Source organism: Dasypus novemcinctus, chromosome 3, assembly GCF_030445035.2.
Source record: "Dasypus novemcinctus isolate mDasNov1 chromosome 3, mDasNov1.1.hap2, whole genome shotgun sequence".
Lineage (NCBI taxonomy): Eukaryota > Metazoa > Chordata > Mammalia > Cingulata > Dasypodidae > Dasypus > Dasypus novemcinctus.
The window spans coordinates 172,532,507-172,676,685 of NC_080675.1; the positions used below are offsets into that span (position 1 = coordinate 172,532,507).

The window sequence follows — 144,179 nt, forward strand, 5'->3', positions numbered from 1 at the left end:
TTAGGGAAACGGACTTGGCCCAGTGGTTAGGGCATCCGTCTACCACATGGGAGATCCGCGGTTCAAACCCTGGGCCTCCTTGACCTGTGAAGTGGGCCCATGCGCAGTGCTGGTGCGCGCAAGGAGTGCCCTGCCACGCAGGGGTGTCCCCCATGTAGGGGAGCCCCACGTGCAAGGAGTGCGCCCGTAAGGAGAGCCGCCCAGCACGAAAGAAAGTGCAGCCTGCCCAGGAATGGCGCCGCCCACACTTCCCGTGCCGATGACTACAACAGAAGCGGACAAAGAAACAAGATGCAGCAAATAAACACAGAGAACAGACAACCGGGGGAGGGGGGGAATTAAATAAATCTTTAAAAAAAAAGAAAAAAAAAGAAATGCAAATTAAAACTACAAGATACCACTTCCTGGCCACTAAGATGGCTATTAAAAAAAGGTGAAAATATCAAGTGTTGGTGAGGTTGTGGAGAAATAGGAACCGCTGAACATTGTTGGTGGGGACATAAAAAGTACAGCTGCTCTGGAAAACAGTTTGGTGGTTCCTCAGAAAGTTAAATATAATTACCATATGACCTGGCAATTCCACTAGGTTTATACCAAAACAAACAAACAAAAACCGAAAGCAGGAACTTGGACTGATACTGCACACCAATGTTCATCAACATGAAAACATCATGTTGTTTTCACAAAAGCCAAAAGATGGAAGCAACTCAAGTGTACATCAAGAGATGAATGGATAAGCCAAACGTGGTATATACATACAATGGATTATATTTCAGCTGTGAAAAGAATGAAGTTCTGCTACAAGGTACAACATGGACCTTGTAGCAAATAAACCTTGAAGGTATCAAGCTGCGTGAAAGAAGTCAGGTATAAAAGGATAAATATTGTATGCTATCTCTTGTATGAAATAGTATCAGCAAATTCATAGAGACAGAAAGTACAATAGTAGTTACCAGGGGTGGGTGGAGGGAGGAAGAGAGAATTAATTATTGCTAAAAGAATATGAAAATAATCTGGAAATAGTGGGTGAAAGTTATGCAGTACTGTCAATGTACTCAATATCATAGAACTGTCTACTTAAAATGGTTAAAATGGGGAACGGACTTTGGCCCAGTGGTTAGGGCGTCCGTCTACCATATGGGAGGTCCGCGGTTCAAACCCCGGGCCTCCTTGACCCGTGTGGAGCTGGCCATGCGCAGCGCTGATGCGCGCAAGGAGTGCCGCGCCACGCAAGGGTGTCCCCCGCGTGGGGGAGTCCCACGCGCAAGGAGTGCGCCCGTGAGGAAAGCCGCCCAGCGTGAAAAGAAAGAGCAGCCTGCCCAGGAATGGCGCCGCCCACACTTCCCGTGCCGCTGACGACAACAGAAGCGGACAAAGAAACAAGACGCAGCAAATAGACACCAAGAACAGACAACTGAGGGGGGAGGAATTAAATAAATAAATAAATCTTTAAAAAAAAAAAAAAAATGGTTAAAATGGTTTTTCAGATTATATATATTTTAGAACAAAAAAAATACTAAGAAAAAAAAAAAGATTTTGGGGAAAATGAGGCTCCCAGACCTAACAGAAGCTACTAAATATTTATTGTGCCATGCCTTATGCCAGGTACTTTAGAATATTTTATTTCCAACCTTTCCAACACCCTGCGAGGTAGTTATTACTACCCTCATTTTGCAGGTAAGAAAACTGGGGCTCAGCCTCGCCTAAGACCACGTGGTGCAGCTGAGGGCAGTGGCGTAAGTCCTAAATCCTCACCCTTACCGCTGCAGCAGCTGCTCCTCGTCCAGCGGCCTGGCAGCAAGATGCCAGTGTTAGCGGGAGGCGCGGAGGTCCACCCAGTCCCACACCTGCAGAGAGGCATCACTCGCTGCTGACAACAAAGTCCTGGGTTTGCACGGATGCCAGATATGGGTGGTGACCGGGGAAGGAGTGTCTAGTCCGCTTCCATCCAGGAAGATGTGACCTTTGTGAGTGAAGAGAGGTTCAACTTGGCTCCCAGTGACATCCCAAGAGGTGACATCATAGATCTGGACTGTCCCATCAAAGCCTGAGAAAAGAGAGGCTTGAGAATGAATTCCTAAAGTAACTCGTCTCACTCAATGGTACCTAAATAGGCTACAGGATGAAGAACCAAATAGTGAAAATGCCACGAAGGTGGCCAAATGGCAGGGAACATCTCTCAGTTGGGCAGCTGGTGGCTCCCCTGGGCACGTAAGGTGCCGTACTAGGAGAATGGCGAACACCGGCTGCAAACCCTCTACCAGGCCCCAGCTAATCCTGGACATTCATCTCTTAATCCTCATTCTGATACGAAGTACATGCTTTTATTTTCCCCCTTAAAACTCAGGCTTAAGAGACTTTTCAAACCTCCACTTGACCCCAATTCCAATCCCCCACCTCCCTGGTCCCTCTTAGCATATGGCAAAGGGGAGGAGCACCCACATCTCCTTCCACTGCCCTATCCGCACCCACACTCACCCTACCCTGCTGTCCTCCTCTCAGCAAAGAGCCAGCCTCTTCACCCTGGCTTTGGGTCTTTCCATCTGCTCCTTCTGGATCCTGGGGCTAACAAGAACCTTTTCTTGCTCATTCTTTCAACCCCTCACCCTCCCAATGGATTCTTCCATTGGCTTTTAAATACCTTCCCTTAGTTCAATGCACCAGAGCAGACCCAGAAACCTGCCGGCCTGCTCGCTACCAATGGAAAAGCAGGTAGGCGGAGAAGGACCCCTGAGGTCCTGTCGTGTTTTTTTTATTTTTTATTTTTATTTTTTTAAGATTTATTTATTTTATTTAATTTCCCCCCCTCCCCTGGTTGTCTGTTCTTGGTGTCTGTTTGCTGCGTCTTGTTTCTTTGTCCGCTTCTGTTGTCGTCAGCGGCACCCGCTTCTGTTGTTGTCAGCGGCACGGGAAGTGTGGGCGGCGCCATTCCTGGGCAGGCTGCTCTTTCTTTTCACGCTGGGCGGCTTTCCTCACGGGCGCACTCCTTGCGCGTGGGGCTCCCCCACGCGGGGGACACCCTTGCGTGGCACGGCACTCCTTGCGCGCATCAGCACTGCGCATGGCCAGCTCCACACGGGTCAAGGAGGCTCGGGGTTTGAACCGCGGACCTCCCATATGGTAGACGGACGCCCTAACCACTGGGCCAAAGTCCGTTTCCCTGTCGTGTTTTTTTTAGAACAGCCCTATGGCTGTCCCAGCTTCTTTTTTTTAAATTTTAAATTAAAGTTTGTTTTCCCCTTTTTTTCTATTATTTCTTTTTCTTTTTTGTTTTTTTCTTCGGTCCCAGCTTCCCTCAGTCCCCTTGACAAATCTCTTGATCAACTGGAGAAATGAATTTTTGCTAGTGTGGAAAAGGCCTGCTGCCAAAGTGGCGAAGTGTGACAGCCACCAAAAAATTGGAGAGTTAATTCTGCGCTTCCCTGTGGGCTGGCAGGATCCTTCCCGCGTACCCAGGAGCCCCTGGAAGACAGAGATCAAAGAACAGACACAAAACCCTGCTCGGCAGTACCTGAGATGGCCAAGCAGTTGTCCAGGACTGGGGCCCAAGTCACTCGCAGCAGCTCCGGGTCAGGGCTAGGCATGGACACTGGGCACTGGACGGACCTCACAGGATGGCAGAGGTCCCGGGGGTCGAGGAGACGGAGGTGCCCCTGTGATCCCAGGCTGGCAATGCTGGGCCCAGGAGCCTGGCCCTTGCCCCTAACTTCTGCACACCACCTCCCTCCAGCAGACCCAGGGTTGGGGCCGACATTCTCAGACGGTGCCCACTTCTGGCGGATGTCAACAAGCCCCAGCCGGCCTGAGGTGCAGCAAAAGGCAAAGATGTCTGTGTCCAGGACCTGCAGGCTACTCAGCTCCTCGCTGTCACTGATGCCTAGAAGACAGAGGGCAGGGGAGAAAACTCACCGGGGACAGACGGGACTTCCACTGTGGAGCCTGCCCCCCCACCCCGGCTCGGCGGAAAGGATCTCTTCTGTCCTGTCCCACTCCTCTTGCTACATTTTATCAGCTGGGTGGGTGCTGGTCCCTCGGCCTGCCTCCCCTTCCCTACAATGAGGGCCCCTTGAGGCGAGGGCTCATCTCTTATTCATCATGTTTCCCTGGCAACCAGCAGAGAGAGTTGAACCAAATTTAGAACATGGCCGAGCTGGCCTGACCTTGGCTGGAGGAGCCAGGGAGGGGGTCCTGCTACAGTACCTGAGCTGTACATCGTCTTCTGGGATTCCAGATCTGTAATCGTCAGACTGCTCAGCCTCACTCCATGGAGGACTCTGGGTGCCACTGAGGAGAAGACAGCCACCCTAGGCCAGAGACTGCCCTCTTTCTCATGGGCAGCAATGGTGCTGACAGCTTTAATGACATCTGGGAGGAAAGAAGAAGTGGCTAAAATCCAGAATGCTAATGAGAAGCTGGAAACAATACACGGTGAAGGCCAGCCAGATGCCTGCACCTTTACTTTTTTTTTTTTTAAAGATTTATTTTATTCAAGATTTATTTTATCCACCCCCATTGTCTGCTGTGTCCACTCGCTGTGTGTTCTTCTGTGTCCACTTGCACCCTCGGTGGCACCAGGAAACTCTGTCTCTTTCTGTTGCGTCATCTTGCTGGGTCAGCTCTCCATGTGCGCGGTGCCACTCCTGGGCAGGCTGCGCAATTGTTCACGCGGGGCAGCTCTCCTTGCAGGGCGCACTCCTTGCACGTGAGGGCACCCATGCGTGGCACTCCTTGCACACAGCAGCTCTGTGTGTGGGCCAGCTCACCACATTTCACCTTTACATTTAGAAGGTCAAGGAAGAAAGGGAGCTGACGGTAAGAGAGGATGTTGAGACAGAAACACTCTGGGTTCTGTTTAAATTACTGAAACTTCCAGAAGCACTTTAATTTTTTTGTACTTTGTGCTATTAACTGTTTTGCAATTAGGATACAGTGAATCATAGCAGCCATCTCAAACCCCCATGAGCAGTTCTGGATTTTTATAGGTTTTCGGAGAACAAATAAAGGAAAAGAACACATTGGTGATGCCATTTACACCTTTAAGTGAAAAATAACAGGTACAGAGTTTATGAACTAATAGTATTCTTCAAAAATTTATTTCCCCACCTGAAGCAATTTGCTGCAGTCTGGGAGAAAAAAAGTTACATTGCAGATGTCAATATCGTCAAATGTGAACTGAGAACAACAAAGTCCACATTCTTTTTTTATACTGAATAGAAGAAAAAAAAACTTGGCCTCAGGCAGAATCAAGCCAGTTTTATTTGTCTGACACAGCCTGCTTGGTTAGCAGGTAAGTTCTCATCTCTGTATTCTACATCTGAGACAACTCTTAAGAGAAACATTTATTACACAGCTCAGGACAAGTAATTTGCTGTAGACACTACTTAAAGGGAGACTCATATTTCCCATTTTATATTTGCCTTGTTCCAAGACTTATTATTTAGTTTTCACATTCTCAGAAGAAAATGGAGCTCTCTCGATATTTTTAAATTCTAAGGGATAAGTAAAAGTCAGAATGAGAAAGGCCATGGAGGCTAAAATGACTTATCAAGAAGTGAGTGGCAAGTGCCCTCCAGGCAGTTCACATGAAGGTGGGCACAGAGGGACAAGTCTGGGATGGGCCAGATTGGGGAGGACCCTCGAGGGCTGGTTCCAAAGCCCACAGGGCTCCCAGTGCCAGGCCAGCCCACACGTTCCCACCAGGCCGGCTGACCTTAATTTGTTCCTTCCACTGGGAGCCACAGAAGTTCGGAGTAGACACAAGTGACATGCGGGGAATGCCAATGGGGCTGCAACTCTAAACTTCCGCAGCAGAGCTAGCCTGGCTCTCCTGGGCCACACTTAAGGAATACTCTTTTCTCTTTTCAGTCTCTGAGGAACCTAGAACAGATTCCCCCAGGGCCTGAGGGAACCTTTGCTCTAAGCCAAAGGATCATTCTCACTACTGACTCATCCCCTAGTGGGGGTGGCGGCAGGGTCAATGAAAAGCCTCAAGGACGTGTCTCGAAGAGTCAATGGAAAACAAAGCCTTTAGGGCCTCCTGATGGAAGAGTTCATCTATAATTACAAGAGGAAAGAAATCCAGGTGTTCCTCCTTCCCCGTAAACTTAGTTGCAAAATGACCTTCCCTAGTTAGACCGAGTTTATCAGCCCCAAACTGAAAAGTGAAACTACTACGAAATCAAAGCTAAAGACCCAGGGAGGCAGCCTCAAGAACTTGGAAATAAGGGGAAGAAGGCTGTCTTTGGAAAGTAAACCAACAGGCAGAGGCAGTCAGAATGGCTCCCAGATCTCTAACACTGAGCAAATGTATGAGCTCAGATAAAGGAAAATGGTGTCCATGAGAAGAAGGCAGTTCAACCCTAGAGGAGAAGAAAATGCAGGGCCTGTCCAAGTGGGAGGGCGCCACACCTACAGACTGAATGCTTACCTTCAAAGTGGAAGCAGCAGGTGACATACAACCAAGACCTGAAGACACTGTATTCAGCGCAGCCCCAGCGCTGAGATGAGGTCTCATGCACTGACCCCAGGGCCTGGTGAAACCCTGGGGCCTGGGCAGTGATGCCTCCCCAAGGCTTAGACTTTCTGCCAAAGACCTCTTAGGAAAAAGCCACTTGGAAACCTCTGAGCCGACTCCTCTTGTTCTGGTTACATTCAACATCATCATTAGGCTAGGTCTTCTACAGGCAAAGAATAAGCTGGTCTTCCTCCCTCAAACGCAACAGAATAGCCAGAGGGTTTTACACCCTGTCAGGCAGGGACTGCTGCCCTAACCAGCCAGAAGCAGCTACAGAAGAATGACCATTGCCCCTCGGCTCCCCCTGAAGAATAAGGGTGTAAATGCTCTAAGAGAGGAGTTGAGGCAGGTTAGCCTAGGGAAAGAGGGAAGGCAGCTGGGACCTGGCAGAGAACATGGCTGAGAGACCCTACCTGGAAACCCTCTGCTACTAAAAACAAGGTCGGAAAGATCCCACCTAGATCCTGCACATGAGGTCCCATTTGGAACACTTTCTGGGATCAAGGACAATCCCAGATAACTCCAAACAACAAGTCTCCCCTTTGGTCCCCTGAGAGCTAACAGGTGGTGCAACCAATTAGTACAGAAGACAGCTGGGACCCCTGCCCAAAATTAAGAAGGGGCAGGAGGAAGGGTCTTAAAAAGGCCTAATGTTGGGCCCCATGTGCACTTCTCAGCCTGCACCATGCCTGCAACTCATGACTTGGGTTGTGTACTTATCTCTTTTGTTGTTGTTTTCTTTTTTTTAAAGATTATTTATTTATTTCTCTCCCCTTGCCCCGCCCCCCCAGTTGTCTGCTGTGTCCATTCACTGTGTGTTCTTCTGTGCCTGCTTCTACCCTTATCAGCGGCACATGGAATCTGTGTTTCTTTTTGTTGTGTCAGTTCTCCGTGTGCAGTGCCATTCTTGGGCAGGCAGAACTTTCTTTTGCGTTGGGTGGCTCTTCTTACGGGGCGCGCTCCTTGCACACGGGGCTCCCCTACGCGGGGGACACCCCTGCGTGGTATGGCACTCCTTGCATGCATCAGCACCGCGCATGGGCCAGCTCCACAAGGGTCAAGGAAGCCCGGGCTTTGAACCATGGACCTCCCATGTGGTAGGCGGACGCCCTATCCATTGGGCCAAGTCCGCTTCCCTCTTGTTTCTTAATAAAGGACCAGGAATATTCCACTTTTAGTGATGCTTATTTTTCCATTAATAGAATTGCATTCTGGTTAATATAAGCAGTCCTATAAGTCTGGTGAGTATATCTGTCCTCATAAACAGATTAGGTTTGTTCTGGATATGCTGACAAAAGTAGGTTTCTGAGATATCAAGGCTGCAAGTCAAATCCTGAACACTGGAAAATTCACCAAGATGACGTTATGCTTTCAGGCTTCTAGAAACAGCTGGTGAGCCTTCTGCAAGCTCTGGAATATTCTGCATTAGTATCTAGAGAAAGAGGATTCTTTACTGGGTTTTTTACATTGGTCTGAGCGTCAGAGCAAGCTCCTCTAGGCCGTGAGCTCCCCTATGCCTGGGACTATAGGTTCTGAACAGCATCTGGTAGTGCCCCTCCAAGGCGCCTTCAAGTGATTAGGAAGATTCCTTCCCCTCTCATCTTTAAACCACTGCTGCTCCCTGCCCTGGTTTATTTTTGTGCAAAGATGAAAAAAAAAAAAAAAAACACTAAAAATTATTGGCATAAGGGAAGACATATTTAGATCAATGGAACAGAATTGAGATTCTATCACTAAATCCTAATATCTATGGTGAACTGATGTTCAATAAAGGTGCTATTCAATGGGGAAAAATGATAGCCTTTTTGACAAATGGTGCTAGGATAACTGGTTAGCCATATGCAAAAAGATGAACTAGGACCCTTATCTCACACCATACACAAAAATTAACTCAAAATGGATCATGGGGGAAGCAGCTGTGGCTCAATCAGTTGGGCTCCCATCTACCATATGGGAGGCCCTGGGTTCGTGTCCTAGGGCCTCCTTGTGAAGGCAGGTTCGCCTTCAGATGCCGCAGAGCACTGTGTGGCCCACAGACACTGCAGAACGCTGCCCAGACCACAAGTGCTGCAGAGCGCTGACTCAGAAAGGTGATGCAAAGAAAAAAAAAACCAAGCAAAAACACAGAAGAGTGTGCAGCAAATGGACACAGAGAGCAGACAGCATGCAAAAAAAACAAAAAGCCATTGGGGGGATAAAAAAATTAAAAAAAAAAAAAGGATCATGGACTTCAATATTGAAGAGTTGAAACAAGAAAACTTTTGGAAAAAAAGAAGAGAGTATCTATGGGTTTGATAAAGATTTCTTATATATGATACCAAAAGCAAAGTATTTAAGAAAAAAATTGATAAATTAAGACTTTATAAAAATTAAAACCTTTTTTTTTAAGATTTATTTTTTATTTATTTCTCTCCCTTTCCCCCCCCCCCCAGTTGTCTGCTCTCTCTGTCCATTCACTGTGTGTTCTTCTATGTCCACTTGTATTCTTGTCAAGGGCACCGGGAATCTGTGTCTCTTTTTATTGCATCATCATGCTGCATCAGCTCTCCGTGTGTATGCTGCCACTCCTGGGCAGGCTGAACTTTCTTTCGCGCTGGGCGGCTCTCCTTACAGGGTGCAATCCTTGCACGTGGGGCTCCCCTACGCAGGGGACGCTCCTGCATGGCACGGCACTCCTTGCATGCATCAGTACTGCACATGGGCCAGCTCATCACACGGGTCAGGAAGCCCTGGGTTTGAACCCTGGACCTCCCATGTGGTAGGCGGACACACCCTATCCGTTGAGCAAAATCCGCTTTCCAAAAAACTTTTGTTTTTAATCAAAGGATACCACTAAGAAATTAAAAAGCAAGCAACAATTCCCTGTTCCAAGGCAAACATAAATAAAATAAGGTTAACTGTAGCATGTGACATTGCAGTCTCTTAGAAATTTGTTTCATCTATTTTATTTTACTGAATAATGTCTGTATCTTTAGTTATCCTGTTTAAAGAAAAAGGACAAATAAAACAGCCAGCAAAAATAAATAAATAAATAAAAATACAAGCAACAGACTGAGCAAAAAGATTAGTAAAACCAGGGAAGTGTATGTGGCTCAAGCAATTGGGCTCCCATCTACCATATAGGAGGTCCAGGGTTCGAATGCCCAGGGCCTCCTGGTGAAGGTAAGCTGGCCCATGTGGCTTGCTGGCCCATGTGGAGTGCTTGCTTGTGTGCAGTGTTTGCCTGCGTGGAGTATATGCAGGCGTGTTGCCCGCACAGGAGTGCTGGCCCACAGAGAGCTGGCACAGCAGATGACACAACAAAAAGAGACACAGAGGGGAAGCGGACTTGGCTCAATGGTTAGAGCATCTGCCTACCACATGGGAGGTCCACGGTTCAAAGCCTGGGCCTCCTTGACCCGTGTGGAGCTAGCCCACACGCAGTACTGATGTGTGCAAGGAGTGCTGTGCTACGCAGGGGTGTGCCCTGTGTAGGGGAGCCCCATGTGCAAGGAGTGAGCCCTGTAAGGAGAGCCGTCTGGCGTGAAAGAAAGTTCAGCCTGCCCAGGAGTGGCACTGCACACACAGAGAGCTGATGCAGCAAGATGACGCAACAAAAAGAGACACAGGTTCCATGTGCCGCTGATAAGGGTAGAAGCAGGCACAGAAGAACTCACAGCGAATGGACACAGACAGCAGACAAAGGGGGGCAGGGGGTGGGAAGGGGAGAGAAATAAATCTAAAAAAAAAAAAAAAAAAAAAGAGACACAGAGGAGAAATAATAAGAGATGCAGCAAACCAGGGAGATGAGGTGGTATAAGAGAATGATTGCCTCTCTCCCACTCCAGAAGGTCCCAGGATCAGTTCCCGGAGCCAACTAATGAGAATACAAGCAGACACAAGAGAACACACAGTGAAAGGACACAGAGAGCAAACAATGCAGGGAGGGGAGATAAATAAATAAATAAATCTTAAAAAAAGAAAAAAAAAGATTAGCAAGACACATATCTGATAAAGAACTTGTATCTAGAATATACGAAAAACTCTTACAACTTTATAATAGGAAGAAAATCAACCCAATCAAAAAACTGGCAAAAGCGAAAGATGGAAACAACTCAAGCGTCCATCAACTGATGAATGGATAAAGGAAATGTGGTATATACATATGATGGAATACTACGCTGCTGTAAGAAGAAATGAAATTGGGACACATACGATAACATAAACAAACCTTGAATACATTATGTTCAGTGAAATAAGCCAGACACAAAAGGACAAATATTGTATAGTCTCATTAAAAAGATAAACTAAATACAAAGAGTAAACACAAAGAGTAAAACCTAAACTACAGGTTACTAGGAGATAGGATGAGGACTGAGAAGAGGGTACTGATGCTTACTGTAAGTAGAATTTTTAATTTTCTAGCGTAAGGGAAGACATATTTAGGACAAAAACTTGACTGTAAAAGTGTGGAAATGGATAGCGTTGATTGGTAACACAGTATAGTGAGTGTAACTAATACAGGTGGTTTAAAAGTGGGCTTATGGCTGAAAGGGGTAGTCTAAGGATATAAATATCAGTTGAAAGAAAGCTAGAGAATAATCTAGAGACTGAATAACATAGTGAACCCTGAGGTGAATAAGGACTGTGGTTAACAGTACAAATACAAGAATGTTCATCTATGGACTGGAACAAATGTACATCACCATTATAAGGTAGTAAGAATATGATGATGCATGGGCAAAATACAATTAATGTAACTCATTACTATAGTTAACAGCAATATTGTAATATTCTTGCATCAATGTCAAAGAAGGTATTTTATCAATGCTAAGGGTCAATAATAGGGGGTATGCGGTTTTTTCTTCTGGACTAAGGAAAACGTTCAAAAATTGACTGAGGTGATGACAGCACAACTCTGATGAAAGTGAGAGCCACTGAGTGTACACTTTGGATAGATGGTAGGAGGCATGGGCCTGTGTAACACAGTGAACATACTCTCATGAACTGTAACAAATGTACAAAATATATGATGTTAATAATAGGGGTTATGTGGCAGTTTGAGATTATTTATGAATTCCCAAAAGAGAGATTATGTTTGTAAACTGGTCTGTTTTTCTGGGTGTGATACCCTTTGAATGCATTAGATTCAGATGACATGCCTTGATTAAATTACCTGTTTCGATTAGGGCTTTGATTAGACAACGTCAGTAGGGCGTGACTCAGGGCTGAGTCCCCGCCCCCTTGGTGGGCTGGTGGGCTGATAGAAACAGACACTCACTCAAGAAGACACATGGAAGACATGGAAGAGGAGAGAACTTGGTCATGTTGGTCCTCCCATGTAACAGAAAGGAGAAGGCTCAAACAGCTAAAGCTATGACAGCCTACAGTTGAGATCGGAAGAAACTGGGCCCACAATGCTTCAAGAGGAAGAAGGAGAGACCAGGCAGAGATCAGCGACCATCTTGCTTCACCATGTGGCAACTGACTTGGGTGAGAAACCAACCCTGAGTTGGACTCTTTAGGGCCTTGTAGCTGTAAGTTTTTACCCCAAATAAATACCCTTTATAAAAGCCAACCGATTTCGGATACTTTGCTTCAGCACCCCTTGGCTGACTAATACAGGGTGTTTGAAAAAAAGAGACCAAATGTATGTTATACACCATAATTAGTGATAATAGTCTGATGATTTTCTTTCATAATCTGTAACAAATGCTCCACAACAATGTAAGGTGTTGGTGGAAAAGCGTTGTATGGGATCATTTTATAAATTGACAACTTCCTAATAAAAATATATATAATTAAAAACATAGGCAAAAAATTTGAAAAGTCATTTCGCCAAAGAAGATACATGAATGGCTAGTAAGCACATGAAAAGATGCTCAACATCATTAGTCATTACAGAAATGTAAATTAAAGTCATAATGAGATGGAAGTACACATCTATTAGAATGGCTTTAATAAAAGACAGGCGATAACAAATATTGGCAAGGATGTAGAGTAAGAGGGTCCCTTGTACACTGCTGGTGGGAATGTAAAATGGTGCAGCCTCTTTGGAAAGTAGTTTGGTGGTTTCCTTAAAATCAAACATAGGGGAGTGGGTGTAGCTCAGTGGCTGAGCATGTTTTGCATGTACAAGGTCCCAGATTCAATCTCTGGCAGCTCCTAAAAAAAACCAAAACCAAAACCAAAACAAACCAAACATAAACTTACCATATAAACCAACAATTCCACTCTTGGGTCTCTACCCAAGAGAAATGAAAACATATATCCACATTAAGACTTACACATGAAAAAAAAAAAAAAAGACCTACACATGAATGTTCATTATTCATAACTGAACCCATCAACTGGTGAAATAGACAAAATGTGGTACAGCCATACATGGGTACTATTTAGGAATAAAAAGAATGATCTGCATCTTGGATGGACCTTATAACAAGGCAGAGTGAAAGAAGTCAGACCCAAGAGACCGTATGATTCCATTTTCATAAAATGTCCAGAAAGGGCAAATCTATTATAGAGACAGAAAATTGATAGTGCTTGCCTTGGGGGAGAGAGTGGGAATGAGGTGATGAAAATGTTCTAAAGCTGATTTATAGTGATGGTTACACGACTTCTTAAATTTGCTAAAAATCACTGAATTGTATACTTGAAATGGGTAAAGCATATGATATAGAACATACTTTAATAAAGTTGTAAAAAAAAAAAAAAAAAAAGAAAAAATCCAACCACAGCTACAAGGAAGTAATACAAACAACTGAACTAGAGCATAGGACAAGCGACAAGGAGGATAATAACAAAGGAAAGCCCACAGGGTGTGTGATTTTCTCCAGCACGGGGGTGGAGGGAGGGCGTGCAATGCTCTGATGGAGGAGGGATGCTAGTCCACATGAGGGGACTTCCCCTCCACTCCCAAAGAGGACAGGACTCACACTTCCTGCTCCTCTCCCCAGGCCCTTGTAGAGTAAGTAGCGCAACTTCTCTGAGTGGGAGACTGCCCAGCCTGGCCTCTCACTCGCTCACTACTCTCCTTCTCTGGGACTAGCATTAGACTGTATAGAGGGGTGCCCTCCTTTCTGCCTCCTCTTCCTCCAGGTGAGTCGGCCTGAGCAACCCTCACTCTGCCTTTACCTCTGCCCCTGCCTGGGAGCAAGAGCTGTAGTTCTCCAGATGCTCTGCTCAAGTGGAGGCAAACTCAATTCCAGAGTAAGCTAAAGGAGCTCCATCTCGGCCTCGAATGCTATGCAGTGGTTGCTAAACTCATCGTTGCCAGCATTTAGTACGTTCTGCATTTTAATCCCCACCTGGCTCTGACTGTCCTTCTTAATTGGTTTAGTGGCGGGGGGAAGGGATGTGTGTGAGTAATCAGGCTTTCCTAGGACCCCAACCCCCACCAAGTTAAATTCACTTACCACTGTCCTCTGAGATCTGCCATACCTGCAGGGAACAACCTGGAAGGCCACTGGTCACCAGCAACCTATTTGGGATGGATAGGGAATCTTAGTACAGACTGTGGGAAGTTTATCCACATACCTCCCAGGCTTCCTCTCTCTAGCCCACTCAACTTGGGTTCTTAGATCCCTCCACATCGGGAAATCTTACTGCTGAAAGGAATCATAAAGGCTAGTCACCCTCAGTTAAGAGATGAGGAGAGAGAGGTTCACTTTGCTTAGGTACAAGCCCAAAGCTCAGAGTCAAAAGGAGAGCTGGGACTGAGCCCGGGCTGCCATGTGACATGGTGCCCACCTTGACAGAACACCCAGTGTGAGTGTAAACTCACATCCTGACCCAGAGACTCTCAGCCTCTCCCAGTGGAGTTACTGTCACCCAAATACCTACTATCAGCTTTCTAAGAAAATAACATCATCTTTCTATCCTGTGTCTGTTCCCTGGCAGAGCTCCAGTCATCTGTTGGTTACATTAGTCAAAAGGGCTGGGATGGGGCCTTTGTGAAGCCATAGCAATGGTTTGTGTTCCAGATACGTATGTGTGTGTGCACGTGTGTATGCTCACACATACCTGTGTGCTGAGAAGTGAGGTGTGTTGGTGATGAGAGGAGACCCCTGAACATTCTCAGTCATCCTACCCTGAATGGAAGGTCTGGGTCACAGAGATGAATCATACCTGGTATTTGGCACATGTTTTAGATCAAAGATAGGCCCGTCTGAAAATCCTCCGTGGCATACTTTGAAATCTCTTTCTGGGAATAAACCCTAAAATACAAAGTGTGGCCAATCAGAGAGAGCCTGCCTTTTGAAAGAACATTTCAGATGAATGAGCTCTCAGTAAGGAGCCAGATCTTGGCCTGGCAGGAGGCCATGGAAGCCACTCCGATGGCAGCAGATGCTAGTCCCTGCAGGGCTTTGGTGTGCTGCTATTTGTAAATGTTGGCCTCAGCTACCTACAGATAATTTTCTCTTTCCTGCACATCTAAAACCCTTCTCGTCACATTTCACAGTGCCTTTTGCTATTGCATGAAGGTTATACTCCAGGCCTTCTTGGAGGAGTCACAGAAGCTTAACAGCTTCACCAAAGAAAGTCAGCTAACACATGCCCACTTCTCTCCCCAGCTCTCCCACTTCTCTCCCCAGCTCTCACTGGAAGCCAGGTGGGTCCCTCTAGCAATAAAAACTTAACTATCACTTATCAAGTGTTCACTGACACATAATATTTTATCTGCTTTACCACATTTAACTCTCAGAACCCCCAAGTGAGGTAGGAACTGTAATTATCCCGGTTCTACAAATGACAAACTAAGGCACAGAGCACTTAAGCAACTTTTCCAAGGTCCACTTATTAAGTTGTGAATCTGAACCAAAGTTAATGCTCTTAGGCACTAGACCCTACTATCTCCATATAAAGAACTGGAGACAAGAGGAAAGGAGGTGGCCATGAGAGAAGAGGAAAAACCAGTGCTGAGGTGGGTGACAAATCAGGTTCCTCATGGAGACCATCTGGGCAATCTCTGGCTCAAGCAAGAGTAGTGGGGATGGGGAGATCAAGAACACTAAGTAGGTAATATCCCATGAGGGCAAAAAAGGCCAGGCTGCCCTATAGCTTCCGAAGTCTCTAGATTTTGTAAGCCTTAGCTTGGTCTTTTCTGAGCCCTACCTCTTAAGATTCTAATTGAGTAGGTCTAGGATGGCGCAGGAACAGGCATTCTACCCAGCACCCCTACTGGCTCTGGCACATGTGGTCCTTAGGTCATTTTGAGGGACAAGAGAACACAGCTGCATGGGTCCAGCTTCCTCTGGGCTTTGTAATCTTTTTATATATCATTGTCTAGCCTTCTCTTCCATTCTATTTTTTTTTTCCTTTATTCCTCTTCCATTTTAAATCTTCAACTCAACTCCACATCATGGTCGACCCCTAAGATAACTTTGTCTCTTATTTCATTAAAGAATTTAAAAAATCTCAGGAGCAAACACCCTCAAATTCCTTCGCCAACATTGCTCTCCAAGGTTCTGTGCCTGTTCGCCTACCGCTCCCTAGTCTTCTAACGACTAATACCATCCTCCCGAGCCCCGATCCATAGCCTCATCCAGCCTCGCCCTCCACCCCTCAAGGCAGGATCATGCTGCCTATTATTCTCTCACACCTGCATTTTAAAAAAAAATTCTTATAAATGCATTTATTTAGAAATCATTTTTTACAGAAAACAAGGGTGATTTTTCATTTTTTTAGGAAAAAAGCCGTATTTTAATACAAAATCACCAAATATGAAAAACCCTGCAACAATTGGTCTTTTAAAAAAATACAATAAGAGGAAATTTTTTTTTTTTTAAGAGGAAACTTGATACACTATACCTCTATTTGCAGGTGTCAGGCTAATCGGAAATAAACACACACCTCCCCACCGCCCTCCCACAAACACATATGTACAGCTTATAGAAGACAAGCCTGAGTTCACACGTGTACATATACACGCTGCCCTAAAAACATATGGCATGGTTTTCCTGCATTTTACTCAGCTCAAAGAAATTCTTGATCTAAAACTATTTCATGCCTACCATTCTACATAGGAAATATCACAAAGGTTGGATTTTTCCTGGGAGCTGTTAATTGAAAATAGAAAATGCATTTTATACATATACACAGAAGTTGTTATATGGCACTTACCATTTAATAGTAACATTTTTCCCAAAAGCTTCATACAGCACTGTTCACATTATGAGAGAGTAATACTTACACATGGGAGCTCTAGAGTACAAGCGCTGTAGATTTGTAAGGAGTCTTCCTCCCACTGAAAAAAGTGCTCCCTGACTAAGGAAGAGCCTCCACAGGGACACTGTTATCCATTCACCTGCTGCCCCTTTCCAGGGGTCCGGTCCTGACACATAAGGTGGGAGGCTCTTCTACTGGACTCTACAGTTCTTGCTGTTCTTGGGCTCAAGTCCAGCTTCTGGGCTGGGAACAAGGTGGCCTCGCTTGGCCCTCAGGCCCTCTCTGGGGCTCTCAGCTGAACCTCTCTCTGGAAGGTTACTGACTGAGAGAGATTTCGTGGTTCACACCTGCATTTTCAACCTCTCCCTCTTCAGGGGCTACTTCCACCACACCTTTTAAGCCTATTCAAGCCTCTTTTTAGGAAACCCTTCTTCAAATCTGCATTTCCTACCAGTTACTACTTTAGCTTCTCCTGGTTCCACTCCCTCCTCCTTTTCAGTCTCTTGCCTGACCACACCAGTGACAATGCTCTGACAAAGGTCACTAAGGCCTTCCCAAATGCCACATCTAAAGAACGACCTCCTCAGTCCTCAGCTAAATGCTTTTACAGCAACGTTAGACAGCTACCCATTCCTTTCTTCTTGCCACTCTCTTTCCTGGGCCTCCGATATAGCAACCTTCACTAAGACTCTTCCTACTTCAAAGACTGTTCCTTCTCAGTATTCCTTGTCAGTTCATCTTCCTCTACCCACCCTATTAAGTGCATTTCCTGAGGTTCTGTCCTTGGTCTTCTCCTTATTCCTTACACACATTCATCCTAGGTGATCGTGACCATTCTCAGGGCTTCAACCACCCTCTATATTCCAATGGCTCCGTTAACCTTTTTATTTAAAAAAAAATTATGGTAACATATATATATAACATAAAATTTACCATCTGTTAATCATTTTTAAGTACACAATACAGAGGCATTAATTATACTTATAATGCCGTGCTATCATCGCCATCTACTCTATTTTTGATAAACAAAAATTGACCTCTTCTTCCAGTGCCACCATGGGGCGGCCGCTCTATAACATTTACCTCTGAGCATTTGCCTCCCTCTACTAGACTACAAAGGAGAGCCCAGTGCTTGTCTCTCCCTCCCTAGTAAGTAATAGGAGCTCCATAAATGCTGAATAAATGAATAGAAGCTGACACATACAGCATTTATATTTCATGTTACCTGGTTCTCCTTTACAGAGAGCCTGAGAGGTAATATCAGATGAAGAATCTCATTTTTTTTCAGTCTTTCATAGCCAGCAACAAAGACTCCTGGAAATAGAAGCAGAAGTAGCTGGGACAAACCGCTAGAAAGATTCTGGACTGTAGCTGGATGTAGGAACTGACCCCAAATCCCCCAAAGCAAAGATGAACTCCTCCCCCATCAGCATGCAGCCTAGGATCAAAGGTTGGAAGACATCCCAGTAAGAAAAATATAAATGCTGACGGGGCACCAAATTGCTACAAGTGACCTAGAGGTCCTCAGGCTCCCAGTAGAGTAGCATGGGTCCCTAGGGGCTCAGCCCGAGTCACAGATTGAGGAGTGGGATTCCATGTCCTTCAGGGCCAGGCAGGGCATATCACCTTTGTCACCAATCCATTCAAGGACTCGAGTGGCTCCTGACAGATCGAATGCATGGAAATCTTGGTACCTGCACGATAGGAACACAAAGTCAAGCGGTGCATGGCCCTTTACAGCGGTCAAAGAACTGTGAGATGGCAGCAGGGTTCCATGGCTAAGGGTCCAGACTCTGGAGTCAGGCAAATCTGGGACCAAGTATTGTTTTGCATTTTACCCCGTATGGCTGGAACAAGACCGGTCACTTAAATCTCCTTGAGTCTTGGTCCTCGTCTGTAAACACCCAGAGTACCCAGACTTCCCAAGGTTAATGTAAAGAATGGATGAGAATCTATGTTCGGGAAGTAACTCAGCCTCCTGCGATATAACTGGTCTCACACAACGTGGGCGCCCAGGAAAGCGCCATTTCCAGATAGGGCAGCCGACGGCCAGGCGGAGTCCTCCGCCAAGCCCCAGCCCCGCTCCCGCCGGCCCGGCCCCAGCCCCACTCCCGCCGGCCCGGCCCACGCTAGGAGTCCCCACGGGCCTCGCCGCTCTCCAGCCGCCCAGCCCAGCTCCAGCCCCGTACGCGTGGGTAAGATTTACAAGTGCAGAGACTCCACCAGCCAGTCTTCGGCGGCCTCCATGGCAACAGCCGCTTCCGGCACCCCACATCCGCAGCGGAAAGGCCCTCGGCAAACGCTGCCCTCTCGCGAGGAGTGGGCGCGGCCGGCTCTGACCCGGCCCTCTCGCGAGTAGGCGTGGCCAACCCTAACCCGGCCCTCTCGCGAGGAGTAGGCGTGGACGGCTCTGTCCCGGAGGCTCTGGCCTCCCGCCAGGGGGCGGGGCCAAGAGGTGGCCGAGGGCGGGGCCGAGAGCGCTGTGCCCTGGCTGGGGTCGGCGACTTCCCCGGGAAAACGGCCGTTAAAATCAGGTATTTCCAGGCCATCAACTCCGGGCGGGCTCCTATTTAGGGCAGGTACGTGTAGCTCAGAGAAGGCAGTTGAAGTGCAGGACGCCGGCTAATTTCGAATTTAACTGGGTGTCCTGTATTTTTACTTGCTAAATCTGGCAACCCTACCCAAGGCCAGAGAATATGTTATTGGAGAGCCGGGTCTGGAGCCCAGCTCGGCTTTCTTCCCCGGATGCGCGGAGCATTCACTGCCCTCCAGCGTGGTGGGGATGAAATGAGACGAGCGGGGCCTGTGAAATTCGCCTGTAGTGTATGCTGCCCCTTTTACAGGCGGGAGACACAGCAGCCACTTGACTACGACAGGAGGGGGCAGAGCCGAGTAGAGCCCAGCGTCTGGCACAGGACTTGGCAAACAGCAGGCGTTGCGAACCTGCTGGCCCAATGAGTGGATGAAGCAGCCAGTGCCTGTGCCAGGTTGGTGCCATGTTCTGGGCTCTTTGGAGCCAGCCTCAACACTCTGTCCTCCAGTTCCCTGTCCCTCCCATTCCCTGAAACACTGCTGGAAGGAGAATATCAGACATTCTATATGGAGCGCATGGTTTTATTCACAACTTCAACAGGGAAAGCAAGGAATTACAGCAAGAACATTATTTGTGTCTGTACTGGTGCTATTTCCAGAAATCACAATAATGGAGTTACAGAGCTTTGAGCCCATGATTTATATCCAGATGGGGCAATTACCATGGTCCCATATAGCACTTGCCCTAAGTGGGCACGATCTCAGCCACGTCGTCGGGTCTGTCCCATTACTTGTGTCACTCCTGTAGTATCTGCACCAGCGGCCTCCTGTACTGAAGCGAAACACAGGAATTGATCTGAGGAAAGGGAGCAAATGACAGGGGCATCCTGCCATTCCTAAGAGGTGGCATCTGCAGAGGTGGACAGAGGCAGACTCAGCTGGGCTTGGTTCTCTCTGAAGACCTGGGAGGGGTGAGGACAATGGTTTTCTCAGAGTAACAGCCCTGACCTCACAGGGTCATGACAGTTGAGGATCAGGCCAGTGTTCTCATGCCCACTCCCCAGCACTGCCCTCACTGCTGATTCCCCACCCTCAGGCTTAGTACTGCTTCTTCAAGGCTTCTTTAGGAGGTGCACATGCTTCATGCCCTCAAGACCAAAGTCCCCAGTGGTGGCAGCATCTCCCTTCAGGCTCAGCTAGCCCAAGTTTGTGGCCCTTATAGCTGAGGTCCCCAGGAGCTGGTAGTTCTGAGCATCAGCAAAGTCAGGGATATTGGTGGGGGCTGGAGTTGGGCCTTCTCTAGGGAACGCCCCTCCTTTCTTTCAAAATGTCTGCACTATCTAGGCATAGTGAGATACAAAGGGGAGTTAGCAAGAGGCACTGCCAGGGAGCTCCAAGACTATAATAGTAAACGTGGCTCCTATTGGCTGAATGCTTTCTATGAGCCAGGCACCGTGCTGGGCATGTGACAAAAATGGGAGGTGGGTGCTATCATGAACCCTGTTATATGGAGAAGGAAGATGAGGTTAGAGAGGCTAAGTTTCTAAGGTCACACAGCTAGTAAGTGGCAAAGGTGGGCTATAAGCTGTCACCAGAGCCCACACTCATTACAACATACTGTCTTACGTACAGTAAGACACGGAGAGAGATGTGCAATGGGGACAGCACCAGGAGCAGAGAACAGAGGAGCTGCCCCTTGGCCAGGTCAGGGACTAAGGCTGGCTTGGCTCCAGTCTTGGGACCTTGAACCTCATAGGTCAGTGGCTCACAACCAAGGGGACACTTGGCAATGTCTGGAGACATTTCTGGGTGTCACAAATGGATTGGATGAGAGGGTGCTACAGGCCAGAGATGTTGCTATATTTCTTAGAATGCAGAGTAGAGCCCCCCCACCCCACCCCACGACAAAGAATCATCCAACCCAGAATGCCAGAGAGGTCACCCAGGCAGTAGGACTATGTGGGAAGGACACGAACCAAGTTTGAGTAAGCTCTGGGCTCTGTCTTGGCCACTGATGCTCCTCTTCCCCTCTCTGGACCTCAGGGTCCCAGCTCTGGCCACCAGCACAAAGAGGACAAACAAAGATGGGCTTGGCTAATGCAGTACAGCTGGGGTGGAACAGGGCTGTTGGTACTGGGGAAGGAAGGTCCTGCTGCAAGAGGCTAGATGGTCCTGGGCTGTGACTTCAGACTGGGGGCTGGGTGCAGGGTGACTGCTGGGAAGGTCAGCTTCCTTTCTTTGGAGCCTCTCTCTTGGAGCCCTGAGTCACAAGGAGAGCTCGGAAGCCTGGCTTTCTGGAGGTCACACCCATCACGCCCTGGTTGGGCAGCCATACCCTATGCCCAGTGCCTGGTGGTAATTCATCCTAAGCTGGCTCCAGGTAGCCCCAGGGGTTGGGCACAATGGGGGTCTGGCTCACCTGGGTGTGGGCTGCTGGGCCATCGAGGCTGATGCCCAGGGCTTTCCTTAGCAAGAGTATCCTGAGCAGATTATGACTCGGCTGCAATCTCTGGTCCCTCAGGGAGATATGAGGAGCTGTGCCCAACTGGGACAGACTGGGGAGCTCCAGGCTCTTCTTGCCCATGAAGTGACCTGGAAAGGAGGTGCCAAAGCACAAAGAAGTCAGGGAGCAAAGACCCCATCCTGGTGGGAAAGTTCCTCATCTTTCTCATGGTTCAGTTCTCCTGGCAGGAATGCACAACTTTCCTCCTCCTCACCCAGGAGTGGCAAAGACGCCTTGCTGGAGGCAAAGCCTGTGCGCCTCAGCTTTTCCTGAACAGGTGGGGGGGTGGGGCGGGTACTGCAGCTGGAAGAGGAGTGCAATGGCCCAGGGCTAGGGAGAAACTGCCGGCTCTAGGGCAGGGAAGGAAGTGGAGGACAAAGAGATGCCTAGAAGTGGAAGTGCAGAGAAAAAACACACCGCAGATGAGAAGAGGATTCAGCAGTCAGAGCTCGGCTCTAACCGCGGCTCTACACACACTGTCCTAAGTTCCCCATCTATCGGGCTAAATGCGCTCAGAGTCCCACCTGCATGGATATTGGTGTCCATGGCTGAGAAGCGGTCACACGGACGGAAAGGAAAAAGAGGTAGGAGCAGAGTGAGGAGGGGGTGCTCGCCCAGGTCCCCAAATACATACCAGTGGCCCAGAGGTTGCCCCGCGGGTGCACGCGGACCTTGCTGGCGAGGCTGCGGGGCTGCGGGGGCTCCCGGGTGAGCGGGGCGCTGCCGGCGGCGAGCAGGACCAAGAGCAGGAGGCGGCCGAGCAGCCGCGAGCCGCCCGCCCGCCGGGCCATGCTGTTCCCGGCCTCCGCTCCGCCCGGGCGCGCTCCCCCGCTGCCAGCGGCCGGCGGCTCCTCGCAAGTCCGGGCTCCCGCCGCCGCCTTTTAAACCCGCGCGCCGGGGGCGGAGCCTGCAGCCGCGAGCAGGGGGCGGAGCCTGCAGCCGGGAGCCGGCGGCGGCCCCGCCCTCGGGGGCTCCCCGGGCCCCTCCGCGAAGTCTCAGGGCCCCGGCGCCCTCGGGTCGCGTGCGTCTGCCTCGGGGGCTCGCCACCCTCGCGGGGGCCTGCCCTTCCGCACTGGTGACCCGCACGTGGGCACGGCTGCGGGGGGGTCTGGCCGCAGCCCACCCACTGCTGGCCAAGCGCGCCCTCACCACTGCCCCTCTGGCGGCGCGGGGCCTCTCTCTGCGTAGCGGGACGCGGGCGTGAGGAAGCCTCCTGCCGCCAAGCCCCGCACTTTTACCGCCCCGCACAGCGCCAGGCGTCGGAGCAGCTCCGTGAAACCCCGTGGTCCCTCGAGGGGAACTGACCTGTGCGCACCGCGCTCTGCCTCTCAAAGGCGCCGCTCACCAGGTCATCTGAAATCGTCCTCGAGCTGGTCCTGGCACGCAGGCTCGGGATGGAAATGTGGAATGGTTGGGTGGATGGTGGAATAAGGACAGCCACCTCCAAGGAGCGGGTGCCCTGGTGGGCGAGCCTGGCCTACCAGTTGGGCGCCAGGGAGATCTTCTCCGGGTCAGGGGGAGTGGAAAGCGCACTGGACCAGGAGTCCACAGACACCCTGTGAGACTTTGTTCAACCTCACTTTCTTCATCTGTAAAGTGGAAATAACCTCATTTCCCTATTTTAACATAATTTCATATTTTGAGCACAATTATTTTGGGGCAGGAAGCAGCAGTCCTATAGGGTCTGCCCTCTCACACTCAGCCTTCTGTCCTCCTGCCAAGGAGCTATTGGGACTTGTCTTGGAAAGAAACGTTTGGATCAGTGGTGCCACTTAATGAGCAGGAGAAGAGTCTGTGTCCCAGAATAATACATTTATTTTTGCTTAAACATTTAACTAATGTTGAGAGCACTATGCTAGGCACCGGAGGAGGGGAGGCAAGAGATGACTGCTCCCGAAGGAGCAGGGGTAGGGTGAAGGTTTACTACCTCACTGGAGAGTCAGACTTGGGACACAAAGGAGCAAATGACGAGAAGGCATCAACTGCAGACCAGCCCCTGGGCTCTGGACCCCATCCTGGATACTGCACAGTGTGAGGGTTAAAGAATCTTCTCTCCAGTCTGGCTCAGTAATAGCACTTGCTATTATGACTCTCACCTATCTAGCTCGGCATCTTGAAAGGGGATGCGTCTAAGAGAAGCTGACTGTCACATCAAGCTCCCGGCAGCATGACACACAGGCAGGGACACTCCATTTCCAGCTCCAGCTTTCCCCCAGTCTCCTAGCTTCTCGCCCCCCGCCCTGGCATTTACACCTCTCTGCTTTCTTGTCACTGCTTAGCCATAGTGTACAGATATAGCTCTTATCACTTTCCCATAATTATCATTCTCTTTGCAACCCCTCCTTCTCCTCTGCATCCATCCCACACCCATCCTAGCTCCTCTTGTCCATGGATATAGAATTAGTGCGGACATTTAGGAAGGGCATTTTTGAGTGCTGTGCCTTATTTAAGGCTTGAAGGACCTTTACAAAGTAGGTTTACCTCCCCTCATTTTATAGGTTGAGGAAACAAAGGCTCCCAGATATTGAGTCACCTTCCTGGACATCTTTCAGTAACGGAGCTGGAATGAGGCTTTAGCCCTGACTGAACCACTGTTATCAGGCCTCCAAAGCCATGCAGGGCAGGCACAGCCCCAGCTCCCCCAAGCCCCTCACACTCCTGTTTCACCATCCCAAGTTTAAGTATCAATTTGGTTCAAATTTCCCAGGGGAAAAGATGAGGAAGGCACTGCGTGTACTTTTACTTCTCTTTGGCAGGTGATCCTAGGACCTTGGGTTCTGCTCTGACAGGTGTATTACTTAAGCCAAGCCGCCTCGATATAGCCACAACCACAGCTCCAAGACTGATACCAGATCCTTTGGAACATCTTATCTGTCATCCTAGTAGAGAGAAAAAGGGCTGTCTGAGGATGCTGGAGAAAGCAGCGGGTCAGCAGCTCCAGGGCCAGCTACAAAACACCCTCCACAGAGCAGAGCACTAGGCATGCCTTGGGGCGGGGGAAAGGAAGCAAAAAATGGGGGCTTGCCCAAGAGAGTACATCCAAGCAGGACCTCCCAGAGAGTGCTAAGTTCAGAGTTTAGAATGACAGGACCGCAACTGCCAACTATTCTCCCAGTCCAGTCTGATGGCAAGGAGAAGCCCAAAGGCCTGCATCTCACTGGGAAAGCCTGATAGTGGTGTACATGGAGGTGCTTGGGGAGATTCTTCAGAGCTTACTCTTGACCTCTGCCTAGATTCTACAACATTCAAGGACATCCACAATGTAGAGAAGATTCATAGGACAATCCACAAGGTGACTAAAGGGGTGAAAGTTATGCAAAAAATCTCATTATAACTGTAGTAGTTTGATATAAATTCCAAAAATAGATATTGGATTGTTTGTAATCTGGTCTGTACCTGGGCATGATTAAATTATGATTAGGGCTTTGACTGGGCCATGTCAGTAGGGCACTGAGTCCCTGCCCCTTGGTGGGTGGGGACTCACAGATAAAAGGCATGGCAAAGGACAGAGTTGGAGGGTTTTTAATGTTGTAGTTTTGATGTTGGAGTTTGATGCTGAAGTCTTAAGCTGGAGCCCCAGGAAGTAAGACACAGAAGAAAGAGAAGCAAGCCCCAGGAAGAGAGAAACCCAGGAAGCCGGAACTCTGGCAGTCGTCAGTGGCCATCTTGCTCTAGCATGTGGAAATAGACTTTGGTGAGGGAAGTCACTTATGCTTATGGCCTGGTATCTGTAAGCTCCTACACCAAATAAATACCCTTTACAAAAACCAACCAGTTTCTGGTATTTTGCATCAGCACCCCTTTGGCTGACTAATACAATAACCCACACCAACAAAACATTTAAATTATTTAGACCAATTTAAAATCATAGATATATTAAGGTTTTGCCATATTTTTCATTAGATTGTAATTGATTATAAGTAACACCTATTCACAACAGAATCTTGTTGTTTTCCAAAAGCACTTTCACATGCTCCTTTGATCCTCGACATTGCTTTGATGCAGTAAAGACTGGTATGATGCCATTTTATAGAAAAGTTAACTCAAGCACAAAGCAAGTAAGTTGTAAAGAAGCTAAATAAAAGGAGAAAACCAGAGTGGGAGACTTCAAATACATGACAAGAACAGAGGACAAGAGAGAAAGAGAAATTAATCTATAAAGCAGAAATTTAAAATTAGACAAAGGATCTAGTGAAAAGAAATGACAACCAACACTAGAGCTTTTCATAGTAGGATGGTATAAAGTCTCTCTGCTGGCAAACCTTTGAGCATAGGCCAAGATCTCCGTCTGTGTGGTCTGGACAGGGGTGGGGTGGGAGAGAAATATTTTAGGATACCCAGGTCCAGCTCTTTGCTTACGGAATAGAGAAGGGGCTGAAGAATCAGGAAAGCAGCAGAACCTTTAGGGAAAGAGGGAGGGAGAATCAGATGTTTGATACAATTCTCAAAGTCTGAGGAAACACATATGGATTAGTTATAGAAAATCATTCTTAATTAACTATTAAGATTGAAATCTTTTAGAAACTGAAATTGCCAAAATATAAAATGCTTTAAGTGCAATCTTAAAACAAAGAGCAAAAACCTACATCTAATGAAGAAGTGATGGCAATCCCAAGAGTGGCTAAGAAAACTAAAGCTGCTCCTCAGCTAAACAGTACAGGTGCTCAGGGAAGCCATGAAAACCTAAGACAGCGAAAAGCCCCAGGCCCAGTGTTCATAATTATTTGGGTGTAATATCCGTGTACTTCGGGGACATTTCAGTAACTAAAATCAATACTCTTCCAAACTCCAAAGAGGTTTAATGCTTGGAAATTTGTGAATCTCACTATTTCTAGGAGACTTATTAATCCAAACAAATCTGAGGAGGAAAAACCTAAGCCTCTAAAGTAGAATTTTCAAGGGCTTTGCAACTGTGGTGTTTACTAAGTATTTGTACAAAGCACTGTGATAGGGCCTAGGGAATATACAAGGATATGAAGCCAGTCTTGTTATGATGCTTTCAAGGGGGTCTCCCCTGGTAGAGGAGACCAATACTTCTCGCATCATGAAACACAACAGGAAGATTGCAAGGATGGAAAAATGAAAAAAGAAGACAGGATTAGAACTCTGAAGAGTTTGAGTTTAAAGATGGAATAATCAGGCAGAAGCATCCAGTGGGAACAGGGAGACACAGGACTAGAACTGAGAACAGGCATTTAGTAGTTGGGGTTAGGAGAGTGGCAACAACCAAAAGAATATCCCGTTACCTAATTTTCCTTTAAAGTTTCATCAACTCGTATACTCTCTTTGATTCCCTTTACTCTCAGTGGTTGAGTCCTCCCAACTTCCCACTTGCCCTATCAAACCACAAAAATCGTATAATTTCAGAAAGTACCAAATTAAACATCTTTGGCATTTTTTACACTTTCAAAGCACTTTTAAAATACATTATATTAGTAAAATATCCCAATTTTAAGTCTTATATTTTAGCACCAAACAAGAAAATATTAAAACTGGGTACTGGCGAGTAAGGGTGGAAAAATATACAAGTGGGGAAAATCATACTGCTTTCCTCCCAATAAGTATGTAAAGAGGGGAAATCTGGATAGATGAAGATTCAAGTACAAGAATGTTTTAAAACTCAGGCAAGCTAGGATCTCAGAGATTCTAATCTTGGCTAGTAAAGCATACCACTCCCCCCCCCATAATCCCAGAAAGGGTGGTAAGAAGGCAGAGCTAATGCCCTGATTATGCTGAGCAGTTAACTCTATACTCTGCAGCTAAGGGGGGAAAAATGGATTAGTAGCAATTCTGTGCTGTTGGAGTACTCTTTTTGGCTCATGAGAAAATGCCTAGTACTATATAAGCCTTACAGAGGTTCAAAGAAGCATTTTTTACAAGTAATTTGCCTAGTTTCAGACCGTTGACACTATTAAGAGCCTATATCCAAACTCTGAAGGTGAAAGTTTTCAAAAAAGTTAACAGAGAGTGGGTGTAGATCAGTGGTTGAGTGCCTGCCTCACAGGTGCAAGGTCCTGGGTTCAACCCATGGCACCTCCTTAAAAAATAAATAATTAAAAGTTAATGGACTTGGGATGGCACTAATCTCTAAAAGGGGAGGGCTTCAGAAGATTGATGATCCCTACTCTCATTCCATGAGCATTATACTGTGGACTGATTTCCACCCCACTTGAACAAAAAAATAGAAACTGTTCATTTACCCCAAGAAAGAACATTTTGCTTACTTTGAGAGTTCACATTAACATAAGAGAACAGATAGAATTTAAGAGTATTTTGTGCTTAAAATACATCAGCTTACTCTAGACTCCCTATTTCCTTAACTGCTTTAATACTAAAACAAGAAATACACACAACTGGTCTTTACATACACTACTATAGATTTTGCCTTCTTTGGGTCTGCATTAAAAAAAGCAAAGCCAGGCATGTGAGGGGACAGGTTCAGAGAAATTAAGAGTTCAAAGAAAATGAGTGGAATGCTTGTACTCCAACACCTTCATCAGGTCTCTCCCAGATGTAAGAGCACACTGCCATCATGTAGAAAGGGCTGAGAATGTCTCAAGTGTAGAAAGGGTTATGAGTTTTTCTGGAGCTCTCAGCAACACTAGCTGAGTTTATACCTATTTGAGTCATACCCTGGTGAACAATCAATTTTACAACTAAGAGATTTTGTATAAATGGCTATTTTTGCATTATAAAAACAAAACAAACAAACAAAACACCTTCTTAGCTAAAGAACTGTTCATACCAAAGTCTTTGTATCCTTAAGGGGTGCTAGGAACCAGCACAGCAAGGCAAATTTCAGAAGTTTTCCCGACAAACACAAGTCAGGGATAAGGGGTTCAGTGTGCAAAGTCTTTTATTCAAAATTTTGAGAAGTACTTTATGATCACCTAAGTTCAAGCCATTCCCATTATGGGGGGGAATGGCAGCTTCAAACTCGTGCAGAGCTGCATTTTCATTTACAGAACTCTGTAGGCACTTTAGAAGTGAAGCTTGGCTTCAAAATACAAACACTGGGGGCTTTGGCTCAACCTTTTAATATAAAAAATTCACTGATGTACAAAAATGCGAAAGTGTGACAATGATAACATAGGAAGTCCTGTGATTGAAAGTCCCCTTGAGTGCACTCTGTGGTGCACATGCACCCGCCCACACATACTCTGGCATGGAAACATGAACTAATGCAAACCAGTGCTACCAAGAAGCCAAATGTGTGTTCTCCGTTCCACCAATCACAGACCAATATCTACTCCAAACATTCAGTAACAAAAATGACAGCATCTTCCCAGGAACAGCAAGGCAGACTTCTTACTCACGGTGGACCAGGACAAATAAACCCAGTAAAAAGAGCACTGCGTACTGGAAAATAAACACAAAATCACAAGTCAGAAAAGCTTTTTAAAGTTCACAAGTTCTCAGGGTTAATTAATAAACTGGTCTTTATGACCACAATAAACTATTCAATTTTTCTTCCACCTTTTAACTGTAACCCATTTAATAGTTTCTGAAAATAAGTAAAAGAATATCTTTTTAATAAAACAAATAGTATAAGCTCTTACCTTAAATTTAGGATAGTCATTCATAAGGATCGTCACAATTCCAATATAAGGAACAAATCTAAAAAAAAAAAAAGCAGAAATTATCACAGAACTTCCTACAGCAGCCAGTATCATTATTGAACAATCTCAGTGTCTTCTACTGAATACTAGTTTGCAGTTCACAAAGCCTAGTTTTGCATATACTATCATATCTGATCCTTTCATCAGCCCATGTGAAAGGGAAGTTAGAAATATCACCATTTTATAGATGAGGAAACAGCTGATCATGCCCAAGGCACAAGGCTTCTGTGTGGTAGAACCAGCGCCAGATCCAAAGGTCTTAAACCTCTGGTTGATGAATCTAATGCTACCTGCTGATACAGTGCTAGGAACTGGGTTGGTCGTTAAAACCTTCAAGGAACTGTCAATCTAGGTGGAGAGACAAGGCCAACACAGCCAGAACATTACAAAGTCCTTCACATTAAGTGTCAGAAACTAAGTGTAAGTACATTTCATCACCCTCTTGTTTAACAATCTGCTCCAGCTCTGGCCCTCTTAATCCTGAACTGTTTCCTGGCCCACGTGCAGCAGACTCTTCCCGCCCTCACCTTCCTCTACATCTCTGCAGCATTTGACTGATGAGCCCATCCTTTCTTCTGAATTTCTGTAGCTCAAATCTGTCTCTCCACCCACTTCTCTGGCTTCTAGCTTTGTTTTTGGTTTTTTCCCCACCAGCTCTTTCTTTCCTCTTATCCCTAAAGTCCATTTCTGCTAACTATACCCCCAAACAGAAAATAATTGGAAATGAAAAGCTTAGCTGCTATTATTTGCTTGTTTCCCTTTTGCTAAAAAATCCTTCCATGGATAAAACTTTGTGCTTTTTATGCTTTTGTTTTGCACAAGAAGAAACTCAATAGGGAAGGGGTTTGTTTTGTTTTTGTTAACTATGAAAGCCTTTATTATTATTATAAATGCACAATTTAACCCACAGGAAACAAAACAGAGATTGTATTTTGTACTACTGTTTGAATCCAATGCTTCCTTTTGTTAATAAAATGATTACAATGCGGGAAAAAGACCACCTGATAAACAATTTCATAGTACCTGAGATGTTTCCTTTGAGGCCCTCATCACAAGTTTAATGAAATAAAGGGCAACTAGCTGTTTAGTGTCTGTCTCCCCTACTACACGATAAGCTCTCTAAAGGCAAAAAGGATGTCAATCTTGCTCCACATTCTATCTTCAAGGCCAGATGTAGTGCCTTGTACATAGCAGGAATCTAGTAAAAAGCTGGCTAATTCGGCGTAGAATGTCCAGGCCCATTCTTTTCTCTTTCTTTTGTGATCTCATTTTCTCCCACGGTTGCAATTCTTCCCTCAATGCAAATGACTCCCAACACTCTAAGAATTCAGAGGAAACTAGCAGACTACTATCAGTATGGGAGGGAAAAGCAGTTAGCAAATGTACAGTTTTTCTTTTTCATCTTCCTCGTTTACTGCTGGACTCTGGAGTGGACTGGCTGATACTGTACTAGGCTACAGCCTGTCCTAGAAAAGAGAAGCGAACCTTTACAAACTTTAAAACAGCCCAGATCAGGGCAGCCACAATTTTTGGCAGCACAAACAGAAGTAAAGAGAAGTTATTTTCCACGTCACACCTCCTTCATCAAAGCCTTAGGCAAACTGGAAAAAGAGAAATTTTGTCTTCCCTGCATTTCACTTCCTTCTAGTAACTCCCCTTACTTCCTGTTTCCTGTCCATACCCAAGGCTACCTCCCCGCCTTCTAGCTGTACTACCCAGACCCATCTCTCTCAACCCACTCCCAAATTCCCATTCCGTAAGTCAATGTTTCTTAAAACCTAAAGCCCTTTCATCAGAACTGTTTGGACAGTTTACAAATTTGTATATCTTCCTCAGATTTACTGAGTTGGGGAATCTCTGGGAAATGCGGCCCAAGTAGCACTCCTGCAAACAAAACTTAAAGCAGTTAAAGGAAGTGAGATGCATGGAATAGCAAGGAGTGGCAACTGTAAACAGCAGAGCATCCCCGTTTAGGGCCTATGCTTTAGTCTCAACCCCTGGGACCGTCAAGAGCTTAAAACTAACAGCCACTACAGGTTGGCATAGCTAAGCCCAAGGAGGATGGATAGAGATTTCCTTATATTTTTTCTTTTAAATCGTTTTTCTTTTAATATATATATATTTTCCATAACTATTATTTATTTTGTCTTATTTCCAACACCTTCCTAAAAGCAATCCCTTCAGTGTAGGTAAATCATCTAATTTAAGAACATGGAGGGGTTCTGTCTGGCAAATGCCTCACAGTAAAATGCAGATTAAAAGCTCTAAAAGCATCTATGATTATTATTAAAATTATACCAAGCTGCTGATTCTGGTGTGATGATCCATAAGCAGCCATTCTCATGGAAAGAGACTATTTTTTAAAAATTTTTTATTTTGAAAGATTTGTTTTATTTATTTATCCTCCTCCCTCCTTATTATTTGTACTTGCTGTATGCTCTCTGTATTTATTTGCTGTGTGTTTTCTGTGTCTGCTCATCCTTTTTAGGAGGCACTAGGAACCGAATCCGGGACCTCCCGTGTGTAGGCAGTAGCTCAATTGTTTGGGCCACATCCACTTCCTGAGACTTACTTTATTACCTCCATGCAATGACATTTATGCCCAGAGAATCACTTTAGTTGCTAATGACCACATACATAGTCTGCTTATAAATTATCCATAGAACCCTTTTTTTTTTAGGTTGGCTTTTTCTTGCCCACTATATGTGAAATGGAAGAACTTGATTTTAATAGTAACATAAGCAAAAAATAAGGCTACCAGAATGAAGAAGGATTCCAAAGTCAAACAAAAGATTTAATTTATATGTACCACTCTTTCACTTTTGACAGAGATAGCAAAGATTTGATAATCAAGTGCATAAGCTGCTATCCTCACTCATTTTAAATTCAAATCAGACTTGTTAAGAAGCAGACTGAGGTTTAAAATAAGTAGAATAAATGCCATACACAAAGCCAACTCCAAGTTAGCATCTAGAAGGTAGAGTATGGTTAAACACATTTCCCTGGGAGTTCTTGGGATCAAAGCTGCTGCTGAGGAAATAGCCTTAGAAAGAGGGACTAACTGCTGATGCTCTGGACAAAAGAACAGTAAAGATGCCACAAAAATTAAAAGGAGACCCCAGCTCGATTTTGTCAGATGTCAAGAGGGGTCTGCATCTGGAAAGTCTGGACCCCAGTAGCTGAATTAATAAAAGAATATGCAATGATCAAAAAAGGAACATTGTTTCTGAAAGATGTTTCAAGTTAAATAAAAAGCCGTATGAATAAAATTGATTTCAGTCAACAGAGTTCAAATACTCTGCTCCTTCTTTACAATTTTGTTCCCATTTTCACTGTCAGTATTTCTCATTTCCCTGATCTTTTGCCAGTCTTTTATCCTTTTCTGTTGTTGCTTTCTATCCTTTTTTGATTAACAGGGTCCTTTTATGTTTTTCAACTTCCTGAGTTTGGAGAGAATCACCTCTATCAAATGCTTAATTGGTTCAGAATTAGCTTCATTTTCTAAAATTGCTTTTATTAGATGCTACAACAGGGGTGAACTTTGAAAACAATATGTTAAGTGACAGAAGCTAGACACAGAAAGACAAATATTATATGATTCTGTTTATATGAAATGTCCAGAATAGGCAAATCCATAGAGACAGAAAGGAGTTGAGTGGTTGCCAGAGACTGGGGGAAGGGGAAATGAGGAGTGACTGCTAATGGGAATACAATTTGGGGTGATAAAAATGTTTTGCAATTAGATGGCAGTGATAGTGCACAAATTTGTGAATATCCTAAAAACTACTGCATTGTACACTTTATTATGGTAACTTTTATAGGATATGAGTTACATCTCAATTTAAAAGACCTCAATGTAAGATGGCTTAGTGTCCAAGTGTTTTTAAAAAACATTGTAAAAAATGCCCATTTGTACCACAGTCAGCTCTACACTCAACGTTTGGGTACAGCCTGACTTCAAAATATCAGTTTTGTGTTTTATTTATTTATTTATTTTTAAAAGATTTATTTATTTTAATTCCCCCCTCCCCCGGGTTGTCTGTTCTCTGTGTCTATTTGCTGCGTCTTGTTTCTTTGTCTGCTTCTGTTGGCATGGGAAGTGTGGGTGGCGCCATTCCTGGGCAGGCTGCACTCTCTTTCGCGCTGGGAGGCTCTCCTTACGGGGCGCACTCCTTGCGCGTGGGGCTCCCCTACACAGGGGACACCCTGCATGGCAGGGCACTCCTTGCGCGCATCAGCACTGTGCATGGGCCAGCTCCACACGGGTCAAGGAGGCCCAGGGTTTGAACCGCGGACCTCCCATGTGGTAGACGGACGCCCTAACCACTGGGCCAAGTCCGTTTCCCCTAGTTTTGTGTTTTATAAACACAATTTCCACTAAAGAAGGTGATATGTCCCATTAAGTGTCAAGGTAAGTGGTGGTATAATCAATAGAAAGTGAATTTGTACACTTAAGATCCTATGGTCCTGCTGTTCATGTCCCAGATGTTTAATGCTTCATTGAAAGTTACTTAATCCAGAGAGTAGCAGGTTATTACATCTTTTTATTAAATGCCACAAAAAGGTCTACATTTTTAACGTTGGGATTTTTGAAATGGCATTGTACATAGTTTGGGGTTTTTCAGAAATTCTTCAAAAAGAAGTTTACTTGAGCAAAAACATAACTCCTAGAACCTTTGGCATATTGCATCTTTTACCCCACCAATGAGCCAGAGTGGGAAAAGCAAGCTGTATTAAACACTTAAGAATCAATATGCAAATAAAGCGACACAGTTGTACTGGTAGAAGTGTAAGTTAAACAATATGGCAAAATTTATCCTCAAAATGTGTGTAGCTTTCACCCAGCAATTCCACACCTAGGAATTAACCATGAAGAAGTGCTTGACAGAGGCACTGAACACAAGAGTGTTCAAATACAATTGTTCAAGTATAAAACTGGAAACAATCAGAATGGCCAAAGATACAATAGCTAAATCAAAAGTATTGTCCATCCATATAGTAGAAGAGTGTACCTTTGAAAATGATGATAATGGAGATATATTTATTGATTTGTAAAGATACTAGCAATTTTTTTGCACGTGAAAAATGTTATAAGAGTGTGACCACTCTCCCCACATATAATGTGTTTACATACGTACATACATGTCAATATTGGCATCTTTATCTCTCTATATAAATAATAAAGGCTAAAAGAATATAAACCAAAAAGTTAGCAGTAGCTGTTTATGGAGGCAGGGCAGAGGAGAAATGACTTCGCTTTTTCTTTTTTACTTTTTTGAGGTGCCAAGGGATTGAATCTGGCACCTTTTTTATGTGGGTAACTAGCACCCAAACACTGAGCCACATCAGCTCTCCTGAGTTGGTATTTTTTATTTGTTTGCTTGTTATATTGTTTTTGTTTGCAGGAGGCACTGGGGCCTGAACCTGGGGCCTCCCATGTGGAAAGCAGGCACTCAACTCCTTGAGCCACATCTGCCCCCTGACTTTGCTTTTTAATGATTCATATTTCCTTGTTTTTACATGAATCTGTACTTCTACAGTCAAATGAAAAACAAAAAGATTCAAAGAGGTTGATGACTCTGAATAAACATCTTAACAAGAGCATATTGGAACACCTGACCTAATTTGGAATAAAAGTATGTTTTGCTCCATCATAGGAAAAGATGTTCCCTGAATTGGGGATATGCACCAAAAAAAACCCAGCATTGCAGGGGGACAAAACACAATGGTGCTTGTTTTGGTCTGCTCTCCGTCCCCAAATTGAGCAGTAATCACACTATAACTGAGGCTGCTTTCACTTAATAGCTTGCACTTTCTCCTCCATTGGTGTGGTGGGTTGTTCAAAAGAGTACTCCTGTCCGCAGTTCAAACCCGGGGCCTCCTTGACCCGTGTGGAGCTGGCCCATGCGCAGCGCTGATGCGCGCAAGGAGTGCCCTGCCACGCAGGGGTGTCTCTTGCGTAGGGGAGTCCCACTTGCAAGGAGTGCACCCTGTAAAGAGAGCCGCCCAGCGCGAAAGAAAGTGCAGCCTGCCCAAGAATGGCCCCGCACACACAGAGAGCTGACACAGCAACAAGATGATACAGCAAAAAGAAACACAGATTCCTGGTACCTCTGATAAGGATAGAAGCAGTCACAGAAGAACACACAGTGAATGGACAGAGAGCAGAAAACTGGGGGGAGGGAGAGAAATAAATAAATAAATAAATAAATAATCATTAAATTAAAAAAAAAAAGTGTACTCCTCTGGGGAAGCAGACTTGGCCCAATGGATAGGGCGTCCACCTACCATATGGAAGGTCCGCGGTTCAAACCCCAGGCCTCCTTGACCCGTGTGCAGCTGGCCCATGCACAGTGCTGATGTGCACAAGGAGTGCCGTGCCACGCAGGGGTGTCCCCCGCGTAAGAAATGCGCCCCGTTAAGGAGAGCCGCCCAGCACAAAAGAAAGTGCAGCCTGCCCAGGGAATTGTGCCACACACACGGAGAGCTGACACAGCAAGATGACGCAACAAAAAGAAACACAGATTCCTGGTGCCGCTGATAAGGATAGAAGCAGTCACAGAAGAACACACAGTGGATGAACAGAAAGAGCAGACAACTGGGGGGGATGGAGTAAGGGGAGAGGGGAAAAAAAAAGTGTACTCCTCTGTATCCACATATCTGTTCTATGCCAGGAGAAGGAGATGTGCTGAGAGTGTAAGTGTGTCAGGAGGCATCCACATAGTGAGAACCAGCAGATAACCATTTGAGAAATGCTACACCAGTAATTTTGATGTGGTTAAGAGGGTGGGCTTCAAAGCCACTTAGGAGCAGCGTGACCTTAGAAATGTAACCTAACTCATCTGTTTCCTCATCTGTAAAATGGGAATATTTGGGTTGTTCTGGGGTTAAAATGAAGTAATGCTTGTAAAGCACTTAGAATAACAATCTGGCACATAGCCCTAATAAACGTGAGTTATTGTTAATACTATTAATAACATTATGGTAGTAACAATCCCATACTTCCTCACACCAGAAACTTACAATTCCTGTCCTCCACTGATCTGTTATCCTGATTAAAATCTGAAATAAACAGGCTTAATATAACTTTTTAATTTCATTTGACTCATCATTTTCAAGAATAGAAATACAACACTGGAATAAATGAACATGATAAACGTAGTTTAGATGAACACTAATTTGCTGGCTCAGTAAATACTTAAGAAATGTAAATTCATGCAGCAGGATTAATACTGCCCTGGATCCCTGGAGCCTAGCACCATATGGAAGGTGCCCGATATTTCTTGAATGAACTGAATAAACTATTATGATTTTAAAACTGTACAATCAAGTTGCCATCTCAACACTCTAACATTCCATTTTTTTTTTCTCCACCCAAAACACAAACTACGTTCTTGACATTGTTTAATTATTAACAACCTCAAATACAAAGGCACAGGATATTCAATCCCTGTGTTCAATTTCTCTCATGTCTGCCCCATTCACATCTGGGTTTTTCTTTTCCATGCGTCATTCAACTCTTTTCACTCTTTGAACTTTCCCAGTCATAATCTCAAATGTTTCTGTCCTTCAATTACTTTCCTCTCTGACTGCAAACATTCTATTCTTTTACTGCATCCCAGTTCCTTCCCTCTGGAGTAGTACACCTGAAGGGATACATTTTTAAGAAGCATACTTTTTCAGAAGACACAGAGGTGAAATGTGGAACCAAGACCAAACCACTATACGCAATGGTGTATTAGCAGACAGTAGGCTTGAGCGCACCGTGTTTTAAGTGCAATGAAAAGCCCAGGAGATGCCCTCTATACTTACCCCCTTGCTCTTCCCACCACATCTTTTTTCTCTAGCCAATGCTGTCCTTGTTTATAGAGGCCTCGGTCATCAACCGCATTATTATCTCCTTTGGTCAAAAACTTGATATGTCCATTTTGCCTTCAAAGAGTAAGGGCAAAAAAAAAAAAAAGAGTAAGGGAAACCCAAGTCATCAAATACCCTCAATTTGAAAAGCATAAAATGTACTCATTTACTGAAACTTCATGTGGCACTGTGGTAATTTATCACCATTTGTAATCTCAAAATAAATCTTTATTTAGCTAAAAGGGTGTTCATAACTGTGTAGTTTATAATAAAGAAAAGCTGCAAACAAACTATTAATAGTTAAGGAGTTGAAGGACTATGCAGGCGTTACAAACAATGTTATAGAAGAATAGTTAATGACATTGAAAGCTATTTCTCATATAAATTTTATTAAGCAAATAAAAGAATAGAAAATAGTGTGTACAGTATAATCTCATTTTTTCCTATTAAAAATATAAACCAACTACCAATTTTCTTAATACAGAAAGTAAAGGGGGAAATGGATGTGGCTCAACCAATTGGGCTCCCGTCTACCATATAGGAGGTCCAGGGTTCAATGCCCAGGGCCTCCTGCTGAGGGCAAGTTGGCCCATGAAGTGAGCAGGCCCATGCGGAGTGCCGGCCCACATGAGAATGTGGCCCTGCGCAGGAGTGCCACCCTGTGTGGGAATGCCGCCCCGTGCAGGAAAGCTGCCCCACATGGGAAAGCTGCCCTGAGTAGGAGTGCCAACTGACGTGGAGAGCTGGCACAGCAAGATGATGCAACAAGAGTCACAGGAGAGAGAAAATAAGAAGACATAGCAGAACAGGGAGCTGGTGCAAGAGAGTAATCGCCTCTCTCCCACTCTGGAAGGTCCCAGGATTGGTTCCCGGAGCTGCTTAATGAGAATATAAGCAGACACAGAAGAACAACAGCAAATGGACACAGAATGCAGATTATGGGGGGAACGGGGAGGGGAGAAATAAATAAAAATAAATCTTAAAAAAAAGAAAAGAAAAGAAAGGAACATGTTAAACAACCCCACAGGATGTAATTGGCAAAATGAAGACTGTGGGAAACTACGGAATGACCCAGTTTCATCAACCAACACATTGAAAGGAAAAAAGAAAACTGGCAAAGGAATCTATAAACTTAATAAAAGACTTTAAAGTCACATCAACCAATTGCAACTGAGACTTTATTTGGATCTGGAGTCAAGCTAAAAAAAAAAGATATGGGAATTTGAACAAAGATTGGAAATTTAATGATACTATGGAATTATTGTTCTTTTTTTCAGAAAAGTATAACCATGCTAATTGTAGTTATACTTAAAAACTAGTGATTATGTTTTGTAGACATCTATGGAAATATTTATAGATGACATGATATAGTATCTAGGATTTGATTCAAAATAATACAGGAGAGGGTAAAGAGGTAGGAGTATAGACGAGGCAGAACTGGACAGAGATGAATAATTCTTGGACTAGGGGATAGATTGTGGGGGTTCATTATACTATTCTGCCTACTTTTGTGTATGTTAGAAACTCTCCAAATTGGAGGGATGAGGGGGAGGAAAGGCATTAAACAAAATAGACCAAGATATAAAACAACAGTTAAGTATGGATTTCTTTAGCTTACTACCTGTATGTTCTAAAATTTTTTCTCCAACAATGTATTCCTTTATATTAGGGGAAAAAAAGTTAGTATTTTAAAAATCCCAATCCCCCAGACATACCAGGGTTTATAGACACAGCATCTTGCTGGACCAGAAAAAACTATTAGCTTAATTCTAATAGAGAAAATCATGAGATTTATGGTAATTTTAAAATTTAATTGAAAGCAAAATACATTTTACAGTTGATGAAAAGTAGTTTAAACTTAATACAAAGTAGGGTTCGAACCAATCACTATACCAGAAAGAAGAAAATTAGCTTCAGACATCTACGGACTAATATTCACTTAGATTCCAAGTTAGAAACTGGCTCACAGACATTAAATCTGCAGATGTAACTAAATTGGGAGGTGTTGCAAACACCAAAGAAAGTTATGTGCAAACTGTCACACTAAAAATGAGATTCCATTTAGAAAAAAATGCAAATATATACAGAGAAAAATGATCTGTAGCTAACAACTCAAAGTAAGTGAAAGAATGTCTGAAAAATCCTAGAGGGTAAGAGAGGACAAGTGACAAGAGGGGCTGGGTGCAGAATGAAAGTTTGGAGCAGCAGGAAGGAAGAGTCAACTCAACCATAAAAATAATATCAACTCCATGGACTAAGAAAAGAAAATTCAGATATGAAGAGAAAAAAACTTGGAGATGGGAAACCCCAAGGCCAGAAAGGGTCTGGTTATTCACAAATACTTGACTTGCCAACAAAACAAACAAACAAGCACACCCAATTATCCCTCTCTGGGATGTAATCAGGAGAGCCCAAAATAGCTTTGTGAAAAAGCTTAAGCCTCCATCTACTTACCGTGGTGGAATAAATCCTCTCTGGTGCCAACCAGCTCTTATTAGGCCTACTTCACACTTCACAGGCCCAAAATACTTGCTCAAAACCTATTTATGTGACACTTTCTCTTTGCTAGCCCAGGTAACAAATATTTAATATAATCTACCTCCAAGGAGCTCAAAGTACTCATGATGTAATTTATCCATCACAATACTGTAAAGTATGGCTATACAAGAGAATTAAGTTAACTGAAAATAGTTAAAAGCAATTTCACCTGTTAAATTCAGAAAGGAGAGCCTTCACTAGCTTTTTGCTCAATGTCCTCGCATAGATATCATGTAGGAATGAGGAAGAATAATTCTCCTTAATTAAAAATACAGTACCATTACAATGCAAAAGGTAGCTGAATCTTCAATAAAAAACAATGTCAACAACTTTCTCCCAATTTACTATTGTCTGTCCCCAAACATTGGAATTCTCAATGTTTCTGACAACAGAATTTTGCCTGAACTCAGCAATGAGTTAGGCAAACTCAAGATTATGTGTTCTTTTTCATTACATAGTCAGATAGTATAATTAGGCTCTTATGAAGAATATCTAACACTGTGAATGACCGGGTTGGGCACAAAGGACATAACAGATTCAAACTCATAATATTAACCAGTACTTAGCAAGTCAATTTTTCAGTTCAAGGATCTTTTGTATATATGATAATACCAAGTATATTTTTCTGCATGTCCATGAGATTAAATATTATAGTGGGCAGATGCCAGTGTTGCACAGGAAGAAAATATATTTGTTTATACAACCTAAAGAGAATTATGCAAAATTTTAACATCTCTGGGTGGTAGGATTGTAGGTAACTGTTTTCTTGGTGCTTTTCTGTATTTTTCAATTTCATAGAGTATCATGAGTAAAAACACACAAATAATAAAAATGTTAACATGATAGACATTTCACAGATGAAAAGTTTTATATGGCATTTACATTTTTACAAAGGAATATTACATATATAACAACAGGCCACAAATCCATTTTGAAAATATGGAGAACAATATCTCTACTGAATAAACCTCCCCAATTCTAAACTTAAAAATTTATTTCTGCCCAGACAATAAACCTTAGAATGCCATTTTAAAATTATAATCTTTCAAAACACATACTGAAGTTCAGGGGAAAAAAACCAAATAACACAATGGTCCAGGTATTTATTTAATCAATAAAGAAAAAGAACTCTTCAGTTCCCTCTTCTTTAAGTAGAGAAAATAAACTACTTTAGAAGTGGTAAGAATAATATTTAGGGCTTCCTCCTACTAAAGAAGCTACATCACCCTAATCATTTCATTTCTCTCTTGCATGTTCTCCAGGTCACCTCCCCTTTCTTTCACTTCCTTCCTTCTTTCTGAAAGTTTTCCTTAACTAGAAATACTGTGGACTTGGAAAAGAGGGGGTGAGGAGTATGCACATATACAGGGGGCCATAGGCTTAGAACTCAAAGAGATCTTATAATTTGTCTTGCTGAACCTCTTTATGTTACAGATAAGGAAACTGAGGCCTAGAAGGGGAAAATATTTGCTCATTGTTATATCCCACCTTAAACCCCAGATAATTCTATAAAGATTTTACATCTGTCCTTTCTGATTCTAAAATTTCAAGAGTTTATATTTAAAAGAATAAGATTTCACAAATTTTCTTTGGAATTTGAAGAGGTCGATATATTTATTCTTATTTGAAATGTGCATTAGATCTCCTTAAAGTGTTATCTAAAAAAAAAAGATTAGGACTACCACTCCATTATATAGGAAGATCCCATCTGGAATCAACCCTTATGACACTTTTTGGGGGGTTAGATATAGGGTTAAGGACCTGCTTGAGGACTAGATGGGAACCAAGAAGAATCTCTTGAAAAACCTTCAGGGGAAAAAATTTAATAAATAACCACTTTAAGTAAATAAATAACTATAGTATTCCAAATGCTCACCAAACCTTCAGGCGTTCAAAAAAACGGACTGAAAGAAGAACATAGGTATTCCCCACCCTTTCTCAATTTTTAGGCTGCCAAAAGTAAATACTGCAAACACTAAAACATAAAAATATTTAGAAGTGGAGAAGATATATTTGGCACATACTTTTCATGAATCTTCAAGACTCGGTGGACTATAGGAATCTCTCTTCCTTCTATCCTAAAAACAACAATTTCTCCCACTCTTATGGGATCTTCAACTCGATTTGTTAGAAAGAGAAGATCTCCTCTATGAAATGCAGGTTCCATGCTGCCACTGGGAAGGAAAGAATAATTAACAACAACAACAAAAAGTCCAAATTAAATTTACTTTCAAAACTAGATATTCAACAAAACAATCAAAAGTATCATCTTTGGAGTATATGTTATACCTTAATAACTGTATCACCATAAATGTGTATTATTCTTAAAATATAGATTACCCAGACTAATGAGCTATACTCATTAAAGGTTGTTTTAGTTGTTTTAATATTAGCCTTCACTAACTAGTCCATTTCAGATTTTATTCTTCAAAGGAGCTTAAATCTTGAAAAGGGCAATATTACTAATTCCTTAACCTTTTAAAATTTCAAATGATAACAGAATATTAAAGGAAAGAATGAACTTTAAAAACACTGCCCTTATTCTCACTTCATCTGAAAACACTAAACATATTCAAATATTCAAATAAGAACTGGATCATCTTCTTCTGCCATTTACAAAGATACAGACCAAGATGACCTTATGGATTCAACCCATTAAGAAGGAAAAACAGCTCATCACGTCAAAGAACAGTCAGCTACAGAGATAAGACTTGTGCTATCAACGAAATTTTCTTTTGCCTTAAAGGAGAAAGAAAGACAACCAAGGAACAGAGATTTTTACCAAAGAATTTCAGAAAACCAGGAAAGGATTCAATTCCATGGTTACTAACTAATGATGGCAAACTTCTACAGTGTTTCTCACTTCTTCCTTATTTTGACCTAAACCAAGTTCTAAAAATGTCCTAAAATATTTGCACTAATTAATGAGCCCTTTCTTTCTAAGGAGAAGCAGCCCATACTCTTCTAAGGAGAAGTATTTTCAGGAACTCTAGCTCCAGCTTTCAACAACAGATTTAGCAAGAAAAAAAAGAATGAAATTTAACACTGGAATAATTTTTTTTTTTACACTTTTTAAGTTAAAGTTAATAGATCACAAAGAACGTTACATTAAAAAACATAAAAAACAAAATGTTTTGAACACTTGCGTCTGAACTGTCTGGTCCCACTATAAAAGGGAATATAGCAGCGTTTCCGAACTTTGCTGCACACTGGAATCAGTTGGGAAACGTTTTTTAAAATTCCAATGTCCAAGTCATAGCCCAAACCATTTAAATCAAAATGTCTGGGGACGGGAGGCAGACATCAGTAGTTTATAAAGATCCCGGGTGACTCCAATGTGTAGCAAAATTTGGGAACCACAGCATTTTCACCTCTGAGGCCTTAGCTTCTTAGCCCTGGGTACATGATTTCTTAAGGTTCCTTGTAGGGCAGACAGTTTTCTTTTTCACAAGGTATTCATGCAAAAGACAGGATATCTGTTTGGTGAAAATATCATAAAAAGGCATTCTGGGCATGTAGTTTTCAAGTTTTATTTTAAGTTAGCATACCTTTGTTAAAACTTCGCTTGGTAAGTATTTAAACAGGATAAAAGCTGAGTTGCTCTAATTGACCCATGACATTTACTGAGCATTTACTGTATGTATAGTGGTCTTTCAAGTTGGGATTTTTTTTTTTTTTTAATGATCTTCAGAACAACTCTATGGGATAGGTATTATTATCTCAACTTTACAAATAAGACCAATGCTTAGAGAAGTTTAGTTATACATATATAAAATGATAAAAGGTGAGATTGAACTAAGAGAGTCCAAAAGAATTCATTCACTGCGCTAAACTACCTCCTAGTCACTCTAGAATTTTAAGCAAGGAGTATCATAATGTATTTGTATTTAAGAAAAATCACTTCAGAAGACATGGAATATACAGAAGACACCTGAATAGTCAATGAATGAGTAAACTGTAAAAGAAGAGAAGGTAGATCGGCAGACTAGTTATCCAGGCTATTATTTATAATTGAATAGTTGGCAACCATTAAAAAAGTGTTATTAAAAACTTCTCTAAACACGGATACAGAATGATAATAGGAAAAATAGAGAAAGGATACATTTAAAGAACTACCTCAATTAAAAAAAAATACACACAAAAAACTAAACTGTTAATCGTGATTTTATCTCAATTATGGGAAACAGTTTCATCTGTATTTTTCTATTTCCAACATTTCCTATAATGAAAATATATTAACATTTTTTCTGATTATAAAAGCATTTTTTTTAAAGGTCACTACAACAGCCCAGGCAGGATATGATGAGGGCTTGAAATGGAACAACAGCAGGGAGGACAACTATAAAAGGGTATAACAGAGAGAGGGGGAATAACAAAATGATGGCCAATTGGTTATGACAGAAGGGGGACTCAAGAATAACTCCTAATTTGAACATTGGCAATTAAGCAGATGGCGGCAACAGTCACAGAAATAGTAGGAAGAAGAGGTGTGTGGCAAAAGAGATGAATTTCATTTTTATCATGTGGAGTTCTGAGTGTATCTTCAACATCCAGATGGATATGTCCAGTGTAGGGTGAAAATCAAAATCTAGACTTCCAGAAAGAAAGCTGGGTGAGAAAGAAAAAGATTTAAGAATTCAGACACAGATGGCAATTAAAACCAGAGTAGTAGATGAGAGTAGAGAGAAGTGTGTATTGTTTACTAAAGAAATAAATTGGGGAAAACTTTTTAAACACTGAATTATTAGTAAACTTCTTTTATCTGATAAACGTTAAGATATCATGATAAATTTTATAAGCAATTATTATTAAATAGCTTAGTATTTTTTAAACTGACTTCAGCTTTATGAAGGAAAAAAGAATCAGCTTTGAATATACCCTGAAATTTCAGTTAATAAAATAAATAATATGAAAAGTGTTTGTCTTTACCCACAAAGTCTTCACAAAAGTCCAGGTCAAAAAGTGAATCTCAGTTGGCCTGAGTTATTGGAGGCATATTTGGCTCCAGGAAAAAATTATATTCCTTGATGTTATCCAATCATATACATCACCTTTCTTTAATGACTGGTCCTTCCATTCTTGATTAGATCCTCTCTAATACGATCTGGTTTCTCTTAATTTCTTTATTCCAGACCAACAATTCACTTAATAAATCAATAACTACCAAATAACTTAGTCCAAACACCACCTGTAAGCCCAATTGGTATTATAATTTTTCCACTTTCATGACCAACAATGTTTTGAGCAGGTCCTCTAGTCGAATCCCCTCTTCAATCCAACATCCCCAGGTAAGAGGTCTCAGCTTGTACTTAAATACCTCCACTGAAAGGAACTGAAATAATCCCAGAAGAGTCTCCAAAATAAGCCTGTCTGGGCCCTCTCTCTAAATCTTTTCCCTAGAGTGCCAATTAATGTGGCTTTCCCGTCCATTAGTGTTTGAATATTTCACAAATTGAAGCTCTCTACTGAATTCAAGATTGTCTGGAAACTTAAGGCCACACAGCACTGTAGGACTAGAAAGGTCCTCTGACATCATCTAGCTTTAGGCTTCATTTTACACATGAGGAAAACTACACTTCAGTGAATGAGTGACTTGCCCAAGGTTGCAGTTAAACCATGAAAGATCTAGAGACCCAAGCCACTATATTCCTTGGGTATTACATGAAATACTTCCCCAGCTTAAATCTGTAAATTTCTTTAGATCTCTAAAAAACAACAACAAAGAAAACTGTTCTATTTGATAACAAATAAAGATAGAACTACAATACCGGTAAGAAAACAGAAGTCTACTGGAGATTCACTGCCTCCAACCACTTATTAGAGCTGGAAGAATGTAACAGGACAGTAATGAGGGAGTCAAATTCAAATCCATCTTTTGGAAAAAAAAACAACACAATTATCTAGTCTCAAAATAATGTTAATGGTTCAATTTATTTTATATTTATACTCCATTATTTCCAGAAAGGATCTGAGACGGCTTACAAAATTGAGCCCCAAGTAAAACTGATCTATAATGACTCAACTAACCACATGGTAAATGAGTTACTAAATTAGGTTTTTAAATTATTAAGAGTATGAATGCAAGGATAGGGATGGAAAATAGAATGGAGAAAAAAATTCAGTAATATTTGTCACTTTAAGAGATGCTGTTGGAATCTTAAACATTCCTGAAGTCTAGTGTAGAAATTATATTTAAAGGTCAACAAGAAACATGGAAATAATTAGTGATGCTTCTGTAACAACACTGAAAACGTGCTGCAGAAAACTTAATTCACACGGATGCCATAAAATCTGGTAAATTAACAGCTAAATATCAGGCTGATGAATAAAAGTGAAGACAGAAGAATTTCAAGAAAATAAAGTAAGATGAAATACTTCAAGGAATTCAAATACTAAATGTGCCAAAAATAAAGCTCATGTAGTAACCTTTCTCTAGAAAGTTCATGAGCCCTTTGGAGTTCTGAATAGGAAGTGCCTAAACAAAGTGAGAATTCCTCACAATTCAGTAGTTACAACTACTGGCCCTCATCTGGGAAAGAGTGTTTCTAAGGGACTGATGTATTAGTTATTCAATATCTCAATTTTTCTCCCAAGTAAGACTTTTAACTTAATCAAATTCCATGCCTTGAAAAGAAAAATTGTTACCTGAGCACCACTACAATTGGACTTTCACTTCCAGTTATTACCATTAACCCCTTCCAGATCATTAGTGCTGAGGAGACAATCATTCCAAAATTTAGGACTTGGTAATAGAGCTGTAAGAACAAAAGAGAAGAGATCAGATCCACAATTATCCCACTCAGCAAAGCAATCGAGAGCACTATCAATTTAAGTTTCAAGTACCACAATTAGGAAGGTGAACTTCTGAGACATTCTTTTAAGATACTAGAATGGTTATGCCACCAGCATCCCAAACACCGTTCTTCCCTCAATCACAGTACCATGCAGCACATGTTAGCTAAAACACCAATTACATTTATTTAATATTTATAATTTTCTGGACTTTCACACAAGTTATTTCGGTTGGGCCTCACAACTGTAAGTTTAAACTCAATCTCATCCAACAGCCAACAGTAGTAAACTTCTGCTTCTGAATCCCTTTAGCACTCAATTTTCGACAATACTTATCTGGTCTTTGATAATCATGGGATAGTCAATGACATTTAACTCCATCCCCTCATTTTACCATTGAGGAAACCTAAGTATCAGAAAGGAGAAGTGACCACCAAAGTTACACAGCTTGACACACAGGAAGGACTTGACAACTGATTCTTTTAAGTTTTTACTACTCCGCAGATTCGAAACATTTATGATTTGAATAAGCTTATACAATACCAGAAATGCATTTCAAGTGAGGGAAATAGTGTGAGCTATGTTGGGCTAAGGTTGGAAAATGGGTAAAAGTAGTGAGAATAACTAGCTGCCAAGGCAGACAGCTCAAGGAGTAAAAATATGGTGCTGGAGAGAACTGGAAGAAATCTGGAAAAACATGTTATAGTCAGATCATGGAAAACCTTGAATGTAGGTGTGAAAATAGGGACCTGAAAAGACATTTGCTCTGAAAAGACATTTCACTTTAAGTGAAAAAACAAAGGTTCCAAAAATAAGCCCATTTTTGTATTTTAAAAATATATATACAGACATTCTGAAAAACAACTCTTCAAGAAGGGAAAAAATACAGAAGACTTCCAGATTAAAAAGACTATAGAGAGAAAGGATTGTGGGAAGATGGCAGAGTAGGAAGCACCAGGAATCAGTCTCACCAAAACGTCTAGAGAACGGAACAGCAGGAAATGTCTGAATCAACGATCTGAGAACCCTGGAGTCTATGGGAACCCTTGCAGCACCCAGGGAAGAACCAGATGAAGAAGCTCATGAACTGCAGTAAATAATGGTGAATTTCATCCCCATCATCTAACTGGGTGGCTGGCTGAAGTAGGAACTGCAGCCTGGGCTTCTGGAACCACTGCCTGGTTTCAAGGTAGACTATAAAGACCTAGCCCTCCAAAATCTGGGGGCGTGGGGGGGTGTCTGGCTGCTCATCAGAGTTGGGGGATGGTCACTGAGGGCGGCCATTGTTCCATCCCTCCTCAGGCAAAAGAGGCAGAAGAGTCTTGAAAAGGCACTATTTTTCTTTTTTCTTTTCTCTTTTGATTCCATTTAGGAGCAAAATAGTTTGGAAAAGTCACAAATCGATGGTGACAGCCCTCAACAACCACCACCACAAAAACCAGAGCTATAACAACGGAATACTCAGAATGAACAGTTCTCAATAAAAAATTACGAAACACACAAAGAAACAGAAAAGTAAGTCCACTCACAGGAAAAAAAAATTGTGATGAATCACCCCTGAGGAAACCCATATATTGTAACTTTAGTCAAAGATTTAAATCAACTGTCTAAAATATGTTCAATAAGCTAAAGAAATCCATAAACAAAGAACCAAAGGAAACTAGGAAAACACTGAACATAAAGAAATAGAAATTATAAAAAGAAACCAATCAGAAACTTGGGAGCAGCAAAGAATAAAAATTGAAATGAAAAGAACCTTTTAAGACAGATTCAACATCTGGCTGAAATCAATCAGAAGTTTTGAAGCTGCAAATATAAACTGAAATTAAAAACTCACGAGAGAGATTAAATAGCAGATCTGAACAGAGAGAAGGATCACCAAAATTGAAGATAAGTCAATTGAAATTATTCAGTGTAAGTGACAGAAAGAAAAATAATGAAAAAACAAAAAAGAGAAACAGCAGCAGAGGACACCATCAAGCATGCCCACATATTCATCAGCAGAGTCCCAGAAGGATGAGAGAGAGAAAAAGGGGTAGAAACACATTTGAAGAAATAATGGCTAAAAACTTTCCAAATCTGATGAAAGACATGAATACACATATCCAGGATCTTCAACGAACTCCAAGCATGACAGACTCTAAGAGATCTACATCAAGAAACATTATAGGAGGGAACAGATGTGGCTCCAACAGTTGAGCACCTACCACCCACATGGGAGGACCCAGATTCAGGTCCCAGTGCCTCCTAAAGGAAAAAAAAAAAAGCAAGCAGACAATGAGCAAAAACATTGAATAAAAAAAAGGAGCAAACAACGGGAAAAAAAGAAAAAGTCTCTAAAGTTGTGTGTTAAAAATATATATATATAATGAAACTGTCCAAAGACAAAGAGAGGACTTTGAAAGCAACAAGGAAAATGACTTGTCACATACAAGGGACTCCCCAGTAAGATTAACATCGATTGCTTATCGGAAACCATGGAGGCTAGAAAACAGTGGAATGACATATTTAAAGTCCTAAAGAAAGAAACTGTCAACCCAGGTTCTATACCAGCAAAATTATCCTTCAAAAATGAAGGAAGGGAAGCGGACTTGGCCCAGTGGTTAGGGTGTCCGCCTACCACATGGGAGGTCTGCGGTTCAAACCCCGGGCCTCCTTGACCTGTGTGCAGCTGGCCCATGCGCAGTGCTGATGCGCACAAGGAGTGCCCTGCCACGCAGGGGTGTCCCAGCGTAGGGGAGTCCCACGTGCAAGGCGTGCGCCCCGTAAGGAGAGCCGCCCAGCACAAAGGAAAGTGCAGCCTGCCCAGGAGTGGCGCTGCACACACGGAGAGCTGACAGCAAGATAAAGCAACAACAACAACAAAAGAAACACAGATTGCTGTGCCGCTGACAACAGAAGCGGACAAAGAAGAACATGCAACGGGTGGACACAGAGAGCAGACAACTGGGGCAGGAGGGGGGAAGGGGAGAGAAATAAATAAAATGAACCTTAAAAAAAAAATGAAGGAAAAAGACAAATAGAAACAAAACAAAACAACAAAAAGATGATATTAAGACATTTACAGGGAAATGGATGTGAATCAACCAATTGGGCTCCTGTCTACCATACAGGAGGTCCAGAGTTCGATGCCCAGGGCCTCCTGGTGAGGGCAAGCTGGCCCATGTGGTGAGTTGGCCCACGTGGAATGCCAGCCCACGCTGGAATGCCACCCCACACAGGAGTGCCCCCCTGTGTGGGAATGCCACCCAGCGTGGGAAAGCTGCCCCGCACAGGAGTGCTGGCTGGCGCAGAAAGCTGGCGCAGCAAGATGACTCAATAATTCAAAGAGGAGAGAAAATAAGAAGACGTAGCAGAACCGGGAGCTGAGGTGGCGCAAGAGAGTAATCACCTCTCTCCCACTCCGGAAGGTCCCAGGATTGGTTCTGGAGCTGCCTAATGAGAATACAAGCAGACACAGAAGAACACACAGCGAATGGACACAGAGAGCAGACAATGGGGGGAACAAGGTGGGGGGAGAAACAAATAAAATAAATCCTTAAAAAAAAAAAAGACATTTACCAAAAGAAAAAAGAGGTCATTACCAGGACATATGCCCTAAAAGAAATGCTTAAGGGAATCCTTCAAGAAGAAATAAAAGGACATTAGACAGGCTAGGCCCCTCAGTTGGTGCAGTTGTACCTGCTACCCCCAGATCAGGGATATGAAGTATGAGGACAGTCCCGTGATCCTAGTCCATGCCATCCCCTGCCAGGGGAGGCCTAAGGACAAGCCCCTGCCGCCACCGGCTCAGGGACACTGCCACTCTGGGGCGATAAGGAAGAATGGGATGGCCCTTGAGAGAAGGACAAGAACTCGGACCACAGTCCTAGGAAAAACAAAAGGCAGCTGGAAAAGAGGAAGCTGCAGAGAAGGGGCACTCCCCTGGCATGGTCCACATCCACGTGTCACAGTGCTTAGATGAATATGAACACGAAGCGTGCAATTACAGAAGTCGTAAGCTTATTATTAACAGATCCAGGCAGCTCCTATCTGCTACAAGAGCCATCTAGAACAGTTTCAGGCAGATACAAAAGCATAGCTTTTGCTTCTGAAGATGTCTCAAATAGATAACCTCAGACAGACAGAAGTGGGTTCAGCAGATATAACAGGGATACAAATGCTTCACGTAATTTGGTCTCAAGTAGCACATTGGAAAAGCAAATTGAAGATCTTGAAAAGGAAGTAATAAGAAAAAAGCAAGAAAACTTAAGACTTGTGAGATTGATGCAAGATAAAAAAGAAATAATTGGAAAACTCAAAGAAGAAATTGATTTGTTAAATACAGACCTAAATGACGAAGAAGATGAAAATAAACAACTAAAGCAGGAAAAAAAATTCTTTTGAAAGTTGTTGGGCAACTGACAAGGTAGAAGATTTAAGACTCAATGTGGGAAAACTTTTAAAACTACTGTTTGAATGTATGTTCATTGCTAGGATACTATTCCTATATTGCAATATTTAAAAATAACTAAGTATGTATATTTATTCTTATAAACTGATGGATATTTAGTTTCAAAATACTTATTTTTCAATGCTAGTTTAAAAAAAAAGTATCCACCTTTTATCTAATGAATAAGTAACATCTTCCAGTTATTAAAATGATAGGTTTTGCCTTTTTTTTTTTTGGCTTTGTGTGGTAGTCAAAAATTTTATGGTTTAAAGGTCGCAATCCACTGAATATGTTTTATCTACAGTAGTACATTTTCTCCTAAGGAACATACATAGTTTTTGTTTACACAAATCCTGATATTTTTGGAGACTTAGCTGCAAATGCCTTATTATTGATGTGTGCAATTTTTATGTACTGATGACTTGTTCAGCACTATTTTGTATAACAATCATCTTTTGAAAGGAAATGTATTATAAAAAGTCATTTATGTGACAAGTTAAGGACTCCAGGACCACCAGCAGCCACACCAGAATGCCACGGTCCTTGGGAAGAAAGCATTTCCTTGATGATGGCTTGATTTGGACCATTTTTGAGACTCAAAACAGTAAGCTAATAAGTCCCCATTGTTTAAGTGGAAAAAATGTCATTTAATATCATGTACTAGTTGGCTAAATATAAAATTAGAAAAATACTTGAACCGTGCTACATAGTTAATGAAAAGTTACTATTTTGTTTGAATATTGAAAACTTTTAAAAATCACTTTAACTTTTGAAAAACTGTATACAATTGTATTTTTAATGTAAAATTTCTTGTGTCAGTACTAATTTTTTTTATTGTTCCAAGGTTTGTTAGTGAATATAGGATATTTTAAAAGTTGTTGGGAAACGGACTTTGGCCCAGTGGTTAGGGCGTCCGTCTACCACATGGGAGGCCCGCGGTTCAAGCCCCGGGCCTCCTTGACCCGTGTGGAGCTGGCCCATGCGCAGTGCTGATGCGCGCAAGGAGTGCCGCGCCACGCAGGGTGTCCCCCGCGTAGGGGAGCCCCACGCGCAAGGAGTGCACCCATAAGGAGAGCCGCCCAGCGCGAAGGAGGGAGCAGCCTGCCCAGGAATGGCGCCGCCCACACTTCCCGTGCCGCTGACAACAGAAGCGGACAAAGAAACAAGAAACAAGACGCAGCAAAAAGACACAGAAAACAGACAACCGGGGGAGGGGAGGGGAATTAAATAAATAAAAATAAATCTTTAAAAAAAAAAAAAAGTTGTTTATTCTTCAGGCTTGAAAAGTGTGTACAATTTCAATGTATCCATATTCTTGATTATCATATACATATTATTTGCATTAAAACAAAAAGCAAATTATTTATCCAAACTTAAAACATTTATACTTATATTAACAAAACAGTGAACACACAGAATTAGTACTAAAATACTATGCTTAATTTCTAACTTGTTAGAAGAACACTGTCAAACAGTTATTTTTATAGACAAAGTATTTCCCTACCCTAGACTTAAGGAATTTTCTTTCTAACATTACAAGTTTTAAAATAATTATTTTTTATTAATTATAATTTTTCTTCTGTTTAAGATCATAAATAATAAATAAATATTAGTAAACTGAAGCCATAAGAAGAAATAAAGGACACTGGCAACATTGGCAAATATAACTACATAGGTAAATATAAAATCCTGTATTATTGTACTTTTGGTTTGTAACTGTTTCCGTCCCCTCCACATGATTTAACAGGCAAATGTGTAAAACAATACTTAAAATCTATGTTAATCAGCATACAATGTATAAAAATGTTATATTAACAATATAAATGGAGAAGGACTGAGTTATTTAGGAGTAGAAAGTTTGTATGTACTGCAACTAGAGTTGTACAAGTCTGATTATATTTAAGATGTTGATTGCAATTACAAAGGTAACTACTATGAAAACAACTTTTAAAAAATAGAGAAAAAAAGAGAAAATGGTACACTACAAAAAAACCCACAACCTGGACTCACCCAGGAAAACAAATAAAGAGGTGAGGACAACCACCACTCCAAGGAACTGAGAGAGTCTATAACTGCAAGCAAGAGAGTCCCATCCAACAGCCACAGGGGATGGAAGCACTCTTTCAATTATAGATGGAGTAGGGATTACCATCCCAGAACCCTCAGGATTGCAGAATAAAATATGGACCAGAGTAGAGTAGACTTACTGGTATTTTACTATAAACTTATTGTGATTCTAGCAATGGAAGAAATTACATCATTGGTATGGAGACAGTGGCCACTGGAGGTGCTGAAGACGGGGAGGGAAAAAGAGGTGTAATATGGGGTAATATGGGGTAGGTGTAATTTTCAGGACTTGGAATTGTCCTGAATGACACTGCAACGACAGATATAGGCCATTATATATCCTGCCATAACCTACAGAATTGAGTGGGAGAGAGTACAAACTATAATGTAAACTATAATCCATGCTTAGTGGCAATGCTCCAAAATGTGTTCATCAATTGCAATGAATGTACAACACTAATGAAAGAAGTTGTTAATGTGGGGAAAAGTGGTAGTAGGTGTGGGGAGTGGGGCGTATGGGACTCCCTTATATTTATATATATAAATATAACTCATGTAACATTTTATGTAACCTAAGTATCTTTCAAAAGTAAATTTAAGGGAAGCAGATGTGACTCCACTGATAGAGCGTCCGCTGACCATATAGGAAGTCCAGGGTTTGGTACCCAGGGCCTCCTGGCCCGTGTGGTGAGCTGGCCCATGCAGAGCGCTGCTGCACGCAAGGAGTGTGCCCTGCAAGGAGAGCCACCCTATACCAAAAAGCACAGCCTGTCCAGGAGCGGCACCACACACATGGAGAGCTGATGCAGCAAGATGACATAAGAAAGAGACACAGATTCCCCGGTGCCAACTGACAAGAATGCAAGCAGACCCAGAAGAACATATAGCAAACAGACAGAGATCAGACAACGGGAGGTGGGGGTTGGGGAAGGAATAGAAATAAGAATAAATCTTTAAAAAACAAAAACTAAAAATTTTTTTAAAATATTAAAAAAAAAAAACACCTACAACTAAACACACACACAGAGTCAGTAATGAAGTAATTGAGAAACTAAACATATAAAACATTTAAAAAAAACAGCTAGGGAAGCGGCTGTGGCTCAATCAGTTGGGCTCCTGTCTACCATATGGGAGGCCCTGGGCTCAAGCCCCAAGGCCTCCTTGTGAAGGCAAGCTGACCTGCACGCCACAGAGAGCTGACCCAGCAAGATGACGCAACAAAGGGAGACAAGCAAACACAGAAAAATGCGCAGCAAATGGACACAGAACAGACAGCAAAACTAGCCGCAAGGGGGGGGGTAATAAATAAATAATCTAAAAAAAAATTAATCCTACATTATCATATGTTTAAAAAAAACACAGCTAAATGACAAAAGTAAATCCCTCCTTCTCAGTTATTACCTTAAATGTCAATGGATTAAAAAAAAAGTCAATGGATTAAAGTCCACCATTAAAAGGCAGAGGTTGAAGACTAGGTTGAAAAAGCACACTCCACCTACATACTTTGTGTAGAAGACTCATGTCAGGTACAAAAACACTAAGATGTGGAAAGTAAAAGGGTGGAAAAAGATACTCAATAGTAATCCCAAGAGAGCCTAACTGAATATGTTATTGTCAAATACATAAACTTGTAGGTAAAAAAGGATTATTAGAGGTAAAGGAAGATTATACATTGATAAAGATTCAGTATAGCAAAGATATAATGATTATAAACATATGTGTCTCACAATAGAGGCCCAAAATATATGAAGCAAAAACTGACAAAACTGAAGTTATGGAGAAATGGACAGCTCTACAATAATATTTGGAGACTTAAATACACCACTTTCAGTAACTGATGAACAACTGAACAGAAGATCAGTAAAAAAAATAGAAGACTTGAACAATATTACTAACCAATCAGACCTAATGGACATATATAGAACACTCCACCCAACAACAGCAGAATACAAATTCTTCTAAAGTAAACATTTTCCAGCATAGATGACATTTAGGCCACCAATCAAATCTTAGTACATTTTAAAATAGCGATATCATACCAAATATCTTCTTGAGCCACATTTGAATGAAGCTACAGATCATGAACAGAAGGAAAATTGAAAAATATATGTAGGTATGGAAAGTAAACCACACACCATCAATCAACCAATGGGTCAAAGAAGAAATCAGGGAAACGGACTTTGGCCCAGTGGTTAGGGCGTCCGTCTACCATATGGGAGGTCCGCGGTTCAAACCCCGGGCCTCCTTGACCCGTGTGGAGCTGGCCATGCGCAGTGCTGATGCGCGCAAGGAGTGCCGTGCCACACAAGGGTGTCCCCTGCGTGGGGGAGCCCCACGCGCAAGGAGTGCGCCCGTGAGGAAAGCCGCCCAGCGTGAAAAGAAAGAGCAGCCTGCCCAGGAATGGCGCCGCCCACACTTCCCGTGCCGCTGATGACAACAGAAGCGGACAAAGAAACAAGACGCAGCAAATAGACACCAAGAACAGACAACCAGGGAAGGGGGGGAAATTAAATAAATACATAAATCTTTAAAAAAAAAAAAAAAGAAGAAATCACATGGAATATTAACAAATATCTTGAAAGCAATAATGAAATGAAATAAAAATGAAAACACAACATTCCAAAACTTACAGAATGATATGAAGGCAGTGCTCAGAAGGAAATTTATAGCTCTGGAAATTTACTCTTAAAAAGGAAGATCACAAATCAATGACCTAACTCACACCCAAAGAAACTAAAACAAGAACAAACTAAACCCAAATCAGTAGAAGGAAGGAAAACGTAAAGATTGGAGCAGAGACAAATGAAACAGGGACTGGAAAAACAACAGAGGGAATCAACAAATCCAAATTTGGTTCTTAAAAGTATCAATAAAATCAACAAATCTTTAGCCATATTGTCAAAGAAAAAGAGAGAGAGAACACAACTAAAATCAGGAATGAAAGTGGGGATATTACTACCAATCTTACAGAAATAAAAAGGACCACAAGAGGTGAACAACTAACTACAGGCAGACAAATTAGGAATGTGGATGAAATCGACAAATTCCTAAAAACATACAAATTACCTAATATGATGCAAGAAGAAATAGAAAATCTCAACAGGGGAAACGGACTTGGCCCAGTGGTTAGGGCATCCATCTACCACATGGGAGGTCCAGCGGTTCAAACCCCGGGCCTCCTTGACCCTGTGTGGAGCTGGCCCATGCGCAGTGCTGCTGCGCGCAAGGAGTGCTGCGCCACACGGCGGTGTCCCCCGCGTAGGGGAGTCCCATGCGCAAGGAGTGTGTCCTGTAAGGAGAGCCGCCCAGCGCCAAAGAAAGTGTAGCCTGCCCAGGAATGGCGCCGCCCACACTTCCCCTGCTGCTGACAGACAACAGAAGTAGACAGAGAAACAAGACGCAGCGAATAGACACAGAGAACAGAGATCTTAAAAAAAAAAAAATCTCAACAGACCTATAACAAGAGATTGAATCAGTAATTTAAAAAGTCTGTCAACAAAGAAAAGTCCAAGACCAGATGGCTCCAGTGAATTCTACCAAAAATTTGAAGATTTAACATCAATCCTTCTCTATCTCTTCTAAAAAAGTAGAGGAGGAGGGATTACTTCCTACTTCATTCTACTATGAAGCCACCTTTAACCTGATACCTAAGTCAGATAAAGAGAACACAATAAAATAAAAAACTATATATTCCTTTTGAATACAAATGCAAAAACCCTCAGCAAAATACTGCAATTAAAAAGATTATATACCATGACCAAGTGGGATTTATTCAAGAAATGCAGGTTGGTTCAACAAAAGAAAAGCAATTACTGTAATATACCACATTAACAGTCTGAAGGAAAAAAAGCACATGATCAATTCTACTGGCACAGAAAACACATTTTTACAAAACCCAGCATCCTTTCATGAAAAAAAAAACACCCAGAAAAACAAGAATAAAAGGGAACTTTCTTGACATGATAAAGGACATTTATGAAAAACCCCCAACAAATATCATATTCAAGGCTGAAAGACTGAAAGCTGTCCCCTTAAGATCATGAACAAGACAAGGATACCCACTGTTATTCAACAAAGTACTGGAAATTCGAGCCAGAGCAATCAGGCAAGAGAAAGAAATAAAAGGAATCCAAATTAGACAGGAAGAAGTAAATTATCCTTATTTACAGATGACATGACTCCATATATAGAAAATTCCAAAGAATCCACAGAAAGCTACTAGAACTAATAAACAAGTTCAGCAGAGTTGGGAGAACCAAATAAACTTACAGAAGTCAGTTGGATTTTATATACCAGTAAGGAACAATCTGAAAAAGTATCAAGAAAATCATTCCATTTACAATAGCATCTAGGGATAAATTTAACCAAGGAGGTGAAAGCCTCGCACACTGAAAACTACAAAACATTGCTGAAAGAAGTTAAAGACCTATATAAATGGAAAGACATCCTGTGTTCAGGACTGGAAGACAATACTGTTAAGATGTCAATATTGCGTAAGGCAACCTACAAGTTCAATGCAACTCCTGTCAAGATTCCAACATCTATTTTTGCAGAAAACAATTTTATAGGGAATGGCAAGGGGCCCTGAATAACCTAAATAATCTTGAAAAAGAAGTACTAAGTTGGAGAAATCACATTTCCTGATTTCAAAACTTCCTATGAAACAGAGATGTGGCTCAAGTGGTTAAGCACCTGCTTCTTAGGAGGAAGGTCCCAGGTTCAATACCTGGTTCCTCCTAAAAAACAACAACAACAACAACAAGCAAACAAACAAAAAAACCAACTCAGGGGAGCCAACGTGGCTCAGTGGCTGAGCACTGGCTTCCCACATAAGAGGTCCAGGGTTCAAACCCCAGGCCCGTTTCCTCAAAACTAACAAACGACACCTTACTATGAAGATCTAGCAATTAAAACAGTGTTGTACTTAAATAACTATAGTCATACAGACCAATGGAATAGAATTGAAAGCCCAGAAATACATGTATCTACGGCCAGTTGGCTTTCAACAAAGGTGCCAAACCTATTCAATAGGGAAGGAATGGTGCTGGACAATGGGAAATCTACACACAAAGAATGAATATGGACCACTACTTCTCACCATATATAAAAATTAATTCAAAATGGACCTGTAACCTAAATATAAAAGCTAATACTATAAAACTCATATAAGAAAACAGAAGAAATACATTCAGGACCTTGTAGTAGACAAAGAATTTTTATATTTTATACCAAAAGCACAAGCAACGAAAGAAAATAGATAAAATGGACTTAATCAAAATTAAAATGTTTTGTGCACCAAAGAAGAAAGTGAAGACAATCTACAGAATAGGAGACAACATTTGGAAACCATCTACCTGATAAATGTTTACTATTCTTTTAACTCAGCAGCAAAAAGACAAAGAACATGCCCAAAGATGTACTTACCAAATCCAATGAATGTGTCATGACGATGGGAACGAGTGTTGCTGGGGGGGGAGAGGTGGGGTGGGGGGGTGGGGTTCAATGGACCTTACATATATATTTTTAATGTAATATTATTACAAAATCAATTAAAAAAAAAAAAAGACAAAGAACACAACTTAAAAATGGGCCACAGAAGTGTTAACAATGGGGGAGTATATGGAAATGTATTTTTCACATGACTTTTATGTAAAACTACTTCTCTAATTAAAAAAAAAATTAACAATAATTTTTTAAAAAACATTATACTATTTGAAAGAAACCAGATACAAAGTATAACATATGGTATAATTTCATTTGTATGAAATGTAAATATAAAGTTATAGAGACAGAATTAGATTAGTGGTTATGGGAAGCAGACTTGGCCCAATGGATAGGGCATCCGCCTACCACCTGGGAGGTCTGCATTTCAAATCCCGGGCCTCCTTGACCCGTGTGGAGCTGGCCCATGCGCAGTGCTGATGAGCGCAAGGAGTGCCGTGCCACGCAAGGGTGTCCCCCGCGTAGGGGAGCCCCACGCGCAAGGCGTGTGCCCCGTAAGGAGAGCCGCCCAGCGCAAAAAGGAAGTACAGCCTGCCCAAGAACTGCGCTGCACACACAGAGAGCTGACACAACAAAAAGAAACACAGATTCCTGGTGCTGCTGATAAGGATGGAAGCAGTCACAGAAGAACACACAGTGAATGGACACAAAGAGCAGTCAACTGGGGGAGGGGGGAGAGGGGAGAAATAAATAAATAAAATCTTAAAAAAAAAAAAAGATTAGTAGTTATGTAGGGCTGGGGAACGAGATGGATTAAGAGGTGAATGCTAAGGAGTAGGGGTTTTTCTTTTTGGAGTAATGAAAATGTTCTAAAAATGATTGTAGTGATGAATGTACAACTTCTGTGATTATACTGAGAACCACTGACTGTGCACTTTGGAGGGACTGTTTGTGTGCAAATATATCTCAATTAGGGAAGCGGACTTGGCCCAGTAGTTAGGGCGTCCGTCTACCACATGGGAGGTCCGTGGTTCAAACCCCGGGCCTCCTTGACCCGTGTGGAGCTGGCCCATGCGCAGTGCTGATGCGCGCAAGGAGTGCCGTGCCACGCAGGGGTGTCCTCTGCGTAGGGGAGCCCTACGCACAAGGAGTGCATCCCGTAAGGAGAGCCGCCCAGCACGAAAGAAAGCGCAGCCTGCCCAGGAGTGGTGCCGCACACATGGAGAGCTGACACAACAAGATGACGCAACAAAAAGAAACACAGATTCCCGTGCTGCTGACAACAACAGAAGCGGACAAAGAAGAACATGCAGCAAATAGACACAAAGAACAGACAACTGGGATGGGGGGGGAGGAAGGGGAGAGGAAAAAAAAAAAACCTCAATTAAAGTGCTTTAAAAAAGTGGGTCAAAGATTTGAATAGCCATTTCTCCAAAGAAGATATTTAAATGCCAGTAAGTACATGAAAAGATGTTCAACATTATTAATCATTAAAGAAAAGCAAATTAGGGGTGGATGTGGCTCCAGCAGCTGAGCGTCCACCTCCCACACTGGAGGTCCCTAGTTTGGTTCCTGGTGCCTCCTAATGAAAAACAAACCAACAAAGAGAAGGAAAAAAAAAAGAGCAAATTAAAACTACATTGAGGAAACTGGATGTGGCTCAAGCAGTTGGGCGCCTGCCTACCACATGGGAGATTCCAGGTTCAGTTCCCAGTGCCTCTTTAAAGAAGATGAGTAAGACAGCAAGCTGACCAACAGGCTGGTATGGCAAGCTGACACAACAAGATGATCCAACAAGATGACACAACAAAGAGACACAATGAGAGGCACAAGCGGCAGCAGAGGTGACTCAAGCCATTGGGTGTCTCCCTCCCAAATGGGAGGCCCCAGGTTTGGTTCCTGGTGCCTCCTAAAAGGAGGATAAGCACACAATGAATGGACACAGAGAGCAGACAGCGAGTGTAAACAACGAGGGGGAGAGAGAAATAAATAAATTAAATAAATCTTTAAAAACAACCAATCTACAATGAGATATACTACTTTTACACATCTTAGGATGGCTATTATTAAAAATAAAATTAAAAAACAAAATAACAAGTATTGACAAGGATGCAGGAAAATAGGAATCCTCATACATTGTTGGTGGGAATGTAAAACGGTGCAGCCATTACGAAAAACACTTAGGCAATTTGTCAAAAAATTACACATAGTAATATCATACAATGCGGCAATTCCATTCTTAGGTAAAAGAATTTAAAGCAGGGATTTGGACAGATATTTGTGTACTCATATTCATAGCAGCATTATTTACATTAGCTAAAAGGTGGAAGCAACCCAAGTGTCTATCAGCAGATGAACAAATAAAATGTAGTATATCCATACAAGAGAATATTATTCAGCCTAAAATAAAGCTACAACATGGATGAACCCTGAAGACATCATGTCGAGCAAAATAAGCCTGACAAAAGGACAGCTATTGGATGATATCTCTGATATGCAATACTTGGAATAAGAAAATTTATACAGATAGAAAGCAGTACGGTGGTTACCAGGGGTGGTCAGAAGTAGGAATGGGGAATTATTGCTAAATGAGTAAGAGTTTTGGTTTGGGATGATGAAAATAGTCTGGAAATAGATAACAAAGTTACAGTATTGTCAATGTATCTAATGTCAAAGATTTTAATGTTATGTATATTATGCCACAATTAGAGGAAAAAAAAGACTAATGAGACATAGCAACCCAATGTAATAATGCATGCACCCTTGATTGGATCCTGGTTCAAAAAGACAAAAAGGATACAAACTACCAAAAAAACCCGACTATAAAAAGACATTTTCAGATCACTGGGAAAACTCAAATATGACTTGAAAATAAAATAGTCCTAGGGAATTTGTGTGAACGTTTCAGGTGTGCTAATGGTATTGTGAACATGCGGGACGCAGTCCTTATTGACAGGTGAGGCACACTCCATTTTCAAACGATTCAGTTAAAAGTTGTTTATGTACCTAGTATATACATACACATGCATAGAACAGTTACGGCAAAATGTTAGCTGTGCAATCTAAATGGTAGTTTACAGATGTTCACTGTAGTATTCTTTCCATTTTTCTTTAAAACATTTAAAACACATGTAGTAAAAATGGAAGAAAATAACTATGTCAGTGGTTACATCTGGGGGTAGAAGGATGCGATTTCTCTTTATTTCATTTTGTTTATCCAGAGTTTCTACTTTTTTTCCTTTTTAAATTTTTTATTTCTAAAGAACTATTACATAAACAAAGTGCCAAGATATACCTAACAACAAACAGCAACAACCTCAGCATGGCAGGCCCACCCCAGCGAACATTTTCACCTGCATGCCGCCAAAACCTTACTGCTTGCTACAAGCTATCTGAAGAAAAATTTGAGAAATATTACACTCTTCTTTCTTTTCTCCTTTGCTTTTCCTACCAACAATCTTTACCATCACTTCTGAATGCTTATGAATGTATGTTAACTGAAAAATGTATTGTTTCTTTCTGGTTTTAGGAGAAATAAGGAGGCAGCTAGTAAAACTTCTTATACCATTTGGCTACACTGGGTTAACTATTTATAAAACATTGTGAAATAAGTAATTAAAAAACCCCCACATTGAATAAGTCCTACTGGTTTTTTCCTAAGACATGACCAGAACAATGTATCCCTCAATGCTCAAAGTGAAACTAGAAAGAATGTTTATTATAACCAACAGAAGCCCTATATAATATCTCTTAAGAGGTAAGTTATAGGGATTTGTGTGTGCTATTTTTTGTTTTTCTAATATTTTTAGGAAGAAATGGATGGAACTCTCTCGAAAGTCCTGTCATGAGAATAAGCCATATAATTTATAATATACTCTACATAATATATAACAAAAATTAAGAAAAACCTAGGCCAGAAAATGCAGCAAAATAAAAGTTGATGGTATAATTTAACAGGCTACAATCTGGAAACTTTGTACTGTGCTTTTATCTATTACAGTTATCAAACACACCATGTTTCCTATTCTTGTAAGAGACACCTGAAGTTCAATATATAGGATATTTTCAAAAAATCAGACTTCACCAATCTCAAGCAAAGATAGTATTAATCAGGAAGCAAAAATATGTCTTAGCATTATAAACAGCAGTTGACCTAAGTCTTAAATTCCATTTACTTTAATGCCAGAGAAGAATTGTAGACCTCAAACTAAGAAACCAATTAACCCACAATCTCCTATTTTCTAATTCACAGAAGGAACAATTAGAAGCTACAATATTAGAGGCAGCACACAGTCAGCAGTTATAAGTAAAACTGATGAGTTTGGAAAAAATCGAAGCATGTTCAGAACAGACACTGCTACATAACCCAATAAATCACTGATGGTGCCAGTGAGGATGTTATTTGAAAACCAAACCAAACCAAACCAAAAAACCCTTAACCTAGTCTAAACAGGCATAACATCAAAAACAGTCAAACAGGGAAGCAGACTTGGCCCAATGGATAGGGCGTCTGCCTACCACATGGGAGGTCCACGGTTCAAACCCTGGGCCTCCTTGACCCGTGTGGAGCTGGCCCATGTGCAGTGCTGATGCGCGCAAGGAGTACCCTGCCACGCAGGGGTGTCCCCCGCGTAGGGGAGCCCCATGTGCAAGGAGTGTACCCGTAAGGAGAGCCACCCAGCGCGAAAGAAAGTGCAGCCTGCCCAGGAATGGAGAGCTGATGCAGCAAGATGACGCAACAATAAAAAAACACAGATTACATGCCACTGACAACAACAGAAGCGGACAAAAGAAGAACACGCAGCAAGAGGACACAGGGAACAGACAACTGGGGTGGGGAAGGGGAAAGAAAGAAATAAAATAAATCTTTAAAAAACAAAACAAAACAGTAAAACAAGCTTCATTTAAAAATCTTATATCTCATAGGTAGCTACCCAAGACAAATGAAAACACATCTAGACAAACACACATATACAAATGTTCATAGCAGCTTTTTATTAGTAACAATCCCAACCTAGAAATGACTCAAATGTCCATCAACACATGAACAGGTAAATATATCAGAATATCCAAAATAATGGAATACTGCTCAGGAATAGAAAGGAATGAATTACTGACATATAACAACATAGATAAATAAAAAAAAAAAAAGGGGGGGGGGAGTAGATGTAGCTTAAGTGGTTAAGCAACTGCTTCCCACATAACAAGGTTTGATTCCCAGTACCTCCTAAAAACAAACAAATGAAAAAACCAACTCTCTTTGGGGAGGAGATGTAGCTCAGTGGTTGAGCTCCTGCTTCCCATGCACAAGGTCCTGGGTTCAAACCCCAGTACCTTCTAAAAAATTTTTTTAAAAAAGCTTTCATGATCAAGTTGGAGTAGTAGGGACCAAATTTACCTTCTTGCCTGAAATAACGAAAACACTGGATGTTGTATGAAATACATGAAAAAAGTTTTCAGACACTGGACATCAGGCAGCACTGATGTGATTACTTAAAAGGGGAAAACAAACAAGGTGAGCACTATGAACATCCTAACTTACACATCATAGAGTTTCCAGACCAAAGAGCAGGCAGAGGGAAGTGGATATGGCTTAACCAGTTGAGCGCCTGCCTACCACATGGGAGGTCCCGGGTTCAGGTACTGGTGCCTCCTAAAAGAAGACAAGCAGACACCACCCCCACTGCAACAAGCAAGATGCCATCCCTGCAGCAGCCAGCTAGGTGCCACCTCCACCTCAATGAGCAGATGCCACAAGCCAGCAGACACCGCAGCTTGCGGGGAGCAAATGTCACTCAGGCCATTGGGCACTCGTCTCCCATGTGGGAGATCCCAGGTTCCCGCTGCCTCCTGGAAAAAGCAAGCAAACAATAAACAGACAAACAAGAGAACCACCTGGGGGGGGAGGGGGAGGAAAAAAAGGAAAAATAATAAAGTAAATAAATAAAAGAAAAAAGAAAAGAAATGCAGGCAGAGACTATAAATCATCTTGGCTTGAGGATTAAGAACTGAAAATGTGGGAAAGCAAACACAGCTAGAGATCACAAGGGAAGAAAGTACCAGAAAGGAAAGAGCTACACAGAGATCTGTAGAGAGTTTCTACTCAGGTCTTCAGCTGAGCAACAATCTATGCATCCAGAGGAGGGAACTAACCATGGATGGAAAAAGAACCATTTAAAAGGAACAGATGATAGGGAAGCAGATGTGGCTCAGGCTACTGGGTTCCCACCTACCACTTAGGACGTCAATGGTTCGGATCCCGGTGCCTCCTAAAGAAGACAGCAAGCTGGTGTGACAGGCAGGTATAGTGGGCTGATTCAACAAGATGATGCAACCAGAGATGTGGGGAGGAAAATAAGAATGAGAGACACAAGAAGCAGAGAGAGGACGTGGCTCAAGTGATTAAGCACCTCCCTCCCACATTAGAGGTCCTGGGTTTGGCTCCCAGTACCTATTAAAGAAACAAGGAAGACGAATAGACATAGCAAGTGAAAAAAAAACAACAAGGGGGTGGGGAGAAATAAATAAATCTTTAAAAATAAATAAATATAAGGAACAGAAGAAGCCATTCCCAAAGCGCACAGGGAATAAGAATAATTCATATTTTCATCAGCTAGCATGGAAATTCTCATAACACGTATGACTTTGGGTAGAATACTCAGAAAAGTACTATTCAGTTGTAGTATAAAATTAGGCCTAGTATTCTGCCTAACAGAGCTTTGAGAAAGCCTTGAAAGGACCAAATTGTTTCCAAGTAATTTTATTTTTTAAAAATTTTTATCCCCCCCCCGCCACACCCATTGTCTCCTCTCTATGTCCATTCGCTGTGTGTGTTCTTCTGTGTCCACCTGGATTCTTGTCAGCAGCACCTGAAATGTTTGTCTCTTTTTGTTGTGTCATCTTGCCGTATCAGCTCTCTGTGTGTGCAGCACCACTCCTGGGCAGGCTGCACTTTTATTGCACTGGGCGGCTCTCCTTATAGGGCGCACTCCTTGCATATGGGGCTCCCCTACGCAGGGGACACTCCTGCATGGCATGGCACTCCTTGCGTGCATCAGCACTGTGGGTGGGCCAGCTCACGCCACAAGGGCCAGGAGGCCCTGTGTTTGAACCCTGAACCTCCATGTGGTAGGCGGATGCTCTATCAGTTGAGCCAAATCCGCTTCCCCTAAGTAATTTAATTACATCGTAGAATAAAGCTCAATAAAGCTCATCCTAGAATAAAGCTTATAAGAACACAAAAAGTCCAGCACCCAAGATGAAATCCATAATATCTACCATACAATAAAAAATTACCAGATATGCAAAAAGGCAGAAAAATATGACCAAGAGAAAAATAAAAAATAGAAGGAGATCTCAAAATGCAGAGGTGATAGAAGTAGAGAAAAGATTGACCATGTTAAGTAGAGACATGGAAGATAGAAGAAATATCTAAGACCTAAATCAGATTGCTAGAGATAGACAGTACAATGTCTGAAAAGAAAACTACCCAGGATGGATTAGCAGCAGATTAGACATCACAGAAAAAAAATGGCCAAAGGGATTATCTCAAATGAAAGAAACAACCATTGTGAATGTAATTAACAGCACCGAATTATATATTTGAATGTGATTAAAAGGGGAAATTTTAGATTGCATATTATTATCAACTATATTCTTTTTAAAAATCCATAGAATTGCACAACACATTGAATCCTAAATTAAACCCTGGACTATAGTTAACAGTACCATCATAAAAATGTGCTTTCATCAATTATAACAAATATACCACACCAATGCAAAGTGTTAATAATAGGGTGGTATATGGGAACCCTGTATTTTATGCATGATTTTTCTTAAACCAACAACTTTTCAAATGAAGAAGGAAAAAAAGATTTGGTGGCAAAAAAGGTGGAAGGGGAACATACCTCAGTCAGACAAAGAATAACACTGGGCAACTAATACATGTGTAATTGGATTCCTCAGAAGAAGGGGAAAGATAATGAAAAAATAATGGCCAAATTTAAAAAAAAATTAATTAAAATCATAAACCATAAATCCAAGCACGACAAGCAGAAGAAACATGAAGAAATCTACGCCAAAGGGTAATAAAATCCTTCAGCTGCTAAAAACCAAAGATAATGAGAAAATCATAAAAGCAGCCAGAGAAAAACAACACATATATACCAAAGAACAAAGATAACAAACTCGTCTGTAAAAATAAAGCAAGCCAAAGACACTGGAGCACTGGGGGAAAAGAAGCTGTTAACACAGAATTCTACACTCAGTGAAAATTTCTCTAAGCAAAAATGAAAGCAAAGTATAAAACTTTTCAGATATACAAAAGCTCAATTAATGTATCATGAGCAAATCTATACTACCAAAAATGTAAAGGAAATCTTTGGCAAAAGGAAAATGACTACATATGGCAGGGGAAGCATAGAGAGATTGCGAAGTGAAGAATTATCTTGTCTGTTTTTTGTTGATTATTATTATTGAAATAATGAAAATGCTTTAATAATGATTGAAGTAATGAATGCACAACTATATGATCATACCAAATACTACTGATTATACACTTTGGATGAATTGTATGCCTTATTAATATGTACCAATAAAACTGATTTGTTAAAGAAAAGATTTATCAGCAAAAAAAATCTAGAATAATTAGATAAAAAGAAGTCTATTAAAGTTATAAACATATATATTAGAAACAGTAAACAAAAAAAGGAATGAAGAGCACTGGAAGTGGTAAATGTAGGCAAATATAAAATACTCTGTTCTTCCTTATTTTTATAATTCTTGAAAAGGTAATTAGCTATGTAACACCAATCATGCTGAAACTCTTCCAAAAAAACTGAAGAGGAACATTCCCAGACTCATTCAATGAGGTCAACATCACCCTAATACCAAAGCCAGATAAAGATACCACAAGAAAAGACAATTACAGACCAATATTCCTTATGAACATACATGCAAAAATCCTCAACAAAATCCAACAGCCCATTAAAATAATTAAACAAGATCAAGTGGGATTTATCCCTGATATGCAAGGGTGAAAAAAAACACAATCATCTCAAATGACACAGAAAAAGCATTTGACAAAATCCAGTATCTCTTCTTGATAAAAACACTTAGAAAACTAGGAAGAGAAGAAAACTTCCTTAACATGATAAAGGCATATATGAAAAACCTACCACTAACATCATACTCAATGGTGAAAGACTGAAATCTTTCCCTCTAAGATCATGATCAAGACAAGGATGCCCACTCTAACAGTGCTAGTCAACAGTACTCGAAGTTCCAGCCAGATCAATTAGGCAAGAAAAAGAAATAAAGACATTCAAATTGGAAGGGAAGAAATAAAACTCTCACTATATGTAGATGATATGATCCTATATGTAAAAAAGTACCAAAAAACCTACAATAAAGCTATTAGAGCTAATAAACGAATTCAGCGGTCAGAGTACAATACCAATGTGCAAAAATCAGTAGTATTTCTATACACTAGTAATAAGCAATATGAAGAAGAAATTAAGAAATTAGGAAAAAATTCCATTTAAAATTGTAACTAAAAGAATCAAATATCTAGGAATAAATTTAACCAAGAATGTAAGGACTTGTACATGGAAAACTACAAAACATTGCTAAAGAAAGTCAAAGAAGAACTAAATAAATAAAAGGACATTCTGTGCTAATGGACTGAGAAAGTAAATATTGTGAAAATGTCAACTGCACCCAAAGAGATTTACAGATTCAATGCAATCCCAATGAAAATTCCAACAGCTTTCTTTGTAGAAATGGGAAAGCCAATCACCATATTTATATGGCAAGTTGAGGGCTCCGAACAGCCAAAACCAGCTTGAAAAATAAGAATGAAGTCAAGCTTAAATTTCCAGATATTAAAACTTTTTACAAAGCTACAGTGGTCACAACAGCATGGTATAGGAAGAAGGACTGATATGTAGGCCAATGGAATCAAATTAAGCATTCAAAAATAAGACCCTCACATCTATGGCCAACTGATTTTTTACATTGGTGCCAAGTCCATTCAATTGCGAAAGAATAGTCGCTTCAACAAATGGTGCTGGGAAAACTGGATTTCCATTTGCAATGAATGAAGTGGTACCCTTATCTCACACCATATACAAACATTAATTTAAAATGGATCAGAAACCTAAATATAAGAATCAGGACTACAAAATCCCTAGAAGAAAACACAGGATCTCATCTTCAGGACCTTTTGTTAGGTAGTAGTTTCTCAGACTATATATACCAAAAGCATGAGCAACAAAAACAAACAAACAACAACAAAAACATCAACAGGTAAATGAGGACATCATCAAAAGAAAAACTTTTGTGTATCAAAATCAAAGGACTTGGGAAACGGACTTTGGCCCAGTGGTTAGGGCGTCCGTCTACCATATGGGAGGTCCGCGGTTCAAACCCCGGGCCTCCTTGACCCGTGTGGAGCTGGCCATGCGCAGTGCTGATGCGCGCAAGGAGTGCCGCGCCACGCAAGGGTGTCCCCCGCGTAGGGGAGTGCGCCCGTGAGGAAAGCCGCCCAGCGTGAAAAGAAAGTGCAGCCTGCCCAGGAATGGCGCCGCCCACACTTCCCGTGCCGCTGACGACAACAGAAGCGGACAAAGAAACAAGACGCAGCAAACAGACACCAAGAACAGACAACCAGGGGAGGGGGGGGAATTAAATAAATAAATAAATCTTTAAAAAAAAAAAAATCAAAGGACTTCATCATGAAAGCAAAAAGATATCCTATAGAATGAAAGAAAATATGCGGAAACAACACATCTCATAAGGATTTAATATTCGGAATTTATAAAGAAATCCTACAACTCAAAAAATAACAACAAAACAAACCAATCAAAAATTGGGCAAAGATTTGAAGAGGCATTTTTCCAAAGAGGATATAAAAATGGCCAAAAGATACATGAAAAGATACTCAACATCATTAGCCACCAGGCGAATGCAAATCAAAACCACAACGAAACATCACTTCATACCCTCTAGAATAGCTACTATTAAAAAAAAAAATTACACATGTTAGAGAGGAGATGGAGAAAGAGGATCACTCATTCACTGTTGATTGGAATGTAAAATGGTACAGCTGCTGTGGAAAACAGTTGGGCAGCTCCTCAGAATTTAATCATAGACTTACCATATAACCCAGCAATCCCACTTCTAGGTATGTATTTCAAAGAAATGAAAGCAGGGACTTGAACAGATAATTGCACAGTGATGTCAATAGCATGATTATTCACAATACCCAAAAGATCTATCAACAGATAAATGGATAAGCATCATGTGGTACATACATACAATTGAATATTACATGCCACATAAAGAAATGGAATTTTGATACATGCAACAACATGTATGAACAACACAAACAAGAAGCAAAAACAACGAGCAAACAGACAAGGGAGCCACCTGGAGTGGGGGGAATGGATTGTGAACTTACATGGAAATCATAACATTTTAAAAAATTTTTAGAAGAGATTTATTACCAGCTAAGGCAATAAAATGAAAACACAAAAAATACCCAACTAATCCAAAATTAGAACTGAAAATCAGGAACATGGGAACAAAAAATAGACGAGAGAAATAAAAAACAAAGATGGTAGATTTAAACCCAACCACATCAATAATCACATAAAATATAAATGATCTAAATACTAGGAAGATAGATATGTCTTATTGGATTGAAAACACCTAATTATATGTTGTGCACAAAAAAATGCACTTTAGGCATAAAGATACAAATATGATAAAAGTAAAAAAATAGAAAAATATGCATCATGCTAACACTAATCACCAAAAAGTTGAAAAAAAGTAATTTAAAAAAGAAAGCTGGAACAGACATATTAATATAATGCAAAGCAGATTTCACAACAAAGAATATTACGTCAAGGATAATGAGTCGTTTCATAATGAGAAAAGCAGTGATTGCATCTAGAGGATATAACAAGAACTACGCAATGAATAACAGAGCTTCAAAACATAGTAAGAAACAGAACTGCAAGGAGAAACAAATACAACTATGGTCAGTGATCTGAAAATCCCTCTATCAATAGTTGATAGAGAAAGCATGCAGAAAATCAGTAAGGACATAGAAGATTTGAATGACACTACTGACAAACTTAACCTAATGAATATTTATGGAACATTCTGCCAACAACAGCAGACAGTCCTTTTAAGTACACATACAATTTTTACCAAGACAAACCATACTCAGCACCATAAAACAGGCCCAATAAGTAGAAAAGGATTTAAATTATATGAAGTATATTCCCTGACCACAATGGAATGAAAGTACAAATCAATAAGAGAAAAATGTCTAAAAAGTCCTCAAATATTTAGAAATCACTTCTATATAACCAATGGGTCAAGAAAGTAATTTTTTAAAGAAGGGAAATTAGAAAGTATTTTGAACTGAGTGAAAAAGAAAACATAACATCAAAATTTGAGGGATACATCTAAAGTTGTATGGCAGGGAATTTTATATCTGTAAAGGCCTATATTAGAAAAGCAAGGTTACAAATTACGCTGTTTTTTCAGTTTACATTCAATTCAAAATATTCTGTAGGTGGCAGACTTGGCCCAGAGGTTAGGGCGTCGTTCTACCACGTGGGAGGTCCTCGGTTCAAACCCCCGGCCTCCTCGACCCGTTTGCAGCTGGTCCATGTGCAGTGCTGATGTGCGCAAGGAGTGCCACGCAGGGGTGTCCCCACGTAGGGGAGCCCCACGCGCAAGGAGTGCACCCCATAAGGAGAGCTGCCCAGCGCGAAAGAAAGTGCAGCCTGCCCAGGAATGCTGCCGTACACACAGAGAGCTGACACAACAAGATGACACAACAAAAAGAAATACAGATTCCTGTGCCATTGACAACAACAGAAGCGGACAAAGAAGACGCAACAAAATAGATACAGAGAACAGACAACTGGGGTTGGGGGGAGGAGAGAGAAATAAATAAATAAATCTTTTTTTTAAAAAAAGATAAAATATTCTGTAATTTTCCTTGTGATTCTTCTTAAACCCATGGGTTATGTAGAAATATGTTGTTTAATTTCCAAACATTTGTGGATTTCCCAATTTAAGATTCCATCCTTTAACACTAGAAGAGGAAAAGCAAATGAAACCCAAAATAAGCAAAAGAAAGAAAATAATAAAATAAGAGAAACAAATGAAACTAGATAGGAAAACAATAAAGAAAATCAATTAAATAAAAAGTTGATTCTTTAAGATCAATAAAGTTGATAAACCTCTAGCCAGACAGATAAGGAGGAAAAAAGATACAAATTGACAATATAAGGAAGAAATGAAAGAGGTGATATCACTAGGGATTCTACAACTATTTCTAAGGATAATAAGCAAATATGAACACCTTTGTGCCAACATATTAGACAATTTAGATGAAATGAACCAATTTCCTTGAAAGACACTAACTACCAAAGCACATTCAAGAAGAAATATCTATTACAGAAATTGAATTTATGGATTAAAAGCCTTCCTGCAAAGAAAACTCCAGGCCCAGATGACTTTCACAGGTGAATTCAATCAAACACCTAAGGGTAAAATAATATCAACTCTATGCTAACTCTTCCAGAAAATTAAAGAAGAGGGAATATTTCCCAGCTCATTCTCAGAGGTCAGCATTATTGATGTTCAAACCAGACAAAGACACTACAAAGCAAACTACAGCCAAACAGCCCTCATGAACACAGAAAAAATAACTTGCAACGTTCCAGCAAATCAAACCCAACAAAATATAAAAAGGACAATATATCATGACCAAGTGGGATTTATCCCAAGGTAAATCGTTGTTAACCTCAACATCCCACTCTCAATAATTGATAGAATCAGAGGGAAAAAATTAGCAAGGATACAGAAAACTTGGAAAATACTTTCAACCAACTAGCTAACATCTATAGAATGCTCCACTGAACACAGCAGAATATACATTCTTTTCAAGCATACATGAAATATTCTCCAGGATAGACTATATGCTAGCAAAAATAAAAAACCAAAAACAACACATTTCTGTATAACTCATGGATCAAAGAAGAATCACAAGGTAACCTGCAAAACATTTTGAATTGAGTTTAAAACAAAACAGAAACATCATATATAAAAATGTAAGGGAACTCAGAGTAGCTGCTTCCCAGACTAAAGCCTAACTGATTTACTATTTTTCAAAGCTTGCTGTACTTGTGAACACCTTCTGTATTTGGATTACACATCTCACCTACCTTCTTGAAGTCAGATTAAACAATCCTACTGAAGAAAAGTTAAAATCACAATTTCTGTTTAAGTGGAGCTCATCTTTGTTGTAGGCTTCTGCCATCTGGCTATGGTAATGAATAATCATGCTTGCCTTTATGATCATGGAGAGAATACTAGGGAAAAAAACTAAAAGTATCCAAGAACAGTGGCAAACAAATGCCTTAATCTTCACTAGTGGTGTAGTATTTTGATGTCCAAAGTTACATTTGATGATGCTCAAGAAGATTATACTGGGAAGCAGATGTGGCTCAAGTGATTGGGCTCCTGCCTACCACATGGGAGGTGCCTACCACATAGTTTGGTTCCCTATGCCTCCTAAAGAAAACTGTCAGCTGGCGCGACATGCAGGTGTAGCAAGCTGACACAACAAGATGACGCAACAAGAGACACAAGAGGAAAAACATAATAAGAGGCACAACAAAGCAGGGAACAGAGGCGGCTTAAGCTATTAGGTGCCTCCCTCCCACATCAGAGGTCCCTGGTTCAGTTCCTGGTGCCTCCCAAGGAAACAAGACAAACAAACAGGAAGTGAAAACAACAAGAGGGAGGGGAAAGATAAATAAATAAAATAAATCTTAAAAAAAAAAAGTATATTCATGGATGGTAATTGTAGTGTATAATATATAATTTATCTTGTGATGTTCTTGTGTAAGTAATGGATGTATTTCTGATGTTAGTATTTCTACATTGAAACTTTGCAGTTCATTAATGAATATTAACATCCTGCCAATATTTTACAGATTCTAAACAAGAACAGATTAGTTGTCAATAAACAAAAACAGTAATGGATTTGTCCTCCATGTTGTATATACTTCCTATTTGCTGCACACTTATTAATACTATGTCTACCTCCAAGAAAAATCTCCTAGGTGTCTGTGTGCTTAACTAAGGACCATTTTATATATATAAAATTAAGTGACATATATATCAAAGATATCAAAGTTCAATCAGGTATCACATTGTAATGTTCATTACAAGAGTTAGATGATCCTAAGATACAGAATATGAAAAGGATGAAGGATCCTGTTAAGACCTAAGGTCTTTAGATTTAGGAAGGAAGACACACAGATATTAAACCCCCAAATATGCAAACCTAAATTAAGTGATATAAGTGACCTCAGAGGGAATTAAGCAAACTTCTATTAGAGTCAGATTATTAGCCCCATCCTGGACATCTCCCGGTCCTTAAAGAAATCTCAGCAAGCAGAAACAACAATCCCAAAAATTCCATGTGCAAGTAGCATAAAAATTACTTGGCAAAACATATGTATTTTCTTAGTGAATAAACATCTTTTAACCCCAGATTTATAATCGATTAGAAATTCTTACGGGAAAGTTTGCAGGGCATTAATATTTTTCTAAGAACTCTGTGCATATCTGATAGTTTAAGAATTTGTGGAGGAGGCTGTTGTTATGGGAGGAGTGGGGTGAAGGTATATGGGGACCTCATATTTTTTTAATGTAACATTAAAAAAAAATAAAGACAAAGAAATTTTAAAAAAAAAGCATTTGTAAAATTTAAGGGAATTTGAATTATAGTAGTATGCCAGCCTTGTAAATCCAATTTAAAATGTGTAATCGATTGTTCTGAAATCATGATTTTAATCAGAAAGTTAACTGTTTATACACAGTATTGAAACATTTAAAAGAACTTAGTAGGGCCCAGATTTATAACTTTTTTTTTTAATTTTAAAAATATATTTTCAGTCTAGTGATTGAATTTTAGCATCTGGAGAAAAGTATATTGGAATTACAAGCCAACATTTTTGATGTCCAGTGCAGACTGTTCAATGCATCATCAATTGACATTTCAAAAGACAGACACTTGCAGCAAAATTTATTTAAAAATTAGACATCAAACTGACAGGAGAGTAAAACATCTATTGAGGTCACAGTCAGGAGAAGGGCCATCTCCCTCTGGCGAGCCCTAGATGTGAAAGTCATTCTGAAGACACACAGCACTGTCTGGAACTATTCCTGAGGGAGAGTTTCTCAACAGCAAAGTTCAATAGACCAGAACATGGAAAATAATCACGAAAAAAGTTAAAGGTTGGTATTATCAAATAATAGCTTGTGAATAATGCTATATTGCTTGGGTTGAAGAGAAGTCTGCAGTAATGGGATCAAACCTTGCCATTCTCTCAGAGAACTGTAAGCTATATACAGAAATACACTTAATGGATGATGAGGGAAAATGTTCCTATGACCAAAAAATGAATGCCCTTTGTATGTATAGTCAGCTTTGGTAAGATCAAGCAAGTATCTGAACCCAGCAACAGGGCCAATACAGCTGGTATTTCTCCTTGCAAAGGGGAACAATTCCAGGATGATTCACATTTTCTCATGGTTTCTTTCCAGGTCATTTGCATGTTCTTGCGAGGGATCTGAACAGAATTTTGGTCACTGCCATTCACTAGGGTCCCAAATGTGATGAACCCTGTCAGCTGTACCCAGCTGGGCACGTACCTGTTCTAAAGCTGGTTTTGTTGTGGTTTTAAAAAGGTTCCCTGGAATCCAGACTTGGGAAGCATGGGAATTTATGACAAAACACATCCTGTCATCCACCACAAAATCTTGGGCTGTGCTTCATTGCCTTGGGGTACAGCAGAGCCCATGCTCAGAGGCTGCAAGGTTGACTGTGATCAGCCTAGAGCCTGGTTACAGTGCTCACATCATTTAGTTCCTCTGGTGGCTCCTTAAGATTCTGACTTGCAGCATAACTCCTTAGGTATTTGGCTTAGTAAATAATGCTGATGCTTCTCATTAGGAAAATGCCAGCAATCACTGCAAAGTAGCTCCCATAAACTAAGAACTGAAGGCTGATTGGCAGGGTAAGCCCTCTTGGATCCACTATGATCCCAGTTAGGATGTGTGGATCACCAAAGCCAACTCTCCCAGGAAATCCCAGTTGAGTTTCACATAGCCCACCACAAAGGTAGTTGCGGCCCCACCAAATGTTGCCATTGCTTCTACTGCCCCATTATACACGGAAGACTCTTGGGATGGTGCCTTGTAATCCCACAGGATTTGAACATAGTTCAAAACCTGGTTAAAACCAGCTGTGGCAAGCCCACCACAGAGAGCAGTAAAAAAGGTGCTTTGAGGAGTAGTACCCCTTCATGTCTTGAAACCACTGCACAAAAACTCTCTAAATCACATTTTTCTGACTAAACCTGCTCAACTGGAAATCAAGCAGACTCTCTGAAATGGTGTTTCTGAAGGGAGTTTCCTCTCTTTGCAGCCTACTGCATCAGCCTCCTGAGATCTATCTACCACTGTGTCTGTTCTCTGAGACATTTGCCCTTCTTGGTTGGCTTTTGCATGAAAGAACATGCTCTTCTTGGGCACTGGAAGAAAAAGTGAGCAAAGCAAGGCCAAAGAGACCAAAGCCAAGGATATGATGTTGAGGTAAAAATACGACATGTTGGCCAGGGTCGCCAGGAGCTGAGCCAGCAATAAGCCTGCTGTGTAGGCCACCAGTGTCATGCTCCGACAGTAGCTGCTCACTTTCTGGTAATGCTCCAGGCTTACCATGCTGTATATGTAGGCAAGTAGGCCACCTTGGTGACAGTGACCACCCCAAAGAAGAACCCAACAGCTTGCATGGCCTTCACTCCTTGGCCAAACAAGAGTAGCAGCCAGGTCACAATGAAGCTGATCCCCTGCAAGGCAATGACTGGCTTGTAGCAGACATAACCGGTGAGGATGAACAAAGGCAAGAGCAGCAGCAGGTAAGAGTATGTCCAGACAGGAAGGATCTCGTTTGTGATCTCAGTGATTGTCAGGTTTTTCTTTGGTCCAGCTAAATATGGTATTAAGAATGGTTCTGAGGGTCTCATCATGGAGAAAAATCCAAAAAGCAGAGGATCACAGTGGGATAAATCCAGGAATGGCTCTGTGAAGTTTGGAAGGGGGGAAGGGGAGAGAAATCAATAAAAAAATCTTTAAAAAATAAAATAAAATAAAAAACCTCTGGGAAGCAGACTGGGCTCCCACCTACCATATAGGAGGTCCTGGGTTTGATTCCCAGGGCCTCCTGGTGATGGTGAGGCGACCCAGCCACGCCTGTGCAGAGAGCTGATGCAACAAGATGACGGGACAAAAAAAGAGACACAGAGGAAAGACAATGAGAGGCACAACAAACAAGGGAGCTGAAGTGGATCAAGTGACTAAGTGCCTCTATCTCATGTCAGAAGGTCCCAGGATCAGTTCCCAATGCCTCCTAAAGAGAATATGATAAGAGAAGACAAGCAGACACAGAAGAATGTGCAGCGAATGGACACAGAGAGCAGACAGTGAGCAAAGGCAGCAAGGGAGAGGAGAATAAATAAAAATAAATCTTTATAAAAAACTCCCAAAGATGAAAAATTCAGGACCAGATGGCTTCACAGGTGAATTCTACCAATCTTTCAAAGATGATCTAATACCAATCTCGCTCTAACTCTTTCAAAAATTGAACAGGAAAGAATGCTACCAAACTCATTCTATGAAGCCAACATCACTGTAATACCAAAACCAGATAAAGATACTACAAAATTAAAATTAGGAGGTTCAGATGGGCATGCATATGAGGCACATAAATGTGTTGAAATGTTCATGGGGCACTGTCACGTTGGGTGGAGAGTCAAACAATAGTCGAAAGAATACTGAATTCCCATCCTGGGGAGGTCTGCCATATTCTCTGATGGAACAGCAAGAATGTCCCAAGTATAGAGGCAATGGCTAGTGAAGGAGGACGGTCCGCTGACGGGCCCTTGATATTGAACCTTTACTCTTGAAACTGAAACTTAGCACAGTATTATAGGGTGTAAGTGTTACCTCCTGAGAGCCTCCTTTTTGCTCAAATGTGGCCTCTCTCTAACCTGAACTCAGCATATAAATGCAATAACTTCCCTGCAGCATGAGACATGACTCCCAGGGATGAGCCTCCCTGGCACTGAGGGGTTACTATCAAGCACCAACTAGCAATGCAACTGGAAAAAGACCTTGACCAAAAGGGGGAAGAGGTAAAGACAAATGAGTTTATATAGCTAAGAGACTTCAAAGTGAGCTGGGGGAAGCAGATGTGGCTCAATTGACTGGGCCCCACCTACCACATGGGCGGTCCCAGGTTTGGTTCCTGGTGCCTCCCAAAAAGAAGACTAGCACACAACAAACAGGCACAGTAAATGCAAAACAATGAGAGGGTGAGGAAAAATAAATGAATGAATGAATGAATGAATTACACACCACAACCAAGTGAATTTTATCCCAGGTATGCAAGGGAGGTTCAACACAAGAAAATCAATTAGTATAATAAATCACATTAATAAACTGAAGAAGAAAAATCAGATGATCCTCTCAAATGATGCAGAAAAGGCATCTGACAAAATACAGCACCCTTTCTTGATAAAAAAACTCCAAAAGATCAGAAGAGGAGGCTTTCTTGATATGGTAAAGTGCATATATGAAATACCTCCACCTAGCATGGTACTCAAAATGGTGAAAGACTGAAAGCTTTCCTGCTGAAATCAGGAGTAAGACAAAGATGCCCACTGTCACAACTGTTATTCAATATTGTGCTAGAAGTTCTAGCTAGAGCAATTAGGCTAGATAAAGAAATAAAAGGCACCCATATAGGAAAGGAAGAAGTAAAACCTTTCACTATTTGATAACGTTATGATCCTATATCTAAAAAATCCTGAAAAAGCTACTAGAACTAATAGACAAGTTCAACAAAGTGGCAGGGTACAAGATTAATATACAAAAATCAGTAGTTTCAATATCTGGTGATGAGCAATCTGAGGAGGAAATCAGAAAAAAAATTCCATTTATAATAGTAACTAAAAGAAGCATCTAGGGGAAACGGACTTTGGCCCAGTGGTTAGGGCGTCCGTCTACTATATGGGAGGTCCGCGGTTCAAACCCCGGGCCTCCTTGACCCGTGTGGAGCTGGCCATGCGCAGTGCTGATGCACGCAAAGGAGTGCCGTGCCACGCAAGGGTGTCCCCTGCGTGGGGGAGCCCCACGCGCAAGGAGTGCGCCCGTGAGGAAAGCCGCCCAGCGTGAAAAGAAAGTGCAGCCTGCCCAGGAATGGCGCCGCCCACACTTCCCGTGCCGCTGACGACAACAGAAGCGGACAAAGAAACAAGACGCAGCAAATAGACACCAAGAACAGACAACCAAGGGAGGGGGGGAATTAATTAAATAAATAAATCTTTAAAAAAAAAGAAGCATCTATTCGGGAAGCAGATGTGGCTCAAGTGATAAGGCCTCCGCCTACCATATGGGAGGACCCAGGTTCAATCCCTGGGACCTCCTGGTGAAAAAGAAAAAGAGAAAGCATGCCTGTACAGCGAGCCAGTGCCCACACAGTAAGCCAAGTGCCTATGTGAGTGCCCACATGGTGAACCAGTGCCTGCGTGAGTCACACAGCAAGATGATGATGCAACAAAAGAGACAAAGGGGAGAGTCAAAGTGAAGTACAGCAAAGAACAGGAACTGAGGCAGCACAATTGACAGGGAACCTCTCTCCAAATCAGAGGTCCCCAGGATCGAATCCCGGTGAATCCTAGAGGAGAAAGATGAGAAAAGAAATAGATACAGAAGATTGCACAGCAAATGGACATGGACAGCAAAAACAGCAGAGTGGGAGGAGAAAATAAATCTTTAAAAAATATATATTAATAAAGAATCAACTATTTAGGAATAAACCTAACCAAGGACATAAAAGATCTATATTCAGAAAATTACAAAACATTGCTAAAAGAAATCAAAGAATACTTAAATAAATGGAATGACATTCCATGTTCATGGACTATAACAATAAATATCATTAAGATGTCAATTCTATCCAAACTGATTTACACATTCAACGCAATCCCAATAAAAGTCCCAACAGCCTTTTTTGCAGAAACGGAAAAGCCAATCATCAAATTTATTTGAAAGGGTAAGGGGCCCCCAAACAGCCAAAAATGTCTTTTAAAAAGTTCTGACTTTAAAGCATACTACTTAGCTACAGTGGTAAAAAGAGCAGGCTATTAGAATAAAGATAGATTCATCAGTGGAACCGAATCAAGAATTTAGAAATAAGATCCTCACATCTATGATCAAGTGATTGTTGACAAGGCAGTCAAGGCCACCCAGCTGAGCCAGAACAGTCTATTCAACTAATGGTGCTGTGAAAACCAGATAGCCATATCCAAAAGAAAGAGAATCTCTATCTCACACCTTATAAAAAAATTAATTCAAAATGGGGCAAGGACCTAAACATAAAAGCCACAACAACAAAACTTCTAGAAGAAAATGTAGCAATACATCTTCAAGATATTGTGGTAGGTGGTAGTTTCTTAAACCTGACACCCAAAGCAAGCACAATGATAGAAAAATTAGATAAATGAGATCTCCTCAAAATTAAACATTTTAAAAGATTTTGTCAAGAAAGTAAAAAGGCAGCCTACTCAATGGGAGAAAATATTTGGAAACCACATATTCAACAAGGGTTTGATGGTTATGTAAAGAGATCATACAACTCAATGATACTGTGTATAGATACAATCTTATTTCATAACTCTCCCTCACCCCATCCCCATGTCATCTAATTCCTCCCTCCCCCCTTCCAACAATCTCTGGGAGTTAAGGGAATAATTCTGCTACACAAACTTCCTAATAACCCTAAGTGCCCTGGAGGCACCGAACTCTAAACCACAAATCATTTCATATTAGGGAAAAGGAACAGCAGGGTTGTCTCCTCATTCTAGCTTCATTCTAGTTCCTGTTCCCTCCGCCTATAATTTTCTTATGTTATTTATCACACTACTCTGTAGTGACATTTTTCTTTGTTTCTCATTTAGACCAGTAAACTCTTTGTAGATCAGTACATCTCTCTTGCCTCAGAACCTATCACATAGATTCCCAAGTGTTCAATGTTTTCCTTCCCCTTCGTCTTTTTTTAAAGCAGTTTTACTTCAAGTATAGTCACATATCATACATTCCACCCAAAGTGTACAATCAATGGCTTATAGTATAATCAGTGTTGGGCATTCATTACCACAAAAATTTTTAGAACAATTTCATCACTCCAAAAAGAAAAACTCCACACCCCTTAGCAGTCTTCCCTTCATCTTTAATTAGCAAAATTGTAACCAACCCATAAAGATGATGCTATTAATGAGGTTGTTCAAGATCCAGTTTAATTGTCAGTTACTAGTTGTTCCCAATGCCCTGAACTGGAATCACTCAACTTGGCTACCACTCTAGAACCTGCCAAATATCTTTTTATCTTCATGACAGAATACCATAATATTTAAGTGTGCAGGCTTTGAAATCAGTCCTGAGACCAAACTAGGTTCTGCGACTTACTTTTAATCTTGGGCAAACTACTAAATTTCTTCAACAACAGAACACTGAATACCACCAGAAGGCATGGTTGGAAGAGCTTACCATGAATTAGCTCATTTAATCTTCACAGCAATCTAAAGAAGCAGGCAGGGGCAGGGGACTTGGCCCAGTGGTTAGGGCGTCCGTCTACCACATGGGAGGTCCACGGTTCAAACCCCAGGCCTCCATGATCCGTGTGGAGCTGACCCATGCGCAGTACTGATGTGCGCAAGGAGTGCCCTGCCACGCAGGGGTGTCCCCCGCATAGGGGTGCCCCATGCGCAAGGAGTGCACCCTATAAGGAGAGCCGCCCAGCGCGAAACAAAGTGAAGCTGCCCAGAAATGGCGCCGCACACACGGAGAGCTGATGCAGCAAGATGACGCAACAAAAAGAAACAGATTCCCATGCCACTGACAACAACAGAAGCGGACAAAGACAATGCAGCAAATAGACACAGAGAACAGACAACGGGGGGGGGGGGGAATAAATTAATAAATAAATATTTTTAAAAATTAAAAAAAAATAAAGAAGCAGGCACTGAGAGGTTAGATAATTTGCCAGTCACACAGCTGGTAAGTAGCATTTACTTCAAACCTCCGAAGCTAGCCTCAGAGACCATACTCTTAACCTCTGTACTGTATTGCTTCTCATTAAGTCTCATTTCTTCATCTGTCTAAGGGTGAAAACAATATCTACCTAAGAAGTATATAAAATACATAAAGTACATCACAAATAGAGCTAAAAAAGTTAGTTTTGCCTCAATCATTTATGCTCCTTCAAGGCACAGTCTTTCTTATATTTGCATTTGTTTCCTTGTACCTAGCACAGGGTATAATAAATAGGCCCAAAATAAATATTTCTTCAGAGAAATGCCTTTGACACCCAGAAATCCAAATACAGATGGAAAAAGACAACACTATACAACAAGTGAAAATTTGAACAGCGTTATCATAAAGGCATAAAGAATAATCAAAGCTGTCTGATAAAGTGGGAAAGATGTGTAAGGTGACATCGATGTCTAAGGTGACATAGCTAGGGCCTGGAGGGAAGTACTGGACATTGTATACCTACTTCCCTAAATGGTAATTACAAATAGTGCAAAATACAATTCCAAGAAACAATCTTTAATGGTGACATCAGGATAATTCTTAACTGCAAAATACTGTTAAAGGGCCAAGGCCAGAAAAACTAGGCTCTATAGACTCAGTTGCGTGCAGAAGACAAAAAGGAGGAACTTTCTCTAATGACCAAATAATTACGGCAGTGTTCCTAGTACCATTTGCCACACGATCTAGAAGACCAAGACGGAGTAAAGTTTAAAAAGGCCTAAATTTCAAGATCCCTGGGCAAGTGATACATGGGCAGGACACAGTCAAAGATTCTAAAGGCTGCCACCTTAATGCTAACTGACAGGGACAGTAACTGTGCCAACTCTGAACTTAGAGATGGTCCAAGGAAAAGTGGGTGCAGCCGGCTGGGGCGCAGTTTTACTAGATGGGTTGCGACAGGTTGAAAGCAACAAACCGACTTTTGCGGGTCCTACTACCGCCTTCCTGAGGGCCCCCAGAATGGAGTAGCGGTCATCTGCGATACCTAGACTCGTCGGAATCCGTGGGGAATCGCTCCGATTAGAGGACCCATGAGTTAGCCCGCTTTACAATGCCTACAACAGTAAGAATCCCCCCAAAATCACCTACAAAGGACCGTACGGTCTCCCTTTGCTCCCCTGCCCCTTTGGGAAGAATGGAACATGAAGACATCTCTTTCCGCCAGGCCGGAACAGGCCAGGAATCAAATGTGAGCTAAGAATAGAGCACGGACAAAGGGCCTCTGGCCACAGACTCCAAAGAGGGGGCGATCCGGCCGTCAGAGCGGCTCAGGTCCTCCCAGCAGGGCCCCTGAGGTTGGCCTGGCCCCGCAGTGGCGGCGTCGACAAGACAAGGGGAGCCCGGGTATACAAAAGGCGGTCAACCTCACCTGCCGCTTGTTCATCCGTCGCACATCATCCAAAAAGTCTAGAGACAGCATGGCGGGGCCGGCGAGCAAGGCACGCGGGGGGAGAGAGAACGCTGGCACCACCGCGGAACCGAGGGCTCACCGGCACTGCTCGCGCTGCACTGGCCCCCGCGGCGCCTGCACTTCCGCTTCCGGGGCCGCCACGCTCGCTGTCCTGTCCCTTCGCTTTGGCTTGTAGACACAGGGACTCGCTAGTCTTCCAGTCCAGCCTCCCAGCCTGGCCTCGTGGGACCCACTCGCTTCCAACGTCCGCCGGCCGACAAGCCTCGGAGTCCGCCTAGCTCACCCACCCGGCGCTGGTGACCCGGGGTCAGAGGGCGAGGCTGCAACCTCCGGAAGGCGGGCCCTCGGGTAGGCCCGGCCAATCGGCAGTCGCCTCGCCAGCCTCGGCAGGCGGAGGCGGCCCCTGAGTGGCTGGCACGTTCCTGCGCGCGGGCCGTGGGTCAGGGTGTGGCGCAGGTGGGGTTCCGGGCCGCGCGTTCTGGTGGTGCGACTAGTCTCCCGCGGTCTCAGCTCAGCCGAAGACTGCGTTGGTTTCAATAAGTGATTGTCGCGCAAGAAAGGATATGTGAGATGCCAAAGCAGTCTGAACCAACCAGGGGACTACAGTGCTGTGGGAGACAAAATAACCAGTACAATTGCAAAACACCCAAACAAGGCAATAGTGTGTTTGATGGTACTACCAGTGGTGCGAGCCATCAGGAAGTTCCTTCTCGGCCTTGACCCTGTTAACAGGGTCCCCAACAGGTGTGAGTGGGGGAAATTTTCATTTGGAAATACCCTCCGCATGATATGGAAAGACAATGGAGGGAGGTTTGCTGCTCTCCTCATGGCATTTCTCCAGGAAGTTTTTCCTGGAATCCAGCTTCTATCATCCTAGAATGGCAAAGGGAATCTGTTCTTGACATCAGTGAGTGGGGGAGATTCCCAATAGCTTAGAAAAGTGCTGGGCAGAATCCATTTTGGAAAATTACCCCTCCAGTTGGTCAGCATTGGCGGTTTCCTGGGTGTGACCTATTCGTGGTGTGCCTAGCACTGTTTCCTAAGTGGGGCGTGGGAAGTGGAGAGTATTTTTATATGAAAGCCTTAGCCTGCTGAGCACCCATGAAAAGAAGTACACTCCAACCCTTAACCTCTGTGTCTGTGTTCTCTATTTGTAGCACAACAGACTTGAATGCTGTGAAAAAAAAGTATACAGGAAGATGGCTATAATAAAAAAGAGGTGAGTTTTGGTGAGGAGGTGGAGAAATTGGAACCCTCATACACAACTGGTGGCAATGTAAAATGGTGCAACCACTTTGGAAAATGGTCTGGCAGATCCTCAAATGTTAAAGATAGAATTACCATATTAACCACCAGTTCTACTCTTAGATATATACCCAAGAGAAATGAAGATATGTCCACACAAGAACTTATACACAGGAAGTGAACTTGGACCAATGGATGGGGCGTCCGCCTACCACAGGGGAGGTCCGCGGTTCAAACCCTGGGCCTCTTTGATCCGTGTGGAGCTGGCCCATGCGCAGTGCTGATGTGCACAAGGAGTGCGGTGCCATGCAGGGGTGTCCCCTGCATAGGGGAGCCCCACGTGCAAGGAGTGTACCCAGTAAGGAGAGCCACCCAGCAGGAAAGAAAGTGCAGCCTGCCCAAGAATGGCACCACACACATGGAGAGCTGACACAACAAGATGACGCAACAAAAGGAAACAGATTCCCGGTGCTGCTGATAAGGATAGAAGCAGTCACAGAAGAACACACAGCGAATGGACACACAGAGCAGACAACTGGGGTGGGGGGTAGGGGGAAGGGGAGAGAAAGAAATAAAAAATAAATCTTAAAAAAAAAAAACAACTTATATACAAATATGCATAGCATAATTATTCATAATAGCCCAAAAGTACAAACAACCCAAATGCTCATCTGATGAATGCATAAATAAAATACGTCCAAATATTATTTGGCAAAAAAAACACAAAAACTAAAGTATTGATTTATGCCACAACATGGATAACCCTTGAAAAAAAAACGAAACACATATTGTATGATTCCATTTATGTAAAATGTCCATAACAGACAAATGCATAAAGACAGAAAGTAATGGTTGCCTAGACCTGGAAGGGTTGGGGGAAATAGGGAGTGACTGCTAATGGGATGGGATTTCTTTTTGGGGTGATGAAATTGTTCTAAAATTGATTATGGTATTAGTTACACAATTCTGTGAATGTATTAAAAACCATTGAATTATACACTTTAAATGGGTGAATTGTATATGAATTAGATTTCAATATATCTGCTGTAGAGAAGAATAAAAGAAAAAAACACTGCTCTTGTGTACTGTTAAATTCCCCGTGCAAAAGTTAGGTGCCAGCAAATATTTGTCGAATTAAAACAAAGATATAAATCAGCTGTTGCTCCTGGGCACCCCATACATATTAGTTAAAAAAGCAAATCCTGATTCCTCCAAATTTGGACAGCCTGTGGAAAAAAAATACATGTAAGCTCCTTGAGGGTGGGAAACTTATCTTCATCCACTCCTGCATCCACAGCTCTTACTGTGCTTAACACAAAGCAGATATTCAATAAATATTTGTTGGATATGAGTTCTAATCTCAATTCTAGCCAGTAGAGCACTTGACTTTGTTAATGTTGAATTTGAAGGTGAGCATCAGCAATCCTTTAAAAGGCTATAAACCTCAGTCCACCTCCTTGTATTGTGGAAAGAGCCCTGTGAGAGGCACACAGTTCCATGGGGCTTCAGATGCAAGACAGATCTCTTCAGTTGTACTTAAACAGCCTCATAGAGGACAGAACATTTGGCATGTCTAAACTTGGCAGGCAAATAGGATTTACCCAGCTTTGGCAGCTCTGTGTCACTAGGCGGCCCATAGGTGAAGCTAATAGAGCTTGGCCAGTAGCTTCTGTGACCTTCACCTCCTGCGAGGTCATGGCAGGGCCAAGCCCAGGAGACTCAGATGAATAGTACAGTTTCCTGCTCAAGCTGGTGTTGGTGAGGGATGTAAGTGTGTGAAAGGTGTACATGGCACTGTGCTTCAAGGCTGGCACCTTCAGGGAGGACAAGGGCAGCGCCTTCGTCAATCATTTCACCCTGACCACGCCGGAGAGCCAGGACAAGCAGGTCAAGCTGCTTTTTCAAACCATCACCCAGAGTCATTACCACAGTGCCAGCGGCGCGATCTTTGCAAACACCATCATGATCTTGTGGAGAGGAGCTCCTCCTTGTCAGTGCTTCATTGGATTGAGAACAAGAAGAGGAAGTATGCAGTGTGCAGCTGCTGATCAGTGAGGGAGCTGAAGCTGAGGCTCAGAAAAGTGAAGTCATTTCTCCCAGTCCACTCAGCTTGTGAACACATAGACCAGGAATCTGGGTTCAGTTCTCCTGATTGCAATTCAGTGATTGTCTGTTACACCATATGGCTGAACAGGGGTTCTCAAACTTTTGCATGCATCAGAGTCGCCCAGAAGGCTTGTTAAAACAGATTGACGGGCCTTGTCTCCAGAGCATCTGACTCGGAGTCTGAGGTGCATGGGGAATGGGCATTTCTGACACGCTCTCAGGTGATGCTGATGTTGCTGGGCCAAGGATTCCACCTTGAGAATCACTGCTACAGTGGGCCGTGATTTACCTCCTTTTCTCTTATTCCACTTGTGTAAACTTTCCAGGCCTGGGATCAAGAAGCTTTGGGGAACATGGATGTGACTCAAGCAATTGGGTGCCAGACTACCACATGGGAGGTCCGGGGTTTGGGTCCAGTGCCTCCTAAAGAAGATGAGCAAGATGGTAAGCTGATACAATGAGGCAATACAAGGAAAGACACAAGAAGCAGGGAACAGAGGGGGCTCAAGTGGTTGGATGCCTCCCTCCCACGTGGGAGGTCCTGGGTTTGGTTCCTGGTGCCTCCTAAAAAGACAGGCAGACACAGCGAGCACACAATGAACAGACACAGAGCAGACAGAGCACAAACAATGGGGGAAGGGGCAGAAATAAGTAAAATAAATCTTTTTTAAAAAAGAAGCTTTGGAGTGTTTGCGTGTTTCCTGGAGTCTTCACCCCAACAATTGGGTTGATGCTTCTAAGAATTAGTTATACACATGGGGCCTGAACTGTAGATTTTTGAGCCTAGGGGCCTGAACTTGGCTTTGGCTGGAAAAACAAGTAGCACTTAGTTTCACATGACCTTCCACAGCCAGCCCAGACTGGGGTATGAAAACAACAGGTAGGAGCTGCCCTGTCTGGGCAAAAAACAGATCTAACTTCTTTCCTTTTATCAAGGAAAGTTTTATTCCTTTCATCAAGGAAATTTTTTTAAAAATTTATTATAGAGCAGTTCATACAAATAGAAAAATAGTATAATGACCCCTGTGTACCTATCACATCACTTCAACAATTATTAATAACATGTCCAATCTTGTTTCATCTTATACCTTCATCTACTCCTCTTGTATTATTTTGGAACAAATCTCAGCCATCAAACCATTTTATCTGTAAATGTTCCAGCATGGATATATAAAAGGTATAAACATTTTTTTGAAATTTAACAATGACTTCTGGTCAACCAGGATGGTGGAGTAAGATCTACATGGTCACCCCATAGAATATTTGAATAATTAGCAAAAAGTGGCAGAGCCATCTTTCTCAAAACTCTAATAAACAGTTAAAATGTTATAGTACTTGGACAAGTACCCAATCAAGAAAAAGCAGCCTGAAAAATAGTAGGCAAAGCTTGTGGTGCCCTTGCTAGCCCCTTCCCCACCACCTCCCCCATGTGGTGGAGCCAACTTGCACTCTCAATGTGGGTCCCTGGCGCAGCTCCAGAGGGAGTACATTAACCCCCAGGCAAATACTTGGATTCCTGTATGTCAGTGCCAATTTAATATGGAACCAGAAAACTTGGGCTCACCCTCCCAGAATTTGCCATGAAGGCAGAGAAGCAGCTTGCAGACAGCCCAAACAGTGTAAGAAACAATTGAGTGGAAACAGCCTAGGGTCAAGGAATATCTTTAGAACTGTAAACTCTAAACAGGAATTTCTAAGATCAAGAGCAAGCACAAGCCCAGGAAAAGAAGCAGGCTCCACAAAGGCTCAGATAAGACAGAAACACCCTGCACTGTGTACTTGCCTCAGGTTGATCTTGTTCCTAGACTAAGCTCAAAAGGAAATCACCAACCAAAGCAGAGCTAATTTGCAAGGACTGCAAAAGGTGCTTTTTGCTTCAGTTTTTTTTTTTTTCTTACGATTTATTTATTTCTCTCCCCTTCCCTCCCCCCACCCCGGTTGTCTGTTCTCTGTGTCTATTTGCTGCGTCGTCTTTGTCTGCTTCTGTTGTTGTCAGCGGCATGGGAATCTGTGTTTCTTTTTGTTGCGTCATCTTGTCGTGTCAGCTCTCCGTGTGGGTGGCGCCATTCTTAGGCAGGCTGCACTTTCTTTCGCGCTGGGCAGCTCTCCTTACGGGGTGCACTCCTTGCGCGTGGGGCTCCCCTACGCGGGGGACACCCTTGCGTGGCACAGCACTCCTTGCATTCATCAGCACTGCTCATGGGCCAGCCGCACACGGGTCAGGGAGGCCCGGGGTTTGAACTGCAGACCTCCCATGTGGTTGACGGATGCCCTAACCACTGGGCCAAGTCCGCCGCCATGTTTATTTGTTTTTGTTACCTCTTGACACTCAAGGAAATTTCTGTCATATCACTTTCTGGATGCAAACTTAAGGAACAGACAGCTTAGGGACTAAACCCAGACATAACCCTTTACACTACTTCAATGTACATTATGTAGCGAAAGATTATAATACAAACAAAGAAATGGGAAATCATTGCCCATCCAAAGAAACAAGATAAAAATCCAGACCATCCATGAAGAAGACCAGACTGGACATACTGGTATCCTCAGGTATATAAAGGAAAATGTGGAGAAAGAACTAAAAGATGTGAGGAAAATAATGAATGGACAATATGATAATATCTTTCTCAGTAGATATCAAATGGAAATATTGCAGTTGAAAACCAGAATAACTGAAATGAAAAATTCCCTAGAGGGGTTCAGCCAATGAATTTTTTTTTTTTAAATGCTGTATACATTCAATGGAATATTATTTGGCATTAAAAAGAAATGAAATTCTGAGAAGCGGATTTGGCTCAACTGATAGAGCGTCTGCCTACCATATGGGAGGCCCAAGGTTCAAATCTAGGGCCTCCTGACCCATGCGGTGAGCTGACCCATGCACTGTGCTGATGCATACTAGGAGTGCCATGCCACACAAGGGTGTCCCCCCGTGTAGGGGAGCCCCATGCACAAGGAGTGCACCCCCAAAGGAGAGCCACCCTGCACGATAAAAGCACAGCCTGCCCAGGAGTGGTGCCACACACATGGAGAGCTGATGCAGTAAGATGATGCAACAAAAAGAGACAGATTCCTGGTGCCGCCAACAAGAATGTGAGCAGACACAGAAGAACACACAGTGACTGGACACAGAGAGCAGACAATGGAGAGGGGGGTGGTGGGAAGGAGAGAAATAAATAAAATAAATCTTTAAAAAAAAAATGAAATTCTGATACATGCAACAGCATGGATGAGCCCTGAGAACATCCTGTTGAGTGAAATGAGACACAAAAGGACAAATATTAGATGATCTTACTTACATGAAGTAATTAGAATATGAAAATTCACAGTCAGAAATTTAGGATATATATATATTACCAAGGGCCAGGATGAGGGTAGAGAATGGGGAGTTAATACTTAAATTGTACAGAGTTTCTATTTGGGGTGATAGAAAAGTTTTGGTAATGGATGGTGGTGATGGTAGCAAAACTTTATGAACATAATTAAGAGCTGAATTATATGTTTGAATGAGGTCACAAGGGTAAATTTTATGTTGTCTATATGCTATTAGAATAAAAATTTTTTAAAAGCACTTAGGACTGTACAACTCAAATAGGGAACCCTAATGTAAACCACAGACTATGATTGATAGTATAATTATAATAATATTCTTTCATCAATTGCACAAATATACCATACCTCATTAGTATGTTAGGTGTTATTAATGGGTAAGGTATTATATATGGAAACTCTGCATGATTTTCTGCATGATTTTTATGTAAAGCTAGAACTTCCCCAACAAAAAAAATATATATAAAATCAAAAGTACATAGTAAGTTCTGTAAATCTAAAACTGCTACAAATAAAGTTTTAAAAAAATTTAACAGGGCGGTGTACTTGGCCCAGTGGTTAGGGCATCCGCCTACCACATGGGAGGTCTGCAGTTCAAGCCTCAGGCCTCCTTGACCCATATGCAGCTGGCCCATGCTCAGTGGTGATGCACACAAGGAGTGCCCTGCCACGCAGGGGTGTCCCCCATGTAGGGGAGCCCCACGTGCAAGGAGTGCGCCCCGTAAAGAGAGCCGCCCAATGCAAAAGAAAGTGCAGCCTGCCCAGGAATGGTGCCGTACACACGGAGAGCTGACACAACAAGATGTTGCAACAAAAAGAAACACAGATTCCCGTGCCGCTCACAACAACAGAAGCAGACAAAGAAGACAGAGCGAATAGACACAGAGAGCAGACAACCGGGGTTGGGGGGGAGGGGAGAGAAATAAATAAATAAATCTTTAAAAAAATTTTTTAACACAATGCCATTTTCACATCTTAATAAGTATTGACAGTATTTCTTTAATATCAAAATCTGGTCTGTGTTCAGATTTTTAATTGACCGTAAGTTTCATATGTGCTTTTTTTCTCTCGCAGTTGGTTTGTATCAGTATCCAAATAAGCTCTACACAATAAAATTGTTGCTGCATCATTTAAGTTTACCAAGGAAATTAAAAATATTTACAGACTAACTTTTTTTTGGTCTCCTCAAAATAACATTACAAAAGTCAACCACTTACAGACTTAAAAAAAAAAAATCTTCTAGTAACCTGACAATGAAACAATTTAATAGATTATTTAGAACATAATGAAAACAGATAAAAACCTTATAGGAGGAGCCAAAGTTTTTCTATGAAGTAAACTGATAGCCCGTGCTCTTACTATCAGAAAAGAAAAATAATAAAAAATCTGGATCTTGCAATTAATTGAAAAAGTCCAGGAAAAGAGAGAATAAGTAATAAAATAATATAAGGTTTTAGCAAAAAAAAAAAAAAAAAAAAAATTACCAGTGGCAGATTTCTCTGTAAGTGCAGAGCTGAGATTTCTCAAAAACAAATGCAAGTAGCTGAATGACAATGCAAATTGAATTCACAACCATGTAGTGTGTCTGCTTGAAAGTGAGGCATTGATTGGGAAGGAATGGGATCCTGAAAATTGGAATGGGGCTTATTGACTAATCATGACAACAGTGGGCACACTGAACCCTAAATTCTACCAAATTGTCTTTGCCAAGTAAACCCATAACAGCCTCCCCACTCAACAAAATCTGGTTAGGTTCTTTGACTATGCTGGAGAAATGAATTTCAAGAGCATGTTGGATGAGTTAGGCCAGTAATTTATTCAGGCAGAGAAATGGGACAAAATAATAGAGCAGGTGTCCCAGGTAGAGAGGAAGGGGCTGAAAAGTGATAAAAAGGGCTGATTTATAGGCTATAATTCCCCATTATAGATTATAAATGCCCAGGTTTTACTAGCATGGTAAGCAGGGCAGAAGCAGCTGGAGCTTGGGTCCAGAGGCAAGAGAGCACAAGAGAGAGAACTTGGGCCAGGTACCACTTTTTAATCTGCTAATTATCCCACCCCTTTGCTAATGGTAGGGGAGGAGTTTCAGCTGTTTACCACTTTGATTGCTTATTTTCCCCATCAATCTCCCAGGAGGGCCCAATGATAAAGTCCTTGGGGGAAGTGGCAGAATCTTGGGGGAGGGTCTTCCAGCAGCCATCTTGGGGTTGCTGATGGCCACATGGACTTCTTGCTAGGTTCCAGATCCATTTATTGATTCTCTATCTTACTAGCCTGCTTCAGTTCCACATGTGAAACCTTATGCTCATATAACCCACCTTCCTTTTTTTAAAAAAAGGTTTTATTTATTTATTTATTTCTCTCCCTCCCCTCCCCCCCAGTTGTCTGCTCTCCGTGTCCATTTGCTGGAGTTCTTCTGTGACCGCTTCTATCCTTACCCGTGGCACTGGGAATCTGTGTTTCTTTTTGTTGTGTCATCTTGTTGTGCTCTCCATGTGTGTGGCGGCATTCCTGGGTAGATTGCGCTTTCCTTCGTGCTGGGTGGCTCTCCTTACAGGGCACACTCCTTGCGCATGGGGCTCCCCCACGCGGGGGACACCCCTGTGTGGCAGGGCACTTCCTGCACACATCAGCACTGTGCATAGGCCAGCTCCATATGGGTCAAGGAGGCCCGGGGTTTGAACCATGGACCTCCCATGTGGTAGGTGGAAGCCCTGTCCATTGGGCCAAGTCCGCTTCCCATAACCCACCTTCTGATGGCTACTTCTTTTTCATTTCTCTATATTTTTTCTCTGTATGTTTTCAATTATACAAACAATATATGAGTACATTCTCATTATAAAAGATTAAAACAAGGCAAGCATATATGCAGTAAAACATAACTCTCCCTTCTCCAGACTGCTTACCACTATTAACAGTTGGTGTTTTTCCTTCTAGTGCTTTCTCCTACATACTTAAAATTTACACTGTGTTTTCTTTTTTTTTCTTTTTTTTTTTTTAAGATTTATTTATTTATTTAATTTCCCCCCTACCCTGGTTGTCTGTTCTTAGTGTCTATTTGCTGCGTCTTGTTTCTTCGTCTGCTTCTGTTGTCGTCAGCGGCACGGGAAGTGTGAGCGGCGCCATTCCTGGGCAGGCTGCACTTTCTTTTCACGCTGGGCGGCTTTCCTCACGGGCGCACTCCTTGCGCGTGGGGCTCCCCCCACGCGGGGGACACCCTTGCGTGGCAAGGCACTCCCTGCGCACATCAGCACTGCGCATGGCCAGCTCCACACGGGTCAAGGAGGCCCGGGGTTTGAACCGCGGACCTCCCATATGGCAGACGGACGCCCTAACCACTGGGCCAAAGTCCGTTTCCCTACACTGTGTTTTCTACATGAATGAGCTCGCACTTCGCATATCCTGTTACCTTTTGCTCTTCCCTCCTCCATTTACTCTTTTTCCATCTCAATGCACCCCACAGTGACCTGCCTCTACCATTTTCTCCCAATTCATCAACACCCTTCCAGTATATAGTCTCTGGACTAGTGACATATCAAATTATCTACAGGTTATTTTAGGAGGACTAAAATAAAGTGAAAGCTTTATTCACATCTATTTCACAAATATTCTTTCCAATAAATTATGATTTTCTCAGAAATAATGCTATATTCTTGATAGCCATTTTACTTTTAAAGTTTATGTTGTGCTAGCTCAGAAGTCTGTCTTCACTAATATTCAGTTAATAGGATGTACTTAACACACTTTTCCACTAAAGGGGGAGTGGGTGGTCATCCATTAGGCAAGCTAAAGTCATTAGAAAAATGCCTTAATCAGAAATTTTAGCTTTGCATTTTGTTCCTCTATTTCCTGAAAATAGCTTGGAGATGCTCTTGATATGTCCATTTACTGCTTTGATTCCTTCAGCCCTACCCATTCTTTCACTTTAAGATAAAACAGGGAGACATCCGGGAAGATAGTGGACTAGAAAGACATGGAACTCTCTTCTCCTCCAGAAAAAGAACTAGAGGACAGGTTGAAGAACCTAGAAAAAGATCTTCTAGGGTTTAGGACACCAGGAAAAGCCTGGAGACCACCCAGAGGAGAGAGGAACAAAGGGGGGGAAACACGATGACAGAACTGTGAGTTGAAACCAGCAGCTGCTGCTGCTGCTGGCACCATCCCCCACGCTAAAGATACTTTAGAATTCTCAGGCTTCTGGAACTGGGACTACAGACAAAGGGAGCTCCAGGGATCTATCACCCCAGGAAAGGGTTGAGAGAGGGACACTGCCTAAGGCTGATTCAGTTTTTGACTCACAAGTTTGTTCCCCTGTGTCCCAGGAGCCCTTCCAGGCTGGGTGGGGCTGTGCCATTTGTTTGCCTTGGGAGCCTGCAAGGGGCTAAAGATAGACCTCCCAATCTCCTCCCAATCTCCTCCTCTACTAACATGGACTGGTTGTTGAGGACTCAGTGGAGTGGAAATATTTCTGACCTGGGAAAAGGGAGGGGGCTGCTGGAGAAGGCTGGAGAACTGTCTCAAAGAAAGTTTGAATAAGAAGGCTCATAGCCCCCAGACAGGAAGCTCTACCACATTGATCCAGTCTGTGTTGCAACAAATACACGCTGACCAGGCATTGATCTGAGAGCTGTCAAAGAGCACCACCTCCTGACAGACCAAGGAAGTGCATGCAAGAAAATTAATAAATTGGAGAGGCTTTTTCCCACCTCTATAGCCTCCCTCCCCAAGGCCCTAGGAAGTGACTCTACAACTAATTACCGGGTCCAGTGCCCAGTTTTGAGCAACCAGCAGGACAATCCTACAAAATCCCTGCAAAAGAGAAAGACAGTGAGCATCTGAATAAACTACATCCTAATCAGATGCCTAGATATCAGCAAAAAATTACGAGCCATACTAAGAAAAGAGAAGACATGGCCCAAGAAAAGGAATATATCAAAGCCCCAGAAGAGATGCAGAATTTGAGAGAACTACTGAGATGCACACAAATTTCCAAAATCACATTAATGAGATGAAAGACAATATGGCCAAAGAGATAAATGACATCAAGAAGACATTGAGTAAGCACAAAGAAGAATTTGAAAACCTGAACGGAAAAGTAACAGAGCTCATGGGAATGAAAGACACAATAGGTGAGATAAAAAATACATTTGGGGAAGTGGACTTGGCCCAATGGATAGGGAATCTGCCTACCACATGGGAGGTCTGTGATTCAAACCCTGGGCCTCCTTGTCCTGTGTGGAGCTGGCCCATGCGCAGTGCTGATACGTGCAAGGAGTGCCCTACCACACAGGGGTGTCCCCTGCGTGAGGGAGCCCCACACACAAGCCCAGTAAGGAGAGCCACCCAGCGCTAAAGAAAGTGCAGCCTGCCCAGGAATGGCACCACACACACGGAGAGCTGACACAACAAGATGATGCAACAAAAAGAAACACAGATCCCCGGTGCCGCTGATAAGTATAGAAGTGGTCACAGAAGAACACACAATGAGTGGACACAGAGAGCAGACAACTGGGGAGGGGGGCAGGGGAGAGAAAAAAATACATTTGAGGCACACAAGAGCAGACTTGAAATGATAAAAGAAAGAATAAGTAATACTGAAGACAGAACAGCTAAAACTGAAGAGATAAAAGAATGGGAAAAAAATGAGCAGGGGCTCAGACAGTTGAATGACAACACAAAAATGCAACAACATACATGTCATGGGAGTTCCAGAAGGAGAAGAGAAGGGAAAAGGGGCAGAAAGAGTATTTGAGGAAATCGTAGCTGGAAATTTCCCAGCTCTCACAAAAGAAATTAACTTACATGTCCAAGAAGCACACTGTATCCCAATCGGAATAAATACGAGTAGAACTGCTCCAAGACACATACCACTCAGAATGTCAAATGTCAAAGATAAAGAGAAAATTCTCAGAGCACAAACCATCATGTACAAAGCAAGTCCAGTAAGACTTAGCACAGATTTCTCTTCAGAAACCATGGAGGCGGAAGACAAAGGTATGACACAATTAGGATACTGAAAGAGAAAGACTGCCAGCTGAAAATTTTTTATCCAGCAAAATTGTCCTTCAAATATGGAGGTGAGTGTAAAATATTCACAAACAAACAGAAACTAAAAAGGTTTGCAAAAAAGAATCCACCTTTGTAGGAAATATTAAAGGAAGTCTTAGAACCTGAAAAAAAAAAAAAAGACAGGAGATGTTGGAGGGTTGAAGGAAAGTATAGAAGAAAGAATAGCAGAAAGAATAACCAAAAGAGTAAAAAGATAGACAAAAATAAGATATGACATATGAAAACCAAAGAATAAAATGGAGGAAGTAAATGGTGCATTTACAATAATATCATTGAATGTGAATGGATTAAACTCCCCAATCAAAAGATACAGGCTGACAGAATGGATTAAAAACCATGAGCTATCCATATGCTACTTACAAGAAACTCACCTTAGATCCAAAGATACAAATCTGCTGAACATTAGAGGTTGGAAAAAGATACTCCATGTGAATAGTAACCAGAAAAGAGCAGGGGTAGCTATACTAACATCAGACTTGAAATGCAAAAAAGTTATGAGAGATACAGAAGGCCATTATATATTAATAAAAGGGACAATCCACGAGGAAGATATAACAGTCATAAATATGTATGCAACAAACTGGGGTGTCCCAAAATACATGAGACAAAGTCTGGCAAAACTGAAGGGAGAAATAGACATCTCTACAAGAATCGTTGGAGACTTCAACCCCCCACTCACATCATTAGATAGAACAACTAGACAGAAGATCAACAAAGAAACAGAGAACTTGAACAATATGATAAACGAGTTAGACCTAACAGATATACAGAACACTGCATCCAAACTCAGTGAGTTATACATTCTTCTCAAGTCCCCATGGATCTTCCTCCAGGATAGACCACATGTTAGGGCATAATGCAGCTCTCAATAAATATGAAAAGATTGAAATTCTCAGATTATAATGGAATGAAACTGGAAATCAATAATAGGAAAAAAGTAAATTTGCCAATGTGTGGAGACTGGCAAACACATTCCTAAATAATCAGTGAGTCAAAGAAGAAATTGCAAGTGCAATCAGTAAATATATTGAGACAAATGAAAACAAGAACACAATGTATCAAAACTTAGGGGATACAGCAAAGGTAGTCTTGAGAGGGAAATTTATAGCCCTAAATGTCTGTATTAAAAAAGAAGAAAGAGCTAAACTCAAAGATTGAACTGAACAACTAGAGAAAAAGAAAAGCAAACCAATCCCATGGCAAGCAAAAGAAAAGAAATAATAAAGATTAGAGCAGAAATAAATGAAATTGAGAACAAAAAACAACAGAGAAAATCAACAAAACCAAAAGCTTGTTCTTTGAGAAGATCAATAAAATTGACAAACCCCTAGCTAGACTAACAAAGAAAAAAAGAGAGAAGATGCAAATAAATACAATTGGAAATGAAAGAGGGCAAGTTACAACTGTCCCACAGAAATAAAAAGAATCATAAGAGGTTATTATGAGGAACTGTATGGTAACCAACTAGACAACCTAGATGAAATGGACAGATTCCTAGACCTGCACAACCAACCTACACAACAGTACGAGAAATACAAGAACTTAACAAACGAATCACATTTAAGGAGATTGAATCCACCATCAAAAATTTCCCAGCAAAGAAAAGTTCGGGACCAGATGGCTTCACAGGTGAATTCTGCCAAGCATTTTGAACAATCTTGTTTAAACTCTTCCAAAAAATTGAAGAGGAGGGAAAATTACCCAACCCATTTTATGAAGCCAACATCACTGTAATACCAAAGCCAGATTTATTCCTGGTGTGCAAGGCTGGTTCAACATAAGAAAATCAATCCGTGTAATACACCACATTAACAAATTGAAGGAAAAAAACCACATGAACCACATGATCATCTCAATCGATGCAGAAAAGGCATTTGACAAAAGTCAGCATTCTTTTTTTTTTTTAATTTTATTTAATTATTTAATCCCCCCCCCCCGGTTGTCTGTTCTCTGTGTCTATTTGCTGTGTCTTGTTTCTTTGTCCGCTTCTGTTGTTGTCAGTGGCATGGGAAGTGTGGGCGGTGCCATTCCTGGGCAGGGTGCACTTTCTTTCGCGCTGGGCCGCTCTCCTTACGGGGCGCACTCCTTCTGCGTGGGGCTCCCCTACGCGGGGGATACCCCTGCGTGGCAGGGCACTCCTTGCGCGCATCAGCACTGCACATGGGCCAGCTCCACACGGGTCAAGGAGGCCCGGGCTTTGAACCGCGGACCTCCCATGTGGTAGACAGATGCCCTAACCACTGGGCCAAGTCCGTTTCCCTCAGCATCCTTTTTTGATAAAAACACTTCAAAAGATAGAAATACCAGGAAAATCCCTCAATATGATAAAAGGCATATATGAAAAACCTACAGCCAACATCATACTCAAGGTTGAAAGCTTTCCCTGTAAGATTGGGAACAAGACAAGAATGCCCACTGTTACCATTGTTATTCAATATGTTACTACAAGTTCTAGCTAGGACAATTAGGTGAGAAAAAAAATTAAAGTCATCCAAATATGTAAAGAGAAAGTAAAATCTCACCATTTGCGGATGACATGATCCTGTACTTAGAAAATCCTGAAGTATCCTCTATAAAGCTTCTTGAGCTAATAAATGAGTTCAGCAAAGCGGCAGGATACAAGATCAACACAGGGAAGCGGAGTTGGCCCAATGGATAGGGCTTCTGCCTACCACATGGGAGGTCTGCGATTCAAGTCCCAGGCCTCCCTGACCCATGTGGAGCTGGCCCACGCGCAATGCTGATGGGCCCAAGGAGTGCCCTGCCACGCAGGGGTGTCCCCCGCGTAGGGGAGCCCCTCGTGCAAGGAGTGCGCCCCGTAAGGAGAGCCACCCAGCATGAAAGAAAGTGCAGCCTGCCCAAGAATGGCACCACACACATGGAGAGCACAGGAAAGCTGACACATGATGCAACAAAAAGAAACACAGATTCCCGGTGCCACTGATAAGGATAGAAATGGTCACAGAAGAACACACAGCAAATGGACACAGACAGCTGGGGTCGGGGGAGGGAAGGGAAGAGAAATAAATAAAAAATAAATCTTTAAAAAAAAAAGATCAACACACAGAATCGGTAATATTTTTGTACACTAGAGCTGAACAATCTGAGGAGGAAATCAGGGTGAAAATTCCATTTTCAATAGCAAGAAAAAGACTCAAATACCTAGAAATTAATTTAACCAAAGAAGTACAGGACCTATATGCAGAAAACTACAAAACAATGCTAAAAGAAATTTTAAAAGACTTAAACAAATGGAAAGACACTCTGTGTTCATGGGTTGGAAGAATAAATATCATGAAGATGTCAATCTTACCCAAACTGATTTATAGATTCAATGCAATACCAATCAAAATCCCAATAGCTTACTTTACAGAATTAGAAAAGGCAATTACCAAATTCAGCTGGAAGGGAAAGCACACCCAAATAGCCAAAAAGCATTCTAAAAAAGAACCACATGAGAAGAATTTCACTGCCTGATCTTGAAACATATTAGAAAGGTACAGTGGTCAAAACAGCATGGTACTGACATAAAGACAGATCCATTGATCAGTGAAATAGGATTGAGAACCCAGAAATAAACCCTCATCTATAGAGTCAACTAGTTTTTGACAAACCTACCAAGTTAATGTTAATGGGACAAAACAGTCTCTTCAACAAAATGGATATCTATAACCAAAAGAATGAAAGAGGACCCCTATCTCACTCCCTATACCAGAATCAACTCAAAATGGATCAAAGGCCTAAATCTAAAAACCAGGAGCATGAAACTACTGGAAGAAAATGTAGGGAAACATCTTCAAGAACTTGTAGTAGGTGGTGGTTTCTTGGACTTTATACCCAAAGCATGTGCAAACAAAAGAAAAAATAGAGAAATGGGACCTCCTCAAAATTAAACACTTTTGCACCTCATAGGACTTTGTCAAAAGGGTGAAAAGTCAGCCAACTCAATGGGAGAAATATTTGGAAACCACATATCCGATAAGGGTTTAAAAGGTAGGATATATAAAGAGATGTTACAACTCAACAATAAAAAGACAAATGACCCAATTAAAAGTGGGCAAAAGACTTGAATAGACATTTGTCCAAAGAAGAAATACAAATGGCAAAAACAAACAAACAAACACATGAAGAAATGCTCAACATCACTAATGATTAGGGAAATGCAAATCAAAACAACAATGAGGGGAAACGGACTTGGCCCAGTGGTTAGGGCGTCCGTCTACCACATGGGAGGTCCGCGGTTCAAACCCCGGACCTCCTTGACCCGTGCGGAGCTGGCCCATGCGCAGTGCTGTTGTGCGCGAGGAGTGCCGCCCCACGCGCAAGGAGTGCGCCAGTAAGGAGAGCCGCCCAGCGCAAAAGAAGAGTGCTGCCTGCCCAGGAATGGCCACCCACACTTCCCATGCCGCTGACGACAACAGAAGCTGACAAAGAAACAAGACGCAGCAAAGAGACACAAAGAACAGACAACCGGGGGGGGGGGGATTAAATAAATAAGTAAATCTTTAAAAACAAAACAAAACAAAAAAAAGAGATATCATTTCACACCAATCAGAATGACCACTATTAAAAAGACAGAGAACTACAAGTGCTGGAGAGGATGTGGAGAGAGAGGAACACTTATTCACTGTGGTGGGAATGCAGAATGGTACAACCACCGTGGAGGACTGTTTGACAGTTCCTAAAGTAGTCGAATATAGAGTTGCCACAAGACCCTGCAATACCACTACTGGATATATAACCAGAAGAACTGAGAGCAGTGACACAGACATCTGCACACTGATGTTCATAGTGACATTATTCATGATTGCCAAAAGTTGGAAACAACCCAGGTATCCAGCAACAGATGAATGGATACACAAACTGGTCTATTCATATGATGGAATATCATGCAGCTGTAAGAAGAAATGAAGTCATAAAACATATAACAACATGGATGAACCTGGAGGACATTATGTTGAGCAAAGCAAGCCAGACACAAAAGAACAAATACTGTATGATTGCATTACTATGAACTAAATATATTGTGTAACATATTGTATGATTTTAAAAAATTATAGGTATCCAGTACATTTAATTGAGAAATGTATGTTTTTATTCAACTGTTTTCTTTTTAGTTTTAAATTGTTTATATTTTCAATTATTACATGTACAAAGTAAAGTTTTTAAAAAAGAAAAAACAAATAATGGTTTCAGAGGTCTCCATATTTTACATTTTATTTTCCCAAATAAAACAATTTTTTTTAAAAAAGGATATACTTAACCTAAACTAATATATTGTTTCATAATATGCACTATTGTTTATATATTAAATTTGCATTTTCAAGTACCATTTTATTATCAATCGACAAAATGTACCAGTAACTTGAATTAGTTCACTGTAAGTGGATGAAATCATGATGTTGAGTACTTTTAAAAATTTTATATATTTATTTATTTTTTATTTCTTTTTGGAGGCACCAGGGATTGACTCTGGGGCCTAATACATGGGAAGCAGGTACTCAGCTGAGCTATACGCACTCCCTACTGAGTACTTCTTTTTTTTCATCCCTCCCTGCCTTTGCTGCTTTTTTTGCGTTCTGTCTGCTCTTTGTGTCCATTTGCTGTGCGTTCTTCCCTGTCTGTATTTATTTATTTTTGTTTCCCCTCCCCCCTTGAGGCTTGCTTGCTGTCTGCTCTCTGTGTTCATTTGCTGTGCGTTCTTCTCTGTCTGTATTTATTTATTTTTACTTCCCCTCCCCTCCTTGTGGCTTGCTTGCTGTTTGCTCTCTGTGTCCATTAGCTGCGGGTCCTTCTGTGTTCTCACTTGTCTCCCTTCTTTGTTGCGTCACCTTGCTGAGTCAGCTCTTCGTGGCACCTGTGGGCTGGGCGGTGCTCCCAGCATGCAGGCGAGCCCGCCTTCACAAGGAGGCCCCGGGACGCGAACCCAGGACCTCCCACATGGTAGGCAGGAGCTTATCTGATTGATCCACAGCTGCTTCCCTCTACTGAGTACTTTTAAATTCAGAAAAAAGCTTTAAGTGAAAACCAAGAATCTAGTACTAATAAGTATACAGGGTGAATGCTGAGACCAGGTAATCCATGAGTGTGATGATTTCCAATGAGCAACCAAAAAAGAAAAGTGCTAATAAGAAATATGGTGAACCTCTGAGAAGTATGTTTTATTGAACTGGTGATCTATTTGCCCCTGGTTCCCAGTGCCCTGTTGAGAAACTTGGTCAAATACTGGCATGAAGCCAATGAAGCTTTAGTGCTTTTTTTTTTTTAAGTTCAGTGGCCAATCTGGTAGTCAAGACAAATTTTTCTAAGGGTTAAAAAAACTAAACAAAATAATGCTTCCTAATATAATATTGATTAAATTTCTCCTAAACACAAGAGAAGTGATCAAAATTATAAAGGCATCCTTTAAAGTTGCTCTTCTTATAAGCAAAACAGAGACAGATTACATTATTGCCAAGAATCTTTTAAAATCAGTCACATAACTTATCTCCTCAATGTACAACGTATCTGAGTTAGACTTATAATTTTCCTACACATGGTTCTGTCCCTTTTATTTGAACCTTAGCAGTATACCCATTAAATCTATGTCTCAGAGACTTAAATCTTCCAGCTGTTTGTATGCCGGCTGAGCTATGAATCTCAGCAGAGTTGCAGCTAGCACCTACTCTCCAATTCATCAGACTCACCCAGGATGATTGACCAAAGGGTGATGATGGACAATGCCCATCCCCCAAACCAGAGATTATCTACAACTGCAAGCAAGACAGTTTCATCCATCTGCCCCTTGGGACCTAAGCCCCCTCTCAGTTGTAAGCAGAGTGGGCATCACCATCCCCAAATCCTCGAGACTGAGGAATGAACAAACAAAGGAGGGGAATGCAACCATGGACTAAAATAGACTTATTATTATTCTAGTAATGGAAGCACTTCTAACACTGATATAAAGACAGTGGTCAAAAGAGGTTCTAGGGGGAGAAAGAGGGAAGAATAGGCATAACGGGGCATTTTGGGGACGTTGGAGTTGTTCTGCATGATATTGCAATTACAAGCCATCGTGCATTTTGTCAAAACCTATAAAATTGTACAGTGCAAAGTATAAACCGTAATGTAAACTATAGACCATGGTTAGTAGCAGTGCTTCCATATGTGTTCATCAATTCTAATAACTGTTACCACAGTAATGAAAAATATTGTTAATGGGGGAAAATGTGGGACGGGGAGTGGTGGGGTATATGGTAATCCTCTGTATTCTCGATGTTTAACATTTATGTAATCTAAAGCTTCTTTAAAAATAAAAAAACCCTGTCACAATGTTAATGATAAATATGTTCAGTAAGAAAGCTAAATAAGCTTTTGGCAAAATTCCTTTATCAAAAGATACTGTTGGGAAGAAAAATAGTGTTGGACATTGCATAATATCAGTGGAATACACAGTGAATGAGCACATTGTCTAGAGTTGTCCAGAGCTGCTGGAGAAAATCAAATAACTGTATTATATCCTCAAAACTCATCTTGCCACTTACCCTTCATTCTCATTGATCTGCTGAAATAGTTATTTATTGCAATATAACAAATCACCCAAAAACTTATTAACCTAAAACAACAGACACTGTGTCACAGTTTCTATGGGTCAGATATTTGGTACCAGAATAGCTGGGTGGTTCTGACTCAAAGTCCCATGAAGTTGTAGCCAAGCTATTGGGAGAAGCTACAACCTCATCTGAAAGGTCAACTGGGGGAGGGTAGGAAATGCTTCCAAGTTCACTCATGTCGTTGTTGGTAGGTCTCAAATTCCTCCCGGCCTATTGGGATTGAAGCATCATTTCCTAGCTGGCTGTTGACCAAAGACCTTTGTCAGTTCCTTGCCATGTGGGCATCTCCATTGGGCAACTAACAATATGGCAGTCAACTTTCACCAGAGAGAATGATACGAGAGAGAGAGAGAGAGGGCCAGGGAAGAGAAATGGGAGAAAATAACAGATCGGGGGGCCAAGGTGAAGAGGAAGGGGGTGAAAAGGGATAAAGAGGGCTGATTTACAGACTACAATTCCCCATTATAGGTTATAAATGCCCAGGTTTTACTTGTGTGGCCACAAGGCAGAGGAGAAATGGTGAGAGTGGCGCCCAGAGGGCAGGAACGGGTCCAGAGGCAAGAAAGCAGAGTGCACATGCCCTCAGGCCTCGTGGTCTGCTTTATAAACTATTAATTATTCCACCCCTTTGTTAATGGCAGGGGAGGGGTCCCAGCTGTTTGCTGTTTTGATTGAGCACCCCACCCATCAATCCCCCAGTAAGGACCCAATGATAAAGTCCTTGGGGAATATCTGGGGCTTTTCTTTGCTTTCAGAAAAAGTCTTTGCTCTGGATAGCAGAATCTTGGGGGTGGGGGTCTTCCAGGAGCCATCTTGGGGTTACTGATGTCCAGGTGAACTCTGCCAGGTTCCAGATCCATCTATTAATTCCCTATCTTACTAAGCTGCTTCAGGTCTATCCTTCCTCTTGTGTTCCGACTCTCCACGAATGGCACCGCCCCATCACAAAAGTGAGAAATCTGGTTGTCATATCAATTATTTCTCTTCCTTCATCTCCAAAATCCAATTAGCCACAAAGTCCTATGATCCTACTTTCTTACTATCTCTATTATTCTTCCACTTTCTCCATCCCCTTGTCACTCTCTTGGTTCAGGCTCCTGCCACTTATCCAGAAATACAGCAGTGAACTCCTAACCAGCCTGTCAGCTTAGAATCATGCTCCCATGTCCTTCCTTACTCCAACTTATTCTCCACACTGCAGTTGGAATGATTTATCACAAACACAAATTTGATGATGCTACTTCCTGAATCCTGAAATCTGTAGGAGGTCCCTGTGACTTCAGGGTAAGGTCAAATGCTACCAAAGGTCCGCAGTGATCTGGCCCCTGCCTTTCTCTCTGCTCTTGCTCCTCCCATGCTTAAGGGTATGCAGTTCTCTGAATGTGGTGTGCTCTCACTTTAAAAAAAAAAAAGATTTATTTATTTATTTATTTATTTCTCTCCCCTCCCCCCTCCCCAGTTGTCTGTTCTCTGTGTCTATTTGCTTTGTCGTCTTCTTTGTCCGCTTCTGTTGTCAGCAGCACAGGAATCTGTGTTTTATTTTGTTGCATCATCTTGCTGCGTCAACTCTCCATGTTTGCAGCGCCATTCCTGGGCAGGCTGCACTTTCTTTCGCGCTGGGCAGCTCTCCTTATGGGGTGCACTCCTTGTGCGTGGGACTCCCCTATGCGGGGACACCCCTGCGTGGCAGGGCACTCCTTGCATACAGCAGCACTGTGCATGGGCCAGCTCCACACGGGTCAAGGAGGCCCGGGGTTTGAACCTCGGACCTGCCATGTGGTAGACGGACGCCCTAACCACTGGGCCAAGTCTGCTTCCCTGCTCTCACTTTTGCATCAGCTGCTTACTCTGACCCAAAAGCCCTCCATCCCACCACCACGGCATTTATTATTTCTCCTTGCCTTTCAGATTCAACTCAGGCATCCCCTTCTCTGGGAAGCCTCCACTGCACTCCTACTATCAGCACACTTGCCATCTAAATATGTGTCTGTTGCTCTCACCAGACTCTGAGATTTTTCAGAATCAGGGGCCTCCTTATCATTTTACCTCCAGCATCTGCCTTGGAACAAACACTCAGAAAATGTTGTTGAATGAATAAAAGGAAGCCTTAAACCCCAGGAGGCCCAGCCCTGTGAGAAACAGAAGGAAGCAAGACTCAACATAGGATTATCCTCACTCAGATCAACAGTGATGATGGCCCATGGTGTACGCTCAAGGCTGAAAGAGGGGAGGTGGATTTGGCCCAATGGATAGGGCATCCGCCTACCATGTAGGAGGACCAGGGTTCAAACCCAGGGCCTCCTTGACCCATGTGGAGCTGGCCCACGCACAGTGCTGAGGCATGCAAGGAGTGCCGTGCCACGCAGGGGTGTTCCCCTGCATAGGGGAGCCCCATGTGCAAGGAGTGCACCCCATAAGGAGAGCCACCCAATGCAAAAAAAGCCCAGCCTGCCCAGGAATGGCGCCCACACACGGAGAGCTGACGCAGGAAGATGATGCAACAAAAAGAAACACAGATTCCCGGTGCCGTTGACAAGGATACAAGCGGACACAGAAGAACACACAGCGAATGGACACAGAGAACAGACAGCTGGCGGGGAGGGGAGAGAAATAAATTAAATAAATAAATAAAAAAAATTTTTTTAAAGGCTGAAAGAGGATTTATTAAATGAAAAAAAGTCTATAGCCCCAGTCCTCTGGAAATTTTCAATATCACTTGTGGCAGAAAGGAGGTGTCTTTATGAAAGGGACTAACTTAAGGTATAACTGCTATAGAGACTTAGAGAAGAGAAGGATTATTTGAGGCATGGCCTTAGTCAAAGGAGATTTCTGAGGGCAGCTGGGTCACAACTGGGCCAAGCTTTGCATTTTAAAAGAGGAAGCATGGTGTCAAGCACAGAATAGACAGGGGTTTGGGTGCCGGGAGGTGGCTGACTCCCAGGCTTCCTCTTTGGGAGTTTACAGTCTTGAAGAGAAGATAGACTGAGCAAGAATGCATTCGGGAGGAATAGACTGGGAGAGATTAGTAGAAACTGGGTGGATCTGGAAAGGCTGAAAGAGGCTGCTCTGCCGTAGTGGGGTAGAAACACTATATTTCTTGAAAATAATTCAGATATTTAGGGCAGGTGGTCCCAGGCCACATGTAGAGATAAAGCCTAAGGAATAACAATTTCCAAATAATGAACTCTGACATGCTATTTTCTCTTCTCTCTGGGCTACCAATCTTCCTGATCCATCATCAGTCTTTGGGCCCTTTCAATTACAGAGGCAGGTGTGGTGTTTTCCTTAATGTATAGCCAGCTGGCTTGCCTGAAAGAAGTGACTTCAAGTAGAGGTTATGTAGGAAGCCGACTTGGCCCAGTGGTTAGGGTGTCCGTCTACCACATGGGAGGTCTGCGGTTCAAACCCCGGGCTTCCTTGACCCGTGTGCAGCTGGCCCATGCGCAGTGCTGATGTGCGCAAGGAGTACGCCCTGTAAGGAGAACCGCCCAGTGTGAAAGGAAGTGCAGCCTGCCCCGGAATGGTGCCGCATACACGGAGAACTGATGCAGCAAGATGACGCAACAAAAAGAAACGCAGATTCCCATGCCGCTGACAACAACAGAAGCGGACAAAGAATATGCAGCGAATAGACACAGAGAACAGAAAACTGGGGGGGGAGGGAGGGGAGAGAAATAAACAAATAAATAAATCTTTTAAGAAAAAAAAGTAGAGGTTAAGTAAGACCCACCAGGCTTTGAATGACAGATCAATCACTCACCAGCTGGGTGATCTTGGGCCAATCAGTTAACTCTTTTTTATCCTCAGTTCTCTGGTATGTAAAGTGGGAATAAAGAAGAACTTGTCATAGAACTGTTTTGAGGATTTTTTTTTCTTCCTTCGATTTATTTTTTTTTAAATGTTACATTAAAAAAATATAAGAGGTTCCCATATACCCCCATCCCCCTGTTCTGAGGATTAAGCAAGATAGTAGAGACAAATAAAGCCATTGGCATGGTAATGCTACATGGTGAGTGGACAATGAATTTAATAATTATTAAAAGCAACAAGGGAACTGATGGCTCAGGCTTCCCACATTCGAGGTCATGGGTTCAGTCCCCGGCTCTGGTACCTCAATAAATACATACGTACATGTATACATACAGGAGGAGCAGATGTGGTTCACGCAGCTGAGTGCCCGCCTCCCACACGGGAGGTCCCAGGTTCAGTTCCCAGGGCCTCCTAAAGAAGAAAACAAACAGAAAATGAGCAAAAACAATGAGCAAACAGACGAGAGGGCTATCTCAGGGGGTGAAAAAAATTTTTAAAAAGAAAAAACATCCAGAGGGTGGATATAGCTCAGTGGTTGAGCACCTGCTTCCCACATATGAGGTCCTGGGTTCAGTCCCCAGTACCTCCTAAAACAAAAACAAAAACAAAAAAAGAAACAAGTGCATTCAAACACATGTCCAAGTGCTTTGCCAAGAGGATCTGCCATTAAAATTGAGCGCTGGTTACCCATTTCCTCACAAATCAAGGTTATCTACCAGCAAAGTTGAATCTGTTTTAAAACCCTACTCAGAATAACCATAATCCAATTTGTTTCTCCTTGACCTTCCCAATGAAGGAAGAGGTGGGAGCGGGGAGAAGGCCGTCCTATGACCCTGCCAGGAAAGGAAGTGGGCCAGGTGTATCAGGGCAGGCTGATGCACAGGCCACCCTGGAGGCCTGACTTTTCCCTAGTGGCACTCTCTGGGATCTATCTGAGTTTGGTGGGGACATCCATCCACTTGGCCCCACCAAAGCCAGGTCTGGGGCCTGTCCAGCTGGGCCTTTCCGCCTACCAACCCGAAGGCTATGACTCTCAGAGACCATGATTTGAAAAGATGCTGCAGCCCCATATAGCATGGGGTATCAGGAAGAAATACCATTTTCTCCACACCCCAACAATGTTCCTTCTGTGCAGAGAGATTACTGGAGTCACCAAAGTCTTTCTGGAAGACTTTGGGAGAGCTCTTTCGGAAAAACTCTGGACAGCTGCAGGGGCAGCTCGGGGAAGGCAGCTCCGGCCTTCTGGGACAATATGTGCGTGTATGTGGCAGTGGGAACCAATTTCACGCTTGGTCATACTGCTTTAGCTGAAAGCCGAAGGGACCTTGATGTTACTTTAAAAGTTCTTAGAGAGGAGAGAGTCTTACTATGAATGTGGAGGCCCTGTGAGGAGAGGGCCATGTGTGGGGACACCTTAGCCTTTCCCCTCTAACTGGGGCTCACACCCCCTCCCGCACTGATGTGTTGCCTTTTGCACTCTAGGATTTCATAGCAAATGAGAGGGAATTGGCTTCTTTGGGTAGCTGAAGGGAGCCTTTGGGAATCTGTTGCGGCGGTTAATCACCACTGGAAATGGCTTGTATAAATCTAGATATGAATATAATCTCGTATTGCAACCACATTCAAAGACATGATTATCAGTAATCATTTATACATCCACTCAAGGATCAAAAACACTTTCCTAAAGGTGATTATGAGGCTACCTTCAAGTAGCTCATGCTGAAACTCTGCATAATTTAGACACTGTCTCCCTTGATAGTTCCCTGCCAACCCCTCCTACAGTCCAGCCTTACCCAGCACCTACAGCCCCAGAAAATGGCGGGGGGGTTATGAAGTGGAATCAGGAGCCAGACTGCTCTACTTCTTACAAACTGTGTGACTCTTGACAAGTTACGACTTCTCTGGGCCTCAGTTGCTTTGTCTATAAGGTAGGGCTATTGGTACTCAGGTTTTGTTACGAGGAGTTTTTTTTAAAGATTTATTTTATTTATTTATTAACCTCCCCCCTTGTTGTTTGAGGTTGCTGTGTGCTCTCTGTGTCTGCTCCTCTTCTCTTTAGGAGGCACTAGGAGCCGAATCTGGGACCTCCCATATGGTAGAGGGGCACTCAGTCGCTTGAGCCACCTCGGCTCCTGTTTTTTTGTGTCTCATTGTCTTTCCTCTTTGTTTCCTTGTTGCATCATCTTGCTACATCGGCTCACCATGCCTGTCCATCACGCCAGCTCACTGTTTTGCTCATCTTTTCCAGGAGGTGCCGGGAAGTGAACTCGGGGCCTTCCCTGTGGTAGGCAGGAGCCCAACTGCTTGAGCCACATTTGCTTCCCTGTTATGAAGATTAAGTGAACTAGTGGATGTAAACCACTTGTGATCTGAGACTTACTAAATGATGGTTATTATTATCAAAGTGTCTTTCCAATTGGAGGCCTGAAAAACTCCTGCTTATTCTTCAAAACACATTTCAAGCTTCTTCTGTGTGGCTCCTGCCCAGACCTTTCCTGGGCAGAGCTAACCATTCCTTTGTGAGTTTCGCTCCTGTATTTTATATATACTTTTATATATCCCCTTATCACATGGAATTTCCATCATGTACACTTTTATGAAAGAAAAATAAGGTCTCATGGCCTGACATAGTCTGAAAAGAGAACAGTCACTATACCAGATTCTTGCTTTTATGCACAGCAGCTTGTTTTAACCCATTTGAGTGGGTAGTTGGTGAACCTCACAAAGGACTGTTTTGGAGGTGGAGTACTTCCTACGCTGAGCCTGAGAGTTCCAGATTTATCAACATCCTGCCTCCCAGCTCCCACCCTTAACCAGCTTGGCCAGGAGAGCAGGCCCCAGCTACAGTGGACTCTCAGTTCCCCAAAAGGCTGCTGGGCCTGCCCCAGAGCTGTCCCTGCCGCCTGGGGCGTTCTCTCCTTTGCTGAGCCACCCTTAACTCATCCTCTTCCTTCTCCTGAGCCCTCACCCCACGCCTTTCATCACCCACAAGATGAGTTCAACTACTCTCCCAAGGAGACGCTCAGGCCACGTGCCTCCCCTGTCACCGCACTTAACCACATTTTATTGGGATTATTTGTTTGGCTTTTCTGCTAAATTGTCACAAGCCAGAGAGTATGTCTGTAAAACTAGCTCTAGGTGCAGTCCTTTAACCATAATTGATGTTCAGTAACCATTGTTCAGAGAAAAATATGTATGAGTGAGTAGAAGGAATGAATGTTTGGTAGCAGGCAACTGCATCTATTCCCCTACTTGAAAAAAAAACACAAAAACTTCCCAAGGGATTCTGCATACATGGGACTGCAAAAAAAATCTCTTCTCTCAGGGATAGAAAGAAAATTGAGGGAAGCAGATTTGGCTCAATGGATAGGGTGTCTGCCTACCACATGGGAGGTCCAGGGTTCAAACCCCGGGCCTCCTTGACCCATGTGGAGCTGGCCCATGTGCAGTGCTGATGCGCGCGAGGAGTGCCGTGCCATGCAGGGGTGTCCCCCACGTAGGGGAGCCCCACGCACAAGGAGTGCACCCCGTAAGGAGAGCTGCCCAGCACAAAAAAAGTGCAGCCTGCCCAGGAGTGGCACTGCACACAGGAGAGCTGACACAGCAAAATGACGTAATAAAATGAGACACAGACTCCCGGTGCCGCTGATACACATGGACACAGAAGAACACACAGCGAATGGACACAGAGAACAGACAACGGGTGTGTGTGTGTTTGTGTGTCAGAAATAAATCTTTTAAAAAAAAAGAAAATTGAGAGAATTGTGCCTGAAACATGTAAAGTTTTCAAACCAAAGGCTATCAAAATATGAGTTTTCTTCCATATTCTTCAAAATCCAGTGCTACCTTGCGGCGGCTTGCTCGGTCGGTAGGGGTGGGGTCTGGCTGCGGACAAGGGGTCGGTCCAGCTTTGGACGAGGGGTCGGTCCGGCAGCAGACGAGGGGTCGGTCTCACAGGGGTTGCGCGGTTTGGCTGACGGGGTCGCCCGGCGAAGCCGGCGATGAGGGGGTCGCCCGGAGAAGCAGGCGACAAACTGGGGACAAGGGAGGCCAGGCCCTTGTCGGGGGCTCTCAGGACTGGAGGGTGCACGGCAGAACTACCGCGGAGACAAGGTAAACACGCAAGTCCAACTTTATTGAGGGAGAGGCAACAGTTTTATAGGGGCTGGGGAAGGCTGATTGGTCGAAGCCACGCTCTGTTCTGATTGGTTGCCGGCGAAAGGTCAGTGGGCGGTACTGGACGGGGAGGGGTGGTGATTAGGGATTGGCTATTGCTGTTGCTGGGGGAAGTGGCAGGGTTTAGTGATTGGTGGCTGCTGTTGCTGGGGTAGAGGGCAGACTTGAGTTTCCCGCCCACGCCTGGCTGTTGCTGCTGTCGGGGGGAGGGAAAAGGGCAGACTGGAATTTTCCGCCCTGCGCCTGCGCAAGGAGAAAGAAGAAGAAGGGTGCCGCCCCACAAGGCATCGGGTGGCGCCATCCGGGAGGAGGGGCGGCCGCGGAAGCATGGCTGCCGAGAAGGGGAGACCCGAGGGCACTCTGCGCCCATGCCGAGCTTCCTTCAGGGGTGGCGGTGGGCCCGACCAACCACCCTATTATGGGGGCAGCGGCTTGGAATTAGGCCTACCGCGGCCGCTCCCCCGCCGGGCCAGCAAACCACACTTCAGCCCGAGGGGTGACCGCACTACCTAATTCTACACACTTTGGAAGAAAGAAAAAAGGAAAAAGTATAAATGAAATACTTCAAGGGGAGAGGATGTGGCTCAAGCAGTTGAACGGCCCCCTCCCACATGGGAGGCCCCATGCTCAGTTCCCAGTACCTGGTAAAGAAGACAAACAATGAGCAGACATCAAGCAAAAGCAACAAGCAGACAAGAGCAAAAACAATGAGCAAGACATTGAGCAGTCAATGAGCAAAAACAAAAACGAGCAGGAGTGGATGCGGCTCAAGCAGTTGAGTGCCTGCCTCCCCCATGGGAGGTCCCAGGTCCCAGGTTTGGTTTCTGGTACCTCCCAAAGGAAAAAAATAAAAACAAAACAAACAAAAAAAACCAGACAACGAGCACAAACAATGAGAAGACAGACGAGGAAGCCATCTCAGTGTGTGTGTGTGGGGAATAATAATAAAATTAATAAATGAGATACTTCAATGCCAAAATGTTACATACGGTTTTCTGTGCTGTCCAATATGATAGCCACATGTGGCTAGTGAGCACTTGAAATGGGGCTAGTCAAATTGAGATGTGTTGCCAGTGTAAAACACATCCTGGATTTTAAAGATAGTATGAAAAACAGGAATACAAACTAGTGATTATACGTTGAAATGACACTACTTTAGCTAAAGTGAGTTAAATAAAATATATTGCAATTAATTTCACCTGTTTCTTTTGACTTTTAAAAAATGTGGCTTACTAGATCGTTTAAAATTACATCTGAGGCTTACATTTGTGGCTTGCATCATATTTCTCTTGGGCAACACTGCTCAAGGTGGTGAGAAGCAGAAAATGTATTAAATAAAGAACAGGAATCAGCAAGGCTAGCCAAACTATGCTGTGATGAAAAGGATGCTCCTGAGAAATGGGCGGGCCGGACATGGAGAGGTTAATTTGCAAGCCCGGGCCTGGGGGCCACCTCCTTCCTGCTCAGATCTGCTTTTCCAGTCCTTTTCTGGTCTACTCAGATGCACTTGGACCATGGTACTTTCCCCCACTGCCTCTGAGTGGCCTCTGGGGCTGGGACTTTGGTCTGATGACGGGATCTGCCCCCTCTGTCCTGACCCGAGGTCCGGTTTGCCCAGTTTGTCCACCACTGCCCTCAGTCTATATCTCTGGCCCCAGCCCATGGCCTGATGGCAACACCACATAGTTCCCTTTGGCCTATGGTTTGGTTTTGGTTTTCTCTGATTTCTTTGCAAATGTGAGTTTGGCAAAAAGAAATGAAGTCTGTTTTTTAGGTTGATATTTTGAAGTCACCCATCAGAAAAAAAAAATGTAATAGATGACAGATACATCACAGAATACCTTGTTGGTAATTGCAGTAAACAACTTGTCAATATGTGCAACCTGTTTTCCCCTCCAGTCCTTTGAAATAAGGATTAACTCTCCCATGAAGCAACCATTGGGCGAATCAATTGGCCACACAACTGTCCTGGTCTTTGCTGGAACATTTTTGGCCATGTCCAATTATTCTCTGACTTCAGAAAGGTCAGCTCAGTTCTCCAGCCTGAATTTTCTTCTGTGCAAAGTGAGGCTTTCTCAGTCTGCCAACTTTAAACGTTAGCTTATGTATGTGAGTGGGGAGGAGAATAAGCCTAAACAATCAATGAACACAAATCATAAGCATGTGCATCTCTTCCAAACGTTCCTTCCCTTCCTGCCCTCAGTGCTGGCAGAAGTGTCCCTACTGCTCCCTAGTGCCAACTTTTCTGCTTGTCTCTGGCATCAGGGTAGGCAACGATTTGTGCTTCAGAGCCAAGTGACCTGGGTTCAGATCCCGATTCTGCTATTTACTAGCGGTGTAAGCCTTATTTTCCTTCTCTTTAAATTGGGTTGAACATAGTCTCACAAGAAACACCTAGCTCAGAGGAGCTGTTCATGCCGCATTTTTCTTGCATCGTGCCCCTGCTGCCTTTTTAGGGCCCTATTCCTGCCAGCATCCCTAATAGCTACCTTTGCCTTAAAAAAAAAAAGGAAAAAGGGAAAAAAAGGCCCAGATTTCCTGACCTTTAGAAAGAAAGACACGCCTTACTGGACTCTTCCTCCCTCGGTAGTGCCTTACTCTCCCCCTCATTTCCTAGTCGGGGTTTGGGGCTGGGGCTGGCTTCCTCGCTCACCTTTCTCTCCCTTCCTGGTGGCCATGTGCCTTCTGCTCGGGGCCGGGTGGTCAGTCCCCGCAGCCCCCTTCTTCCTGACTTTGCTGTGACACCCTGCCCTCACCACCCCTTCTGTACATGCTTTTCTCTTCCTGTCGCTCGGCCTGACCGCCGGCAGGGGTGACTCAGCCAGGCAGGGGAGGACCCCGACCCGGGTGCTGGCGGCCAGCGCGCCTGCAGTTCCCGGCAGCCTCGCCTCCTTCCTCTAGGCCCTGACTCGCCCCTGTCTGAAATGGTGCATCACGACCTCTTTCTCGGGTTCCCTCCCGCCAGCCCCGCTCCCCGCCCTCCCCGGGACAGTCCTTCCCGCCCGCCTGCGGTTACTTCACAGCCAGCACCTGCACCCCCCCCCCCCCGCCTCTCCCCCTCCACCCCTGCAGCTGGCTGGTGGGGGAAGTGTCTTCCCGCCAGAGCCAGGCCCTGCCCCTCCAGGCCTGCCCTCCTGCTGTGCGGGCACCTTTGGGAGACACTCCATCACCGGTGATGCGTCTTGGGCCTGTTAACGTCCCTACAGACTTGCTGTTAGCATTTAGGCTCCCTTCCACCTTAACATCAAAAACAAACACGCAAAAAACTTCTCCTCGCTCTCACTTCCCCCTCTCTACCCTCCAGCCCAGGCTCTCCTCACTTCCTCCAGGGTTTTCTGCCTTAGGGCGGTGCAGCGCCCTGGGCTCTGGCTGCGGCAGGTTCTAAGTGCTTTAGGAGGACACAGGGAGCAGTTTAGGCCTTGCAGTGACTCAAAGAGAGGTGATAATATTGTCCCCAGAAAAGACCTGAGAGGGCCGACGGATTTAGTAACTTGCCCAAAGCCACCTGGCAGGGGACTGCACCCAGGGAATTGGGCTCAGCGTCTGCTGTTGACCACTCCGTAGCACCCCACGCCCCATTCCCGAGGGTGTGGGCCCAGCGCTCAGCACAGCGCCCTGTACATGGTAGAACAGAGCTCAATAAATACGTCAGGATGAATGAGCACGTGCCGCCGCCACGGCGTGGGTTCTCATTCCCTCCCACTTAGAATAACCCCCTCATTCAGAGTTCTTAAAAAGTACATAGGGGAGTGGATGTGGCTCAAGGGATTGGGTGCCTCCTTCCCACATGGGAGGTCCCAGGTTCGGTTACCAGTGACTCCTAAAAAACAAAGAAGACAACAGACACAGAGAGCAGAAAGCAAACAAGGGGCAGGGGTGGGGAGTGGGATAAATGAACCTTTTAAAAAAGGTTCTTGGTTTGTGTTGATGTCTATTTTTCTGAAAGGAGCCACAGTTTTCATGGGTTTTCACTTTTGGACTCCTTCGTTCCTGCTGATTCCTGTTCTTTATTTAATACATTTTCTCCTTCTCACCACCTTGAGCACTGCTGTCCAATAGAAATATAATGCAAGCCGCAAACATGGGGTGCCAAACTGTTCGTGGAAATTATTCCTGCTTCGAGGTGGGAAGGAGCTGATATGTGAAGGAGCCCTTTTCACTTTCTAAGTTAAACATGCCTTCTTTTACAACATGCTTCTTCTACAACAAGCATGCATTACGTTTGTAACCAGGAAAAAAAGGTGAAATCATATCAAGTAAAGAGTATGGTTAATTCAATAATGAGCACCTGAGTTCTAAGAATAAAACAACACCTATTTGTCAAAGAATTGGTAAAAATAATGAGAAAAGAATAATTAACCAATAGAAAAATGGGCAAAATCTAAGAATACACATTTCCCAGAAGGTGAAATATTTGTGGCCGATAAATATGCGAAGACCTGTTCAACCTCATTAGTCATCAGAGAAGTACAAATAAGACCAAGGAGATCCCATTTGACACCTATTTGAGTGGTAAAACTTGAGAAGTCTGACAATACCGAGTGTTGAAGAGCATGTGGGTGAGCAGACCTTTGAAACAAGGCTACTGGAACTGCGAATTTGATAAACGCCACTTTGGTAAGTGTAGCAGTTTGATATGGTTATGAATTCCAAAAATAAATACTGGATTGTATTTGTAATCTGATCTGTACCTGGGCCTGATTGAGTTATGATTAGGGCTTTAATTGGGCCACATCATTAGGCATTGAGTCCCTGCTCCTTGGTGGGGGGGATTCACAGATAAAAGGCATGGCAGAGGACAGAGTTGCTGGTTTTTAATGTTGGAGTTTTGATGTTGGAGTTTGATGCTGAAGTCTTAAGCTGGAGTCCTGGGGAAAAGAGACAGAGCTGTTTGCCTGATAGTCTACAGATGACCTTGTGGAGAGAGGCAAAGCCTAGAGAGCCTCATAGTCTACAGCTGTCCTTGCGGAGAAGACAGAGGCGCTAAGCCCAGAGGAACCCAGGAAGCCTGAACCCTCGCGGACGTTGGCAGCCATCTTGCTCCAACACGTAAAAATAGACTTTGGTGAGGGAAGTAACTTATGCTTTATGGCCTGGTATCAGTAACCTCCTACCCCAAATAAATACCCTTTATAAAAACCAACCGGTTTCTGGTATTTTGCATCAGCACCCCTTTGGCTGACTAGTACAGTAAGTTTGGAATTATCTTGTAAAGTTGAACATTCACGCAGCCCTTGACCCAGCAATTTTACCCCTAGAAAAATACCCAAGATAAATTCTTGTACTTGGGAACCAGTACCGATATATACCAGTATTTATGTGTATATTATACATAAATATTCTTTGTAGCATGTTTGTGATATCCAAGCTCTGCAAGAACTCTGCTCATTGTCAGGAAATTGATTGTATTAATATTAGTTTGGGTTCCCCAAAAAGCAGCACCTGTGATAAGGACTTGGGCAAAGGCCATTCATTATGTATTTATTTATGCCCCGGGCAGCAGGAGTGAAGGAGAGGGCAGAGGCTGGCAGGGTGGGAGGAAAAGCTCATATAGGCGGGCGGCGGGATTCTACTAGACCTCTGCCAAGTATTCAGAATGCCTCCCAGACTTGGCCATTGAAGACCGGGAAGGGGGAGCATGTAACCCCTCAGGCCCCCCTAGGTTGAGGGTTGCCCCCAAATGCCTTTACTGTCAAGACGTGTGTGAGAGGGCTGAGCAGGCTCCTGTTGCTTCTAAGGCCCTGATGCAGATAGTGGAGAGGCCCAAGGCCAAGCATTTGCAGCTGGAATGGTCAGTAAATTGGAGCTCCCTTGAAATTGGCCACCCCATCGCTGGCTGAGTCAGAGGCGGGGCAGGGGGAAGGATGCAAGCACCAAGAGCCTCTGCTGCAAGGGACAAATTAACGTTGGTAAATTCACATATTGAACTAGTCTCCGGCAGCCACAATAAATAAATTCAGATACATGCAACAAGCCTGAGATGAATCTTACCAATAAGACATTGAGTGAAAAAGAAGCCCCAGAATAGTACATAAGGAATCATACCCATTTCATAAATAAAATGAAAATTAACGATACATGATTTATGAATATGTATGTGTGCATATGTATGCATATGTAAGTTATATATACATGTATTACATACTATCCATGTCAATACATAGATGCAAATTTTTTAAATAAAAAAACACATTTTTTTTTCTGTGCCCCTGAATGCCAATAAAAAAACTGACAAAGGAAATTTAAAAGAATATATTTTTAAAAAGCCCTGAAAATGAATGAGAAAAGGGATGAATAGCCAATAGAAAAAGGGTCAAAAAGATAGGAGCGGATGCTTCACAGAAGAGGAAATATATTTAGCCTAAATGTTTACAAAAATGCATTCAAACTCAACTTTTTAAAAAAGAAAATGTAACTAAACTTTTATAAAGCTAGGACAACTTTTAAAATTAAATTTTTCATAAAATATTTTTTATTTTTTAAAAAAAGCTTAAAGAGCAAGAAAATGTTAGACAAGATTAAGCATATTGAGTTATCTGGGGTGGGGGATATATATATACATATATATAGTTATTGTCATTTCCAGTTTTCGAGGTGGGCGATGAATGAAAAGAGGGCCAAATGGACCAATGAGTATAATTTCATGAACCATGGATGATGTTTAACCCAATTCCATGCACCTGAGGACTAAGATATAAAAGAATATGTGGGGGCACCAAGGGGTAGAGGAACACAGTGTGTATATACCGTTTAAGTTAAGTTGGTATCAAAAGGAATGAGATTGTTATAGATTTAGGATGTCCAACTGAAGCCCCATGCTAATGAGAAAGAAAAGATCAGAGAATATGGAAACTTACAGAGATAGAAAATAGAGTACAGGTTCCCAGGGTTGGGGCAGAGGCAATGGGGGTTAATGCAAAAAGAATGTAGAACTTCTGTTTGGGGTGAAGGGAAATGTTGTAGTATTGGATGGTGGGGAGTGTACTGCAAAACCATAAATGTGATTAATCCTACTGAATAGTATGCCTGGGAGGGTTGGGGTGGGAAGATTTATGTTGTATATATATATTTCCACAATTTAAAAAAAGAGAGAGAAACCAAAGAGATAACTATTAAATACAATACACAATCCTGAGTGGGATCTAACAAGGAAGGAAAAAAGACTCAAGAGGACATTATAGGGGCATAAGAAAAAATTGGAATATAGAATATAAGCTTTATTTCAATATGAAATCTTTTTTTTTAAGATTTATTTATTTTCTTTCTCCTCACCCCCTTGTTGTTTGCACTTGCTGTGTCTGTTCATCTTCCTTGTTTCTTTGGCATTGGAAACCTAACCCAGGACCTCTGATGTGGAAGGGAGGCCCCTAATTGCTTGAGCCACCTCTGTTTCCTGCTTTTGTCATGTCTCTCATTATGTTTTTCTTCTTGTGTATCTTGTTGCGTCATCCTGTCACATCAGCTTGCCACTCCTCCCTGTCATGCCAGCTCGCTGTCTTCTTTAGGAGGCACAGGTAACTGAACCAGGGACCTCCCATGTGGTAGGCAGGAGCTCAATCACTTGAGCCACATCTGCTTCCCTCAGTGTTAAATTTCTTGAACTTAGTAACTGCACTTAAGATGCTTATATAAATGAATATTTGTAGGAAATGTATATGGACGAATTATGTGTTCAAGGAGTATGATGTGTGCAATCTGCTCTCAGTTGTTCAGAATATAGGTAGATACAATTAGATAGACTAGATAGATGGGATACAGTGAAGATAGCAAAATGTTAAAATTTGTGGATATGGGAAGCAGATGTGACTCAAGCCATTGAGCTCCTGCCTACCACATGGGACGTCTCAGTTTGGTTCCCAATTCCTCTAAAGAAAACTAGCAAGAGAGTGAGCTGATACAATGGGCAGGCGCAGTGAGCTGACACAGCAGGAAAGGAAAAACATAATGAGAGACACAACAAAGCAGGGAGCAGAGGTGGCTCAAGTGATTAGGCACCTCCCTCCCACATCAGAGGTCCCAGGTTCAGTTGCAGTGCCACCTAAAAAGAAGACCAGCACACAACAAACAGACACAGCAAATGCAAACAATAAGGGGGTGGGGAGAAATACATAAATCTTTTTAAAAAATTGGTGGATCTGGGTATCTGGGTGGTGGGCATGTCGGAGTTCTCTGTATGGGGTTAGTATTATTTCTACAACTCTCCTGTAAATTTGAAATTATTTCAAAATAAAAAGTTGAAGAAAAAAAAAGTTTATGGCCTGGGGAACAGATGTAGCTCAGTGGTTGAGGGCCTGCTTCCTATGTATGAGGTTCTGGGTTCAATCTCCAGTACCTCCTAAAAAAAAGAGAAAAAAAATATAGCTTTAAAATAAAATAAAAAAATTCGACCTGATAAAATGCAGTTCAGAGGTACCTACAGGAGATAGATATATATTAACTCCCCCCCGCCATGTCCCTCTTGTCTGTTTGCTCATTGTTTTTGCTGGTTATTTGCACTCATTGTCTGCTTGTTGTCTGTTTTTTCTTTAGGAGGCACGAGGGAATGAACCTGGGACCTCCCATGTGGGAAGTGGGCACTCGACTGCTTGAGCCGCATGCACTCCCCAGGATATCTGATAGCATTACAAGAGGGAGCTGGAGGAAGATATAATACTATCTCATCTCTGGGAAAGTCAGGGAAACTTGACCGCAGAGGTGACAGTTATTGGATTCAGAGGCGTAAATAGAGGGTTGCCAAATTCAGGAGGGAGCAGAGGATGTGGGAGGGCATTCCAAGTGGAAAGAATAGTGTGGCCAAAGGCGCAGAAATGAGAAACAACGTGGCATAATCAATAAGCTCTGTAAATAGTGTTGGTAGAAAAGGAGCATGAGAGAGGTAGAGGCAGGGGATGGACCACGATAAGGAGTTTAGACGTTATTCTCCATTATCGGCCACTAAGAGCACCAAAGCATTTCAAGTAGGGTGACGGCATGGTGCATTTAGGAAGCTTCTCACAGCAGAGTAGGGGACCACTTGGAGGACTCTGGAGACAGGAAGATCAGTGTGGATATTATGACCTCAGTTGAGGTGAGAGATGCCAGGGCCCAATTTATTCTGGAGCTCTCTGGTGTGTGTGGGTATGTGTGGTTTAAATCAAGAGACTTTTAAGAGGTAGAATGGGCAGGATTTTATTTCCCTGCTTTCCTGTGCTTTTTCTTTGTAGCACTTATCACCCCTTGGTATATTTACTTATACACTGTCTACCTCCCCCCACCGGAATATAAACTCCAAAAAGCAAGAGCGTTAGTTCTCTTGCCTCCCAGATCCCCAGAGCCCAACAGTTGCAGACACATGATATGTACTGCACGATTATTTGCTGAATGAATGTCGTTTAGCTGGGAAGGAGAAATGGAGGGTAGCAGCCAATAGGGAGGAGCTTCCCATGCTCCAGTCGAATTTCACTCATCCATATTTCCTAATAATCTCTCCACCTCAATGTTTGACCAAACAATAAAATGTTCCAGCTTGTGGCCTGTGTCCTTGCCTCAGCGAGAGTTAATCTTTTTTCATTCCTCTGTCTATCCTACCTGCTCTCTAGTTACCTCTACTTTTTACCTTAGAAACCGTGGCTTTCCAGGTTTCTTAAGGTCTAAGGCTCAGACAGTCTTCAAATTGTTATATGATCACCTAACTCCTGGATGTCGCTCCAGGTCCACTCCCCCCCTTCACCACTCTCTCCACGCCTCCAGAGGCTGAGCTCAAGGACACCTTCAGCCTGGCTCGCCAGCTCTGGGCTTCCTGTTGTGTTCAGCCAATGGGAGGCGGCAGCCTGATATCTGAGCACAGGAGAGAAGAGTGGGAGTATTTGTCCCCTTGCTCCCTCCTAGCTCTGTTGGCAGTGGCTGTGCTCCTCTAAGCTCCTGTTGGCACTTCCTCTCCTACATCTACCGCTCTCACCAAGAGCTGCGAACTCTGCCACTTCTTTGCCCCGCTCAGGCCAACGGTTGAGAATGGCTCCCCAGGAGTTGCTCCTCTGGGGTGCTTCCCTATCCCTTATTGATTTCCCTCAGTCCTGTTCACCTCTTTGTACACAGTCCTTTCATCAGTAACTCTCTTCAGTGGGGTATTTTGAATGGGACATCTGTTTCCTGCTCATCTTGGCTGCTACAAAAGCAAAAACAGAACATTGTATCTCTCTTTTAAATTGAGATATGATTCACACATCATGCAATTTACCCTTTTCAAGTAAATTAAAATTAAAACTAAAATTAAATTTACTCATATAAATTGTATCTTCTAAAAATTTAATATGTAATCAAATGTTTTCCAGTTACCCCATTGTCTGCATAGTCTGCAAAGTTGTTACACAATGTTGCACAATATAAGTTACTTAACCATTTATTGTGTTTCCAAATTTTCAGTATCACAAATAAGGCTATAGTAAATACTGTTGTATATGTGGCTTTTCTCTTTTGGGGAGGATTATTTCTCAAGGAAAAGTTTCTAGCAGTGGTACTGATGAATTAAAAGAGAGTCACACCTCTATTAAGGCTCTTTAGAACTACTGTCAAGCTGCTTTTTAAAGGAATTATCCCAATTTACACTGCCAGGGCTTTCTGTGAATTTACCAACTTCATCATCTCATTAGCACTGGAAAGAGAATACATATATATATCTTTCCTAATGTAGTGGATGATATTATTATTTGAACAGCTTTGATAGCCATACGAATAAGCCTTTTAAAGACATCTAGCTAAAAGGTGATGGAGGGACAATGATCTTGAGGGGATGGGGAACAAAGAAAGAAAAGGAATTTGCTTCTGCAACAGTCCCCCTTCTCCATCCAGCCTCTTGGCGCTGTTTATGTGTCAGTTTCTCCCTATTCAGTGAGCTAGTCTTCACTGTTGCTTTTTTTTTAGGAGGTGTTGGGGATTGAACCCAGGAACTTATACATGGGAAGCAGGTGCTCGGCCACCGAGACATATCCACTCCCCTTCACTGTTGCTTCTTTAGGGCTTAGTATAGCACCTGGCATTGTCCTGAACATTGATACATGTTAATTAAATGGACAAAGGATGGAAGAATATTGAGGTACATGAACACAGAATTGGTCATGCTTTGTCTAAATGCATTAACTGCTCTCCTTTTAATTGACTCTCTGCAATCGCTGCTTTCTCTTCCCTCCAAATAAATATATTAACCAATGCCTGTGGCCTGCTGAATGCTCTTGGCTAGTGATTTACCCTCTGGAATACCTACAAACTTTCTACCAACTGAGTTAGATGCCTAACAAGAGCCTATTGTGTTTGGTTCCAAACCTGTTATGACAGCTATATGCCAGAGTGTCATTAATGTAATTAGAAGTACATACAATGATGAAATGTAAACATGAAAAGAGTTGTTTCCAAGAAAGGTCAGTGGAAATATTAACCAAAGGCCAGTTGAAAATTACTGTCAAACCTGATATGGGTGAGATAACAACAAAGGATTTCCCTCCCCCCTTTTTAAAAAGAAGAATCTACTTATGTTGTTTCATTGGAGGCTTTAAGTCATCGGTCAACTTTAAGAAAACTTTGGAAGCACAAAAATGCATAAGGGATGTGATTTATGTTAGTAAAACAGCTCATGAACTCTAATCAACACTTTTGCTCGAAGAAAAGGTTTGGCTCCACATCCAAAGATTGGTGAATGAGCTTTCTTTACAGGTTTTATGTTAAAATGAAATGTTTAAGGTTTGTATTTATCATTTTTTATGATTAATCTGCCTCAATATACTTTTTCAATTAGCCAACCAACTATTGGGCCAGATATAATTTGTTTGGTGGAGGTAAATCCTTATATCTTTATTCCCTAATCTTTTGGTTGTAACAGAAGGGCAGAATTTGTCCTACTTCTTTTTGTTCCAACTCACTCCGGAAGGAACAACTTACCTAACTGGTGAATTTGGATCTGCCTACCCGCGAAGAGAGTGCAATCTTCTCTCATTGGGCATAGTTAAAGTTGCTAGGCCTTTAAAAACTGGTTATGTGTGGTGGGTGAAAAATTCTAATTCAGAGGAAGAATATTAAGCCTACAGGCCACCATCCAAGTCACATTCTTCAGTTCAGCTTCATAGACAATAAAGTTGTTATTTTCATCCTTTCATTGGTACCAATCTTATAAGAAAAGGGTATTTATCACCCCTGTAAAACTCCAAGTGTTGGATGTGATGGCTTCTGTGTATTGCCACAATTACAATAACTCTCACAATCAACATATATTGTTTTCATTTTTATTTTAGACTATGACTCTGTTCATTCTTTTCAAATGAAAAGTTGTCTCATGCTTCTAGTCTTTCTTAAATCTGTATCTCAAGCTGGACAAGGGGGAAACAAACATGGCTCCAGAGAAATACAGACATTGGTTGAGAAGGGAAGAGAAGCATAGCTCCTGCCAATCCTTCCAGCCCCTCCTGCACCACATCCTGGGAGACACTTGCCTGTCCTGTTTATTTCTGGGACATGTAAACACAGCAAGCTTAACATCACAGACTGTATAACTATTCAAAACGGGAACTGCAAACATAGCAGGGAATAGTCCAACCTCTTTTCAGTGTCCTTTGAGGTAGGCTGTGACCTGATAGTGGATCATAAAATCAACAAGGTAGGTCCTGATCAGCATTAAAAAAGATAATAAAGTTGAAAATATCAGCATGTGTTTCATGAAATAAGGGTAAAATTTCATGCACATTTTGTTTCAGAGGTTCAGAGTGTGTATGTTCTGAGTTGATTCTGGGCTAAGGCACACATTTCTCCTTCCCTGAACTTTCACTCTGCTAATTTGCTTTCTCTTCAAAATTCTGATCCTTTGGAATAAAAAGTCTAGTAATAAATAACTAGAGTAGCAAGGGCTAATTCTCACTTTGTAAACAGCCGTGACGTAAAAGCTGTTGCCCGTACCTGATGGCTCACAAATGGACCAAATGTCCAACTATTATTAGGATATATGGGCTGATATACAGAACCTCATTGGTTCTAAGTGGGTACAGGAAGGTTTATTTCAAAAATTTATCACCTGCCAGTTCAAGCAACATACAAAGGACTCAAATTGGTGTTCAGGGCTTTTGGGCATAGCCCTACTTTACCCCCCCCCCCCCCCCCCCCGGAGTGATTCCCCTACTGTCCTACAGCAATCTAGAATCTCATGCTTCAGCCAAATTGACCTTGGCAGTGTCCTGAATACTCCATTTCTTGCTTTGGTGCTGGTTGCACTGTTCCTTTACCTGGGATCGGTGCCTCACCTAACCCATTTCTGCTTGCCAAAGTCCATTTCCAATTTCCATTCCTGATTCTTAATCTCCCTTTCTTTTGAACTCCGATAAATATCTTTTTTAAAAATCTAAAAAATACCTTTCTTGAACATAATACTATACATTTTACTAAATACTTCATGCTTTAATATGTACAATATCATTCCCCCTGATTTCAAGAGAAATATAAACGCACTGTAAAAATAATACAGAAGTCAAAGAAGAAAATAAAAACACCTTTTTATCCATGCATGCTACATATCTATTTATATTAGTATATTACTAATTGGTATATCATCTTATAATGCATTGTAAAATTACAAGTATTTCCTGTGTCAACTATTTTTCTTCAACATGATTTTTGGCTATAAATGTACCATAATTTATTTAACAGTCTTATAACGTGGGGCATTTTGCTTGTTGACATTGATTCTGCAGTATTTTGGGGGAGTATAGACAGGCTGGTAGCCAGGGTGGTGACAGACTCCCTGAAAGAACACAATAGATTATTTTTTTCTGGACACAGGAAAAAGGGGCCAGAGATAATGAAGAGAAATGTAAATGCTGTGTTCCCTACTGAGTGGTATTCAAGGGTTTGTTTTAGGAGGTACCATGCTCGAACCCGAGGCCTCGTACATGGGAAGCAGGAGCTCAACCACTAGAGCTACACCCGCTCCCGGGTACTGGCGTTTTAAAGGGCAGTGACTCCAGCAGGCCTATGGAGGACTCTTTCAGGGGCTATGCAGGCAGCTGATCTGGAATCAAGCGGGGCTCACATATCCTGAAAGCCTTTCAGTATTCATGACTGTCCACCTAAAAAACATTTCTAATTTTATGCATCTTTAAATCTTGTAGGAAGAGAGATGCTCCTCTCCGCCTTTTCCTCCTCCCCACCTCCACCCCCTTTTCTGGGATTTTCTTCCATTAACTATCCCATCTCTCTCTCATTCTCCCCGCCCTCAAAATGGGAGAGGGAGAATCTCCTTTACTCTTACGATCCCTTGAGTTACAAGTCGACTTTCTCCTCTCTTTCACTGCCAGAGTTCTGGAAAGAAACATCATCCTCTACTACCTTCCTGGCGTTATCACCAGCAGACTCCTGGACCTCAGCGCTGGCCCGGGTGCCTGGCGCACAGTAGGTGAAACGTTAGCTCCACCTCTCTTGCAAATTGGCATCTCTTTGCCCAGTTCTTCAAAAGGAGTTCCTCCCCGGCGAGCCCCGGGAGCTCAGCAGGGCCTGGCCCGCTACGCCCTGACCTCGTTTCCACCTTGACGTTGCAGACTCGATGTCAGCGGTGCCTGGTCGTTGGGAGGTCTCGCCGGGCACGCTCCTGGCTCCCGCCTCTCCGAGCCCTCCCCCCGCGCACTCCTAGCGTCCCCGGTAACGCCGACACGTCCCGGCCTAGCCCCGCGCCAGTCCGCCACCACGGCTGGCGGCGCGTCCCCCCGTTACCCTGAGGCAGCACGTCCGAGCGCCCCGCATCTCCAAGCCCGCGCGAACGTGCGCACACCCAGCCAGGACCGAGGGCTTAGGGCGCACCCACTAAGCGCCAGGCCCGGGCCGCCCCCGCCGCCGCTGACTTCGGCTTCTGCTAGGCCCCGCTAGGCGCGCACCCCGGTGCCCAGGCGGCGGCTCCGAGGCGCACGCCGGCCTCCGGGGCGAGGCAGCCACGTCGCCTGTCGGGTCCCCCTAGTGGGCGGCCTCGGCCCCTCAGAAGGCCCCCTGCCCCGGCGGCGCGTCGGCCGGCGAGGGGCCTCGGCGGGCAGGGAGCGGCCGCCCGCCGCCGGGGTCCCGGGTCCGCGCCGCGCGGCGCCGCCCCCCGCCTCGCCCCGCCCGCCGCCGCCGCCGCCGCGCAGCCCGCCTCAGGCGCCGGGCGACGGGCGCGGGTCCAGGCCGGGGCAGCCCCGCCGCCGCGCCGCCCCGGGCCGGGGCCCAGGTCCGAGGCGCCTTCCGCCGGCCGCCCCCCCCCCCCCCCCACACACACACCCCGCGCGCCGCCCCGGCGGGGCCCCGCCGCCAGCCCGGCTCCCGCCCCCGCTCCGCCCCCGGAGCCGCGGCCCCGCCCGCCGCCGCCGTCGCCATGTTGGGGCGCCCGCAGCCGGCGCTGGGGACGCGCGCGGCCCAGCCCGGGGCCTGCCGCCGCCAGGTAAGCGCCCCCCGCGGGCCGGGCGGAGCTGCGGGCCGGGGCCCGCCGCGCGGGCCGCCCCGGGCCCAGCGCGGGCCCAGCGGGGCCGGACCCCAGCCCGCGCCACGGCCCCGGCCCTGCAGCCGGGCTTGCCCCCTGCCCGCCGCCCGCGGCGGCAGCCACTTCCCCCCTGCCCGCCTGCCTGGCGGGCCCGGCCGCCACCCACCCCGCCCCCGCCGCCGGCCCCTTCCGCCGGCCCCCGGGCACGCCGGGCCTCCCCGCGCGCCCCGGGGCCGCCCTCGGCGACAGCCCGCGGCCCCCGGCCCGGGCGGGGATAACGGCGCCCCTGTCCCCCGCCCGGGCGCCCTGTCAGCGCCGCGTCCCCTCAGCCGCGGCAGCCGGCGCCGTCCCGGGGCAGACACCGGCGGGGCGACCCTCTTGGGCGCCCCTCGGGCCCTTCCCCGCCCCGTCCGCCGAGGGCCGACCTGGGTGGGGGAGGTTTCTCGCGGCGTGGACAGGTCCGGCCGCTCTGGAGTTGGGGTCCCCGCGCGGTGAGCGGGCCCGCGTCTTCCCCAGGGGGGCGCTTGTCTTGCGCAGGGGCTCTTCCTGCCAGCCTGGGGTTAAGGCTCGCAGTGACCCGAGGGAGGCCGGGGCAGCGGCTGCTGGGCAGATGGCCTGCTGGCCGGGGGGCTGCGCGGGAGGGGGGACCGGTCCACATGCCCGCAGGTATGCCTGCTCCCGAGATCCCCGGGATTATTGGCGCTCTTGGGGGAGTTTCCAGCGTTTTCGAGTAGGCCAGAGGTGGCATTAGAAGTCCCAGATTGGAATAAATTCGCAGACCCACCCAAGGAAGCTGGCGCCCCAGGACCAGTCCGGAATAGGACTGGCTGCGGGGAATGGGGCTGGTGGGGTAAGTCTGGTCTCGGGTCGACCCACTTGCATTCGCTTCTGTGTTCCTGTAGGGCCTGAAGGGGGCTTCAGTCGGTGTGTACAGTGTGGCTGAGTACACAGGATGTGGCCAGACATGTTTTGTCTGGTGGGTGCTTGGTGGGATTACAGGGGTCTGTTTCCTCAACCTCACAGGTACATTACACAGTGGCAGAAAGGAGAAAGCATCATACTAGTGCACGTATTTTGACCCTTCTCCTGATTTTCCGCTGGATGTGGCTTTGATTAATCAGTAAATTTTTACTGAGCACTTATTATGTGATAGGCCCTGGGCTAGGTGTTGGGAGGAAGGCGGTCAACCAGGAATGCACCATTTTCTAGTTTGCAGAGCTCACAGCTTAGTAGGAAAGTCCAGCAAGCAGATTATCATGAAAATGTTTGCAACAACAAATATTTGTCAACAAAATTTTAAGTGCCAGGCATTGGTAGATGCCATGAACAAAGGAAGCAAAAATAACTGCCCTTGAGGAGCTTTCATTCTAGAGGGGGGAAATAAATAAATCAAACATCTAATAAAAATAGTTCCTTACAACGGTGTGAAGTGCTAAGGCGAGTAAGAAAAAAGCAGAGGACAGGACATATCGGGGTAGGGGGTAGATTTACATTCAGTGACCAGAGAAGGCCTCCTGAGAAGCTGTCTTTTGAAGGAAGTGATGAATTAATAATTTCAAACAGTGATGCTTGCAAGGAAAGAAAGATGAAGTGTGGTGATTTGGGTTGGGGGCCCAGGGAGGGCTTCCCTGAGGAAGTGCCATTTTAGGCTGACACCTGAGGGTTAATTAAGAGTTAACCATGTGTGGAGCAGCGCAGAGCTTGGCAAGTTGGAGGAAGTGAAAGAGGCCTGTGTGCCTGGAGGGGGAGAAGTATTGGGGAGAGAAGTCTGTGGGGAGGTGGGCTAGGCCTGGTCACAGGGGACCTTGGAGGCATTGGAGGTGGAATGCCCTAGCTCCTCCAGTTGGATTGTATCCCAGTGTAATTAGGGACCTGTGAAGGGTTTTCAGATGGCAGGGACTGACCACATTTACATTTTAAAAGGTCTCTGGCCAGTAGTGAGGAATAGACAAGAGATAAGCTGGTAGGGCAAGGCTTTCTTGTGTTGAGTGGCCTAACTACCTGATCTGTTTGGAAAAGCTTTAAAACAGTCTCTGGAGAGCTTTTTCCTTAGGGAATCCTCCTTTGCCCAGCTTTTAGGAAGGGAAGGAAATAAATTAGCACCTATGCAGTGGTTGCTTAGTGGGAGAAGCAATTTTACAGAATTTTGTATACGTTGTCTATTTCACTTAATGCTCTGTGCATTGTTATTCCCCTAAGGGAAAGAGGCTGCTATACCCATTTGACAGATAAGAAAACAAGTCCAGAGGGGAGAGATGATTCAGTCTAAAGATTCAAACCCAGGTCTGACTGCTTCTGCTGCCCACTGGCTCTGGAGCTGTGCTACTGGAGTTTGCATCTTGTTTTTGCCACTCTCTAACTGAATGATCTTGAGCTGTTTAACTTCTCTTGTGTCTCAGTTTTCTCATCTATAAAATGCAGATAAAAGAACTTCCTCATAGGGCTGTTGTGAGGATCAAAGCATCCAGTCCAGGTTAAGCATTTAGCATTTAGCTCAAATGTTAGTTGCTAAGGAGTGCAGAGTTTTTCTTTTTGGAGTAATGAAATTGCTCTAAAAAAAAATTTTTTTTTTTGTGGTGATAAATGCACAACATGTGATTATACTAAAAGCCATTGATTGTACGCTTTGGATAGATTGTATAATATGTGAATAAAAATTAATAAAACTGCTTTAAAAATGTTAGTTGCTATTTAAAAATTTTCAAAATTCATGCAGCCTTTCAGTCATATTATGGTCATTTTGGACCCCTTAAATTTTCTGCAACTTTCTTTTTTCCTTAACCTTTTCTCCTAAATAACTTAATGCCATGTTTCATGTGAACAGTCATGCAACATCAATTAATCTCCCATTTCGTGCTTGACACTGTGTTAGGACTTGTGGATGCAAGGTGAATATGTTCCTGCCCTCCCGAAACACAGTTTCCAGTTTCCGGGGTGGGGGAGTGGGGGTGGGGAGGGAGTCAGACATTTAAAAGGATGAGCTAGGAGCTGATATGGCTCAATGATTGAGCGCTGGCTTCCCACATATGAGGTCCTGGGTTCAATCCCTGGTCCTGGTACCTTGAAAAAAAAAAAAAAAAAGATGAACTACAACTTACCTGACAAGTCCTTTAACACAGTTGTGGTCAAAGAGCTGATGGGAGCATTAAGAACTATATGCCTGGGGAAGTAGGGAAGGCTTCTGGGAGGAGGTGACTTTTGAACTGGGCTTTGGAGAAAAAATAGGAGTTTTGCAGGCAAATAAGATTGGACAAAGGACATTCTGGGTAAAGGGGCCAGTACGTGTGAAAGCATGGAGCTAAGAGAGAGCTGGGTTTATCTGGGGATAAAGCTGGAAAGCTGAATTGGGACTGTGAAAGGCAGGACAAGGAGTTTAGAATTAATTATGAAAGCTAAGGGGAGCTACCAGAGAGTATTATATGTATCCACTACATCCCATGATGGGTGTTGCATTTAACAGTGGAGACAAAGGTCATCCTGGGGTGGCTTTTATTTTGGCAGGATCAGGGGCTGTTTCTCAGCTTTGCAGAAGAGAAATTCAGTTTTGTAGGGCGCTCAGAACTAATTGGACCCAAGAAGACTGACGTACCAAGCAAACTTGGAAGGGACTGAAGCATAACTCAGGGTATTAACTGACCATGAGAAATGAAACTGCAGCACGACAGATGTTTCTGTCCTCTGGCCATTGCCCCCTCACTTCTGGCTAGGAATGGTTCATAGTAACAAACTCTTGCTCCTCAATTACTGTTTGTTTTTCTCAGCCTCCATGAAAACTAACCCTTTCCATTAACATAGTCTTTCCTCAAACACCACATCATATAGTCGACAACAATTATTAATTGATAGAATAGTGATTCTGAATCGTTTGGGTGGGATCCTGAGCTTGTGAAACTGAAGGAAGAGGAGGAATAACATTTTTATAAATAAGATATGGGAAAAGGGGTTTTCCTAGAATTAGTTAATGGAGAAGATATGCAGATTCTGAGGGGTGTGAGTAATTTTGTGGCTAAGGAGTAGTTGTGGGTGCATTGGAGGTTGTTCTGAGAGCATTGGTCTGTGAACTTGGTGTGGGGGGGTGCTTTTGGTTGCACTTGAAAAGGAGAGATGGGTTTAGAACAGGGGTTCTTAATCAGGAGTCCATGGAAAGATTTTGGGGGGTCTGTGAGCTTAAATTGAAAATTAAAATAAACAATCTTGTGGGGATGTGTTGGTGCAGGTGTGATGTATTTATTAAGTAATACACAGTATAGTATGGACTTAGTATGATTTTTATTTTGATGTAGCATGTTCGAGTGCAGTGGATAACTGCCTGCAAAAAAGGTTGGTAAGGATGGTGGAGATGGTTTTATGATACCATGGGAAAACTCAAATTCCTAAATGTTTGCTGAAAATGACCATTGGAACAGATGGTTAACTGTTAGGTTATCAGGTATTGAAATTATGGGAAAGTTGTAAAACATAGCTTTGAATAATTCTAAAATTTAATTTAAAGACAGACTGATGTTGAGTGTCTTCAAACTATCTGCCGCTACATTCTGAGAAGGGGTCAGTGGTTTTCACCTGACTGGCAAAGGGGAGCAAAAAAGGTTAAGAACCCCTGGTTTAGAATCTTCATCTTCCCTATGCTTTGAGGACAGAGAGGAAAGTAATAAACCCTGCCTTTAACTCAGCCTGGTCACAGGGAACTTTCCTGTTGGATTGGAATCTTCATGAGGTTGGAGCTTCTTTCTGCTCCAGCGATACTGGACCATCTAGAGCTTTGAGTCTGTATTTTTCTACAGGGAAAACTAAAATCCAGAGAAACCAACCTAGATTGTGGATTATTATCTCTATTACTCTAAAAATAATTGCAGAAGAAATACATATTCATGTGGAATATTTAGAAATAGAGATACGTGTGAAAAAAAGAAAATAAAACTGATAATCCTACAACCTAGAGTATTTGAATTCGATCTTTAGACCCATCTTTATCTTTAAGTTTGTTTTGACTTTTTATTTTCCTACAAAAATAGGAATATAATTGGAGAGAGTTCTGAATGCTGATGTCTGTGAGGTAGAACAATTGCATGTACCCAGAATCTGTGTGTGTTTCCATTTGTGGGCATCTAGTCCAGTGCCCTCCCCCTTCTTGTTCTAGCAATGTAGTATGTGAAATCCATTAGCTAATAACTTTTGAGAAATGTTTCCACGGGCTCATACTGCTGCTTCCAGCCAGCCATTTGCTGGTGTGTGTTGACATGACTTTGATCCCTTCTATGGCTCAAAGAAAAGTTGGTGAACACCTTTCCTCAGAGCTGTCAGCATTTATAGACTGTTTCCTCTCACTGTTTCAGATTTGGTAGGTGTTGTATTAAGAGGAAATGGGGGTCCCCATTCTCTCATGAACACACCCCAGGCAATGAAAAGGAAGATGGCTATAGATGTGAGCTGTTGTGCAAAGCGTGCCGTCACATATTGTCCAATGAGGGAACGGAGTATGTCTGCTGAACAAATAAACTCCTGGCCTCGAATTGGCATGTGTGAGGGGAAGGGAGCCTGTCTGATTTTGTTATGCTGTCTATAAGAACGCCAGTATTATTGGAGCTGCCGCAGAGATTTTGAACATTTTTTGAGCGGGCTAGAGGTGGCATCCTCCCCAAAAGCCAACCTTTGGATCCTTCCAGAGAGGCAAGACCTCCACCCCGGGCCTAACCAAGAATGGGTCTGCTTCCTCTCTACGGAACAGAGTTTACTCTGTTAAGAGTAAAGATCTCCTTACCTCCGGGTGGTGGGATTGGGATGGTGTTTGCTATATTCTTTATATTTTTTCTATCATTTGAATTTTCTACAGACTTTTTTTCTTTACAAAAACAAGTGGTAAATCTATTTCCATTTTGGAAACAAGCATAGCGTGCCCTAAGGCGAAAACTCAGACTGCCCAAAACGGTATCCCCATAAAGGAGATCCAGTGTAGGAGTCCAGCATGGCCCCTTCATCCCTGCAGGGGAGATGCCTTGGCTAGGTGTGCAGCAGAGGCAGCTTTGCTGGACAGGTACACTGGATAGCGCCTCTGACTGGGATTGTCCCTCAATTCAGAGCACCTGGGCTGCACCCAACTGGGAGGAGCTGGTGATAGAATGTGACTTGGCTTCTAGTTTCATTTGTTGGATGTTTTAAGAAATCACTCCTTTTAGGGCGTGGCCCTGGGCCTCCTTCCCTGGACCGTGGGATTCAGTCTCTTGTACATCGACATGGGGCATCCTAGAGACCTTGTTACAACTTGGGGATCATAGGGCTGCAAAGAGAGGGGGTTTCTGTGTGTTAGCCTTGCAGGCATTCCTGGGGTCTCCACCCTTCTAGCGGCTCAAGCCCTTCGGTAGGGTTGGTAGGGGAGCTGCTCCTTCCCCACGTCCAGTCTTTGGGCATAAGAACACTGTACCCACAGTGCCCTTGGCAGCTGGAGCTGATCATGAGCCAGTGGAGTGGGCTGAGCTCTTCTTTCATTCCCCTGGTTGCTGCAGTTGACAGCACTCTGCCCCTTTCTGCCATTTCAGTTGCTGAAGTTGAAGTCATTTCTTCAGCAAGCCGAAGGACAGAATGAGACCAGAGGGACAGCCTTGAAGATAGGTGAAAGTGGTAACTGAGGTGGAGCTTTGACGTTTTCTGAGGCGAAGGAGCCCGGAGTTGGCCTGCTGCTCAGGTTCTTTTGAGGCTTGGCCCAGCCAGGGCTCTGGTCTGTGCGAGGAAAGGCTGCTCTCTGCCCTTTTCTCGTTAGACTCACTCTCCAGACCTCGGCTGAGTTGGCTGAGATTGTAAAACTGCTCCACTACCTAGAACTTCATTAAGGCTGTAAATCTTCAGGCCCTTAAAAATGCTAGACGTGTGATTAATACCACCGTTATTCTTAATTAGAATGCTTACTTGTATTTAAAATCCTGCAGGGTCTTTCTGCGCCTGGGCCATCACTGATCAATAATCTGTAGTTGCTTCTGAGAGGCCACTCTGGGCCCAGCTCGGAGCTGGTTGCTCCTGCAGCATAAAAGAATCATGTGAGATGAACTTTCCCCTCGAGGAGCTGCCCCACTGAAAGTGATTAGAGAACAATTTGCTTCCACATCAGAAGTGTCTTGAGGGGGCTTTTTCTCGGGGTGGTGGTTGCCCTTGCACAGGTCACCCCTCTGAAATGGCAGGGGTTACCTCTGGGATCATTCTCTGGTCCTCAGAATGGACTGAGTGGACATCTGGGAGGAGGAGGAGGTGGTGGCCATGATGTCATCTCAACTCTCATGACTTCACTTACCTCCCCTTGACAACACTACTTCCTTAAGTTCCTTTTTTTTCTTTTCCTTTTTCTTCTCTCTCTCTCTCTCTTTTTTTTTTAACTTGGAGTAAATGAAGCAATAACAGAGCAGCTGAGAATTATCAGGGTGAGAGCAGCCAGACCCGATGGTGAGGGAGGAGAGGGCTGGGGCAGGTAGAGTGTAGAATCTCGACTGGCCGAGGTCTGGAGAGCTTGAATTTCCCAGGGGTCTGAGGGAGAGGAGCACAGGGAAGGGTTCTCTTGCAGGATAAGTGGGTAGGATAAGGCAGCCCACAGAAGAGGAACCCGGGTGCCTGTTATTCCACCATTATAGCGCCATTCCTCTGAGTCTTGAAGGCTTTTGCTTTTCCATCCCAGAGCCCCCTTTTTAAATATATGCACCCCTGGGACAGGTCATACTTTTAGCAGTTCATCACCCAGCAGTAGCTTTAATTACCAGGAATTAATTAGGTCAGCTAAGAGAAAGACTGGGCCCTAGGTAGGCACTTGGGGGCAAGTGCCTCTGGAGGGAGGAAGGTAACTGCATGGCAGGAGAAAAGCAAAGGCAGCCAAAGAAACTTTCATACGTAACCGTAACCGTTGCTGCAAGCGGTGGGGTGGCGTTGAGCCATCTCATTGCTGACCCCGGGTCACCCTGGGTGGTCCTGCTCTCTGGGCCTTAGGGTACAGCGTGGGCTAGTGCTGCTGCAAAGGACTTTGAGGTAGAGGTGGAATTTGAGCTGGGCCTTAAAGGGTTGGAAAGTGTTCTCTCCCTCATTTAAAAAATAATATATGCTGAGGGGAGTGGGTGTAGTTCAGTGGTTGAGCACCTTCTTCCCATGTGTGAGATCCCGGGTTCAATCCCTGGTACCTCCTAATATATATGCCAAGTTTTGCAACTTTTTTAATATTCCAGAGGAAAACAAATCCCTCACATTTCTGTGACCTAATGACAGATGGCTGAGATGTATAGGTGGAAGGATCATTTAAAAATGTACGTCAGGGCATGTCTACCCCAAGTCCTATAGCCTGTCACCTCAGAGTGAAAGTCCAAGTCCTTGCAGAGGCCCTGTGTTACCTGCCTTCCCCCCTCATTTCCTTCTATACCTCTGCTTGCTGGCGTCGGCCTCTGTTCTTTGAGTGCTGCAGGTACTCTCCTGCATCAGGGCCTTTGTGCTTGCTTGTTCCCCTGTCTAGAACCTCTTCTCCCTGTGTTTACAGTTTCAGAATTGAGAAGATAGTCACTCAGATTTCCAATTTCAGATGAGGAACACTGGTAGAGAAAAGCTGACATATTATGGATTTGCCTGTCTGTCTGTCTGTCTTCTTCCAGTGGAGTGAATGTCAGCTCCATGTGGATACTGTGGCAGCCACAGTGACTAGAACAAGGTCTGGCACATAATATAGTAGGTCTTAATTAATATTTATGGAATGAACGAATGTGTGTGTGTTGTGGAAACGAGGTGGGGAAAGGCCAGCATGGCCAGAAACTGGGAGGAGAGAGACTTGAGTGTGACGGAGGCTGTGGGCGCAGCCCGGGATGGGAAGTTAGGTTGGAGAGTGGCTCTGTCTGCTCCAGTCTCTACTGTCTCATATCTTATTAATGTGCTGTTGAGGCAGAAGGCCGTGATTTGGTTCTTTAGGCAGATGAAGGAGCAGCTGTTGGAATGTAAAATAGTAGACCCAGGCCCAGGCCTAGATTATGGAAGCCCTCAGAAGCCTGGCACGGGTTTGGCCCTGGCATGGCAGGCTGTAGGAAGCTAGTCTATGTTTTTGAGCAGAGAGTGCGTGATCTGCTGGAAGTGGCGTTTGGGGAAGCTTGGTCTTAGACATGCAGGATGACTGTGCAGGGAAAGACCGGAGGTGGGAGGGACAAGGTGACAAGGACTAGGGGGTCGGCAGACATGGAACAGAACAGGTAAAATTCAGTGCAACTTGGTAATGGCAGGAAGCTTCACAGCTGCTGTGCTGCTGCCTTGATGGCAGCTTCTGGGGCTCCCAGATTGGTAGAGTTTAAAGTATTTCAGTGGCTTCACATGATTTTGGGAGGATGTGGAGTGTAACTAGGTGATGAGGAAGGAAAGGTGGTCCTCCCGTTGTTGCTTATGTCAGGGTGATGGAGGTGAAGGTGGTGAGCCTGCACCTGGCCTGCATCTCACAGATTAACCCAAGATTAGGCGGGAGGGTCCTGGTCCTTCTTTTATTTTTTTAAATGGCTTAACTGTTTATTGGGGTTATCACTTAAGATCTTTGTTGAAGATATTTTATAAGAAAACTTGACAAGTTGAGTTTGACAATATATTGGCAGAAAGGGTTTGATTGGAAATTATATTTTTGTGTTTTATTCAGTGCTAAAAACTCCAGTGTTTTTTAAAAACATCTTTTTAAATGATACAGTACCCCAAAATACTTTGCATGTAAGAAATATAAAATATTTGATAAGAAATGAATGGCTTAAGCTGAACTTCATTCTATAATGAAACAAAATACCCTAAAAATAAACCTAGTAGCAAGGAATAGAGTTGGTGGGTTGCAGTGAAGCAAGCAGTTCTTCAATTTATTTACTTATTTTTTAAAGATTTATTTATTTCTCTCCCCTTGCCCCGCCCCAGTTGTCTGTTCTCTGTGTCTATTTGCTGCGTCGTCGTCTTTGTCTGCTTCTGTTGTTGTCAGCAGCATGGGAATCTGTGTCTCTTTTTGTTGTGTCATCTTGTGTGTGTGACGCCATTCTTTAGGCAGGCTGCACTTTCTTTCACGCTGGACGGCTCTCCTTATGAGGCACATTCCTTGCGCGTGGGGCTCCTCTACGAGGGGGACACCCCTGCGTGGCAGGGCACTCCTTACGCGCATCAGCACTGGGCATGGGCCAGCTCCACACGGGTCAAGGAGGCCCGGGGTTTGAACCGCGGACCTCCCATGTGGTAGATGGACACCCTAACCACTGGGCCAAGTTCGCTTCCAGTTTTTCAATTTAATTTAAAGAATAATATTGATAATACTTGTGCATTAGTCAGGGTTTTCTGGGAAAGAGAGAACTGATGAGAGATATCTGTAAATATTATTGAATTTTTATAAGAATTGTGTCATGCGATTGTGGGGATGTGCAAGTCCTAGTTCCCTAGGGCAGGCTGTGAAATGGGAACCTCGATGAAGGTATTTTGATGGATTCCCCAGGAGAATCTAGCTGGCTGATGAAGAAATGGAAATCCTCCCTTCTGACTGCTGAAAAATCACGTCTCCTTTTAAAGCCTTCGACTGTTTGGACGACATCTCTCACTGTTGAAGGCCATCTCCTTGGTGACTAGATGTCCTCGTCCAGCTGCAATCAGCTTCCTGACGGTGAGGTCCACAAAGTGCCCTCACAGCAGCCACCAGGCCAGTGCTTCCTCCTGGTGTCTGAGCACTGTCCGCAGGTGCCGGTGCTCCTGGGCTTGCTTCTGAACCTGCCCGTGCATCAGGACAGTATCTGAAATCCATTTGCTCGATCTCTTTTCAAGTTCATTTTCTGTCTCCACAGCTTTATCTGTTTCTCAGAACAAATTGTCTTTGACTCACAACCCATTTGGTTTGGGTTAATTGCCTGGAACTACTTATTTCTAAGTGGTTTCTGTTTCCTCAGGCTTCCAACCTGTCTTTTGAAACGACTTTTGCCAAGATGAGATCAGTGGAGAAGTGATTTTGATGTAATAAGCTTCTTTATGATCTTTTGGTTCAAGTAATGTTTTGAGACTGTTTCTGATTTATTCAGTAATTCCTAGAATAATTATTTGAGTGTCTGCTATGTGCCAGGCACTATTCTAGGCATTGGGAATAGAGCAGGGAACAAAATAAACAAATATCTTACCCTCATGAAGTTCTTAATCTACTATTTGTGGGTTTGTGGAAAATAAGCAAGTAAATATAAAGTATGACACATGGTGAAAAGTGTAATAGAGAAAAATAAAGCAGGTATGGTGGAAAGGCAGATTATTTTTTTTTAAAGATTTATTTATTTCTCCCCCCACCTCATTGTTTTGCAATTGCTCTTTGCTTTCTATGTCTGTTTGCTGTGTGTTCTTCTGTGTCTGCTTGTCTTCTCTTTAGGTGGCACTGGGAACCGATCCTGGGACCTTCCGGAGTGGGAGAGAGGCGCTCAGTCTCTTGCACCTCAGCTTACTGGTCTCCTGCATCTCTTATTGTTTCTCCTTTGTGTCTCTTTTTGTTGAGTCATCTTGTTGCGCCAGCTCTCTGCGTGGGCCAGCACTCCATGCTGGCCAGCACTCCTGCGCAGGCCGGCTCTTTTGCTTGGGCCACTTTACTGCACAGGCCAGCTTACCTTCACCAGGAGGCCCTGGAAATTGAGCCTTGGATATGGTAGATGGGAGCTTGAGCCACATCCGCTTCCCCAGGTTTTTAATTGAAAAAAAAAAAAAAAAAGAATCATGTAATATGTAGTCTTTCCATATAAGTAGAATCATACAATATTTGGTCTTTTGTAGCTGGCTTTTTTCACCAATCATATTTTTGAGTTTCATCCATGTTGTACCATATATCAGTACTTCATTTCTTTTTTTTTTTTTTTAAGATTTCTTTTTTATTTACTTCTCTTCCCCACCCCCCCTCCCCCAGTTGTCTGCTCTCTGTGTCCATTTGCTGTGTGTTCTTCTGTGTCTGCTTGCATTCTTGTCAGCGGCACTGGGAATCTGTGTCTCTTTTGGTTGCATCATCTTGCTGCATCAGCTCTCTGTGCAGCACCACTTCTGGGCAGGCTGCACTTTTTTTGCACTGGGTGGCTCTCCTTACAGGGTACACTTCTTGTGCATGGGGCTCTCCTACTTGGGGGGCACCCCTGTGTGGCACAGCATTGCACATGGGCCAGCTCATCACATGGGTCAGGAGGTCCTGGGTTTGAATCCTGTGCCTCCCATGTGGTAGGCGGATGCTCTATCAGTTGAGCGAAATCTGCTTCCCACTTCATTTCTTTTTATTGCTTAACAGTATTCTGGCTATACCACATTTTGTTTAACCATTCCCCAGTTAATGGACTTTTGGATTGCTTCCAATTTTTGTTTATCATGAATAATACTGCACGGAATATCAACAGGTAAATTGGAGTCTGAGAAGTTTCACTGATAAACTTGAGCTATGCAGATAGCTGAGGGAGGAGCCATCCAGGTGGAAAGAAAAGCAGATACCAAGCCCTGATGCCAGAGTGTGCTGGAGGTGTTTAAGGAACAGCCAGGAAGTCAGAGTGGCTCCAGGTGGAGTGGTGGGCTGGGGTGGGTCCCCAAGGGTTTGTAAGCCTGGGTAGGACTTGACCTTCAGCTCTGAGGGAGATGGGAAGCCATTGGCAGGTGCGCAGAGGCACATTGGGATCCAGCTTTCCTAGTGGAAGGGTCACTGTGGCTGCTGGTAGGAGAAAGGAATGGGCTCTCCTTAGCTGTGCCTCTTAGCTAAGCGTGGGCATTGGAGCCCCAGCCACCTGGGAACCTGTCCCAGTCCAGATGTTTGGGCCCCAGGACTCCAGGGTCAGCTGAAGCACAGGTGTGACTTCTGGGACTCACTTAATGCTGTCACTCTCCAATCTCCGTGTGCAGGGGAAAGCCACCAGGCTGACTGTTAAAGCTTCCACTCCACACCTGTTTCCAAGGTGGGGTCCATGCACCTGCATTTTTATCAAGTTTTTTTTGGTGACTTTTAAGGCCAGTGGTTCCTGGGTCACACTTTGGCCTAAGACAGAGTTTTCGAGTCCTAGGCTACACCAGTCACTAGGATGTCTTTTAAAAATGCCTGGCCCCATCCCTAGAAATTCTGATTTAATTGGTCTGAGGTGTATTGGCCTTATGTGTAAAAATACCAGTAGCTTAGAAAGCTGCCCAGGTATTTCTAATATGCACCCAGGGTTGAAAATCACTGGTCTAATGGTTAAATAAGCCTTACTCCTGGCACTGGATGGAGCGATTTGAATTGGGTAACTGAGGAGGGGACTTCAGGCTTCAGATGAGAAAGCTGAGGCAGGCTCTTGTGACCTTGCCAAGGATAGCAATAGTAATCTTTTGCAGTGATGAAAACCCTTTCCAGTCTGTGGGATGTTACCTCATTTCTTCACCTCCCCTCTCCCACAGTTTCTTTGTTTGTAGAGTGAGTGGTTTGCAGCTAATGGTTTTCCAGAATCTCTTCGGCTTTAACAGCCCTTTTTCTGGGTGGAAGAACCTCTGATCTAGAACGGTTTTCTGGTCCTGGCCGTAGCAGCACCCTAAGGTGTGTCATAATTATGGCAGGGGCTGTGGTGGAATTTTGTGCCCTGTACAGTAAGTAGCACCTCGGGAAGATGAGTGTTGTGAAATCTGAAGTCTGACCTCCCGGGTCAGAGTTCCTGAGTGGAAAGACCGATTGGGCCTTGGAGGCAGGAGGGAGCCTGGGCTCCAGTCCTGCCGCTACCGCCCACTGCCAGGTTCCTTATGAAACGGGAATAGTTTTAGCACCTGTCAAGTTCCTCTAAATACAAGCACGAGTATGTGACTGGGGTGACTTTGGTCAGTGAAGCCTGATGATCAGGTTTTTCAGCCCCTCTTTGCAACCAGACTGCATTACTACATACGAGAGTCCACCTGAGCAGCCTGGAAAACTCCAGCTGTTGAGCCTAGAGTAAATGCCCCATGTGCTCGCTGGAGCCCTCAGCGCTTATTTACAGTTAGACGGCAGACCTAATTCTACCACCACCAACCCCTCTGCCCCCGACTTGGTCCTCACTTGGACAGCACAGTTGTCTTTTCCGCCTCCCCCCCCCCCCCAAGATGGCTCCCTCGTTGGTTTGTTGTCTGTTTTTTCTTTAGGAGGGACCAGAAATCAAACCCAGGACATCCCATGTGGGAGGCGGGTGCTCAACTGCTTGAGCTACATCCACTCCTCATACAGTGTCGATTTTTAGTTGTGAAAGTCTATAATAAGAAAAAGAAAAACTTAAAACTCAAAAAAACTTTTCTCTATTTTTCCTTTTAGGTTTGGATAATTGTTCTCTTGTCTTCCCTTTTAAAATTTTCCATTAATATTGTTTATATCTCTGTTTAGAATCCAAAATAAATTCTGATCTGTCAAAATGAGACAAAGATGAAGTCAAGAGAGGGAATGAGCAGAATTACAAACTCATAAAACTTTTTATTCTGTCATTTGTGGGCACATGTACCTGATGGACTGTTGACTAGTGTTTCTCAATCTCAGCCAATTAAATCTGAGTCTCTGGGGGCTGTGGCCCAGCATTAGGACGTTCCAGTGTTCCCAAGGTGATTCTCATGTTCAGCCACAGCTGAGGACCTCCTAATTTAAAAGGAGGGACCCTGCTGGCTTTCCCCATTTCTCTTCGCCTGCTCAGGACATGCCCCTTGCCTGCCTCTCCCCCGCCTGTGACCTCTCCCCAGCTTCCCTGCCCCTTGTTCCTACCCTCCTCCCTGACCTCCTGCCTCTTCAGCTGCAGCAGGCCTCCTGAACCCTGGAGGACGAGGTGTGGGGATGTTGTGACGAGCTGGGTCACTTACCTTGTCTCTGTCCACTCTCCATGCTTCCCATAGCCTGATGCTTTTAGGGGCTCTGCAGCCTGCCGGGGTGTTCTGCAAAGTTTTGGGGGGCAGCTTGCCGGCTGAGAGGTTGGTGGCATAATACTTAACACATGCATTTGCTGTGTGGCAGGCAGTAATGTAAGAGCTTTACAAAGATAATTCATTTATTCCTTATAACAGCCCCATTTTACAAAACATGGGGAATCTGAGACAGAGGTGAAAATACCTGCCCAAAGTCACTTGGCTAGTAGGTAGTAGAATTGGGCTTTGAATCCAGGTAGAGTCTGTGCTCTAAACCACTGCACTGTGATAGGGTAAGGGTTGAACATCTAGGACCGGCAAAAGTTTTGTCTTTGACTGTATTTAGGGCCTGCTTTGAATTTACGTTTGGAGATTTTTCTCAGAATCTGATCTACACATTGATGACTATTATTACTTTTTCCAACTATCTTTTCATTAACTTTTGTCTTCAGTTCCATTAAAAACTGTATTGTTTTTCTTCTTTCTGTAGGTGGTGTTTGGAAACTAGACCATGTGCCTGGGTAGAAGTTTTTCCTTTCTCTGCAGCTCCATTTTTCCAGCCAAGTTCACCACACCCTTGTTTTGAGAACTTCATTAAGGTATGATGTCTAGGTTGACCCCAGGTGGCCTTGAAGACCTGAGAGTTTGGACATATGATTCTTTCGCTTTTTAGTGGTTATTTAACTGGATCCATTGGGTCCGCTGGCCATAGGGTCAACTCTTATTGTGTTGAAACATATACAGGTAGAGAAAATAGTATTAAAAACCTCCACATACCCCTCACCCAGTTTCAACAGTTATTAATTCATGGCCAATCATGTTTTATTTATAAACCCTCTCACTGCTCTCTTCCTTCTGCACTGGGTTATTTTGAGGTAAATCCCAGACATCATATCTTTTTTTTTTCCTTTTTTTTTTAAGGTACTGGGGCCAGGAATCAAACCCTGGACCTCATATGTGGGAAACTGGAGCTTAACTGCTGAGCCACACAGGCTCCCCTGAGTTGGTTTTTTCATTGGTTTGCTTGTTGTTTGTCTTTTTGTTTTTAGGAGGCACCGGGAACCAAACCCGGGACCTCCCACATGAGAGATGAATGCCCAACAGCCTGAGCCACATCTGCTCCCCACAGGCTGTGGCATCTGCAGCCTTATGGCATCTGCTTGTTGTGGCAGGGGTGGAATCTAACTCATTGTGGCGGGAGGTGGTGTCTAAGCTCATTGCAGTGGAGGTGGCATCTGCTTGTCTTCTTTCTTTCAGGAGAGGCGGCCTCTGCTCATCTTTTTTTTTAGGAGGCAACGGGACCTCCCTTGTGGTAGGTGGGTACTCGTGGGGTTGAGACACATCTGCTTCCTGAGATGACACTTTCAAAAAGTTCAGTGGGAGGGACTTCCAGAATGGTGTGTGAGCAAGAAGAGTTTTGTCTCCCTTTTTTCTTAAGTTTTTGGATCCATAGGGGATGCCGTGACAATTTGAATTTTGTGAATCCCAGAAAAAAGATTACATTCTTAAACTAATCCCCCATTCCTTTGGGCGTGGGGCCCTTTGATTGCGTTAAATTCAGTTAAGGGACCTTTGATTAGATTACTTGAAAAGATCAATTTAGGGCTTTTGATCAGGCTTCAGTGAGGCAGGAGCCAGCTTGGGTCTCCATTCTCTTGCTGCCTCTGATATAAACGGAGACACACAGAGAAAGGAAGCTGCATTATTTGATCTGATGATGTGTGAGAAAGGACTCCAGTTTTGCCCACAGCTGCGCTCAAGGAGAGAAGTCCCAGGAGGCTCAATGAGCTGAGACCCAGGGAGAGATGACTAATCGGTCACAGCTGAGTTCAAGAAGAAAGTATACAGCCAGGCTGGCAGACCTGCAGTCTTGCCTGATTGCCACGTGGCAGGATGCTAGGGTCACCAGTAGCTGACTTTGGTGAGAAAGCATCTCAGATGGTGCTTTGATTTGGACATTTCATGGCCTCGGAACTGTAAGCTTTTACCCTAAATAAAATTCCCATCATAAAAGCCAGCCCATTTCTGTTGGCAAACTAAGATACCTTCTAACAAAGTGTAGTTCCAGTTAGTGCTCAGATCTGTTTTCAAATAATGAAAGGTAAGGGGGGTGCAGGTTACCAAGTATTGCTTTGTATCTATGTTCTTAGCTCTTATTAAACTTTGTTGCCTATGCTTCATTTCCATCTTATTGTGAGTCAGCTTAGAGTCCTGCATAAACCCAAATTCCTGCATTTCTAGCTCATTCTCTCTTTCTTTTAAAAAAAATTTTTAGGTGTCAGGGTTTGAACCTGGGACATCGTACATGGGAAGCAGACACTCAACCACTGACCTGCATCCACCCCCCTCTTTCTCTTTTTTTTCCTTTTTTCTTATTAATCTCTTTCTCCTTCAAGGTAATAGCTTTATTGAGATATAATTCACATGCCATTACTATTCATCCATTTAAAGTGTATAAT

General features: G+C 43.2%; 4 protein-coding genes, 1 long non-coding RNA gene and 1 pseudogene across 10 annotated transcripts in view; 2 read left to right on the forward strand and 4 right to left on the reverse strand.

The window, feature by feature from the left end:
- Positions 1-1,561: 1,561 nt before the first annotated feature.
- Positions 1,562-18,994, reverse strand: WDR73 (WD repeat domain 73). Its single transcript, XM_004479612.4, has 8 exons — positions 18,867-18,994; positions 18,287-18,354; positions 17,886-17,974; positions 14,621-14,709; positions 13,909-13,973; positions 4,201-4,365; positions 3,512-3,877; positions 1,562-2,047 (listed from the first exon to the last, which is right to left on the reverse strand). Exons 1-8 carry the CDS (start codon positions 18,905-18,907, stop codon positions 1,812-1,814), a joined length of 1,119 nt encoding a protein of 372 aa, XP_004479669.1. The 5' UTR covers positions 18,908-18,994; the 3' UTR covers positions 1,562-1,811.
- Positions 18,995-19,888: 894 nt separating this feature from the next.
- On the reverse strand, positions 19,889-22,663 carry NMB (neuromedin B). 2 transcript variants are annotated; one of them, XM_004479610.4, is made up of 3 exons: positions 22,330-22,663; positions 21,612-21,784; positions 19,889-20,024 (listed from the first exon to the last, which is right to left on the reverse strand). In XM_004479610.4, exons 1-3 carry the CDS (start codon positions 22,484-22,486, stop codon positions 19,989-19,991), a joined length of 366 nt encoding a protein of 121 aa, XP_004479667.1. In that variant the 5' UTR covers positions 22,487-22,663; the 3' UTR covers positions 19,889-19,988. The 2 variants fall into 2 exon arrangements, with proteins under 2 accessions (XP_004479667.1, XP_012375536.1); XM_012520082.3 differs by having other exon boundaries at positions 19,910-20,019.
- A 5,870-nt stretch (positions 22,664-28,533) lies between these two features.
- Positions 28,534-83,411, reverse strand: SEC11A (SEC11 homolog A, signal peptidase complex subunit). The gene is made up of 6 exons (XM_004479608.4): positions 83,059-83,411; positions 46,355-46,464; positions 41,734-41,883; positions 37,127-37,246; positions 29,255-29,312; positions 28,534-29,054 (listed from the first exon to the last, which is right to left on the reverse strand). The coding sequence occupies exons 1-6, from the start codon at positions 83,107-83,109 to the stop codon at positions 29,004-29,006; spliced, it is 540 nt and encodes a 179-aa protein (XP_004479665.1). The 5' UTR covers positions 83,110-83,411; the 3' UTR covers positions 28,534-29,003.
- LOC105744813 (thiamine transporter 2 pseudogene) lies at positions 74,958-77,153 on the reverse strand (annotated as a pseudogene).
- Positions 83,412-83,551: 140 nt separating the features above from the next.
- Positions 83,552-85,420, forward strand: LOC131278060 (uncharacterized). Its single transcript, XR_009185228.1, has 3 exons — positions 83,552-83,844; positions 84,258-84,319; positions 84,469-85,420. It is a non-coding gene; the product is annotated as an uncharacterized lncRNA (long non-coding RNA).
- Positions 85,421-126,743: 41,323 nt separating this feature from the next.
- The window catches only part of ZNF592 (zinc finger protein 592), a 52,818-nt gene continuing 35,382 nt past the window's right edge, over positions 126,744-144,179 (forward strand). For 2 of the 5 annotated variants that reach the window (XM_071214381.1, XM_058294725.2), the window contains exons 1-2: positions 126,744-126,846; positions 142,211-142,319. The gene's annotated coding sequence lies outside the window, so the exon portion shown is untranslated. Of the gene's footprint in view, positions 126,847-142,210; positions 142,320-142,977; positions 143,037-144,179 lie in introns of all 5 variants that reach the window. The other 3 variants (XM_058294728.2, XM_058294724.2, XM_058294726.2) reach the window with 3 other exon arrangements.

Excerpts from the sequence above, each read along its gene's own strand:
- WDR73 (XM_004479612.4), bottom strand. The coding sequence starts at position 18,907 with ATGGAGGCCGCCGAAGACTGGCTGGTGGAGTCTCTGCACTT. Across the intron at positions 14,710-17,885 it reads TCTCTGTAAAGGAGAACCAG|GGTTTATTCCCAGAAAGAGA; the intron begins GTAACATGAAAT and ends TTTGTATTTTAG. Across the intron at positions 2,048-3,511 it reads CAACTGCTTGGCCATCTCAG|GCTTTGATGGGACAGTCCAG; the intron begins GTACTGCCGAGC and ends CTCTTTTCTCAG.
- NMB (XM_012520082.3), bottom strand. The coding sequence starts at position 22,486 with ATGGCCCGGCGGGCGGGCGGCTCGCGGCTGCTCGGCCGCCTCCTGCTC. Across the intron at positions 21,785-22,329 it reads GGGCAACCTCTGGGCCACTG|GTCACTTCATGGGCAAGAAG; the intron begins GTATGTATTTGG and ends CCTCCTTTCCAG. Across the intron at positions 20,020-21,611 it reads GCCCAGCAGCCCACACCCAG|GAGGCCGCTGGTGCAGATAC; the intron begins GTGAGCCAGACC and ends GCTTCAGTACAG.
- SEC11A (XM_004479608.4), bottom strand. The coding sequence starts at position 83,109 with ATGCTGTCTCTAGACTTTTTGGATGATGTGCGACGGATGAACAAGCGG. Across the intron at positions 46,465-83,058 it reads GACGGATGAACAAGCGGCAG|CTCTATTACCAAGTCCTAAA; the intron begins GTGAGGTTGACC and ends TTGTTCTTACAG. Across the intron at positions 41,884-46,354 it reads CCAATTGTAGTGGTGCTCAG|TGGCAGCATGGAACCTGCAT; the intron begins GTAACAATTTTT and ends TTTCCTTCCCAG.